The 142,798-nt window shown below is 48.4% G+C and overlaps 3 protein-coding genes across 4 annotated transcripts; 2 read left to right on the top strand and 1 right to left on the bottom strand.

The window, feature by feature from the left end:
* Positions 1-7,550: 7,550 nt before the first annotated feature.
* Positions 7,551-15,617, top strand: NPTX1 (neuronal pentraxin 1). The gene is made up of 5 exons (XM_063080794.1): positions 7,551-7,964; positions 8,245-8,452; positions 10,555-10,799; positions 11,495-11,674; positions 12,425-15,617. Exons 1-5 carry the CDS (start codon positions 7,551-7,553, stop codon positions 12,644-12,646), a joined length of 1,269 nt encoding a protein of 422 aa, XP_062936864.1. The 3' UTR covers positions 12,647-15,617.
* A 31,458-nt stretch (positions 15,618-47,075) lies between these two features.
* On the bottom strand, positions 47,076-61,602 carry ENDOV (endonuclease V). Of its 2 annotated transcripts, none has more exons than XM_063080970.1 (9): positions 61,542-61,602; positions 61,066-61,237; positions 54,433-54,567; positions 54,146-54,185; positions 53,034-53,146; positions 51,781-51,849; positions 51,215-51,343; positions 48,587-48,658; positions 47,076-47,568 (listed from the first exon to the last, which is right to left on the bottom strand). In XM_063080970.1, the coding sequence occupies exons 1-9, from the start codon at positions 61,595-61,597 to the stop codon at positions 47,344-47,346; spliced, it is 1,011 nt and encodes a 336-aa protein (XP_062937040.1). In that variant the 5' UTR covers positions 61,598-61,602; the 3' UTR covers positions 47,076-47,343. The 2 variants fall into 2 exon arrangements, with proteins under 2 accessions (XP_062937040.1, XP_062937041.1); XM_063080971.1 differs by having other exon boundaries at positions 53,034-53,110.
* A 21,140-nt stretch (positions 61,603-82,742) lies between these two features.
* On the top strand, positions 82,743-129,455 carry LOC134364472 (leucine-rich repeat-containing protein 37B-like). Its single transcript, XM_063080387.1, has 10 exons — positions 82,743-82,761; positions 82,952-83,201; positions 111,275-111,346; positions 111,945-112,019; positions 120,993-121,108; positions 123,034-123,176; positions 123,882-124,184; positions 127,417-127,466; positions 128,793-128,843; positions 129,348-129,455. Exons 1-10 carry the CDS (start codon positions 82,743-82,745, stop codon positions 129,439-129,441), a joined length of 1,173 nt encoding a protein of 390 aa, XP_062936457.1. The 3' UTR covers positions 129,442-129,455.
* The last annotated feature ends 13,343 nt before the right edge of the window (positions 129,456-142,798 follow it).

The raw sequence follows: 142,798 nt of genomic DNA, 5'->3' as shown, positions 1-142,798 counted from the left end.
GCGTCATCACTGGGAGAGTTTCTGGCACATAGTAGGCCTAGGAGATTGTTCGCCAGGTCTTGCATTACTGGAGTGAGTTGTGCTACTTAGGCCAAGGCACTAAAAAGTAATGAGCCTTGGTGGCCTCATCTGTACAATGGGCAAAATAAAACATAAGAATGCCCCCCGCCGAACCCGCCTCGTTGCGCTCTCAAATGGGACAGCACCTTGTGAAATGCAAAGGGGCTTTACTGGCATTGTGCCTGCACGCTGACACGAGAGCCAGCCGGCGGTCTATCAACAGCCTTCTCAGGCAACAGCCCTGTCCCCCGAGGAGGACGCAGGAGAGCCACCTGCTCGCTGGTGGGGTCGCCATGCACTTTCCTGCAGATGTGAGCGATGGCACTGCACACAGACCTGTGGTAACTGTAATCGCGCCAGCACGTACCATTTTGATTCCGAAGCACTTTTATGCCTGGACTCATTTTATATTTCATGTGCCCTCTCCTGGTGTCTGGCAGATGGTAAAACCGATTGCAAGGACGCAGCGGGCTGGCAGGTTCCAGCGCCGCTATCTTGAAGGAGCATCTTATCTCGGGAACCCAATTAATGTAAACTGGGGTTCACAGGGTGGAGGCTCCAGGGCCATTCTAGACCTGGCTTTGGCATTTACAAGCTCAGTGTTGCAGGAAGACGAGTGATTGAGAGCACTCTGAAGTCCAGAGGGCGCCTTGCAAATGCCCCAGAGCACTAGGAATCCTCCTCATTGCAGCAGAGATAAGAAATCTCAAAACAAAGGTCCCTTGAGTATCGGAGTCCCAGGGCTCTCTCCCCACCCTTGACCATCTCCTTGGGTGGTCTCCCTGCTAACTGGGCTGAAACTCAGCACCCCTAAAGATGCTGCAGGGCCCCGTTGGACCCTCAAACCCCTCAGCTCAGCTCAGCAAAGGCCAGTCTCCCCAGATGGGGCTGAGAGTCCAAGTGCCTCACACTCGACATGCCCCAGTGTGAGTTGTGGGCCCTCCGAGCCCTCCCTCCCCCCAAACCTTCCCCTGCTCCCACTGTGCGGGCGGCAACCAGCCCCACGCAGGGACCGAGCCAGAGGCCTCCCTCTCCTCTCCCCCCACCCCCGCCCCTGTCACTTAGCTCTCAGCCCTCCTCCTCAGCAAGCCTTGCTCCCCTGCAAGCGCTCCCAGACAGCGAGTCTCCCCCGTGGGGGGTCCTGCTCGTAGGAGGAGATCCTGGCTCTCAGCCTGGCTTACAAGCCCCCCACTATCCGCCCTACCCACGACTCCACCCACATCTCCTGTGACCCCCTGCTATGGTCTGACTGTGTTCCTTCATGTGCTGGAAACTTCACCCCCAGTGCAACAGTGTTGGGAGGTGGAGCCTGATGAGAGGTGCTTGGGCCACGAGGGCTCTGCCCCAAGAGCGGACTGTCACTGTTCTCCTGAGAGTGGGTTTGTCATAAATGCGAGCTAGGCCCCTGTTGCTTTATCCAGATCTCTTGCCCTCCCGCCTTCTGCCACGGGATGACACAGCACACAGGTCCTCCCCAGATGCAGCCCCTTGACCTTGAACTTCCCAGCCTCCAGAACAGTGAAACAGGTCTCGGTTCTTTCTAAATCTGCCAGTCTCAGGCATTCTCCTACAGCAGCACAAAATGGACTAAGGTGACCCCTGCTCTGCACTTTTCTCTTGGCAGGATGAAACACAATCCTCTCTCCATGGGACACCCACATCTCTCCTGGCACCCCACCCCCTGCTCTCTTCAAGACCCTTTTGTGATATCACCTCCGCGGAGCCCCTCTCCAACTGCTGAACCCCAACGCCCCCACCTGCTGCTGGCTTGGGTGTCTCCTGTCCCCTGATATTCATGCATCGTGTGAAGCCCACTAGATCCTGTGCTCTCGGGAACGGAGGACAGAGTTTTATTCATCCCTGGCCCTGGCACCTGGTCTGCCCCCAATAGAACCGGAAATATTTGTTGAACTGAGAGCAAACATTACAAATATTTACACTATACTAAACGACCAAGATTCTTCCTGGCACCATGAAACCCCTGCTTGGAGAAAAGTGACAAGCCTTCCCCTAGACAGGAAAAACTCCTGTTTATGGGACCAGCAAGTCATCAGTCCAAGATCACCCATTCCCCACCCCTGACCCCAGCGCTGGGCTCAGCCCTCAAGGAGGACAGGGCAGTGTGGGAAGGGAGCATCCAGGGCTCTGCATCCAGCTGGAGAAGGGAGCAGCTGGGGAGGAAGGTGGCCCTCGCTGTGGGGAAACCCCTGGCTGGGAACAGAGAAGCTGGAGAGGGTGGGGCAGCTGTCCGAGTTAGGTCCCCTCTGTGAACGCTGCGGTGAGGCAGGGCCGGCTTCTTCTCCAAGGGTGGCAGGTGAGAAGCTCCTGAGCCCAGGGTCCCCAGACCCAGCCTGATCTGCACACATGCCAGGTGTGGGTGGGCTGGGGCACTGTCCCACCTCGGGCCCCCTCTCTTTGAGCACCTTCCCTTGCCCGGGGATGCAGGGAGGGGTTCCTGCACTGGGCAGAGAGAACTTGGCCTTGGAGTGGGAAGGCCAGGGCTGCCCTACTCTGCCTCCAGTGGACATGTGTGTGGCCTTGGGGTCCTCCCAGCTTCCCTTGGTTTTCTCCTCTGAATGTGAAAACAGTAGCGCAGCCTTGCCTTAAAAAGACGAGTGAAGGAATGTGGGCTGCAGAGCTCTGGAAGGGACAGTTGCTGTGTCAGAGACAGTTACGACTGCAGGTTGTCCTCGGTGGGTTGCCTGCCTCAGCAGAGCGGTGGGCGGGACCTGTCAGGAGAGTGACTCAGAGGCCCTGAGGCTTGCTGCCTTCAGAGCAGCGGTGCCCACCCCCTCAGGCCCAGGGGTGCCTCATCCAGGGAGGGGTCACATGGCCTGCCTGTGTCTTGAGGGCTCCGCTGCCAGAGGTCCCTGTGGATTCTCCCCTGGTGGCACCCAGGAGCCCCTCTTCTCTGCTCTGAGGACACCCTGAGGTGCTGCCCCACACACCTCATGCAAGGGGTGTAACCACATAGGAAACCACCAGTCGCACCTGGACAGGGCCCAGATGGAGAAACAGAACATGCCAGCCTTGTGGGGGCTGTTGAAAACACAGCGGCGGACCCCAAAACAGTGTGGAAACATTTCAGGGAATATCCCACACATGGAAAGCACCAGCCACACACTTGGCTACAGATCGTCCACCCATCGCAGACGAGATGCCAGGCATCCAAGGGCCCATGGCATGTCTGCCGGAGCGGCACGCATGTGATGCATGGCTGAGGTGTGCCCTGTCCCAGAACAGTGATCAGTGAGGACACCTACTTCTTCTCTTCCCAGGAGGGCCAGGGCCTCTCCCCACCTCACCCCTTCCTCCAGCCTCACCCCTGCAGGGGTAGCAATTCCAAAAGGCAAGATGGACCCTTGTGCTGGGAGGGCTCAGAGAAAATTATGGGGTGGTGTCTGGCACCTCTTTCCAGCACCCTCTCAGGCCCTCCCAGTGCCTCCCAGGCCCCCCCTTCTTCCTCCCAGTGCCCACCCATTGTCCACCCTGAGGTGAGCTCTTTTCTGCTCAGGGCGGAGGTTCCAGACCAGCGCATGTCCTGGGCCCTGGCTCTGGACGATGACATGCCCAGGACATGCAGCAGGATGCACAAGGTTCTCAGGAACAGCACCAGGCTCGGGCACCCCAGCCAGGCTCCCACCATCCACTGTGTAAACACCTCAACAGGCACTGGGGCCCTCGCAGTACTGCCCGCCCTCTCTGTTCAGCCTCACATCTGTCCACCTTTGGCACACTGGCCACCAGCCAGGGACTCAGCCTGTGCTTTCCCACCTGCCCACTTTGTCTTCTCTACACCACTGTCCACCCTCCACACCCCAAGCCAAACTCTGAAGGCCTCTCCATCCTTTTCCACCAGTGGTGTGCTGAGCTGGCCTGTACCAGCTGATGGTTACATTTCCAAAAATTTTGCAAGCTGATTGTTAAACACAGCCATCGTTAAATTTTAAATTACATAAACTTACAACTAAGTAAATTATATTAAAAACACAGATAATAAATACTCAAAATTCATCACTTCCTACTTACTATTTCCTATGCTTGTAAGTTACTTACGTTATTGCATGCTAAGTGCATGTGGCTTACGTATGAAGTCATGTTCATAGGTACCGCAAATTCGCCCAGGTGGGAGCATTTACAGGACTTCCTCCCTCACCCCAGCTTGTGGTTCTGGGGTGCGGGACCCAGGCCTAGCAGGAAGAACTGGGTGTCCACATGTGAGAACACCCCTGCGTCTCTCCCTTCCCACCAGGTGGCCCGTCACCTTGGATTTCCTCCTCAGGTGGTTTTGTTGGAGTGAGCAGGACTGACGCCATGCTGAGACCTAAAGCCACCTGGGCTTTAGGGGAAAAAAAAGTGTTTTTTTCTCAGCATGCATTTCTCTGCGCTCCCTCTTTTCTCATGGTCATTTGATATCTTGAATCTTGTCTACAAGGCAAAATGACATTCTTTACATAAATGTAAAGTTGTCTTCCAGTCAGCCTAGTGCTGCAGACTTACCACGAGACCCGTACTATCCAGACCCTAGAAAACCAAGGAAGACAACCATAAAGCTATCTGATTCCACCCCGCTAGCAGGACCCTGAGATAACAGCAAGGATGGGAGCGGAAACCAGAGGGAACCTGGCTCCTTGCATGGAGCCCCCACAGCTCACGTCCCCCACCCTCCTGTTTGTCAATTCCCACATTCCATTCCCTTAGCCCCCTCTTTAAAAAACCCTCAGTAAGTCTGAGTCTTGGTGATGGCTTCAGTCTGGCCATTGTCCTTCAGGTTTACTGGAGAGATGGGTCAGCCTAACTTCTCTCCTTGGATCACCCACCAGGATTCCTGAATAAAAGCTGACTTCCATTTTTCACTGTTGGACTTTTGGGTCATTTGTGTTTTGTTTGAGGCAGGCAGCCAGACTTGGGTTCCACAACAAGATTTTGGGGAGCCTCAGCCAGGAGCTAATGCCCTGGGGTAACAGACTTTGTCGAGCCCAGCCAGGGTCCTTGTCCTGGGCAGGCAGCAGGACTTAGGTTCTGCACCACCTTCTGGCAGGATGGCCCTTCAGTTGTCTCCCCAGCCCCCTGGGCTCCCGGATACTTCCAGAACACTGGGGAAGCGGAGGGAACCTGAACACGACCAGGACTGAACCTCCACCTGCCCAGGGTCTTGAGTCCAGTTGAAAGGTTTTAAAGAAGCCAAGGAATGCATTGGGGTGGCCCTCCACCTGCGTCCCTGTGCACAGGGCCTGTGGCCGGTGCTCCACAATGGTCACAGACTAGATCAGGGGATCTGGGACCGCTGTCTTCTCTCCTGGGGCTCACCCTCCCAAGAGGTCCCACTACCCAGAGACACTGTCCCAGGGCCCCTCCTCGCCTTCTGACGCCTTCCACTCCCATCCTCTGCAAAGGTGTGACAGGCCCCTCATTGCGCAAGTGCCAGTGTTCCAGTCCCCTGAGGTGTCCCCTGGTAGAAAGGCCCACGGTCCCCAGCCTTGGACGCTGGAAAGGCTCCGCTTCTCCTAAGGTTCAGGACACGAGGCCTGGCTGCGGCTTCCCGCTTGGTGCCAACAGCCTGTCCCAGGGGAGGGCCGGGTTCTCTCCTGCGCCCTGCGGGTGGCCTCACCCCGGGGCCGGGCTGGGACCGGCCTCCCATTAGACGCGTGGGTTGGGGGAGGCCAAGAGGCCGCCGCGCTGGGGCGGGGAGGGGACCCCGCACCCGGCCTCGGGGTGGGTGTTGCGAGCAGAAGCCGTCGCGCCCCTCCCGCGGGTACTTCCTCCCTCCAAGCGCGTTAGCCTGTAGCGCTCCGAGAGCGCACGCCCAGCGTGGGGACGCGCGTGGCCTGGCCGGGGAGGGGACGAGGCGCCGCGGGTGTCGGCGCTCGGTGACGGGGGGGGGGGGGAGCGGGGCCCGCGGGGGAGGGAACCGCGCACCCCTCCGCGCCAAGCCAGGGCAGCCGCCTGCGGGCCGCGGGGTCCCTCTGGCGCCGAGAAGCGGTGGCCGAAGGACGCGCGGGACGTGCAGGGGCCGCGCCGGCTCGCAGCCCCGGACCCGAGCAGGGTGAAGGGCCGGGGCCGGAGGCCGCGGAGAGGGTGGGAGGAGTCGCGGTCTCTCGAGAGGGTTCGCCTGCCGCCCGTGGGTGTCCCGGGCGCGGGGCTCCGCCGCAGGGGCCCGTCCACTCGCCCGCCCGGCGCCTCGCAGTGCCCGGGAACAGGCTGCTGAGTGAAGGGACGAGCGAGGCCGGGGTGGCCGGTGCGGGTGGGGCTCAGCGGGGCCACCGGACGGCGGCTCGAGCCCGGGCTCGCCCTGTCACCTCGACCCCGACCTCGGGAACCTCAGCGCCTGGCGCCTCAGTTTCCTCTTCTGTACCGTCTGAGGCGCTTTTGGCTGCGACGGCCGCGGGGCGGGGCAGCGGCACCGGCGCCGGGACCCGGACGGGCATCCAGGAGCCCAGCCCGGCGGCGCCGATGCCCAGAAGAGCGGCGCGAGCGCGCGTGTCCGGGTGGCGTCTGTGGGTCGAGTGCAAGGAGCGACGCCCCCTGCCCGCCTCTGGGACCCCTGGCTGCTGGCCGTCGGGCTGGAGAAGCGGGACAAGCGGCAGCGCGTGGGGACAGGAAACGCGGACACGCCCCGACGCGCGCCCGCCTCGGCCGGAGGGAGGCTCCCCCGGGCTCCCCTCGGAAGCGCCGCCGGCTGCGCCCGGGCCCCGAGGCCACGGCGAGCGTCCAGCGTGAATCGGGCCGGCTCCGCGGGCAGGGAAGGCTCGGTCCGCCGGGCGGGCTCCGAGAGGTCCCCCCCTGCACGCGGTGGGGGCTGCCATCCCCCGGGGGCCGTGGCCGGGTCCCCAAAGCCCCGGAGCTGCGGGAGGGGAAGCGCAGGAGAGCCGGGAACCAGGCCGTGGGAAGTCCCCAGACCCCGGGTGTGTCGTGGCTTTTCAGCCCCACGCGGACAGCTAAGAGATGTGGAGCGGCCCGGCGACCCCCTCTCCAGACTGAGCCGAGTCGTGAGGCCCTGCCCCGCGGCTCCGCCCACCCGGCCACCCGGCCACCCGGGGGTCGACGATCCGAGTCCTTGGGGACGCAGCCCGGCAGCGACTGTCCCCCGCCCAGACCCTCCGGGCGCTCAGTGCCGCCCGGCGAGCCGAGCCGAATTGTCCCCGGGCCCGTCGTCCCGCCCGCCCAGAGCCCGGTCGCAGGTGGTCGGTCCTGGAGTCCGGGGCCGCGACGCGACCTCGTCCTCCCCTCCGGGCCCGGGCGGGGTCGTCCGTGGAGGGGCGGGCGGAGCAGCCCCAGCCTGGCGCCGGTGCCCCGGCCGCGGCCGATTAGAGCGGGATTCCTCCCCCGCTGACGTCGGCGGCGCCGCGGCCCCTCCCGCGGCGGCATAAAAGGCGCGGGCTCCGCAGCGCAGGCGGCAGTGGGGGCCGGACAGCGCGGCGGCGGCGGTGGTGGCGGGGACCGCGCGGCCGGCCGGGGAGCGCGGCGACAGCCCGAGCCGAGCCGCAGCCATGCAGGCCGGCCGCACCTGTGCGCTGCTCGCGCTCTGCCTCCTGCGCGGCGGGGCCCAGGATTTCGGGCCGACGCGCTTCATCTGCACCTCGGTGCCCGTGGACGCCGACATGTGCGCCGCGTCCGTGGCCGCCGGCGGCGCCGAGGAGCTCCGGAGCAACGTGCTGCAGCTCCGCGAGACCGTGCTGCAGCAGAAGGAGACCATCCTGAGCCAGAAGGAGACCATCCGCGAGCTGACCACCAAGCTGGGCCGCTGCGAGAGCCAGAGCACGCTGGACGCGGGCGCCGGCCGCAAGCAGCCCGGCTCCGGCAAGAACACCATGGGCGACCTGTCGCGGACGCCGGCCGCCGAGACGCTCAGCCAACTCGGGCAAACTTTGCAGTCGCTCAAAACCCGCCTGGAGAACCTCGAGGTCCGCGCGCGCCGCGGCGTCCCCTCGGCCCGTGCGCCCCTCTGCCCACCCCCACCCCGACCCCCGCCCCGGCCGGGCACCCCCCGCCCCCGCCTCGGCTGCGCGCCCGTGCCCGGCGGGCGCCTCCCCGAGCTGCCTGTGGGGCCGCACGGGCGGCCACTCGCCCGAGCTCCCCGCCAGGCCGCCCCCGCAGGCGCCCCGAGGGGACCGCGCCCGGGCCTCCTGGCGCGGTCCCGCTCCGAACGTAACGGTCTGGTTTCCCCCTCTCGCACCTCCGCAGCAGTACAGCCGCCTCAATTCCTCCAGCCAGACCAACAGCCTGAAGGATCTGCTGCAAAGCAAGATCGACGACCTGGAGAGGCAGGTGCTCTCTCGGGTCAACACTCTGGAGGAGGGTAAGGGGGGCCCCAGGAACGACACCGAGGAGAGGGTCAAGATCGAGAGCGCCCTGACCTCCCTGCACCAGCGGATCAGCGAGCTCGAGAAAGGTGATGGGGCTGGGGGCGGGGGGACGTCATGCTGCCACCAGCTCCCTCTCCGGGGACCCTGCCTCCTGCCGCTCCCTGCACAGCTCAGCGCCCCGAGCTCCCCCTCTCCTGCAGACCTACCCGTCCCCGCACCCCCCCCCCCCCAGGTTCTGGGCTTCCAGTCGGTGTTCCCATCTCCAGGGAAGGAAGGCAGAGCTGTGGAAGGGTTTGCATGCCCCCCTCCCCCCTCATCAAGACATGGTCACATACTCGCTGGATTTTTCAAGTCTGATTTGTTTAATTTTCAGTAACTTTGCACAGTAGCTGTGGCCAGCTCCAAACGTCCCTGGTTAAGAAAGCCTCTCTTAGCGGGTCCCCGTCCCCATCACAGAGCTGGTCTGGCTGGGGCTTGGTCCTCCTGGTCTCCAGCCGACTTGGGCTTCTGAGCAGGTTTCCTCCCAGCTACCCGGGGTCCCTGCAGCCTGTGGGGATCTTCGAGTCCACCCTACCTCTGCCCTGAGCCCCTGCCCCGCGGTTTTCTCTTCCAAGTGACCCAAGCCCAGGCCTCTCGTGCACCCCCGCGGTTCCCCCAGTCGTCAACTCAGCCGGCCAGGCTCAAACCCTGGGCACTGGGAAGAGCTCCGGCAGCTCTGCCTTGAAGTCGCAGAAATCAAATAAGGTTGTAAAAAGGGGGGGGGGGCACCCGGGTGCGGAGCGGGGCCACGTGACCCTGCTCGAACTGCAAAATGTGCTGGACGGATTTAAACAGTGCCATCTTAAGGCGTGTTATGTAACTGAAAAACAGATCAGGGGAAGGAGGGACCTCAGGAGGGAGGGGGAGGGAAGGAGGGGAGACGCAGGGGAATGAAACCCTGGAGAGAGGCCAGGGGCTGGGGCCCCCCCACCCCACTGCAGGCCTGAATGGGTGGGGGTGGGGAGGACAACGTATTGAGGGGGCCAGCCCCGCACTGTTTCCTGATATGTGGCTTAGAAGCGGGGTGTCACTGGCCCGGCAGGATACCTTCTAGATATAATTCTTGGCCTGGGGGACTGGTTTCTTCTTGGGCTCTCTAGCAGGACCGCGGTGCACACCCAGGAGCTGGCCGGTGTGTGTGTGTTTCCCAGCTTTGGGTCTGGTAGCAGTGCCCACTGCTGGAGTGGAATGTTTGCCTGTCACACCATGCTCGGGGCCACAGCCACAGTGTATGTGGGGAGCAGGGCGAGGTGTTTACCTTGGCCAGCAGGCAGGAGCAGGTGGCCCTGTGTCAGGGGGAGGCTACCAGGCCAGGATCCTGAGTTTTCGGGAAGCACGCAGGAAGCTCACCTGAGCATGTGTGGCTTCCTCCTCAAAGCAGTCACCTGGGGAGACCCTGGCTCTAAGGATGCTCCCTGTGGTCCTGGTCCTGCCCTCTCAGAACTCCAGGCAGAGTCCCTAGAAGAACCTCGGAGAGGGGAAGGGACAACTCTCCCTCCCGAGGGGCAAATGGGATTCTGGAAACAGCCCGCATCCTCAAGGGGCGTCAGAGCAGGCCAGATGAGTGATCAGGGCTACAGCATGTCTGAACCTCAAGGGAAGTGCGGTGGGCACCGGGGGCCCAGCTGTCTTGGGTGGGGATCCAGAAGAGCCCAGGACGAGTAGTGAGGGGCTTTGAACACCGTCACCATCCTGCAATCAGGTCGGCCCCCATCGGGGCTGCTCTGAGGAGAGCTAACCTCGTTCCTTCTTCCTCTGTGGCCACACCCTCTTGGTCGGCTGATGGGGTGTGCATTGGTGTGAGGTCTGTCCCCATTCTCTACCTACACCCACCATGCAGCCCAGCTGCAGATGCTCACGGCCCCCTGCGTGCTACACGCCCCACCCCGCCTCCCCAGGGACACACCATGTGGGAAGGAGTTCTGGCCAGATCAGAGTGCAGAGACCTTGGGTCAGCTCTTTCCTGACTGGCCCTGTGCCTGGGGCAGAGGACTTGACCTCAGAGAGCCACGTCCTCTGCATCTACAGGGTGGAGATGGGAGGCTGCCCTGACTGCGTCACAGGGCTTGGCAGGCATCGAACTCGACTAAAATACTGACAAGCACTTCATCAAGGTGCAGATGTCAGAACTGTGTTCTGTCCTCCCCAGGTCAGAAAGACAACCGCCCTGGAGACAAGTTCCAGCTCACATTCCCCCTGCGGACCAACTACATGTACGCCAAGGTGAAGAAGAGCCTGCCTGAGATGTACGCCTTCACCGTGTGCATGTGGCTGAAGTCCAGTGCCGCGCCGGGCGTGGGCACGCCCTTCTCCTACGCCGTGCCTGGCCAGGCCAACGAGCTGGTCCTCATCGAGTGGGGCAACAATCCCATGGAGATCCTCATTAACGACAAGGTAGAGCCCCTACCCCACCTGGGCTTGCGGGACTGCAGGGCGAGGACCCCCAGGAGCTTGGTCCATGCCACGTGCTGGCACAGGGCTATGGTGGCCTTAGATGCTTCTGTGCCCCGAGGAAAGCATCTGCAGGCAGGACTGAGGGAGGTGGAAAGTGAAGACCAGGAAAGGTGGGGAAGGGCGCACCCACCTGCACCCTGAGAACAGGGAGAGCTGGAACCTCCCCAGGCAGAGGCCTTCTGGGGTGGGGGTGGGGGTGATGACAGAGAAGCATCCATGGGGCTGTCCTAGACTGTCCACAGGTGTGAACCTGACCCCTCCTGCACCAGCTGGCTTCGGGACTGGCTTTGCTGCTCCATATTTGGGGGAACATAGCTATGCTAGGGGTGGAAAGTGCCCCTAGAGATTCTTCCCTCGTCTGAATCGATCCCACGTAGGCCCTTCTCTCGGGAGGAGGTCGGGGCCGTGTGGCCCCTGGGAGAGGGCAGCACAGGGCAGCCTGTCTCCACTAGCGAACTCTCCTCCATCTTGGCCCCCCGCTAACCGCAGAACTGGCTGCCAGCTTTCACACTCCCTCGTCTCTATGCCAGCGTTGGTAGTAGATGGCTAAAACCCAGTAACAATTGGCCTCGTGAGTTCATGGGTTCAACGTCGTACCCTGTCCCCTCAGCATGGTGTGTCGTTCTCCCTCCCAGGTGGCCAAACTGCCCTTTGTAATCAATGATGGCAAGTGGCACCACATCTGCGTCACCTGGACCACCCGGGATGGGGTCTGGGAGGCCTACCAGGATGGCACACAGGGCGGCAGTGGCGAGAACCTGGCACCCTACCACCCCATCAAGCCGCAGGGCGTGCTGGTGCTGGGCCAGGAGCAGGTATGGCCGTGCGGGCAGGGGGAGCTCCAGACCGGAGGCCACGCGGGTGGTGGGGCGCTGACAGGGGCAGGGGACTGACAGTGGGGAGTGGGGACGGATGTGGTTTCCCCTGAGAAGCAGCCCAGGGGAGCGAGATGTGCAGCGGTTTGGACAAAATCCTGGCTCCAGGGCGCTTGTTCAGGAAGTTCTCGCAGGAGTGAGCTTTGGGTTCCACACCCCCCATAACTGCCACAACCCTTTCTGTCTTCGGCATGGGAAGGCCAGCTCTGCTTTTAGCAATGAATAGTTTAGTTCCTTTGAAGTGGTTGGTCTCCCATGGGGCACCCGGGAGGGCGCTGAAGGGACGGAGAGTCCAGGCCTTCTGTTGCTGTTGGGCAGCCAAGCCACAGCCAACGAAGAGTGGCTTCTGAGCAGGGCCCCAAGACCCTGCGCCATGGCTGTCCGTGACCCCCACTGACCTCTCACTCACTGGCCAAGGGACTGACTGCAGGAAGGGCAGAGTCCAGGTGCCCCCAGGGGAAGATCCAGGCAGCTGTCACTGTCCCTTTCCCTGGGCTCCCTGGGGCAGGGACAGATGTGTCGCTGAAGACTAGAGTCAGGGAGACAAACGGCCCCCAGAGTGGCGTGAGAGCCCCTGATGGGGGAGACACAGAGACACCCAGACTCACCCCCTGGGATGGGCCTCCCTCCGCCCAGCCCCCAGGCCACCCCTACGGCCCCCTCCACCCTCATCTCTGCTTTCCTCCAAAGGACACTCTGGGTGGTGGATTTGATGCCACCCAAGCGTTTGTGGGTGAGCTGGCCCATTTCAACATCTGGGACCGCAAGCTGACCCCGGGGGAGGTGTACAACTTGGCCACCTGCAGCACCAAGGCCCTCTCTGGCAATGTCATCGCCTGGGCTGAATCCCATATTGAGATCTACGGCGGAGCCACCAAGTGGACATTCGAGGCCTGTCGCCAGATCAACTGACAGCTGCCAGCCAGGGCTGAGCCCCGGCCCCAGCCCCACGCCTGCCTCCCCTGCTTGTGCAGTGATGATGTGTTCATCTCTTCTCTCCCTTCGCCCCAGGAATGAATCAAGGCCATGGCCCCTGCACACGCACACGCACACACACGCACACAGCCTGGTTTTGTCCTCCTCGTGCATTTGAAGCGGTCCAGGCTCTTGTCTGTCCTTGAGGAAACCCCACTTCTCTCTAGGAGCCCTGACTGATGCTCAGGCATGCCCTAGTGACAGCTAAAGCAGGCGGCAGCGACGTTTTGAACAATGCAGAAGTAGGTGAGAGGCTTTGTGTGTGCGTGTGTGTCTGTGTGTGTGTCTGTGTGTGTGTGGGTGGCTGGGGGAGGCTTTTTCTTTTACAGTGAGGTATTTTACCTCCTTTCTTTGTGGCTTTGGGAAATCTCTTGATGGGTCGAAAGTCTGTACTTGCCCGTGTGGCCGGCCACCCACGTGCCTCCGGCTGGCGTGCTCGACATGCAGGTTTGTCCTCGTTTGCAAACCCTTTTCAGAGCCACGTGTCTATATTGATATAAAACATGTCTTTTAGTGGTTTGTTAAAGGCTGGGGGGCCTCTCCACGGGGATTTTTTATTTTGCACCAGAAGAGCACTCTCTCTGAAGGGTGAAGGCGGACAGTCCCGGGATGGCACCTCTGCCCCCGGCCTTCCCACCTCCCCGCATCTAGCGAGGCTGGGATCCGTTTCTCCCTTTCAGCTGCGTCAGCCCAGATGGTCCTGAGAGAAGAAAGTCCCACCCGGAGCCTGGGCAGCCAGAGTCCCAGCGCCCCTCCCTTTTTGCCTCTGCCAATGGGAGACCAGAGGCTTTGAGAGGAGACCTGTTAGACAAGGAAACCCACATGACGAAAACCCAGCCACACAGGGCCACTGAGGCTCGAACCCAGCCAGTCAGTGGGAACGACCTCCCCGCAGTACTTCTTATAGCCATGTCCATTCCAGCACACCCAGGTCCAGGGGAGCTGGTGCAGACCCCTCCGAGGGGCAGGGGTTCCGGGACCTCTCACCTGGAGCCAGGCATGGCCAGGACGGGGGCCTGAAACCCACTCCTCCATCTCGCAGGGCTTAAGTATTGCAGTGGCCCCCAACCTGTCACCAGCCGGTGACACTGAGACCTGACCAGTGTCCAGAACCTTTGACATTTTTGTTGCCCATGAAAAGCCACATGAATATTTTCTTCTAGTCCTTCCAAGGAGGGGAGAAAAGTGTGTGTGTGTGTGTGTGTGTGTGTGTGTGTGTGTGTGTGTGTGGAGAGAGAGAATGCTTGGAGGGTCATGCCAGGGTAGGGTGAGCTCCCTGCTTTGTTGTGTCATGCCCTGAGGACACCCTGGACTCTGTCTCCAGGAGTCTAGTTAGCAAAAAGCTGACAAGTCTTTCTAGACATTCTCCTGCACTGCCTGGCTCATCTGCAGCTGCAGACATTTCTTCAGGAGGAGCAGGTGTTTCTGTCTTCTGTTCCTTCGGGGCCACCTGTCCCCTTAAATGCAGGTCCATGTTGTGTTGGAAACCTAGTGCATCTGTTTGTGTCTGTGTCGGTGTCTCTGTGTCCTCGTGAGTGTCTTCACAGTACCCGGCCGCCGTTCTGCCGTGCGTCCCTGTGACGGGGAGAGCGCGGGTCAGGCGCTGTGCGGCGCGTGGCGTTCAGCAGTGGCTCTTTTCAGGTGATCGTGCTTCATCAGCGCCCATTGGGCTGTGCTTCCTTGGATGTGCAGGGATCTTCTCTGTTTGCATGTTCCTTGGGGTGGTGTGTTCTGTGCCCCCTCAGTCCGATGTGTGTTCCCTTGCCTGCATGGACTTCTCAGTTCTGTGTTGTGTGCCGAGTGCCACCCAGTGTTCTGTGACCACCCATGTAGCTACCGAAAATGTCTGGGTAAGCAAGCCAAGGGTGTCGGAGGAGGTCGAGAGAGAGATCAGTTTCCCTCTCCCCCTCCCCACTCCCCAAACACACCAGGAAGCATTTTTAACATATGGGTTGAGAACAAGCTGAAATAATCCCCGCAGTTGGGAGACAGCGAGAGCGTGGACTCGCCTCTTAGACCAGATCTCGCCCCACCCTCCCTCCAGCCGTCCTGGAGCTGTGCTAGGTGCTCCCCTGTGGGCCCCTCCCACCAGCCCCTGCCAACCTACCGGACCCCCGCCCACCTTCTGCCCAGAGTGGGCGAAGTGGGAGCTGTCCGCTCAGGACCACAAGCCATCCTCTGCCCTGACTAGAGAGGGGCAGAGCCTACCCCATGTGCAGGCTTCTGTCCCTGCACCCTCCCGGCCCTCACCCTGTTGCCCCCGCCCCCGACGCACCTGTGGTGCCAGGGACAGAAGCCGACATTGAGCCCCCTCCGCGCCCCTAACTGGAATCTGTGCCACGCCCCTTGACCCCCTCACTGTGTCAACACTTGGTACTTTGTTGGCCCCAAGAAAGGTAAACGACACAGCCACCAAATAATCCACGTAGTTTCCATCTACTCCTTAATCTGACTGATGTTCCCTCTTGCACTGAATAACACAGCCTCTCTCAGGTAAGCCATTTTATAAAATCGGAAGATAAAAAACACTGTTGAGACAGTGTTTGCTTTTGCCGAGCTGGCGTCCGACAGCTCCCTGGGTGTCCGAGGCGGGGGAGCCACCGTAGAGGCTCTCTGGGCCCTCGGGGGCTTAGATCCCACTTGAATCGTAAGCCTTCTTGATTTTGATAACACAGTATTATTTCTCTTACTGCAGAAGAAAAAGTTTATTACCAAACAAGAGTATTTTTATGAAAGAAAAGGACAAACCTATAAATTAGCTCAACCTATATCTCCCTTGAAAAATACTTTCAGACTCCACCCAACTGTAGGACTGAAAGCACGTATTTTGGAAGAAAGAGATACATTTTGTATGCTTTCTTTTCCTTTTGTAGATTCCCAGTTTATTTTCTAAGACTGCAAAGATCACTTTGTCACCAGCCCGGGGGCCTGAGACCAAGGGGGTGTCTTGTGGGCAGTGGGGGTCAGGGGGAGGCTGGCGTGAGGTTCACAGTCATTCCAGTGAGCTCCAAAGGGGCCACCTGTTCTCAAAAGCACGTTGGGGACCAGGAGGTAAAATGGGCCATGTGCAGTGACCCTTTGTCTTGGAACTGACCTATCTTAACAGGATTTGAGTATCAGTTCCAACTTTGATAGCAGAAACTAGGGTGACGTGTTGTTTGCATGAAGAGGATGAAATCCTTTGTAATCTCATGGCGACAAAATGTGGCTTTAGCAGTTGTGGCTGCTTCTCTTCAAACACAGGTGTGAGTGCAGCAGCTAGCGCGGAGGCGTGCTGCTTCTGTGCACGGCGGACCTACGTGCAGGTTGTTGAAGGGGAGCAGGTCATTGAGGAGAAAAGCCCAATACGTAGAGTCCCAATTTTGTCTTATTTGCCAAAAAAAAAAAAAAAAAAAGCAAACCCCTAAGGATGACATTGTTACAATGTACATATTGTATAATATGAAAGAGAATCGATGTATCTTACTTTTTCATTATTTGCTAACCAAAGCTGTACATTTTTCATATGACCTGCAGCCTTTTGGGTATCAAATGGGTCAAAACCATGGGACCTGCCACCTCCCATCAGCAATTCTGGAAATGCACTATTTCTACTGGTATTCTTGCTTTCTTTTCTTTTCTTTTTTCATTTTCTTGCTGAAATGACATGAATTGTTGAGTTTATTTTTACACAGTAAAGAGTGAAGAAAGACCGTGGTCTCCTTGGAATGTCTTTCTTTTCTAGAGCTTGCCGATGCCATCTCAACCTGCCCAGCCACTCAGCCACCCTTCTCCTCCTGCAGGGCCCAGGTGACCCTGACCCACACGGGGACACATGCCCCGTGATTGCATGGCACTGTGCCCCTCAACAGCCCCACGATACTGGGATGTAGGGTTGAGGGGCTTCCCATTTCCCAGGGGCAGCTGACACTGAGCCAGAGAGGCCGCACTGGGCCTGGGGTGCTGAGTGACTCCAGTGCAGCCCCGTGCCCTTCTGGGTGAATGTGCAGTCTATCCCTGGCCCAGCTGGGCACAGGTCCAGGCAGCATGGGCTTGTTATTCCTAAGCAGCCCTGTCTATTCTCCATCACCATGTCTGGTTAACAGGTCCCTACCCAAGGCCTGGTGGCCTCTCCTCTTTGGAGTCCCCAAGCCCCTTCCTTGCATTCAAGCAAAAGGGAATCCCCAGAACTCACTTCCCAGGCCCCCTTGTGGACCAAGCTGGACTCTGGACATATATAGAGTTTGAGCTGCTCCCTTCCAAGGGACAAAATGACTAGGATCCAGATGCCCTGGTATTAGTGATCCCAGGGCACTTAAATTAAATCTGAGGTCAGGGAACACAGCCAAAATAGCCCACCTGGTTGCTTGGTTGGTCTCCCCACCACATGCACATACACACACAGACATGCATACACACACACACACATGCACATGCAGGCTGGGTTAGTGGAAAGGGCTGTTCATTCTGGCTTCTTGTCGGCATTGCCCAGAGGTTTCCTGTCCAATGCTCTGATGTTCCCTGGCCAGGACTCGGGAGCTGGCATTTGGTGGGGTGTGAGCGTTGCCTGGGGTGGTATGGAGGAAGAAGGCAGGCCGTGCCAGGTTGGAGGCCCTTGGCCTGTTTTCTCCAGAGCTGCCCTTGGTGGGTGGGGGTCACCTGTAAGGTGTAGGCTCACGGCCAGGCCCGGGGTGATGCCTGATTCCAGCAGCTGCAGCCGACACACCACCTCGTGCCTCCCACGCAAGAGAGTGCATAGTTATGCCTGTGATAACATCACGCTTCCATTTCTAATTTCCACGTAAGAGCTCATTCAAAAACTTGGGTATTTTAACTCTCATTAGAAACAAATTACTTTGCACACTTCTCACACCTGGTCTCGGTGCATCAACGAATGACTTCAGGGGGCTGTGGAGTTAAGAACAGTGCCTCAAAAGGAAGCCACCAGGCTTGCGGCTGTGCTGGCTTATGTGGCAGTCTGGGCAGGGGACACGGGCTCAGGATTTCAAAGCCAGAGGGCGTCTTGGAAGTCGTTGACTCTAACAGCCTATCATATGCATTGAAGCTGTTCTTAGCTTGCACACTTCTGGGGGTGGGGAACTCACTACCCCATAGACAGAGTTGCATTTTCAGATAGCTCTATCAGCAAGTTTTCCTTCTTTTTTAAAAATTTCATATTGTGCTCAGTTCCTCACACTGAGTTGCAGCCCCCACGCATCTGTCCAGGCAAATGAAGACAGCCACCCTGTCTCCCTGTGTCTGCACTGTCCCTGCCCCCACATGGCCAGCCTCTTTAAACTGCACTGTGCACGGGCAACCTGTCTGACCTGCAGAGACCCCTAGCTCTGTCCTAGAGAGAGAAGAGACGCTCCATCTGAGACCTGTAGGAGGTCTGGGCTGTCAGAGCTTGAGGGCCATCTAGTCTATTCCCCCACTGTTCAGATGAGGGGATTGAGGTCCAGAGAGGCTGTGAGGCTTGTTCAAAGTTGCACAGCTTGACTGTGCCGGGGCTGGAATCGGGATGGAGGATTCTTGACTCTTTCGGACTCAGCACTTTCACCTGGCCTGGCTACAATGGTGTCCTCAGCTGGAATATGGGACCTGGCAAGCTGGTGAAGGTGGGATCAGGTGTATGAACAGGCATTGGCTTGAGCAGGTGCACACGGGTGGGCCCCTCCACTCCTCTCTCATAGCGACACCCCTCCTCTCATTAGGGCTGTCTCACTGGGAGGGCTGGGCACTGCCCCACCCTGCCCCACAGGTCGTTCTGCATGGACCATTCCCTCCTGGATGCCAAAGATCCAGGAGGAGCTGGGAGAACTTTGCCCACATTGTGGGGAGGGGAGGGTGTCTTACTGAGGTTGGGCATGGGGCATCCCAGCTGTGGCCCCTGCACTCCAGCGTTCTCCAGGGAATCTGGTCAGTGGCAGGCATCTTGGAAGGTCTCAGGGGCCAGGTCTCAGCTCTTGGCCAGCTCCCAAGGACCACTTCCCCCTCACCACGAGGGACTGCAGGGACTGAGTCTTCCTTCACTACCCATGGACCTGCTCCAGGATGTGTCAACCTACCCGCCCAGGCCCCCTGCAGGCAGCAGAGGAGGCTGGACCAGGCCCCGGGGGTGCCGGGGATGTGGCAAGTGCAGGGGCTCCTGGAAGTCTGCACTTGTCATGCACTGGCCCGGGCATTCTGCATCCTCCTCCAGTCTGCCCCTCCCCCACACCTGTCTATGTCTTCAGTGCTCCAGGAAGCTGGACTTGTGTGTGGCATCGCACTTGGCCATGGGCCCCCCGGGTGGGAGCAGCCCATTTGAAAGAGTCCTGGCCTGCTCTGTCCCCTGTGTCCATTCCCTGCAAGTGGCCAGGTGGGCTCATCCCCAGCAGCCCCCTCTCTTGCTGACCTCCTTTGGCTCCAGGACTTAGCTGCTCATGCACTCACATCTCATGCACAGGGGAGTCCCCAGGGCCTCAGCTCCCCAGGACACCCTGCCCCACTGGGGGAGGACGTACTTTCTCCCTGGATTGTCAAGGCCCAGATCGGCCTGGTTTACATCCTGCAAATGCCACAGACTCCCTCTGAACTCACTGGTGATACATTCCCCCTGTTGTGGACATCCAGATAAATGTTTCTAACAATTCGATCCTTAAAACCTGAAAATCATTTCTTCTCTTGGTTCCTCCAAGAAGGACACTAGTATTTTCTGAGATTGACCTGGTCACTTGGGGAAGTGGGCAGTGGTCTCCCACGACTTAGTCTCCCCCCACCCCACCCTGGACATACAATGACAGGGCAGGACTGAATGGTCTCTGTGGTCCCTTCGGCCTCTCCCTGCAGCCTGAGGACCAGCCTCCGCAGCCCATGGGTACAAGCAGTGTCTCTCTGCAGAGGGCACCTGACTCCTTGCTCCAAGCCCCTCTCCGATTCACACGGGGACTCTGGCCCCCTGACACATGCCCCCTGCCCCACCACTGGTCTGGAGGCCACGGGATCTGCCCTCACCAGACTTTGCCACGATGGTGCTGTCCCCTCAAGGTCTCTGCTGTCCTTCCTCAAACCTTCAGGACACAACCCCTCCCTTATGACCACACGCGTGTTCGTATTTCTGAGTACCAGTGGTGGCCTAGGTCAAGTGTTCTCCCCAGAAGTTTTTCAACCACCATGGAACCAGGGGTGCAGACAGGTACTCGGGCCGGGCCTACACGTGGGAGGTCTGGAGCACTGAGCCCCTGGCACGACCCATGACCCATCCGGTGTCCAGGAAGGGTGCAGGGGACTGGCAGAGAGGAGGATGGGCGGGAAAATAAAGCCACAGCCAAGGCCTTGGAAACACGCTCCTACCCGGGCTCACCTAAGAAGTATCTCCTGAGGCCCCCGCCAGGAACAAGCACCTGGGCCAGGTGCCCAGTCGGACGCCTGCCAGGTGGAAGAGGAGCCCGTCTTTGGAGGCTCAGCTCGGGCACCGGGGCCGGCTCGAGCGCACAGAGGAGGAGGGTGGCCGGGGGCGGCGGGGAGGCGGGTGTGAGTTGGCGTGCTTGTGTGCCTATGAGACACTGCCAAGAAAGCCGTCTGTCCCCTGTTTGATTTCTTTGCTTCTCAATTCAGGCCAAGGTGGGGGGCCATCTGCTAAAGTGGGCACAGAGGAAACATTTTCACGGTGCAGAAAATTGGCTTCAAGGGGAGGCTGTGCTCAGCACAGAGCAGCCGCGAGCAGTGCAGGCAGCCGAAGCTGGCGCCTGGGGCAGGGCTGGGGCGCAGGGAGAGAAGCCCCTCTGTGTCCCTTCCCTCCCCTCCCCCAGACCACCCATGTCTCCAGTGCACTAGGCCTCTCCTTAGGAGCCCTTGCATGGGGGAGGACATGGGGGTTGCTGCCCCCTCTTTTTCTTTAAACGCTTTTAATGAGCTGTAATTCCTAAATCATACAGTTCGCCTATGTAAAGCATACAATTTAATGGCTTTTGGTATAGCACATTATTAATGCTTTTCAATCGTGGGTAAATATATGTAACATAAAATTTACAATGTCAATGTATAGTTCAGTGGCTTTGATTACATTCACAGTGCTGTGCAGCCATCACCGCTGGCTATTTTCAGTACCTGTCCATTACCGCAGACAGAAGCTACCGCTAAGCACTAGCTCCTTATTCCGCCCCCACCCCAGCGCCTGGTGACCTCTCATCTACTTTCTGTCTCTGTGAATTTGCCTGTTCTAGGTGGCCCAAAGCAGTGGAGTCGCACGGTGTTTGTCCTTCTATGACCGGCTTCTGTCACTTGGCAGAATGTGTTCAAGATCTGTTCGTGTCGTAGTACGTGTCGTCGTTCGCTCCTTTCTGCGGCTGGACGGTGCTCCTGCGTGTGTACAGGCCACCCTCAGCCTGTCCGCTCGGCTGCGATGGCCGCGTGAGCAGCTTCCACGTCTGGCTGTGGGAGCTGTGCTGCTGGGGACACGGGGTGCATTACCTGAGTCCCTGCTTCTGGCTCTCTCGGGTGTACACTCAGAGTGCAATTGCCGGGTCATGTGACAATTCCATGTTTAGCTTTTTGAGGAACTGCCACACCGTTTCCCACAGTGGCCGCCCCGTTTCACATCCCAGCAGCGGTGCCCGAGGCTCCAATTTCCCCACGTCCTCGCCTCGCTTGTCGTTTTCTGGTGCTTTGAGGGTAGCATCCTACTGGGCGTGAGATGGTGTCTCTTTGTGGTTTTGATTTGCGTTCCCCTGATGGTTAGTGACACGGAGCACCTTTTCACGTGCCTGTTCCTTTGCATATCTCCTTGTGAAAAATATCTGTTCAAATCCTTCACCCACTTTTGAATCGGGTTTTTTTTGTGATGGATGAGTTTGTAGAAATTCTTTATAAATTCTGGGTATTAATCCCTTATCAGATATACAATTTGTGAGTATTTTCTCCCATTCTGTGGGTTCTTTTCACTGTCTTGATACTGTCCTTAGATGCACAAACATTTTTAATTTTGATGAAGCCCTCACCTATATTTTCTTTGATTGCCTGTGATTCGGTGTCACATCCAAGAAATCATCAGCTTGACCAAATCCTACCCGCCCCCGCCCCACTGTAAGTTAATCCCCTCTGTTATAGTCTTGAGGCAATGACCTTCCCTCCGGAGCAGGACGCACGTGCTGGGGTCTGGACAGCCCCGCTCCTGCCCCCGACGACGAGCCCCACGGGCAGAGGCTGAGTCTGTCTCATCCCTCATAGAAATCCCTTCTGGCTCGAACATTCTTGGCTCTGGGCTTTGCTCTTCAGAATTTTAGTTCTCTAAGAATCACAGAATGTTAGCACAGATGTAGAAAGAAGGAAAAAAAAGCCTGAAACACTCTTTGAAATAAGAACCAACCACCACCACCTACTAGGGGAACATAGGCCAGCTTGGCTCTGTTTGGGAAAACACCCCCATGGCTTTTGTAGGCTGACAGGTGGGCCCCCTCCCTGTCCCCTGCCCCTGGGGTTCCAGGCTGAAAGGAAATGGCGAGGGGAAGGGAACTGCTGGGGCAAAAGGTGGAAAGGACTGGTTTTCACAGCTGTCCTGGGAGAGGAGGGTGGGAGCCCAAGGAGCCAGGAACCAGGGGGATGATGGAGGGAGAAGGGTAGGGGACGGAGGGGCACCGAGCTGCCAGCAAGGCCCCGCACGGTCATCTGTAAAGTGCTGTCCCTTCACTCAGCATCAGTGCACGTCTGCCACCCAGATGGTCTGTGCAAACGGTGCTTTGCAGGAGTGAAGGTGCCGGGGGTGTCCAGTGTAGAACCCCCATCGAGCAAGCAGTGGGGGCAGGAAACACAAAGTGAGATGAGCAGAGAAATGCAGGGACCCCCCCAGGACACTAGGTTTCCACCACGTGTGGATGGGGCTGGACTGCGCGGAACACTGTCCCCCCAGTTCATGTCCACCTGGAACCTGTGAATGTAACCTTATCTGGAAATAGGGTCTTTGCACCTGTCATCCGGTTAAGATGTGGTCATAGTGGATCAGGGTGGGCCCTAATCCTACACGACTGGTGTCCTTATAAGAAGAGGAGAGAGAGACCCACAGAAAAGAAAGTGGTGCAGCTATGAACCAAGGGACACCAGGGATGGCCAGCAGCCACCAGAGGCTGAGAGACAGGGGCATGGGACAGATTCTTCCTCAGAGCCTTCCGAAGCTGCCAGCCCTACTGACACTTTGATTTTGGACTTCTAGCTTCTGGAACCGTGAGAGAATAAATTTCTGTGGTTTTAAGCCACGTGGTTTGTGACACATTGTTATGGAAGCCAAGGACACTAATAAAGGGGCTGAGGGACAAGGACACTAATAAAGGGAGGTCCCTCAGGCTGGACACTGGGGAGCATCGCGTGGCTGGCCTGGGCTGGCCCAGCCTCCAGGGGCTGGGTTCTGACATGGAAGGAGCCAGAGCCACTTTGGGCAGGGCAGAGGGCAGGGGTCGAGCTCTCCGGCTTCTCTGCTCTCCAAGGCTCTGGGGCCACCCGGCTGCTGCCCGTTGGTGTCTGGCAGTAGAAAGGGGAGGCTGAGAGGCTGGTGCCACGGGGGCGTCCTGTGGCCAGCACAGCCGGCTTTGGTCTCTAGGTCCAGTGACAATGGCTGGGAGCGGGGCTGCTGGCACCGAAGGACGGCTGGGTGCTTGGGAGGACAAGAGCTGTGTGGAACCATCCACCCGGACGGCCATGATCAGATGTGTGGCCCAAACTCTCCCTGCTGTGGGAATCTGGTGGCAGGATGGGGAGAGGGCGAGGGGGTGGGTTCCAGTATGTGAAGGGCAGGTGGGGGTCAGAGCACAGCGGGGAGAGTGGGTGTGGGGGGGAGAGGCAGGGAAGGGGCTGGGGTGGCCCCATGGGTCCCTGGGGCAGGGGCTTTGGGCAGAGGGACCGGCTACTTTGAAAGGCCTGAAGGGGGAACTTGCTCGGCCACAAAGGAAACCAGGAACCTGGCCTGGCAGGAGCCGTGAGAAGGGGAGCAGGGGCCGGTGAGCCACAGGGCAGCTGGGGTCAGGCCACACGGGGCCTGCCAAAAAGAAGAGCAGCCTGTGTTGATGTCACTAGTCACTGGCCTGGTGACAACTTCATAGCTAAACGATGTCACCGAACACCAACCTCAGACAAGGCCACTCTGTGACCAAGATAGATCAAGACAAGAACATGACCCGTGTAATCACGTCTGAACACAGAACGTGAACACCGTCCAGACCTCAAGGATGGCCAGGCATCCCCCTCTCCTGGCTAGTGAGTGACCGCTGCTGCTTTGTCAACGTCAGCTTCGGCTTTACCCTGTTCTTCCTCTTCTAGATAAACATTATGAAGACACCGATCGTGTCGTAGAACCACCCCTGAGTCCTTGAACCTCCCCTCCCACACCCCAGCTCCTGCCATCCTGTGTTTTCCCAGCACAACGCGAGTCTCGTGGGTCCTTCCTGACACCCTCTTACTGAGATGCCATCGTCCCCCATGGGGTGTGGTCTCCCTCGTCGCCACCAGTCAATAAACTCGCTTGATTCCGCTGCAGTGTGCTCCTGGGGTCTTTGGCTGCACAGTAATGGGCACCTCACACATCACGGAAAGAACACCAGGCTTTATTCTCAATGACAAGGGAAGCCACGGGTGGTTTCAAGCAGACAAGTGGGAAGTAATTTGGGGAAGAAATGTTGTGGGGAAGCAGCAGGAGTTCTCTGTCTGGGGGACGGAGGTGAAGGCGTCTGGAGCAGGTTCTCTATGGCTGCTGGGGTGGGGGTGGGCTCCTTCTGCCCTGCAGGGTGGTCCAGGGGGCGGGCACATGCCAAAACTGCTCCCTAGGGGCTTCTGACAGAAGAAATCAGCTGCAGCGAGCTGGACAGGGCTGACGGCTTCGCCAGCTCCAGGCAGCCTCTGGAGACCAAGCACCCCAGTGGGGGAGTGCGGAGGTGCCCACTGCTGCCACCACCCTCACCCCCTCTGGGCAGAGGGGCCGTCACACACAAGACATCCTTTAAGACAAAAAGCCTGAGGAAAAGACAAAACCAACTGGCCCTTCAAGCACCGAGGAGCCAGGACACGGGGGGCTCTGTGCCCTCATTCCCTACAGATGTCTGATGGCAAGGTCATTCCCATGACCCTGGAGAAGAGGGTCAGGGGACTGTCTGTGCTCTGTGGGGTGGGCTGAGGGGCCAGACTTGTAGATCATTGACGGCAGTGTCAGAGGGGTCTCAGAAGGAGGGGTGCCCCCCACAGTGCACATACACGCTGCTTCTGACCTGTGCCCAGGAGGGCAGGCTGGCCTTCCCCAGGCTAGGGGCTTCTTCCAGGGCATCGGGACTACAGTGTGCCTCCTTGCCCTGGTAGGGTGGGACCATGCGGTGTGTGTGTGTCCTCCTTTGGTTACTGGTCCTAGGGGGTCCCCGGTGTTCCCCAGGGAGTGCAGAGGCCAAGCGTTGGCATTGGGCCCCTTGCCTGGCTACTTTTCCTACTTCTCCACCCGGAGGATGGAGCTTCTACTGGGCCTGCTTGCTTGAATTTCCCTTCCTCACCTGGACTGGCAGGATCCTCAAGCCTCATTGTGTCCCTCTCTGCACCCCGGGGACCATGACCTAGGGTAAGATCAGAAGAACTCGGGGAAAAAAGGGACATGGAGCAGCTACACTCCTGGGACCTCCTCTGCAGGGGAGGGTGGATCTCCGGAACCAGCGGCTGGGCAGTATGTGCACAGGCGTCTACACACGAGGCCGGGTGGGCAGTGAGGGAGGACTCACAGCGGACACGTCCACTCCACTCCCGCAGAGGCGTCTGTGGGGTCACATCCATGCATTTTGTCAGGGAAAAAAAAGTATATGCAATATAAACGCATTAAGAAAAAAAAGACTGGAAGAAAACATTCTGAAATGTTAACAGTGGTTCTGTATGGTGGTGAGATCAAGGATTTTTATACTTTTCATGTGTTTTCCAAATGTTCTACACCAAACACGTGTAAGTTACATAATTTTAAACTTATTTATTTATTTTTAAACCAAACTCTCCAGCCAACTGTGCTTTTCCCCAGTCGCAGTAACTTTCCTTTCAGATTTCTGGGTGACCCCAAGGCCCGAGGCTCCCTCCCGAGCTCACACGTGGTCATGTTCACGCTCTGACGTTCTCTTGTCACACAGCTGGCGCGTCGGGCGCCGGGGCTGGGGCCGGCCGGAGCGGGGTCCCTGCCCCAGGCAGCTCGAGGCATCCTCCCCGCTCCGTCCCGGCTGGGCCGAGGTCTGGGCTCCGACGGGAGGCCGCTGTCCCCTTGGCCCGCGGACCCCGGGCTGTCCAGCCCCCGGGTCCCTCCTTCCCTGAAGCTGCTGAGCTCTGGGGGGCCGGGGAGCCACCCCCTCCAGGGAGCCCCCCGGAGCCCGGCCGGGGCTGGGAGGGCGGTGAGGCCCGAGGTCGGGGACCGGGCGGAGGGGCGGGCGCGGGATGCGCTCCCGGGAAGGGCGGGGGCTGGGGCGGGCCGTGAGCGGGCTCGGGTGGGCGCTCCACCCGCCCCGGGCTCCCCGGCAGGGGGCGTCAGGGAGCAGGACGCCCGCGACCCCCGGGGCGTGCGGCGCTGGAAAGGGCGCGAGACGATTGGCGGAGCTACAGGGGGGCGGGGCCCGGGCCTCTCGCGAGAGTTCGGTCTGGCGGGCTTCCGGCCGTCTCGGGGCGCGGGCCCGACGGGGCGGGGCTTCCGGTCGGGGCCTGGTGGCTTCTCGGCGCTGTGGGCTCGGGTGGGGCGGCCCAGGTCGGCCTCGAAGCCCGGGAGCGCGGCGTGTCCCGCGGCGGCGACCTCCCTGGTGGCCGGCCCCGCTCTGTGGGCTCCCGAGCGTGCTCAGACGGCGAGCCCCGAGCCCCGCGGCCGGGCTTTCCCAGGCTCCCCGCTCCCAGCCCGCCTGTGCCTGGGACACGTCCCCAGAGCTGAGCGCTTCGCCCGCCTCCTCTGCCAGCACCCTGGCCCGAGCCAGCCCTGATCGCCCACATTGCTGCTGGAGCCCCTCAGCCGGGGTCTCGCAGCCTCCCCCGCAGCACGGCAGCCGTGGGGCCTCAGAAGAGCGGGCAAGTCATGCTTCCCTCTGCGGCTCCGCTTCATGCTTCCCTCTGCGGCTCCGCTTACTGCGGTGCAAGTCGAGGTCGCTCCTCAGCTGACTCTGACCTGCCCGCTCCTTCCTGCCCCAGGGCCTTTGCACCTGCTGTCCAGCCTCCTGCAGGGCATGCACCTCCCCTTCCCCGAACTCCCCGCCTTGATTTTTCTCCATGGGTCTGGTCACCATCCCACACAGCTGACAATGTCGCGTGCTTATTATCCGAAAGCTCCATGGCGCCAGAGTTTCTCCGTTTTGTTCAGATCAGAGTAGGGGCTCAGTAAACGCCAGACCGAGCGGGTGGATGAGGGGTCTTTCCTCTTCCTCCCCCCCAGGGAGGGGCGAAGATGAAACCCACCAAGGCAGGAAATGGACCAGAGAAATGTTCTTGGGACCGTGTGAGTCCAGGCTGTCGGCTGAGGACCCTGCTCCAATTCTGGCAGGGATCCGTGGGTCCCTTTGCTGGTCCTCAGGAAGGAAGAGAACCTGCACGGGCCAAGCAACCGCCCATGGGGCAGGTGCCGTGAAGAGCTCGTCCCCGCGTGAAGCCGAAGCACTTCACGGAGCCCTGCCCTTCACACACGATCGTTCTCAGCTTAGATCCTCGGGGCCTGAAGATGCCATTGCCCCGTGCGGGCAGCAGCACGCGGTGCTGAGTTGGCTGGAGAAGACCTGGTGCTCCCTCAAGGCCCCCTTGTCCTGGTGGGAGGGACTGATGGGAAGAGGGAACAGCCAGGCCAGGTGTGTGGGGGGCACAGCGGAAGGAGGAGGGTGGGATCTGTTTCCAGGGTGGGGTTTCTGGAAGACCTCCCGGGGTCCCTGGGGGCCAGTTCTGTCTGCGGCAGCTGCCGTTAAGCGAGTACCACAGACAGGAAGGGACGGAGCCAACGATCATGGAGCTTATTCTGGGCTTCGTGTGGTTCCAGGTGTCCATCCTCACACTTATATCATCACCCTTCTTTAACAAATGAGGAAACTGAGGCTTAGAAAGGGCAGCCCCTTGACCGAAGTCACACCACTAGTAAATGCGGGATGTGGGTATTCCGCCAGCTCTTTAAGGCCAGGAAGGCTGTGCTCTTCCCAGCGCACCATGCCGTTTCCCAGGCAGGAAGCCAGACAAGCATCCGGGGCTGCTCGGAATTGCATCCAAATGTCCGGACAACCGGCTTCCCTGTGTGGCCATGGGCACTGGGAGGGGAGCTCTTTGCAGGGCATGTGGCTTGGGCAGGCCAGGGCAGCCATATGCCAGCCAGCCTCATGGGTAGCAGGGCACAAGCCTCCCCACCAGCAGCCACATGCTCCTGGGCCAATCTGTGGCTCTCAAAGGCATTTCCAAGTTGCCTGGCTCCCTTTCAGTTCCAAGTCAGGGGTTCCAGAGCCGTGTCAGCAAGGGTTATGCTGGCACTGTCCTTCTGGCACGGAGCATTGTGTCCAGGAATGGACATCTAGTCTGCTTTGACCCCCATGGCCAGGACATCTGTGGCACCACAGAACTTGGTGGCAGGGAGAGCCGGCACCAGGGAAAGGCTACATTCTGCAGTGTGCTGCCAAGTGGCAGATTGTCCCTGGCATGGCCCGGCTGGCATCTGCCTGTGCCACTGAGGCTCCCTGAGGGTGGCCCCAAGGGCCCTGCCATGCCAGGGCTCCCCCTCTGTCAGGTGGTGTTTGCTTGAGCTAAGGAAGGACCTGGGCATTGGCTGTGACTGCTGGTGCCAGGCCAGGGGATTTTGACCCCACAGATGGTAGCAGAAGGGGCCAGCCCCCACCCCTAGCCCATGACATGCCCTCCAACACCTGTTCTGTAGAAGTTGGAGCTACAGATTCCTGGCAGAGGGAGAAGCCTAAGAGTCTGCTTCATTTTACAGATGGGGAAACTGAGGCTCTGAGAGGCGGTGGATGTGCACATGTGCTCGATGGGCTTTCTCTTTCTTACCCCTCACAGGGTCAGGGTAGCCATTGTTAGCTCCACTTTACAAAGGAGGCGTTAGGGCTCAGAAGAATTGAAAAGACATTTCCAAACTGTCCTTGTTAAGCCCATTATCTGGCCGTGGCTGGTGCAGATCTGAGCTGGAGACTTAACCAGGCCCTTGGGCCAATGCCTGAACTCGCCAGATTGAGGAAAGGGGAGCCCCAGGACAGAAGGGGACCCTTCTTCCAGAAGCAAGAAGTTTTGAGATCCCAGATGGGCTGGGGAAGCCAGGAATGAGGACTCAATTGAAGGGAGCCCAGTGGCTGGCCCCCAATATCAATACGGGAACAATCTCCCAGGAGCCCCTAAAGCTGCTCACCCAAGTCTCCTCAGCCCCGAGTGGTCAGTGCACTCCCTTCCCTGGCTACCTCCCTGATCCCGCCCTGTCGGCACCAGCAGCTAGTGTGACCTCCTTGAGGCTACAGGTTTGCCCAGGAGAGCCTCTTTCTGGACTTCCTGCCCGGGGCAGAGCTGATCTTATGGACAGGGGGACTCCTGGCTGCACCATCCACAGGTCCTGGGTGTATCAGTTAGCTTTGACTGTGTAACAAATGGCCTCAAGACTTAGTGGCTTAAAACAGCCTCTCAAAATCTCTGCTGCGTTGGCTGGCTGGGTCTCCTGCTTTGGACTTCCCCGCTCAGGGGGCCCATCTCCCTGAGCCCCAAAGCTGTGACTCAGGACCAGCCAAATACCACTGTGTCCATTCCTTCCCCACTATGCTGGGTCCCCGCCCCCTCCTGGTCAGCCGAGTCACACTCTGGTGCCCAGGTCCTGAAGAAACACTTGCAAACACAGTGCCTTTGGCCTCTACTCATAGCCCCCTCCGAGGGGTCCGCCTGAGCCGGCAGGTGGCTCTTCTCTCCAGCTGCTCCCCTGCTTGGAGCTTTCTCCTGCAGGTCCCTCCCTCCTTGTGTGACAGCCCATGGAGGCCACCACAGGACCTCACACCTGAACGCCAATCCAGACACAGAGCAGAGCCCCACCTCCTGTCACTGTCTCCTATGGTCTTCCACAAGAACATGACCTGGTTACGCCCTTTCAAGGACCAGGCAGGTCTGACTGGGGGCAGCAAGGAGCAGCATGGACCAGGTAACTGTGACATGGAACAGGCAGCACAAGGCAGAGAGAGGAGCCAATTGTTCCCCTGCCATCAGGGGACAGAGAAAGCAGCACAAGGAAGGTCTGATTCCAAAATGGGGAGGCGCATCCTGGGCCTCGAGTCGTCCTGAGCAGGCTGCATTGCAAGGGAGGGCCGTGGAGAAGCCAGAACGCACACGGGGGCGGCAGGGAAGACCGCGTGTCAGGGCCAGATCCGGAGGGGCCAGATCATGGAAGTCGTCCACACTCGGGAAGCGCTGGTGGGCTCTGAGCCCAGGACTGTCGGGAGCACAACTGAGCTCCAGGAAGCAGCTTTTCAGCAAGTGCCTTGGAGCTTTCTTGGAATCAGGCTGAGTATAAATTATAAATAAACAAACGAGAACTCTGCAAGAGGGCGTGGGCTGGCGGGAAGAGGGGAAGCCTGGAGGCAGAGGCCTCCTAAGGAGCTGACGCCTGTCCCGGCCTTCCACGGCCCCTGCCCTCCGCCCTGCCCCTGCCCCAGGGACTCTGTGGGCCTCCTGCTGAGGGCCTCGACTTGGGGGCTCAGGCTTCTGGGGACTGACCTTCACCAGGTTGCAGAGGGGAGGCCCAGTGCAGACCCCCATTGTGGGAACTGGGGGGCCCACTTGTCTTGCACAACCCAAGAGGTACAAGCCTGAGTTTCCCTCGAACCAAAACAGGCCCCGGTGGACACTCACCGTGTGGGAGGTGTCTCACCAAACGTTTGAAGGGGGAAAAAAATCCCGCTTTCTTTTTTTTCTTTCTATATTTTGATTATTTTTCTAGATGACTTCATTTCTAAGAAGGGGGGAGTAGAGAGAAGGACAAAGGGAGGGAGGACATGGGCCCCAGAGCAGCAAAGGGGGACCGGAGCAGGGGCCGGGAGACAGAGTTGAGGCCTCCTCAGCCTGGGGGAAAGTGGGGGCCAGCTTGTCCTGACCTGGGTTTCCAGCCCAGGCTGTGAGCACATCTTCCTCCTGGTCTCCCACGGACCTGCCAGCCAGCTGCGCTCCACAGGGCGCAGGGCAGAGGCTGGCTTTCGTCCAGCCGGGTCAGGAGAGGAAGGGTCTCCAGCATCTTGTCCTATGGGCAGAGCTGAGAGCAATTCCCCAGTGACATCTCCTTACCCAACACACCACTTGGAACCAATAGAACCCACTCTGACTAGCTTAGCAGAAAAGGGACCCACCCACTGCAGGCTATCAGAAGGCTCACAGAACCTTCCAGAGAGCTATGGAGGTGGTCTCAGTGGCCACACAGCCAGGAACGATGCCCCAACCACAAAGCGTCTACCACTAGGCAGCAACCCAGCAGCCCACACCTGCTGCCCTGAAAGCCAGGGCCTGACGTTGCCACCCCCACTGGAGGAGGCTTTCTGGGGGCATTTGCCTTCCAGTGTTGCTGACTTCTGAGACAGAGTCAGGTTGCATGCCTGCACTCTAGCTACAAGGGAGGCAGGGAACAGGAGTGCTGGCTCCTGCATGAGGAAGGGGGCTCTGCAAAGCAGGAGAACCCCCAAGCACAGGAAAGGTGTTCACAAGGTAGCCCTACCTTGGCACCCCCCTTAGCTCACAAAGGACTTTTCCAACCAAAATCCCCAGCAGCTGCTCACCTGTTCTCAGGTGAGAGCCGTTGGGGCTCCAGTGGAGCTGCAGCCCTGGGAGTAAGACCCATGAGGCAGCTCCTCCAAACCATGTCCTTCTGCCCTGTGACCTCCGAGCTCTGACCTCAGTGCTCTGGGCAGAGCCACTGGGGCTTGGGATGAGAGAAGGTGAAGGAGGCTGTGCTCGTCCCTGTCACCACCAGGTTGATGGCTTAAGTCAGCGGGAACACAGTCTCTCACAGTTCTGGAGACCGAAAGTCCAAAATCAAGGTGTTGGCAGGTCTGGCTCCTTCTGGAGGCACTGATGGGGACTCTCTGCCAGCTTGTGGCGTTGCTGTGACCCTGTGTGTTCCTGAGCTTATAGACACGTGGCTCCGGTCTCTGCCTCTGTCTCCACATGGCCTTCATATCTGTGCGTCTGTGTCTCAGACCTCCCTCTCCTTTCTCTTATAAGAACACTCGTCATTGGATTTAGGGCCCACCCTAATCCAGGACGGTCTCATCTGCAGACCTTTACCTTCATTACGTCTGCAAAGACTCTTTCTGAGGTTCTGGATGGACCATCTTTTGGGGCCACGATTCGGTTCACTAGAAGAGGCGTGGGGAATGGGCGCAGAGCCGCAGAAGGGAAGGAGGCGGAGGGAGGAAAGCAAGAGGGTGGCCGCCGGGCAGGAACTTTGGGCTGGCGAGGCCTGCAGTCCCAGCCCGTCGTCCGCGGACGTGGGCTGTCCCTCCTCTAAGCTACCTAAAGTCCACGTTGGCTTGCAGTGGCCCAGAGGGATTTCCTCCACCGCTGGCCCCCTGCCGCTGCAGGGGCGTCCCAATTCCAGGCACTGTGAGCGCCCCATCCCCCCAGAGCTCCCTGGGATCCCCCGAGTCCAGGAGGCAGGAGGAGCCACTCCGTCCCTCCCATCCAAGGAGGTCACACGCAGGAGAACAGGTGCCACAATCTCCTCCCAAGTCCCCACAGCCCAGAGCTCTCCCTTCCCTCCTCCCAAGTCCCCCATGGAGGTTGGGCCATTTCTCCTGACGAGGCTCATCCCATCCTCCGCAGCAAACGCTCTCAGAGAAGGAGAAACTTCGAGACGTGTGGGTCAGAACTGGAGTATGAAAACGTCTGCATTCACTTTGCAGGTCCGATGTCATCTCCTTGGAACCTCGGAACTGCCTTCAAAGGAGACACTAGTTTAGGGATGAGGAGGGGGCTGAACGCCCCTCTCGAGTCCATGCAGCAGAACCTGCGACTCGAACCCAAAACGTCCAAGGCCAGCTTTTAACGCCCTTTCCACCACCTCCACTGTTCTAGGCTCAGTCCTGTGAACACGTCCACAGCGGGGCTGCTGTGCCCTGCTCAAATCCTGCTAGGGACAGAGAGCGCAACACCTAGAAAAACAGCAGACTCTGCGACAGTCGCGTGTGCAGAGAAGCGTCCTTCCCTGGAGGAAAGCCCTTCTTTTCCTACATAACTCAGCCCGCTGGCCTCCGATGGGAAGTGCCCCTGACCCCAGCCCCCAGTCTTCCCCAGGACAAATCCTTCATTTCTTACCCCTTCCTTGAAGAACAGAGCTCTGGGCCCCTCCCTGCCTAGGAGGGTTTCTGGCCTCTTGGTGCCCAATCTACAACGTCAAGGACATGCTGTGTCCTTGGGTCGTGAGGCAGCTGGGGAGGGTGAGTTTGGACAGGTGTCCCTGGCACCATGCCCGGGTCAGCTGGAACTAAGGTATGGGCTGTGCCTGCTCTGGAAGTGACATTCTCTCTGTCCAGGGCCAGAGTCCAAGGGTAAGGCTCTTTGAGGTGCCTGCCCTGGTGTCTGGTCATAGGACACCTTGGCCACTACAAGCCAAGGCCACCCATGGGCAGGGGCCAGTGCTGCAGGAGTCACCCTGCCACAGCTCAGTAGTGATGTTATACTTTGGGAAAGAGAAAGAAGAAAAAGGCAACCACCAACGAATGCAGAGGCCGAATAACAGCCGAGCTGAGTCACTGCCAGGCGGAGGCATCTGTTGTATCCGAGAGTCAGCAGCAGGGGCGGGGTCCCTCCTTAACGATGGAGTGGAGGGGAGAGGGGACAGAGGGGCCACCTGCCCTGCTTCGCTGGACTTCTGGAGAGACCAGGCAGCCTCTCCTGGAGGAAGCATGCCCTCCAGCGGGGTATCATGGACAGGGAGCCCCAGGGGTGGCCCTGCCTCAGGCCTCTTGCCAGCCCCAGGCCCCTGGGCCAGCTGCTCAAGCTTTCTAAGCCCAGGCTCCTCTCCTGTCTAATGGGGACAATGGCTTCTGTCACTGTCACTGTGCTGAGTGCTAGGAATGCTGAGTGGCCTCCAGTACATCACAGGGATGAGTGCAGGCAGCCGTGTTCTGTTCACCTACACGATGCTGGAGACGCCCTCAGAGCACTGCTCTCTTGGAGCAAGGATTCTGGGGGTTTTCCCAATGGGGCCTTCCTCCCGCTCCATGCCCTCCCGACCCCCCACGAATGGGTATCCAAGGCTGCTGGTGGCCTTGGGCTGTTTCTTTGCCAACTTTTCCACACCTCCTCCTTCCCTGAGGGGTCCTGGCTCCAGTGGGCTGGGCTCTGGGGGCAGCCAGGGCAGGGCAGGGTCTCCTACCTCAGCCAGCACCCTGCCCTGCAGCCTGGCTCTGATGAGCTGGCAGGACCCCTCACCATGTGGCTCCTACCCTGGCCAGGTGGGGCCTGGGGAAAGCCATCAAGGAGTCTGGCTCTGCAGTGACCAGCAGAATGACCTCACCTAACACACAGCATGACCCTAATCTCTGGGAGCCACAGCCTCGGAGTGTGGGATGGAGGTGCTGCCCACGCACCCCACATCAGTCTGGCAGGGTGTGCTGGCATCCCCCCATCACCCTGGCAGGAGGCCCCTGCAGATGGCAGGCATCTATGTGCTGAGGACACCCCCATCTGCCAAAGCTCAGGGCTCAGGAGCTGGAAGAAACCTAGAATCAATCCAAACACAGTCCTCAGGCCCCAAGGCTCTGAGAAGGAAGGGACTTGCCCGAGGCCACTTGGCCAGGGGCGACAGGGGGATTCCAGGGCCTTTGTCCTCTCGAGGCTGGGCCCAGGTTCCCTGAGCCCCTTGCCCAGGAACCTGCTCCATGGGCCTCACCCCAGCCCCAGAGCCTGCGAGATTCCCGCCTCCCCCTATGCACTCCCCTGTTCCCCCATCCGCGGGCGCCTGCCTCTCCCGCCCCCACGCTCCCTGCGGGAAGGGGTTCCTATGGCACCCATTCCCCCGCACACACTTAGCTCACTGGCAGCCCATCTGCCCCGGACGATAGCAGCAGATGCCTCGATGCACAGCGGTGCCTGCAGCGGACGTGAGCGCTGCCAGCCAGGGCGGGGGCGTGGGCTCCAAAACGCTTGGCTGGAGCAGAGGCCCCCTCATCTAAGGCCAGGCCAGACAGGTCAGGACATCCAGATGCCCTGCCCAGGCTGGTGACAAAGGTGTCGGTGATGCTAGAATCAAAGCTGCCCTTGCAGTCCCTCCCCCGACTTCCACCCCCAGGGCTCCAGCCCCAGCTGCCCAAGAGGGAGCCCATGGGTGGGCCGGTGTCTAGCAGGCCGCATCCTTTGGGGGGGGTGCGAGGTGGGGCGGGGGTCTGCAGCTCTCTAACTCCCAGCGGATGGCCCAAGTGTGTGGGTGCTGGCCCCAAGCGTCCGCTCACCCCACCCCAAGGAGGAGGCTGGTGGACGCCATGGACACGCCCGGCAGGGGCGGCCACTGTACAAAGCGCGCGCCGAGGCTTGTGGCAGAGGGTGCAGAGACGTCCGGCCGGCCTCAGAGGCCCGACACTGGCTGGGGTGGGGGCGAGGGCGGCGGACGCCCCGGGGGCTGCAGTCCCCGCCGTGCGGTGGCGCCACCTGCAGGGAGAACAGCGCCTCGGCTCACCCGGGGCCCCGGAGACTCGGGACTGAACTCAGGCGGACGTCGTGATCCTAAAGGGACGGGCGTGAGCGGGTCCCCTGCGCCCCCTCCCCGCAGCGCCCCCCGCATGCGCGTCTGTTTTGCTTTGCGGCGCTCGATGGGGACACGCTGCACCCTCGCAGTCGCGGTTTCCTCCGCTCCCCCGCTCCCCGCGGAGCCGCCACATGTCAGTGTCATGAGCAGGCACTGAGCTCCGCGCCTCGGCGGGGGGGGGGGGGAGGGGGCGGGAGTGGCAGCTGCCAATCACCCGCCGAGGAGACGGGGGGGGGGGGGGCGTGTCCCCGCGCTCCACGGGGGCTGGGCTGGGGTCAGGAAGTGGTCACCAGTCCTCGCCGGGTGGGACACAGCCCAAGTGGCCAGAGTGTCTTTCCTGAACGCCAACAAAGCCAAATCCAGACAGGCATGGGTGCTGCCTGTCGGCCTCACGCCTCCTCTGTGCCAGCCGGATCCCCGAGCCACCTGCACTACTGGGAACTGGAGATCATTCTCCCCATTTTACAGACGAGAAAACGGAGGCCCAGAAAGGTTTTAAGAAACCGTGTGAACCCTCGTTCTGCGCAGTCTGCCAGTGCCTTGAGCGAGGTTCCAGGGCGGGCCTGGCCCACTCTCTGTCCCCTGCCTGCCCCCAGCCTGCCCCGCTCCTCCCCAGGACCTGCCAATCCTCCCCCTCCCAGCCCTGCGCTGTGCTCCCTGCCCCGCCCTCACCCCTTTAGACTTATCCCTTCTCCCCTCCCTGCTCTGAGGATGCTGTTACCCATCTTGGTTCCTGCGGAGAACACACAAGTCCCCAGCACTGTCCCACTCCCTGATGGTCAGTCACCTCTCCCAGCCCGTTTGGTCCTGATGTCACAGGTGACTGTGGAATGTATGAATGGACAGAGACAGGCTGACGAGTCGTGGCATGACTGCAGTAGCTGCGGCCTGGGGTTGTGCTGTCATCCCTGGGGGACGGAGGCGAGGCCCCGCCCTGCTCTGGACACCACAGGCCTTTTCCCTCATTCCCGGCCCTGCTGGAGGCTGAATCTGTGGATCCGATTAACTGCTCCAGGTTAATTGCCTATCCCTCCCTCCCAGCATGACGGATCCTGCCTGACATTTCCCCAGAGAGTTAATTGATACCCAAGTAATTTGTCATGGAGACCTCGTTATATGCCAACTGGGTCCCCTAAGCTGTTAGCGTCTGTGCCCCAGAAACAAGATTGGCAAGTTAATAATGGAGTCTTAATCACACTGTTCCCTGCTGTCATTGGATGAGAACTAGCCAGAGACAAGATGGGGTGCTGTTGGGAAGAGAAGATGCTGCCCAGGGCTTTGGGGATGACACTTCTTAGAAGAAGCCCCTTCTTGAGAAGGTCCCTAACCTGCTTCCCCAAGCAGGTGTACTGCTGGCAACAGCACTTTCCTCTCCACAAGTGAGCTGAGGCTGACTCCAGCCCCTGGCTCTGGACTGGGCACCTGGTCCCCTGCCCAGGCCACAGTGATGGGCTCAGGGAAGGGCACGTGGCCGAAGCCAGGCCAGCTGACGAGGGTCGGCCTGCAGCTCTCGCCGGAGCTACTGGGATGCATGGGGCTCTCTTTGCCTGGGGAGGAAGGGAACTGGGTTGCCTCTGGCCAGTTGGCCCCCACAAGCAAGAGGCCTCGTGGAGAGTTAGAGAGCCAGGTGCGTGGTGCATCCAGGCCTTGGAGAGCCAGCTCTGCCCCTGGAGGGAACTAAGGAGACCCCACTTTCACTTAAGTTGGTTTCTGTCACAGTAATCTGAAGAGTTGCAATTGAATAGAGGGGCTCTGCATGTTGTTACTCCAGGACTCAAGCCTGTCTGCAGAACCCATGTGCAGGAGCCCCTGGGGAGGAGGACAACCTGGTACAGAAAGGCAAGTCCTGGAGAGGGCCTGGAACCAGGACCAGAGCTGAGTGGGAGGTCTTGAGAATGGCCTGGTGTCTGCCCTTCGTGGGGTCCTCTAGCCCCACACCCATGGGGCTGAGGTGGAGGGGAAGCAGAGCAGAAGTGGGGGAGAGACTTCTGCCCGTGCAGCTCGGGCGGACAGTCCCAGCCTTGACTTCAGCACCGAGGACAGCGATGTCCTTATGGGTAGTTAAAAGTCAGCCACTTTCCCAGGTCTTCCCACTGGAAGATCACTGGGGGCACTGGAAGCCACTAGACGATGCATAGCATTAAAACAAGGGAGTGGTCCAAAACAGAGGACTGCACAGGCTCCCCGAAGGAGGGCACTCAACACAGGAGCGAGCTGAAGAGATTCCCAGGATGAAGGTGGAGGGAAGTCCTTGCTGACAGGCGGTGCAGTAGGTGCACAAGGGCCACTGAGTCGCATGGACACTGGGGAACGGCTCTGTATCAGTTATCTTTGGCTGTGTCACAAATTAACCCAGAACAAAGTTTCACTGTCTCACACAGTTTCTGAAGGGTAGAAATCCAGAAACAGATTGGCTGGGTGGTTCTGACTCAGGGTCTCACGCGAAGACACCGTCAAGATGATGGCTGGGGCCACAGCCCGGAAGGCTTGGCCAGAGTGGGAGGAGCTACCTCCAGGAAGGCGCCGCGCATGGTTAATGGCAGGAGGCCTCTGTTCCTTGCCATGTGCACCTCTTCATAGAGCGGCTCACGACATGGCAGCTGACTTCCCTCAAAGTGAGTGATAAGGGAGGGAGCCACCAAGACAAAAATCACAGTGTGTTTTGTGATCTAGTATTAGAAGTGATGCACCATCACTTCTGGCGTGTTCCACTGGTCATACAGACCAATCCTGGTTCCACACGGCAGGGGAGCTACACAAATTCCAGGAGGCATGGGCTACTGGGGCTGCCACAGGCTCCAAGAAAAAAAATTCATAGATGGTCTGAAATTCTTAATGTACCAAATGGAGATTTATATTTCCATTGAGGGTTTGGGGATAAACAAGTAATGGGTACAGAGAAAATAAACCAAACCCCCCAAACAAGGCAATTATTGGGCCAGCTGGTGGCTCACTTGGGAGAGCCTGGTGCTGACAACACCAAGTCAAGGGTTAAGATCCCCTGACTGGTCATCATTTTTTTTTTTTTAAAGGCTATTATTAAGTCCAGGAAAAATGAAAGGTTATAGAAGTAGAGAAATGTAATCACAATACATTAGTCAGCTGTGAACAGTATATGCAAAGAACAATGTATACATTGCATTCTCGTTCAATCAAAATGAGATGGTGGAAGAGTGTGCGCGTGCGTGCGTGTGTATGCGTGTGTGTGTGCACGTGCATGCACATGCGTGTGGGCTGCATGTGAGAGAACAAACCTTCAATCCCCACAGCAGGAGGTCAATGGGCAATTTCTAATCTGAAAAGAGAAAAAAAAGCAACATGAGCACGCTACTTTGGAGGAAACACCAGAAGAATCAGCTAGAATAAGAGAAAACGTTGCCTCTGAGAAGGGGGAAGCAGGAGAAGGGTGGGTGTGTAAGGAGCTGCTGGGTTTTATTACCAGCCTTCTACAACTATTTGATTTTTCAAACTATTTATGACTTGGCTAAAAAATATAAATGGAAATTTAAATAACTGAAAACCTAAACCAAAGCTGCCCCCCATTGCCAGCACTCCATCAGGCCCCTGCAAGCCCAGGGAAGGGCACAGGAGCCCCGTCCTCCCTTCCTGGGGGTCGGGGTGCTCCCCCGGCCCCTCCATGGCCCCCTACACTTCCTGCGACTTCTGTCTCGGAGTTGCTCCGGGTCTACCTGCTTGTGTGTCTGGGCCCTGTCCTTCCTTCCCCCGCCTGCCTCCCACCTTCCCCATCAAACTCCCAAAGGGAAGGGGATGGCTGTCCCTGGGGACAGAGCACAGCCCTGTGGCAACAGCGTTCAGCTGGCACCTCCAGCTCCTGCTCCTCACCCTGTCCCCAGCCCCCCACGCTGGCCGCCCACGTGGCAGGAACTGAGAGCAGTTGCTCCTGCTTCCCAGGAGGCGAGTGGGGACAGCGGCCGTGCTCCATCATTTCTGACACCTTGCCTAATTACCCCGCGCACGATTCATTTGGGTGTCAGAGCCGCCGCGTGCCTTTGCCTTTAATTAATAATTTGGTAAAACTCCACATGGGCCTGGCCAGGGCACTGCAGCAGGGCTGCTGCTGGAGTGGGTGGGCCAGGCTAGCGGGCTGTCCCCCACCAGCAAGCTCCCCCAAGTGTTCCCTAGTGACACTCCCTAGTTCCTCACCTGTCTGAAAGACCAGAACGCAGGGGCTGACTGCGAGAGGTGACAGGGGTCTGCAGCTTGGGCACCACCCTGGAGTTGGGGGCAGCCCAGACCTCGGGGCACCAGTGCCTATGCTCACTCCTGCCCCAAGCACCAAGGCTTGTTCTAGAGATACTGATCTCCTCAGTCCCACTGATGGGCAAAGAGGCACAGAGAGGTGAAGTGACTTACCCAAACACACACAGCATCCAAGCACAGAGGCCTTGGACTGGATGGAACCCAGGGCCCTGGTTCCCTGTGCACAGCTGCTCCCACCAGGACATGGAGCCCCAGGCAAAGCTCTTCAAGGACTCTTTTGAGGACCAGGCAGGAGGGCAAACTCGGGTGGGGGGTGTGCACCAGCCTCTGGGGTCTAGGGGGACCAAGTTGGCTCTGACCTGGCTTTTGGCCCTAGAGGGCTGGGACTCCATGAGGAGGTGTGTGGCTCCTGTAGACACTGTGGGAAGGGCCGAGGAACCCAGTAGAGACCGAGGCTCAAACAGACCTTTGCCTACACCGGGGGTGGGGATGTGGGGGTGGAGCTAGGGACAACTGGGGACACCAGGTAGGCCTCCTCCCTGATGGCCACGAGGGAGGGGAGGATGGTCAGTCCAGCGCTGTGGGGTGTGGAGCCCTGAGGGGGCCTGGGTGTGACCCAAAGTCCAGGCCAACCCGCCTCCTCCGTGTCTCACCCTTTCAAACTCCTGGGGCAAGCCAGGGACCCAGGGAAGGGACACAAAGACCTGACAGGTGAACAAGAAAATCTATTTGGATCCGACTTGAATTATTAAGTGGTTAGAGAATATTCTTAGCTCTGGCAGGCTGAGGCTGTCAGAGACGGACATCACCATGGGCCTATTTTTAAGGCTCTGTGGGAAGGAGCCGAGACACCACTGCACTCAGTGCCCCCCGTCCAGAGAACCCCTCTGTCCGCCCCAGGGAGCATGTGGGGAGCGGGGGGTAGCTGGGGTCCCCAGGCCACAACTCAGCTCCCTCCAGTGACTTCTGTGCCACCCCACCCTCAGGCCCACAGTGTCTGGCCACCCCCAGTCCTGGCCCTGCCCCCGGCCCATACACCCTCCAGTTTGCCCCGCTTCTGATCCGCACCCCTGCACCCCCAAGTCTGGCCCCCTCTGCTCAGTCCTTGGGGAAAGGGCTGGCCAGCTCTGGGCTGGGTCACCAGCCACTACCTGGGAGTCAGCAAGCAGCTATCGCCTCATCACCATGGGGGGCCATGGCCCACGGCCTGCATCCCACATGGGCTACAAGTTCTGCTTTAACTAAACTCTAGTTCCTTTGAGGTTCAGACCCCTGTCCCCACTCAACTGACCCTGTGACAAAGCTTCCGGTGGGGACCAAAGCAGCTTGCCCGAAGTTGTCCACTGCTGTGTTGTCCTCCTGCTCCTTCTGGAACCCTGCTCCCCCAAAGTCAGGCCCTCACCCAAGGATTTAGTGGGGCATTCGTCAGCTCCTGCCAGGTGTTTGGGGAGGGGTGGAGGGGAGGGCTCCCCAAACTCCACTCACAACTGGACTGTCCAAGGGGACGGAAGACCAAAGCTGAGACGTTACTAATGACCTCACAGACACAAAAAGAAAATACCATAAACTACTGTATTCCAACAAATTAGATAAAATGGACAAACTCCTAGAAACACACAAACTCCCAACTGACTCAAGAAAACAGAAAATCTGAACAGATCTATAACAAATACAGAAATCAAGTAAGTAATCAAAAGCCTCCCAAAGGCCCAGGATAAATAGCTTCGCTGGTCAATTCCACCAAAAATTCTTTAAAAAAAAAAAAAAAAAGGTGACTAGTAAGGGGATCTTAACCCTTGACTTGGTGTTGTCAGCACCACGCTCTCCCAAGTGAGCCACAGGCCATCCCTATATGGGATCCGAACCCGCGGCCTTGGTGTTTTCAGCACCGCACTCTCCCGAGTGAGCCAGGGGCCAGCCCTATATAGGATCCGAACCCACGGCCTTGGTGCTATCAGCACTGCACTCTCCCCAGTGAGCCACGGGCTGGCCCTATATAGGGATCCGAACCTGCGGCCTTGGTGCTATCAGCACTGCACTCTCCTGAGTGAGCCATGGGCCGGCCCTGCCAAAACAATTTTGAAAAGAACAAAGTGAGGGGACTCACACTTCTGAATTTCAAAACTTACTATGAAGCTACAGTCATCAAGACAGTGATACTGGCATAAAAGACAGACATATGTAGACATAATTGAGAACAGAATTGAGAGTCCAGAAATAATTTACGGTCAAGTGATTTTGACAAGATTGCCAAGACCACACAATGCAGAAAGAATCGTCTCTTTAATAAACGGTTCTAGGACAACTGGATACCCACAGGCAAAAGAAGAAAGTTGAACCCCTACCTCACACCATCTAAAAAAGTGAGCTCAAAATGGATCACAGATTTAATTAAATGTAAGAGTCAAAACTGTAAAATTCTTTGAAGTAAAAATAGGTGTAAATCTTCATAAATTTGGATTAGGTGATGGTGTCTTACATACGACACCAAAAGCACAAGCAACACAAGAAAAATAGATAAACGGGACTTCATCAAATTTAAAAACTTTTGTGCATCAGACCACACTATTAAGAAAATTAAAAGACAACCCACAGGAGAGAATATTTAATAAAGATGTGGGATCTAGAACATGAAAACGACTCTTGCGCAACAGAAAGATAAACAACCCAATTAAAAAATGAGCAAAGGATTTGAAAAGACATTTCTCCCAAGCAGATATACAAATAGCCAACACACACCCGAACAGGTGCTCAACAACATTAGTCATGAGCGAGATGTAAGCCAAACCCACAACGAGATCATTTTATAGCCAGCAGGATGGCTCGAGTCAAAAGGGCTATAATAAAAGTGCTGGTGAGGATGTGGAGAAATTGGAACCCTTGTGTGCTGCTGGTGGGATGTGCGACGATGCAGCCGCTGTGGAGAAGAGCTCGGTGGTTGCTCAGGAAGTTAAACACAGGGTTAGCGTATGACCCAGAAATTCCACTCCTAGGAACAGGCCCAGAAGAACTGAAAACACGTTCACACAAAAATTTGCACATCCATGCTCATGGTGTGTTATTCATAACAGCCTCCTATTATGAGTGGGGGGCTACTATGTTGGACGGAAACAACCAGCTTATGAACAGGGAAGCAACATGGCAGATCCACAGTGGAATATTATGCAGCCCTAAAAAGGAGTCAACTACTGACATATGGCACCTCACAGGTGAATCTTGAAAACGTTATGCTCAGTGACAGAAGCCGGACACAAAAGGCCACATACTGTACGATTCCATTTACTTGAGGTGCCTAGACCTGGCAGGCCGCAGAGATAGAAAGCAGACCAGTGGTTGCCAGGTTCTGGTGGGAGGGAACGGAGAGTCACTGCTCATGGGTGTGGGGTTTCCCTTTGGTGTAATGAAAAGTCCTGGAACTAGACAGCAGTGATGGCTGCACGAGATTGTAAACAGGTCGGCCAGGAGCAGACAGGAGGACCCTGCAGGCTCTGGCCTCCCCCTCAGCTAGGGAGGTCCCTCCGACCCCTCTGGTCACTGAGGAGCCAGTGGCTATAAGCAGAGCCCCACTCCCCCCAGCAGGAGGCTTTCACCATCTCTGCCCATCCCTTAGAGAGAGAAGCGTCCTTGGGTTGAAGTGACTGCTTTTTGAGCAGGGTCTACCATGGGCTGGGCGGTGTGTGGATATCACTTCTGGGTCTCCCAGCCACCCGGAAGCTCTGTTGGAATGGACATGGCTTTGACAGAGAGAAAACATCCAGCCAGGAGGTGCGGTCCTGCCCGTCCAGCTCTAGGGAGGGGCAGCCAGGCCTGCCCAGGAGGGCGCCTCGCAGGAGACGAGAGCACCTTTACCTTCTGGCTTCTTCCTTCATCATCGGAGCTCGCACAGGCTCTCAGATCTATGGCCACCAGCCCTGGCCACCTACCTTCTAAGCTGATGGCCTTCCTTTATCTAGGGGTCACCATGCACCAAGCCCCATGCTAAACTCCTCACTCATCACCTGGTGGAATCTTCCCGGCCACCTGGGGGGGAGCACAGGTGTAAACCCCACCCGAGGTTCTGAGCTTTGCCTGAGGCAAGTTGGCAAGAAGCATCCCAGGCAGCTCTGCCCAGCTTCAGCCCTGAGCTCCCAGTCCTCCCACCCCCGGTCTTGACGGAACTCTGGGTAGGGAAAGATCTGGAAGAAGTTAGGAGGGCTGGTGGCCGGCAGCTGTTGAGTCCTCCAGCCCTGGCTTCCCAGGAAATGCCAGGGAGCAGGGAGGGGTGAAGCCTCAGTCTGGAGTGGGCTGGGGAGCGGGGCGTCCTGGAAACCAGGCTCTGGCTCAGCAGGTGGGTGGGACAAGGCAGCAGCCTCCTGGGTTCCCAGCCAGGTGCACATTTCTCTGTCACATGAGGGCCATGGGGGCGTTGAGCAGAAACTGAGCACTGCTGGGGCCATCCCCCGCCAGCACCTCCCCTGCTCAGACCCCCATGACTGCAGCCCCTCGTGAGTCCAGCCCCCATGCCTGCTCTGAGGCAGGGCCACCCCATGACCAGCTCCAGGTTTCTCCACTCCCTGACTGGGGAGCCCTCCTGTCCTGCCCTGGACCCCTCATGCTCTTTCAACTGTACCTCAGGGAGAGGTCCCCAGAGGTGTGCCTAAGGTGTGGTAAGAATGAGCCTTCCATGGCTGGTCACCCTGGCACCATGGCTACGCTCAGTCGAGGTGTCACCCCTGGAAGAGCCTTGCCCAGCCTGCTTCTGCTGGTGACATTCAGAGGTTTCAGGGAGACGGCTCTGGGGGCTTCCACCATAGCCCTGTTCTCCCCCATGCCCCAGACAGGATTACATGGGGGCCTGGCTGGAAGGCAGATCCAGGCAACAGACGCTGAGAGGGCAGGCCGACCCCCCTCGGACCACTGACACTGGCCCCTGGGCCAGCCTGGTGCTGGCCTCCCTCCCACTCATGCTTCACCTACTGGGAATTTACTGGGAGTCCACTGCCAGGCAAGAGACTTCACACGTACTCTCACGTGTAATGTCCCCAAACCTGACAGAGCAGGTGTCTGTCCCCAGCGAGAAGACAGGCTCGGCTCTCAGCTCCACTGGATGCTGCGTTAGATGTCCCCAGAGAGCCCTCAGTGCCCCCAGCAAACAGGCTGCTGTGGGGTCCCTGAAGCTCACAGTCACATCCACACAGGTCTGCACCCCACACGGGCTGTCCCCTGGGCTCAGCCAGTGCTGACTATGCAGCCCTGTGGTCAGGGTCTCCGTCCCTGCCACCCTCCTCCCCACCCCCGTCGCTGACCCACCTTCTTCCAACCTGACCCAGAATGGGGCAGACGGGGCCCACACGACCTTGCAGCAGCCTCAGCCATTGTTAACTCCACTCCTCTCCACCCCAGGGAGCCTCTCTGGGGACACTGTCCCACACTAGCTGCTGGCTCTCTGATTCGGAGACGGGGTCAGGAGACAATGCCCATGGGGGACCGAGTCGCAAGGCCCTTCCTGTCTGCTGGCCTCTCCCTTCCCAAGGCGGGGGAAGGAGGGCTGCGAGTGCCTCCAAGCCCCCAGCTGCTGCGCTTTGGGGGTGGGGCAGGGCAGCGACCCCTCTGCCCTGGTGAGGGTGCCCTCAGTCCACTGGGTGGGGTTCTTACATAAGCTAGATCCCAAAGAAAGGCCAGAGCACCCAGGCCTGGGAGCAAGGCTCGTTCCTGGCTGGCTGACTTTGAGGTCTGAGGACGGTCTGAGTTGCTCATTGGGGCAACCAGGCGACCCACCCTCCACCCCTCCACCCCCCTCCCGGGGCCACCAAAGGCTCGTTCGGTTCTGGCCAGTGTTGCAGATGGACGATGTGCCCAGTGCGCACACCCTCCTCATGGCCAAACCCTCCCCATAGCTTCATGACTTCAGGCACGTGGGGGCTCATGCTGTCCCTGCCGAGCTCGCCTGGGCTCTGGAGCAGAGGGTGGCACATAGCTGAGGACCCTCCAGCCTTCTCTCCGGTGGGCAGCCGAGGCCAGAGTCTGCCTACTCCCATCTCACTACCACCTCAGTCCTGAGCAGGGAGAGCTGAGGGCACCTATGGGCACAGGTGAGCCGACAGCCCCAGTTGCTGAGGTCATGGGGCCCAGCATGCAGGAGCCTGGGAAGAAGTGGATAGGCCTGGGCCTGCTGGGGAAGTTGGGGCTCCCTGTGCACCCCCATCTGAGACTAGCATGGTGGGGGGAGTGGCAGCCTGAGGAGGGGCCCGGAGGACAAAGCACGTCACCCTAGGGGCGCACGAGCAGGACAGGAGTGGAACCCCGGGCCTGTCCTTCCTGCTCCAGGATGCCCCTCGAGGTGGCACCTGTGGAACCTGCTCACCCCAACAGCCCTTTAAGCATCTGCCAGCTCACCTGGCCCAACAGGCCCTCTTGTCTCCTCCCCTGCACCTGCTTTGCCATGGGAGGGTTCCCTAGCGGGCTCCAGGTTCTGCACCCACAGCCCCACTTGTCCTGCAGTGGTGCCGCTTTCTATGGAAGTTTCTAGAACAGAGGCTGCTCCATCGAGTGAGGGCAGCTACACAGGCTCAACCTCTTCTCCCCGAGCCTGCATTCCTGCAGTCCAGCCCTACAAAGAGGCTTTAGGGTTAGAGCGTTAGGGAAAGGGGGGACGGCACCCTGCCGGCCCTCAACAGCAGGCTGCCTTTCCAACTTGTCCCCATGCTGCTGCCAGGGGCCCAGGCCCCTGGAGGAGCTCACTTCTCATCATGAACAAAAGGAAAGAGATGCCCGATGGGGGCACGGAGGGGGCGTCCAGAAACCACAGGCCTCCCTGGGTTCTCATCCTGGGCTGAAAAATCATAACTGCTCCTTCTTGGTTGGATAAATGGAGAGAAACGGCCTCCACGGAGGACTCCCTCCCACTCCTCGGTGAAGACCCCACGGCCCTGTGGGGGCCTGGGCGAGCCAGCACGTGCAGGACTGCGGCTGAGGCCAGGCTGTAGCGGGCCGCCCTCTGTGCCCACTGCCCTCAGCTGGCACTCCCGGCCCCACTGAGAGGAAGCGGCCAGGACAGCAGCTGGAGTCGGGCCGGGAGCAGAGCTGCTGTCCCCAGTGGAGGCGGGTTTGGAGGCTGGGCCTCTGGGGTGCGGATGCTGCAGGCACAGACAGCACAACTGGCTCCTGGACCCGCGAGGACAGGGCCTCGGCGGGCTTCCTGCAACGGGGCTGCCCCCCACCCCAGCCCCTGACCAGGGCAGCAGAGCCCAACACTGTCCCCTCGGGTACCAGTGCCAGCCCTCTGGCACCCTATCCCTCAGCCTCTGTCCTGGCCCTGGCATGTGCCAGCAGCAGGCAGCCTGGAGGATGGGCAGGACGGGGGTCAGAGAGCAGGACAGGCAGAGGGCGGGTGCTGAAGCCCGGCCACCCTAGCCCGAATCCCTCCCAGGTCAGGGCAGAGGAAGCTCAAAAAAAGAAAAGGAGAAAAACAAGCGAGGCACATATGTGTGTATTCAAAGGGGCGGATGGAGTGGCCGGGCAGGTGTCTGCGCCAGCTGGTGGCCTCAGGCCGTGTGGCCCCTGCACCCTCCGCAGGCTCCGGGAAAGCAGTTGCACGCGCTTTCTGGGCCTGGTCTCAGCCCTGTAGGGGCTGCCACTTCCACCCCTTCCACACAGGGCGTGGTGCAGCGGTGGGTCTTCAGGAACTGGGCTCTCTACCTGCAGCTGCAGGGGAGGCTCTGTAGTCCCCAGAGACCAGCCACCAGGGTGGTCACTGTCCCGAAGATGGAGTGGGGTGGCTGGTGGCCTTAGAGTCTTCACAGTGCCCAGTTCCACTGGCCTGCCAGCCCTTGCCAGACTGCTCCTGGGAGCCCAGGTTTAGGCCTTTCAGGTCTGTCCTGGGTCCTCGGCTGTGGTCCTCAGGGGCCTGCCCTCCCCTGCAGGCTCTCCCGTGCCTCCTTTGGAGCATGCCTGTGGCCTCTGTGCCTTTTGGCTCCTGGAAATGACATTGAGAAAGGGGACAGCATCAGAAGCCAGAGCCGGTCAGGCACCCCCTCGCTCCCCAGAAGCAGCCACTGATCAGATCCTGAGGCAGGGCCCGCTGATGGGCATAGGCCAGGGGGCCGGGCAGAATGTGGTCAAGGGTCCACTGGTCCACTGTGCACCAAAGCTGGCCGCCCCCAGCCCTGCGAGGGAGCTCAGGGTTCCAGCACCCATGTGTGCCCTCAGGCCTCAAAGCAGCTTAGGAAGGCCTGGGAGTAGCCACTGGCTTGGAGGGAAAACGGCACGAAGGAAGTGCAGCTTGTCACAGGATGGGCAGGGCAAAGGCAGGGCCTGGGCACCTCTGCAACCTGTGCCTAGGCATGGGCGTCCTCTCAGCACGCAGGCTCGGGGGCGAGGCTCTGCCACTTGTCAGTGCTCTGTGCCCCAGGTTCCTCATCTGTAAAGTGGGATCACGGCACCCGCCTCATGGCAAGGCTGCTCTAAGGACTAAATAGTCTGTGCAAAGTGTTTAAGACAGAGGCTGGCAGTGTTAGCTGCAACCAACTGGCCAGGCACAGCCTCACTCTATCTCACAAGAACCTAGAAGGACAATCACTGTGCTTCCTTGTAGATGGGGAAACCGAGGCTCAAAGAGTGCAAACAAGGCCAGCAGCTGTGCGGGGCTCCCACGGCCATGCCCTTTCTGCAGAATGTGCGCCCTGGCACCTCACCAGTGGACCGGGAAAGGCCGGGACAGCCCTGTTGGGAGGAGGGCCTAGGCCAGATGGGGCATGGTCCGAGGGTCTGGGGGTGGGCCTGGGGGTGTTTCTGAAGAGTTCCCACTAGACTCGGAGTCCGCACCACTCCCCTACCCCTTCAGAGACACTCCTGTGTCCCCAGCCAGGCCTGGCCCCCACTGTCCAACCTGAGCCACGACGACACAGCAGGGAGGCTGAGCCACCAGAAACGTCCCCCATGGTGCCCAGCAGCCGACTCCTTCGTGCAGTTGTCCCAGCCTCCCCCATGCTCACCTCTCCCACCGGAGCAGGCGGCCCGGGCGGCCCCAGGGCCCTGCGGATGTACTCTCGGGAGCGGATGTCAGCCTAGAGGGGACAGACAGCTCCAGTGAGAAGCGCTGCTGGGTGCTGGGTGCTGGGTGCTGAGTGGGCCTCTGAGCCCACCCCAGCCCAAAAGGCCTTGTGGAAACGCCTCGTTCCCTCCACAGAAAGTCCACTCCGGGCACATCAAGTCCCACCCATGCGTGGGTGACAGGAATGCCGAGAACCTCAGGGTCAAGGGCCTGCAGTGGCAGTTTTCAAACTGAGTTTGGCAGTCCCTGCCGTGCTGTGTTGCTGGTGAGTGAAGGGGCTGAGCATGGGGGTCCTGGGGCTGCCCCGAGTGTCAGCTGGTGCCGCTTGGCTCTCACTGGGTGTAGTTTGCGCTGCCCGCAGGTTTTGCTTAAGCCAGAGGTGTCTCTGCTAAAACCTTCTCTGAGGACTCTCAGCCCAGCTGGTCTGTCTTTACAGTGGGTTCACCTTCTCACTCTCTGACTAGTGTCAGCTGTGACCCCTGTCCTGCCTCCAGAAAGTTCTGCCAAGTCACTAGAATGAAAGAGGCTTGTGGGCCTCAGGCAGGAACCAGGACAGACCCTAACGGGGAGGGACATGGAACAAGGTTCAGGCCCAAACGGGGGCCTTCAAGGCGCCTGGCCTGAAGAAGCCCTCCAGATCCCAGCTCAGACGGGCTTAGCTTAGCCTCAGGGCCACGTGACTGAGGAACAGCAACGGCTGATCCCCAGACTACTCCTGCTTTAGTTACAGGGAGGCATGGGGCAGGGTGACAGGCAAGCGGGAGGGAGTGGCAGCGCCACCCCCCTTCTCCGCACCAGCCCGGCCTGGCCTGGCAGGAGAACCCGACCTGCACCTGTGATCCCACTGGGGTTGCCCCGTGGTGGCCTGGGGCTGAGCAGGAGCAGTGAAGGGAAGGGGGACTCTGGACACCGTGGCGTGAAAGAGCAGATGGACACTGGCCCCACCTCTCACGCTCTCCTAGGAACACCTGGAGGTGGAATCAGGAGGGAAAATGTTGAGTGGCGAGTGGGCCCTGGAAGAAAATGGACCAAGAGACAGAGCCAGCCTTGCTGCACAGGACTCCCAGCCCCATTCCCAGCAGCAACAGAGACCGCGGGCTCCTGGTGGCAGGGTGGGGCTGCACACCCTGCCAACAAAGACCAGGACCTGGCAGGTTCTTCTCCCAGAAGGCCACACAGGTGGGCTGGAATGGAAGAGGAAAGGCTTTCTGGGGGCTGGGGACAAACCTCATAGGCTGAGGGCCCATGCACCTACTATTCCAGCAAAGCCCTGGGCATGCAGAGAGCGAGGCCAAGGGGTGCCTGGCTGGAGGACGCCCCACTGTCAGCGCCCTCTCCAGGCACAGCCTCCCCAGGCTCTGAGAGCCACCGTGTGCAGGCTGCTGCTGCCACCTGGAGGCCGCCTTGCATACCAGCAGCTGGGGAGGCCTGGAGGAGGCAGTGGTGGCTGTTGGGTAAGGGGGCGATGGGCAAAGGGGCTCCCCAGCAGGAGGCAGAGCCAAGGTCCTAGTTTTCTACTGGTGCTGCAGCTGGAGCTAGCACAGCAGGGGGCTCCAGGGCCGGACTGCAGAAAGCCAGGCCGCCTTCCCCAGCTCCTCCTGGAGACCCAGCAGCCTCAGCAGCACTCACAAAGAAAAGGCTAATCTGAGCTGTCAGCTGCTCCATGTCCCTGAGCATGAAGCCTAAAATATGACACACCCCACAGCGCTCACTGGCTCCCACCCACTTGGTACCTCGCTGCCCTGGCTCCAGCCACAGCTCCGCTCGGAGCTTCTTGGGCACATCACACTCCTTCCTGTGCCAGGGTCTTTGCAAATGCTGTTCCTGGGTCTGGACCGCCCTCCCTGCCCCCTCACCCCCAACCCCCGGCAGGTATCTTAGGACAGCTACTTCTGGATCCTCTCCACAGGTTTCTCTGGGGGCATGCACCTGCCTGTGACTGGTCACCCTTGTCATGGCTGAGCACACCAAGGCTGCTGCAGGTATCCTGTGCTCATTTCTGTCTCCCGTCAGAGTGCTGGACCCTCATGCAGGTGCTGGTTACCAGTTTATGCATGGGTGCCTGGAATTGCCATAGCGTGGAGTCCCGATTGGTGTCCTTGGTGCCAGCACAAGCCTTCCTCAGCACTGTCCCCACAACATTCCTGTGCAGGCTTCCCAGCCCGAGGATGGCTGTTCCCTGCAGGCCCGAAGGGGCTGCTTGGGGACTGGCCAGACACCCTTCCACCTGAGCTGACATCTGCTGATTCTCTAAATAACCGCAGCATGCAGGTGCAGCAGGCTGTGAGAAGCTGGGTGCAAGAGCACTTCAGACTCCAGGGCCAGGCAGGCAGGGTCTCAGGGTGAACTTCAGGAGTTTTGCATCCTCTGGTCCGCTCTCCGGCCTCCAGGGCCCAGCATGGCCCGGCCTGCTCTCCAACAAGGTGCCCTTGGACTTGTCCTCAGCCCAGGATCACTCTGTCCTTCTGTCACTGTGCTCTGATCCCAGCTGAGCTGCCGGGGAGTGTGTGAAAAGCAGGCAGCTCGAGCTAGCCTGCCCTCACCCTCACCTCCCTGGCAGCCCACCCACCTGGCGCACCGGCTCCGGGATCCGGAACCTGCAGCAGCAGAGCGTCAGGCGCACAGCTGCCTCCAGGCTCATCTTGTGGCCCACGGAGACATAGAGGGGCTTGGTGCTGCGCTCATGGCTCTTCAGGGCCTGAGATAAGGAGGGAGAGGTCAGTGTGCAGGGACACATCCCTGTGAGCTATGCTGGGCTGCTGGGCTGGGTCAGGACTAGCCACAGCAGCTGGGGCTCTGACATGTCCTGGATGGCAGCAGGGAGCCTGGAGGGCTCAGGCTGCTGGGTGGGGACACTCCCAGCCCTCAGGGCACCTTCCCGGGGTCAAGGGGGGATGCACGTGGCCCAGAGGCCCCATCAGCACAGTGGGGGCAGGGGAGAAAATAAATGCACACAGAGCACCTCTGCGGGCCAATCAGAGTGGCAGGAAGATGGGGAGGGATAAGTGGGGCCTGGCATGCCCAACTGCGCGTGCATGCGTGTATGCACGTGCATGTGCGTGGGGGAGCCAACTGCCCTGCCGCATTGCCTCTCTGGCCGGAAACTGGGTAGGACAAAGACCCCTGGCCACTCACCACTCCCAGGACAGTCCCCGAGCCTCCCACCAGAGGAAAGGAGTCTCCTCCAGCCTGCAGGAGTCGTATCTGGAAAATGGGTGAAAAACTTGAAAGAAACATCTTTTCTCGATAAAGGGCTGAAGGCAAGTCTTTTCATTTTTAAGACCCAAGCAGTCACTGGGCCAGGAAATGGCCAATGTGGTACATGAGCTGCTGCCTAGGCAAAGCTATGCAGCTGAGACGGCACCAAGTATGCCAGGCAGGCAGCCTCCCATCCAACTCCGACTACAGGGGCTTAGAGAAGGGGCAGCAACTTGCCCAGCATCCCAGTGCTGGTGAACAGAGAGGCCAGGCTTAGCTGGAGGCCTGGCTCCTACCCAGCCAGCCAGCCAGGCTGGTGGACACACACACAGGTGCCGCCCGTGGGCCAGCCAGCTGTGACTGGTGCCAAGGCCACTGCCTGCTGCTTTCTCTCCTGCTATGAACTTGGGCATGTTTGACAGAACTCTACAAACTATTTTTCTTGGTGGAGGGGAATTGGCCCACTGAGTCAGGGTCAGGGGTCACCTGAGTTGGGTCTGGGGTCCCCTTCAACTCAACAAACTTTTTCTAAGCAACTGCTCCACGCAGCACTGGGAGCCCAGAGGAAAGATACGTGTTCTCTTGGAATGTGCCTTCCTGGGGGAGCCAAGTGTGTCACCAGCTCCGCTGGAGGGGGGTATCATGTTCCCAGTGCCAGCCTTGGGGGCCGGAGGAGGACAGTGCAGGAGAAGGTGGGGTAAGGAGGGGCATGGGTGGCAGCCCTGGGCAGGCCTTGGCAGAAGCAGGCATCTAGAAGGCAGGTAGGTGGCACATGAGCAGGGCCTGGAGGCTGAGGGTATCTAAGCACCCATGGGAGTGCCAGGACAGCCTGGAAGCCCGTCCTGTCCTCATAACTGGAGGACTTAACCAGACAGGTGGTGCTGCAGTGGCACAGAGGTGAGAGGGACAGGAGGGGCAAGTGTGCCCAGGAGGCTGGGTGGTCAAGGAGCTCAGGGAGCCTGCAAGTCTCCTGCCATGACGCACCGCCCACGGGAATGTGGAGAGGAACGTAAGGGGGTGCCCAAAGAAAAGCGGATCTTTCTTACTCCAGGTCAGGATCCAGGGACGTGGTGGGGAGTGTCAGCTGGCAAGGGCTGGACCGGAGGTGCCCCAGGAGGTGGGCAACCCCTAGTGTCCCAACCCCAGGGCCACCCCAGGTGCCCCTCTGCTGAGACCCTGGCACCCCTCACCTTCTCCTTGTGCAGGGCGTTGTTCTCCAGCCCGTCCACCTGCAGGAGTTTCTTGGCCACCCCAACACAGGGCAGATCTGTAAGGACGCCAAGGTGGCAGGCCACCCCAAAGCCTGCCAGGGAGCAGAGTAGGGTGAGGCTGGGGTCGTGGGTGGGGGGCAGGAGTAAGTCCTGGAGATAGGCACAGGGATGAGGGACAAACCAGAGTCACACCAAAAGCTTCCCCGAGTGAGGGCAGAGGGCTGGGGAGACCAGACCTGAGACCCAAGGTGACCTTGGACAAGGCCCCTCTGCCCCCTCAGGTCCCCTGTAAGGTGTAAGGCTGGGGCAGAGGAAACCTCCTTCCCTCTGACAAGATCGGCAGCCTGATGGGCGTGCTCACGATGCTTCATCCAGATGCTCCTTTCATTTTCTGACACCTTCCACCGACTCCCACCCCCCAGCCCTGCAGCCACCCCCAGACCTCTGAGCTTGTTGTCCCCATGATCTGGGCCACCTGCCAGGGGGGCTGGAGTGTAGTGGCTGTGGTCTTGTTCCTGGGAAGAGCCTGCTGGTCCCAGCACTAGCGTCAAGGCTGGTGTGTGCCCACCCCTTGGCTCTGGACCCACAGACCCTGAGGGGACCTAAGTACGCCTGCTGGCTGGGAAGGCCCAACGCCACCCTATGTGGCCCGCCAAAGTTTGTATCTGAGGTAAAACAGCCCATCTCCCTCAGTCATCTTCCCTGGCCGAGGTTCCCTGGCATCAGCAGGGGCACGGGAGCTCCCGTCTGTCTTCAGAAAAGGGCCTCACTGGCAGATGCAGGGCAGGCAGCAGGGGGGGATGGCCTCTCTGAGCTCAAGGCCCTGTGACCTCTCACAGCGGTCAGAACTGGACAGTGGTGCCTCAAGATGCGCCAGTGCAGGGCGCTGTGGCGGGGCAGGGATAGGCGGGGTGAAGAGAAGGCAGGGGCTTCTTTGCTGGTTGGGAGGGCTGCATGTCAGACAGTGAAAACCAGCCCAGAAAGGAGCTGTCAGTGCCGGGCTGGTGGGAGCGCCCCAGGAGCCTAGCACATGTTTTGGATGGCAGATGTCAGAGGTGCCCTTCCTAACCCTCTTTCGGGAGCAGGATTACCTCGGTGGTGGAGCACCCCGTTTCCATCCACAAGAACGACCTACAGAGCCACAGGGAAAGTCAAGGTCAGCTGAGTTGCCCCCACCCTTTAGGCCAGGACCATCCCTGGGGCAGCAGGAAGCAGGGACTGCCACTTGTGGGGTCCAGCTTTTTAGAAAATCTTATTGCTCTCCTCCAGGAAGCCCACACAGTCTCTTCCTGCTATCGGTGCTGACGGTCTGCAGGGGCCTTCCCTGGGGTGGGGGGGGTAAGGGGCCTTTCTCCTGCTCTGGGAACAAGGCACCTGCCTGGGGCACGAGGCCTGGCTCCTTCTCCCGTAGCCGCTGCACTGCATCCACCAGGAAGGGCACCTCTCGGAAGGCCAGGAAGCCTGACACGTAGGGAGCTGTCAGGTGGACCATGCGGCTCTCCTCATATACCACCTGCCACCAGGCACGCAGGTCAGTGGGCAGGCATGGCCCTGGGCCACCTGCCCCCTCCCTCCCCTGCATCAATCCTTCATTGCAAGCCCTCTTTCTCCTCTGCCCCACCCCTGCGGCTCCCTTCTCTGCCTCACCTATCAGGTGGAAAGTAGAAGACATGGGTTTGAAAGAATGAACGTGACCTGCCCTGTAAATCAGTGCAGGGATTCAACTCATGTTATTTCGAAGGTGCCCACCTGGACCTGGTATGTATGAGGAGCCCCCACCCAGGACCTGGCGTGTATGAGGAACACCTTCCCCTGCAGGACCTGGCGTGTATGAGGAACACCTTCCCCTGCAGGACCTGGCGTGTATGAGGAATACCTTCCCTTGCAGGACCTGGCGTGTATGAGGAACACTTTCCCCTGCAGGACCTGGTGTGTATGAGGAGCCCCCAGGATCTGGTGTGTACCAGGAGCCCCATAGGAGTGAGGCTAAGGTTGGTGGCCTGCCTCACCCGGGCCTGCCCCTTGCCTTCTCGAGTCTTCTCCTTGTATATTAAAGCTAATACCTAGGCTACCACACCTCCACATTTGTTGAAGGATCAAGGACAAAGCCCAAGAAAAGACGATGTGAGTAAGGGCACGTTTGTACTTACATTATTCGGCTTTTTTGGCAGCTGGCCAGTACAGGGAACAAACCCTGGACCTTGATGTTATCAGCACCGTGCTCTAACAATTGAGCTAACTAGCCAGCCCTGTATTTACATTAAAAGGGACCTTGGGAGCAAAAAGCCATGTCTTCACAGAGGTTGCAAGAGCAAGGCAGGCAACACCGGCTTTTTGAAAGGAGATTCAAATAATCCAGAAACAGGACAGGCATGATCTCAGAGCAAGACAATCCAAAAGAGAGTAGGGGTCCTGAGGGATATGACAGTCGATGAAGAAAAATTGAGGTTGCAAATAATCCCAGAGCAAGAAGGGAGGATGTGGTGGCATGGAGCCCCCGGGACAGGAGGTGGAACTCTAAAAGGCCTGTACAAACTGGGAGTAGGACTGGAGACAGAGGTCTTGAGTAAGAGCTAGCAGGGGCCCAGATGGTCAGGAGCTTTCCAGAATTGCTGGAGGCAACTTTAAAAAGTGCAGCTACCTTTCTTAGGGATTCTCTGGTAAACAGACTTTTTCAAACTAACACACGGTGTGGAAGAGGGCAGCCCTGCTCACATCTCATTAGAACATTAAAAGGGATCCCCTTAGAGTAAATCCCAGTGGGCCCGAGTCCCCTAACCTTGGGTTTTCATCAGAGTGAGACCAGCCTGAACACAGACACGTTTCCTATTATGCACACTTTCTCTAGAAACTTCTACCTTCCTGCATTTTTGTTATGGAACCTCCCAAGTCTCTAGGTGATGGCTTTAACATCACAACTTCTACTCCTGCCTTGAAGCTGAGTCAATAACCAAATGCACCTAAGAGGACTGACTATTCTGAATGAGCAGCGAGAGCCAGGGCTTGTCTTCTTAACGTTTTAATCAACAACCTAAGAGGAAACTTACCAAATCTGCCAATGACCCAAAGTGGGGAGGGTCCAACCCAATTTGGATTTGGATTCATGGTGAACCCAGCGGGCTGGACTGCTGAACCCCACACAAGATGACTTTTCACAGGGACGCACATGGAGATTGAGTGTGGCCTGAGTTCCCATTGGATGATGGTGGCTGCTTACATCTGAATCTCTCTGTACAAGTTCTAAAACCCAGAGAGGTCAACAGGAGGAGAACTCCCTATGGCAGAAGAGTAGATGAGCCTATCACAGACGCTGGGTGTACACCTTTGTGGGAAAGAAACAGCCCAGGCAGCGGAGCCGGCTCAGACACTACACTGGGCGGTGGACAGTGGGGGCTAGCGAGGAGGGGAGGGCGTGGCGGGGTCCTGACCAACGCCACCTCAGAAATGAAGAGGATGAAGTACAAAGCGACCAAGGGGGGTGACTTAGACTGAGAGTACAATAAGAACCACTGAGGAGAGGAATGAAACAGAAGAGAAGAAAACAAAATGTAGAGAAGCTAAGAGAAATAGCCACAGAGAAAGCGGGCAGGCAAAGAAAAGCCAGCGCCCACGTGACTGCAGGACCTGCAGGACAGGAACAGGACTGTGGAGCCGATTCATAACTGGAGCCAACATTTAAAACCATAACCAAGAAACATTCCAAAAATGTGACCCACATATCGAAAGAGCCAACTGTGAACCTGGGAAAACTCATCAGAGCGGTCAACTCAAGACATGTCTCAGTGCGGGAAAAAGGGTGAAGAGGACAGGCAACATACTGGACCAAATTCCACAGAAAAGGTAACATACTTCTGTTACAGCAGTGAATATAACATAAAATACTCATTCGTGTTAAAACTTTACATATCAGTAAACAAAACGAACCAGCTTTTAGAGACATAATGGGAACAAGTGAGGAAGTGTGAGTATGTCCTGGGATTCGGGTGCTATGACGGGATTATGATTTTTCGTAGGTGCACTAATGTTGCTGCAGTTATATAGAAGAATGTCTCTCTCAGGACAGGTCTGCTGATGTATTTAGAGATGAGCTGTCACTGGTGTCTCAAATTGTTCAGTACACATACACATCCGCTCACACAATATGACAAAATCAACAGTTGAATCTAAGCAGAGGGTACACAGGTGTTTAACGTACTTTTTTCTCAATTTTTTTCTCAGTATGTTTGTACATTTTCAGATTACAAATCTGGGAGAAGGAAAATCAACTGTGTAATTAGGTGTGGGCCAGATCTGGATGATCAGCAATCTCTGAGAAGACTGGAAAGTTTCAACATAAGCCAATGATGCAGTGCCCACAAAGATGCGAACAACGCCTTCAGCTGCATTTACAGAAATGATGCGTGTGGGTGTTAGGTCCACTGAACTGGGGTTGAATTACATTTGCAGTACTATGTTCAATACTGTGTGCCAGACGTAAAGACAGACCCTGCTAAAGGAGGGCATCGCAGAAGGGCCGTCTGCAAGAGAAACAGCGGGCAGTCACTGCAGCCTTCCAGGACAGTGCAGATGAGAAGAGCACAGAGCTGTTTCCCATACTGGAAGGCTGACACACAGAAGAGCCAGTGAGATCTGATCTGCATTTTGCTGCCTGAAGGTGGAACTGATAGAAAGAAGTCACAGAAAAGTAAGTTTCAGCTCCCTGTGGAGAACAATGTACTAACCACAGCATCCAGCTACAGAATGGGCTAGGCTGCGAGGCCATGTTTTGTCGGCGAGGCTGAGGAAAGAATTCTTGACTGCATGAAAGGCGGGCCAGTGATTGCCTAAGAGAGCTTTGCTTTGCAGTCACAGGGAAGCTCGTTTAAGAAAGCAGGTTCCCAGGCCATAGTCTGGGAGATTTTTTCCCCCTAGTAAGTGGAATGGGGCTCCAGAATCTGTATTTTTTTTTTTTTTTTTTTTTAACAGCTTTACTGAGATATAATTTATATACCATAAAGTTCACTTGTTTAAAGTGTATAATTCGGGGGCCGGCCTGTGGCTCACTCGGGAGAGTGCGGTGCTGATAACACCAAGGCCATGGGTTCGGATCCCATATAGGGATGGCCGGTTTGCTCACTGGGTGAGCGTGGTGCTGACAACACCAAATCAAGGGTTAAGATCCCCTTACCGGTCATCTTTTAAAAAAAAATAATAATAAATAAAAAATAAATAAAGTGTATAATTCAATGGTTTTTGGTATTTATAGTTGTGCAACTATTACCATAATCTAATTTTAAAACACTTTTCTCAACCCCAAACTAAACCTCTTACCCATTATACTGTCCCTCCCCATCCATCCCACCCCCAGCCCTAGGCAACCATGAATCTATGTTCTTAACCCTTGACTTGGTGTTGTCAGCACCACGCTCACCCAGTGAGCAAACCGGCCATCCCTATATGGGATCCGAACCCACAGCCTCGGCGCTCCCAGCGCCACACTCTCCCGAGTGAGCCACGGGCTCGGCCCGTGAATCTATGTTCTGTCTCTATGCATTTGCCTATGGAATCTGTCTTTCCAAACACACTTCCAGGTGATTCTGATTCTGCAACTTGGGCATCTGGGAACCATGGGATCAGACCAGACTCTTCAGGATCCTTTCCCCAGTTTAAGCTTCCATAGCAATGACAACAAATGCCGACTGAACATCCAAGTAGCAGGCACTTGGCTTGGTGTTGGAATAACAAAGGAAATACAGTATAACCCTATCCTTGAGAACTTACAGTCAGTGGGCAAGACAGAAACATCGAGTAACTTTAATACAATGTGAGAAGGGCAATAATAGCACATGCATTGAAAAGAGGCCAAAACACAGATGAAAAAAAGGAAATGGAGGCCCAGAGGCTTAAGTGGGAAGTGGCAGAGCTGGGGTATGAATACAAGAGGCCTGGCTTCTGAGTCCGGGTCCTTACCCCCAACAATATCCTACAAAATGACCGGGAGATCTATGAAGGCAGGGACTCTGGTTCCTTCACCACTGTATATCCAGACCCTAATACACAGTAGGCACTCAAAACATCTTTGCTAAATTTTGGCTGAAAGTTGGCTTCCCGAGTAAAGTACAAAGCTGCAGAGGCAGAGGAACATCGGGAACAGGTAGAGGAGTGATGAGAGGGTGTATTAGTCCATTTTTGCATTGCTGTAACAGAATACCTGAGACTGGGTCATTTACAAAGAAAAGAGGTTTATTTGGCTCATGATTCTGGGACAGCTGCATCTGGTGTGGGCCTCAGGCTGCTTCTACTTATGACAGGAAGCGTCAGGGTAGCTGGTGATGCAAGATCACATGGTGAGAGGAAGCAAGAGAGAGGGAGTGGGGAGGTGCCAGGGTCCTTTAAACAACCAGTTCTCCTGAGAGCGAGCACTCACTCACTACCCAGCCCCAGGGTATTAATCTATTCATGAGGGATCTACCCCCATGACCCAAACTACTCCTAACATTGCCAAGTTGGTGATCAGATTTTGACATGAGATTTGGGGGTGACCACATATCCAAACTCTATCAGAGGGGAAGCCCAGAAGCTTAAGTACAGCAGTTCTTCTTTACCCAAGGCTTCTGGAGCTGGTGACACCAATGAATCATCGGCACACTGTTCATTCGTGGACATATCTACTTAAGAAAGCTTTGAGTGTTTTCTACATGCCAGGTGTTGAGCTAGATGCAGAGGCTACCACTGGCAGGCAAGACGACATAGTTCTTGCCATCATGGAGTTCACATTCTGGTAGGGGAGACATCTGTACTGATAGAGACGCCAATTCCATTCCAGTGTGACAAAGAGGAAATACAGGGTTGATCTGAATGGCTTGTGGCCTCCCCTGCCCCAGTCCCTATGTTGAAATTCTCACCCACAAGGTTATGGTATTAAGAGGTGGGGCCTTTGGGGAGGTGATTAGATAACGATGTAAGGACACAAAAATTGTCAGTCTGCAACCTGTAAGAGGGCTCTCACCAGAATCTGACCATGCTGGCACACTGATCTTGGACTTTCAGCCTCTGGAACTGTGAGAAATAAATTTCTGTTGTTTAAAAGCTAACCAGTCTAAGGTATTTTGTTATAGAAGCCTAAAAAGACTAAGACAAGAGTGCGAAGGGGTAACTTCTGGTCTTATGGGATGAGGAGCTTACTTGTGGATGAAGGATTGTCTAAACTGGGCCATAGGAGATAAGTGAGTTAAGTAGGTGAAGAATATTCCACGGCAGGAAACATCACTGCAAAGGTCAGGCACCCAGATACAGCATGGCACGTTTGAGGGGTTCAAAGTCATTCAGAGCGGGTTGTGGAGTGTGGGACGGACTGAGGGTGGTGGGGAGAGCTGAGCCTACAGGGTTATAGCAACCAGGGAATAGATCATGAAGGGCCTTTAAGCCATGTCAGAGTGTGAAGTTTATCTGCCATGAGGTCACGGGAACTGCTTAAAATGCTTAAAGAGAACTTGTGGTGACACGATCGCACTTGTTTTTTAGGACAGTTGCTCTGCTGGAAGTATGGAGAAGGGACCGCGGAGAAGCAGCACTGGAGGCAGGAAGCCTGTGAAGACACTGCTCAAAACCTACAGGAGTGGTGGAGGCAGGGCCAGGGAAGGGTCCGAGGGGATGCAGACAAGGGAACAGATTTAAGAGGTGGAGGAAATGGAGCTAGCGTGCGAGTGGACACGAGGGGAAGGGAGCGGTCCAGGAAAACAGATTTCTAGCTCCGGCAATTGCGGTGTGGCGCTGCCGGTCACTGAGATGAGGAACCCTAGATGACAATCAGACCTGCAGGTAAAGATCGCGAGTAGATGGTTCCAAAGATCACAAAATTCCCTCGGTTTTTGTCTGTCTTCTTTTTTTCCAAACTCCCCAACCTATTAATGAAATCCTGCAAGACGAGAAGCTGGGTTCTGCCCGGCACTGTTCCCCGTCCTGGAGCCCCCGCCTCTCGGCTGCGGCCAATCCCCGCCCGAGCCCTGGCTCGGCGTCCCCGCCGGGTTACCTGGAGCTCGGGGTAGCTGAGCACCACCAGGGAGGCACAGGCGCTGACGCTGTCCCCCTTCACGAAGGACACGTCAACGCCCCCGACCCTGTGCAGACCCGAGAAGGCGGGGTCCCGCTGCCACGCCTCCGTGTCCCGGTCCACGACGCGGGCCTTCAGCCGGGCCTGCTCCCTAGGAGGACAGAGGCGTCACGCCGGCCGGCCGCCCGGCCCCTCCTCACCCCCGCGGCCGCGCTCTACTCGAGCGCGCTCCCGTCCAGCACAGAGCCAGGCCCCGCGCGGGGAAAGCAGGTGACACACCGGCGGGGACACGCGCGGGCCGCGCAGACGGGACGGAGCGAGCGCGCGCCGCGGCGACCACACTCCCGGAAGCCTTTGCGCCCCGCCCCCACGGCCGGGCGGTTACGAGGTCGGAGGGTCCGCGGAGAGCCACGTGGCCACAGCCGCCTGCTCCTGCGCGTCCCAGGCTCCATTACCGTTTCCAGAGTGACAGGGTTTCCTTCGGCGGTCGTCCGGCTACCTCCTGGGCCATGGCGCGACCCCGGCGCCTTTCAAACGTCACTTCCGGGGGCGCCTCGCGCAGGCGCCGCCTGCCCCCCCCGTTGCTATGGCAATGGCGCGTCGGGCCCTGAGGCTCTGAGGGATGGTCTGTGTCTTTCAGTTCCCCGGGGCGCTTAGCGGGGCGGGCTCACTGGGTTCACCAGGGCTGGGTCTTGCTGGGCAGAAAGCCTCACCCACCGAACGAAGCACGGCCATTGGAACGTGGATTCTTACTCCCTGCTCCCACTCAACGACGATGTATCCAGTGCTCTCTTCGTGCCAGGCGTGTGCTAGATGCTGGGGTTACAGCTTCCTCACGGTTCTTTGTGTCTCATCAGGGACAGGAAGACGTGTGAATGTGTAATGCAGTTGTGATAAGTGCTGTGAGTGAAAATCATAAAGGCGGAGAGACAGCTTTGAACTGGTCACTGGGAGAGGCCTCTCCGAGGAGGAGCGAGCATGCCAGGCCAAGGGGACAGCACGTGCGAAGGTCCTGAGGTAGGAAAAGCCGACCATGAGTCTGAGGTGCAGACATTTAACCTGTGGTTTATGTTCTGATAGGGGAATTCAGGAAAGTATATAAGTAAGTAATATGGTCTAAATATAGATTTCAAGAGGAAAATGCAGAAGAGTAGGTTAGACTTCATAGTTTGAGGTTCACGAAAGGCTTCGTACAACTGTCAGGGTCATGAAAGCTGGGTATGTCACCGGCTGGGAGGTGAGTACCACTTCTTGAGCGCCCGCTGCACACCAGGCACCGTGCTGCTATTTACCTACACCATACAGCACCGAGAGGTATTTTATAGATAAGGAAACAGACTTAAAGAAGTCAAGTGACTTGCCCAAGGTCACAGAGCTGGCAAATGGGAGAGCCAGGTCTCCCACGCACGACTGTCTGGGTTGTACTGTGTGGCAGCATTGTTGTGTTACAGAGCAGTCAGGACGAAGGGGCCTCGTGGAGATGGGGCAAAGGTAGTGATTTCTGAGGAAGTAGCAGTCCTCCGAGTTGAGGTTCTGTTGAGCTTCAGAGTACAGGTATTGGTGATCAGGAAGGAAAACAGTGGAAGGCCGAACACTCTTAGTAAGTCTAGGTATGAAGGGAAGGACAGCAAGGTGGGAGGTGTTTTGTAGGCTGTGGAATGCCTGAGCAGGAGCAGCCTTCGGCTGCTGCACATGCTCCGCCCAGGGCCGTTCCCCCCAGTTTCACTCTGCTCTTGCCCCAGAGAGCTCTCTGAAGTATCCCTACTTCCTCATAAGGAAGCAGTGTCCGCTCTGCCCAGGATACCCTGCAGAGAGGGCAATGAGGTGTGACTTTTGAGAGTATTTCGTCTCTTGGGAAAATGCACTTTCCTGGCGCCTATTTTTCTAGCTGGAGATGGAAATGATACTGCTTGAGTACAGGCCTCGTTAACAAATGTGAAGGAATTGGAGAAATGCAGAATACAATATAAATGCTAACTGTGGCTTGGATTCAGCTCAAGGCCTCAGGTTTTCTTCTCCCACCTTCCCATGGAGTACTCTCTCCATGTCCATTTGCTATAGATACCTTACACGTAGTGCTTACGTGTAAGCTAGCACGTCTCTAGCATGTTCCTAGGGAAAATGCAAAAGGAAAAATATCTCCTAAAGTGGCATTTGTACCACTCAAATGTATGTGGTCTGCTGGAAGGCTTTCTATTTCTCTCTCACTACCTTTATTTCCTATTACTGGGAACTCTTCTCCATCCCACAGACTTATTGACAAAGAGTTAGTTAGCTCTCAGCCTTACTCATTGTTAGCTGGAGCTCTGCTACTTCCAGTGAAGTCATTTTGGGCCAGGCATGGAGGACCCCACTCTGCTGCTGGGGCGTGAGCTTTTACGTCTGAGATTGGCCATGGGAGTGGTGCTAAACTCCATCATGGATGAGAGTTCTGCTGCCATTTTGTCCAGAGCAAAAGTTGATTATCTCACTTTCTAAACCATGGTGTTTGTTTTCTGTCCTGAACCCTCTGCTTCATGGACACTGTGAGGAAAGTGGAGTTGATTTGGTCAGGCCCTCTCGCCTCATATCCGGCTGGGTATGATTCAGCTCATCCGTTATAAACAAGTTATGTAAGAGTAGAGTTAGTGCACATGCGTGCCCGTGTACCCCTTGGCTCGTTGCTGCTATTGTGTACTTTTCGGTATGGAAGGCAGGGGCCCTGAACCGCTGGTCGTCGGAGCTCATGTCTGAAGAATAAAGCACGTCCACTTTGCTGGCAGCTGCTGAGTTTTCCTTTTGACTACCTGACTCAGGACCTGCACAGGTGGGGGCAGAGGGGTCTGTGATTCAGCCCACCATTGGCATAGTTGTCGGCAGAATTCCAAGCAGGTAAAAGAGCCAATAGCCCCTCGGGAGTGGGAGGAAATGTGGCTACCCTCGAGTATGTGGTACCTGGCAACCGCTTTCCTGTTGGCCAGAGTCTGTCTATTGCTCACTGTACTACGAGTCAACATAGAGCAGGCACTCCATGAAGTGGCACAGCTTCGAGATTTGCAGCAGAAAGCAGACTTGTTGGAAGCATGGGTACTTGTTCTGGAGGCTGCAGTACAGCAACACGTCACTCCTGCTTCCAACACTGGAGACGATGATGAAGCCAATGGTGAGTTGGGGGAGATTGTGCATCCCCTGGCATGACCTGTTGTGCATCAGAAACTGAAGCACGAACAGCCCATAGAACAAGGTGGGAAACCAGTAAGTAATCCACAAGTGACCCAATACACAGCGTATGTCCCCTACAGTCATGCTGAGTTAGTGAACTTAGAGAAACAGTTTAGCCAGAAACAGGGCGAACCCCTAGCTGCTTGGCTTTTGCGACTGTGGGACCTAGGGGTGGATAGTGTGATGTGCTCTGGTGAGGAGATGGAAAAGTTGGCTTCCATGACTACGCACTTGTCTCTGTGGCAGTGGCTACAGAACAGCCGCGGATACACAACCACTCCTTGATGGAATGGGTGAATGCAGCCATCCGGACCATGTGGACAAATGCCAGAGAACTGCCCGAAACTGTGAGTAGGTGGCAAACCTATGCTGAGCTGGTTCAAGTAATTTGGGAGCTGGGGATGCAACAGTCCGTGTTTAATGTGAACACCTGTGGCCCAGATGATGAATGTTTTACCAGCAACATGAGAGGCGTAGTGCTGCAAAATGCTCCGTTGACATCCTTTGGGTCACTAATGGCCATACTGGCCCTGTACATTAGTCATCCAATACATGAAGTAATGACCATGATGGCCAGTCTGGGTGAAGCAGAGGGGAGGAGATAAGAAGAGGGGGTCCGAGAGGTGGTGAAGACTAAATCCCCAAGAAATTCTCGGGATTTTACCCTGAAGGGACCGAGCAAGACCAGCCATATGCAGATGTGGTTTGACTTGCTTATGGCAGGAGTTGATAGGGAAAAAATTGACGGGCAACCAAATGTGGTCTTGTTTGCCTTGTGGCAATAATTGTGCCCTGAACAGCGTTTTGCTAAACATCCGGAAACAGGTGGCAAGTTACACCCAGTGAATTTAAAAGATTTTTTGGTTACTTCTGTGGAAGCAGATGGACTGTTCTCTTTTGGCTAGGGACCAGGCCAAGGTGCTCGTCTTTTGGGGGTAGACGAGGACCGGAGGCCTCATGTTGAACTGATAATACATTGGTCTGAGACAAATGCACAGCACGTGTTAGCGTTGGTGGACACCAGCGCAGAATGTAGCCTGACACATGGCAACCCAGGTAAATTTCCAGGGGCCACAGTGAATGTTGATGGCTATAGAAGACATTTTATTATAGTTAAAGCTGTGTCTTTGCCACTGAGCATTGAAAGATTGCCCCCTCGTGTATACACTGTGTATATAGCTCCTGTATCCGAATGCATCTTGAGTATAGATGTACTTTATGGGTTACACCTGCAAACAATGGTTGGAGAATTCCAGCTGCAAATATGGACAGTAAAGCCTGTGCTGTGAGGACATGTCAAGCATGATCCACAGGTGTTACCCAAGCCAAGGCGTGTGGTCAGTGTGAAACAGTATCACTTGCTGGGAGGACGTGCGGAGATAGGTGCCAGTATATTGGAGCTAGGAAAGGTCAGCATCATTCGTCCCACACACAGTCCCTTTAACACCCTGGTATGGCTAGTGAAAAAACCTGATGGCACCTGGAGGGTAACTGTGGACTACGGGGAACTGAACAAAGTAGTGCCTCCTTTGCACGCAGCTGTGCCTTCAGTTCATGACTTGACAGATCAGCTGATGACTCAGCTAGGAACATATCATTATGTAGTGGACCTTGCAAATACTTTTTTCTCTATCCTAACCTCAGTTGATAGCCAAGATCAATTTGTCTTCACCTGGGAGGGAAGGCACTGGACTTTCCAAGTGTTGCCCCAAGGCCAACTGAATAGCCCACCCATCTGTCATGGTTTAGTGGCTGGGGACCTAGACAGGTGGACTAGGCCCAGCATGGTTACAATGTTTCATTACATAGATGATGTCTTACTAACCTCTGATTCTCTTGCAGATTTAACCAAGGCGGCTCCAACGTTGCTAGGTCATGTGAAACAATGTGAGTGGGTCATATATAAGGGTTTTACCCTTTGGATATATACTTGGAAATATCAGTGGTGGCGGGTATGTCACCGACCCCTGTGGGGACAAGCCATGTGGCAAGAGTTATGGGAATTGGGACATAGAAAGGAAGTAAGCCTTTTCCATGGCACAAGACATTTCCCCTTAGCTGGTCCAGGCAATGATGAAGCTGATGCACTGGCTAAGGTAAGATGTCTGGAGAGAGTTCCAGCAGCCGATGTAGCTGGGTGGCTGCGTTAGAGAATGCAGCATGCTGGCTGCAAGACCGTGTGGTCAGTGGTCCACCAGGTGCTGCATAAACCCAAGAAAGAATGCCCCTGATGGGTAGATGTACCCTTCATTGGCTCGCTGGGTGCCACATGGAGATAGGCAGAAAACCTGAGAAGAGAATGCTCCTAACATGGTGGCAGGTAGATCTTGTGGGATCACTGCCAAAGTCAGAGAATTTCAGGTATATCTTCACAGCCATTGGTATGGCTACTGGTCTTCTGTTTGTATGGTCTAGTTAGGCTCCAGACCAGGCAAGCACTATTAAGGCATTGAATAGCTTTATGGCCATGTATGGTCAACCCCTGGTCATAGACAGTCATAATGGAACCCACTTTACTGGACATGAAGTACAGAAGTGGGCTTCTCAGTGGTCCATTCAGTGGAAGTTACATGTGCCGTATCATCCCCAAGCAGTGGGAATGATTGAATGGTACAGTAGTCTGAAAAAGGGACTAAGGCTGTCCGCCTGTATTAGTCTGTTTTGTGTTGCTTATAACAAAACACTTGGAACTGGGTGATTTATAAAGAGAATGAAATTTATTGCTTACAGTTTCTGAGGCTGGGAAGTCCAAAGTTCATCTTGTCGTGGCAACAGTGACCCAGGGGTCTCACATTGCAAGATGGTGAAGCAGAGAGAGCAGAGAGAGAAAGACAGACTCTCCTCTTTTAAACCATGCTCAGAACCACACCCATGACCACCATTTTTAATCCATTCACTACTGCACGGTCCTACAATCCAATCACCTCTTCAAGGCTCCACCTTTCAATGACCATAATAGGATGTCCCACCCTCTTAACAGTCACAGTGGGGGCCAAGTTTCTAATACATAAAACTTGGGGAACACAATTCAAGCTTCAGGGAGTTTTGGGGGAACATGATTCAATCCACTACACTACCCAATCCCCTTCCCTGAAGGGGTGGACACAGCGTTTGTAGCCAGCAGTCAGGATCTTAAATGAGAGACCCCACAAGGGTGTGCCCTCTCCAGTGGAGGCTCTGTTGCGTGGAGCCGCAGCACCTGCTCCTGCAGCCATTCTTTCCAGTATGGCAAGCTGCCATGTGTTCTGCCAGAGGGACGAGAACTCCCTTTGTTGGTGCCAGCAACCTTCTTGTCTTTTCACCCATAGTATTGTGACTGCAGACACCAGAGTCGACTGGACACATACATACGTTTGTGTGGCCAGTGTGTTGGCTTGCTGAATATGGACCGAGTTTCCTACCAGTGTGGCTGCAGGATTCCTGTGGAAAATTACCCCAGTGATGACTCCTAACTGGACGTGTGTATGGGTGGGGTTTTTGCGGCTAATAGTTGAAAGGATAGAGCTATGGGGACAAACCTCAAGGTATATTGAATGTATAATGAGTACGGAGGTTATATGGATGCAGGGGTCAGCCATCCTCGCTAAGGGAACATCGTGGAAGATTCTAAACACATTGTATGGTGAGGGACCCTGAAGGGGTGGAGTGTGAAGAAAGTGGAGTTAGTATAGTCAGGCCCCCTCGCCTCATATCCGGCTGGGTGTGATTCAGCACATTCATTGTATACGAGTTACATAAGAGCAGAGTTGGTGCGCACGCGCCCGTGTACCCCTTGGCTGGTTGCTGCTGTTGTGTATGTCAGTGTGGAAGGCAGCGGCTCTGAACCGCTAGTTGGTGGAGCTCGTGTCTGAAGAATAAAGCATGTCCACTTTGCTGGTGGCTACTCAGTTTTTCTTTCACTTACCTGACTCAGGACTTGCGCAGGATGGGGCAGAGGGGTCAGTGACCCAGCCCGACAGACACTTCTGCAAGAACATTTCCACAAAAACCTGAAACCAAAAGCCTAGTTGATGTCTGTGTGTCACAAATAGACACTCTGCCCCCAAAGAGGATTTCTTAGCAGCAAAACTCAAGTTTATTAAAACAGGTATAATAAGCATAATAAGATTGACTTTTGCTTGTGCTAGGACACTATATATATGGTTTTTTACAAACAACACTAGATATGACAGTCAAGGCTTTGAAAGCATAGCATTCAAAATGAAACATCCTAATTAAAAACCCTTCATAAAAGTGAGAAAAAACTCCCAGGCCAAAGCAGGGGGTGGGGAGAGGGCAGGTCTTCACAGCAAGAAGCAGTGTGGGTGTGAGCTGCCCCCCAATGGCCCGGGTGAGCTTATCCCAACTCTGAGCTATCAAAGGAGTTCCAAGTGCAAGCCAAGGGTTAAACAGTCCATCTCTGCACCCCCACCCCATTAAGTAGGCAGTCTCAGATGCAGGTGCCGGTGGGAGTGGCTTTGCATAGTCTAGAGAGAGAAAACAGTCTTAGGTTACTAAGTGCAAGTGGATATTATATGAAATGGGTCCGGATCACTGTACTCCCTTTGTGAAACGCCATGAAGAGAACATGGAAGTAACGGAAGCGGGCGCCGTTCCTTTGCACCTCCCACCAGTGTGTGGAGCTCAAGGTGTCCACCGCCATGTTCTCAACCAGCATTTTGTATTTTTGTAGCTCTCACCCATGGACCCAATTTCAAGTTGACTGAGTCATTAACTCCTTTGGAATGTTTATGAAGGACATGGCCTCTAACTTGTAGACAGCTGATGTCCTGATCTCAACGCAAATGGCTGCTGAGCTACTTAGGAACAGGAATTTGTCCAGAGAGACTGTAAGTATCAAAGGTGGGGCGGGGGGGACTTAGAATGAGAGAAGTAGCATAAGAGCAGGGCTGGGTGACTATTTTCTTTTCCCTTTTTCAAAAACAACTGGTTTGTGAGAGCGCCGAATCCTAACCACTAGACCACCAGGGAAGCTAAAAACTTAACTGGTTTGTGCTCTCTCTGAATCTTAGTTTTTATGCCTTGGCTGAGACCCAAAGAAAGGATCAGATATTTACACACTAAAGGAAGCTGAGGCCACATCGTGTGTGTGTGTGTCCAAGCTACAAAAATTCTCATTTTAAACATGAAAAAACTGAGACATGCACGCCCACCCGCCAGATTACCCAGATTGGGAAATGGCCTGGCTCTTCCTCCTCAGTCCTGGGGAACCTGGCTTGGCACAAGGGTACAAGGGTACTCAGAGTTTTCTGGGCAGGAGTCTCTCGAGACCAATGCCTGACCTTTGATATACCGTGAACTTGGAGGCAATGCCCTCGACTCCATCCAGCTGAAGTCAGGCTGTCTGTTGCAAAGAAAGGCGTTGGGGGTGAGGAAGTGTGCGGTACAGGGCCTGTCCCCTCCAGCAAGTGGCGAGGAGGCTGGTGTGATGGCTGCCCTTTCCTGTGCTAAGCTCCTAGCATACACTCAGTGCATTCAGTACATTACCTTACTCAATTCTCATACCAGCCTTTGGGTTTCTGCTGGACTGTTCCTTTGACATGAGGAAACAGAGGCTCAGAGTGTTTAACTGACTTACTCAGGAACACACAGCTAGTTAAGCATCTGAGTCAGAATTTGAGCCCAGATCTGTCCTGTTCTAAAACTATACTCTTAATTATTCCTGTCTGCCTCTTTTCCATCATCCCTGAGCTGGTTTCTCTGGATACCTAGGGTGGGAGAGGCCAGTGTGAAGATACTGTCTTTGACCTGGGAGCAGGAGGGGAGAGAGAGAACGTGGGCTTGTGGAAATAAACAAAAAGTACCCAAATGAGAAGAAGCAAAGGGTATTTATTCAGAGCTTGCTATAGCCAGGGAGTCAGCCACTGTCACTTCCATTTGACAGAGACTCACAGGCAGGCAGAGGAGTGGGAAAGCGTCATAGTGGAGGAAAGGGAGGCTTCAGGTGTGCCCTGACTGGAGGCTGTTTGCTCGGGACAGCTGTCGGGGGGCTCCCTAGAACGGGGGCTTTCTATAGGACTGGTTAGGGAGCATATTCGGCCTTCTCCAGTTTGTGGGATATTGGAAGTAGGGACAAAATTGGAGAAGCTGTCGATTATTGATAAGTCCTGGCCATTTTGGGCTAATTGCTACAGGGGTTGTAGTGTGGCTTCCTGGACTGTTGCTGCAGGTTTCGGGTCAGAGCTCTATTTTGATATGTGGTCTGGCCATTGTCCATTTGCGTTTCCATCTCTCAGACTCCTGCGTGTCAGGAGTGAGGCTCTGCCTGGCCTGGCTCCCCGCCCAGTCCCTCCTCCTCTGCTTCTCCTCCGGCCCTTTCTGGGGCCTCTGGTCCCAGCAAGTTTGGTTGCAGTTTGATGTGTATTACTTCTTGGTTCTTATAATAACCCTGAAAGGTAAGTATTAGATATTTACTGCTGCATCACAAATACCCCCAAATTCAGCAAATATTTATTATCTCACACAGTTTCTGGGGGCCAGGAATCTGGAAGTAGCTTAGTTGGATGGCTGTGGCTCAGGGTCTCTCATGAAGTCAAGGGGTTGGCCAGGGCCACAGTCATCCAAAGGCTTGACTGGGGATAGAGGATCGGCTTCCGAGATGACTGTTGTCAGGAGGCTTTGGTTCCTGACCATTGGATCTCTCCATGGTGCTGCTTGAGTGTCCTCATGACATGGTAGTGCTGGTTTGCCTCAGAGCTACTCTTGAAGAATGTGCTAGAAGGTGAGCAACTGGTGGAGAGCAGAGGGACGGAAGAGTGAGGCTGCAGAGTGAAACATTAGCTATCGTCATTATTTAATCTTCACAGCAAGCTTGGTAGAAAGAACTCATTGGCCCCATTTGACAGATGAGAACATGAGGCTCAGAAAGGAGAAAAATCTGCCTGTGGTCACAGAGCTGGTAACTGGCACAGCCTGGATTTAATCCCTTAGGACCTTACAGTCAAGCTCTTGCCAGCACTTGGTGCGTGTGTTTGGGGGGAGGTACTTTATTGTTAGGAAAAGACCCCACAGCCCCGAGGGCTTGGGGAGGGCCTCAGGAACTCAAGGAGGACCTGTCAACTAGGGGCCTCCCCCTGCTCCAGAGACAAGGAAGCCAGTACCTCTGGGCCCAGCTGCCACCCACACGGGACTGTTTTTACCCTCTACCTCAGCAACAAGTCTGCATTTCCCAGCTCTGGAAGGGCCATTTGGGCAGTCTGGCTGCCCCTGGAAGAACTGCCATCTGGGGGCTTTATGCCCTGTTGTCCCTGCATGTGACACTGTCAGGCAGGCTGTCGGAAGTGCAGATGGGGAACTTAGATAAAGGACACTGGGGCCGAGATAGAAGTTGAGAAATCACCAACTTGTTCACCCATTCACTAAACACACCTGCCGTGAGCTGGGCCCAGCTAAGTGCTGCGAAATTGTGTCTGCAAGGAGCTCGGTCCTTGAATCTGCCAGCAGAGTGTGAAGACAGAGGAAGACAGGTAGAGAAACTCAGTAATGATAAGCCAGTGAGAAGGAGCTGGGAGACAGAGATGTAGTGTGTTGTGGGCATGCAGAGGGAGACTGCTGCCACAAGTCACAGGGCACAGGACATGAACGCTTCACTCTCTCCCAAACAGCTTAGCAATGCCAGCTTCTGCTCAGCCTGGGAGATTCTTTCCACACTCTGGTGGCAGATTCAAGGACTCTGCACATCCTGCAAGGTGAAGGACCTTTTCAGCAGGGGGGCCAATCCAATGCCGTTCTGGTGAAGAGAAAGACATGTTGTAGTGACTCCAGTCACCTGCACCAGGGTTTGTGGAGGCTGGAAGTGGAATTATGTTCAGGAGGTCTGGACAACTGCCTGGGGCTGCCCTCCTTGAGCAGGTCCCACATGGCCCATAGGCACAAGGTGTATTGGCTCTGGCTAAATTGTATTCAGAATGGTGAAGACATCGTGCCCCCAAGGAAGTGGGTGTTTACTGTTTTGTCTGCTCTCAATGCCATTTGCTTTCTTTTGAGGAACTTCTCTTCTACATTCCAACCAGTTACAGTGGGAGCTGCCAGTCATGGTCCCCCTCCCTCCAGATATAAGGGGACACGTGAATGAGGCTGGGCCAATCTTAGTATCTCTTCTGCCTGACTCAGTGATTGGCCCAGGGATGCGCAAGTGACCTGGCCCAGGGATGCACAAGTGACCTTTGACACTGTTTGCTGACCACCGATGAAGGATGACACCAAGTATTCACACCCTTTTTGTCCCTCCCACATTGACTCTGGGCTTGGCCATGTGACTTGCTTCGGCCAGTGGGATAACTACAAGTGCAACACAGTAGAGGCTTGATAAATGCTGGCACACTGAGGCTTGTCCTCTTGCACGCTCACTTTTGGGACCCAGCTGCCATATAAAGAAGTCTTTCAAAGGTTCAGGCCATTTGCTCCAGCAGTTCCACTTCCAAGAATGTATCCTATTACAACAGCTTTCAAATTGTGTTCCCTGTGGGACACCAGGGCTCCACAGAGTTGCTTTGTTGTTTCTGCAAAAGTTTGATTCGAATGTCACAGGTGCTGGGCTGGTTAAAAATAAACAAAATACTGCAGCATCATCTATAATCCTTAAATGGCTTTCTAAATAACATATTTAAATTTATAAAATATATTTATGCTAACGGAATGGCCCTCTTACCTGTTGTTTACATGAGTTTTATAAAGTTTCATTTGAAAAAGCATCCTACTTTTAAAAATAGTGTAAGACAACTGTCACAAGAAAATGAGCATTTCACACTAGAACGTTTCACTTCAAGGAGACTCACTTCACATTGTTTATAACAGGAGTCAGCACACTGCGGCCCACAGGCCAACCCTGGCCACCACCTGTTTTTGTCAATATCCTCTTATTGGAACACGAATATGCTCATTCACTTCTTTTGTGCTGTAATGGCAGAGTTACATGGTTGTGACAGAGATCTTACAGCCTGCATAGGTTAAAACATGTACTCTTTGGCCCTTTACAGGAAATGTTTGCTAACTTCAGGTTTATAATTATGAAAAATTGGAACCAACCTAAATATCCAAGAAAAAGGGATTGGTCAAATTACAGGGCACCCCTGCAGTGGATGGGATGCAAGGCCCCTGGTGAGAACTGATGCTGCAGCAGAGTGGCTCTCAAGCTTGGCTGTACAACGCAACCACCTGTGGGATTTTTTAAAATCCAAAAGGCCAGCCCCATCCCAGACCAATTAAATCTGATTCTGGGGGTGAAACCCAGGCACCAATATTTTAAAAGATTCCCTGGGCAGTTCTAATGCAGAACCGCTGTTATAGAAGAATATTCAATGACATAGAAAGATGGCCACTATATGTTATTAAGTAAAGAAAAGCAAATTATCTGTGTATTATGTGACCCCTTTTTGGTAAAGTTCTACACGCACACACACACGTGTGCACAGACTCACATATATGAACAATGTATGCCAAAATAGTGACAGTGGTCATCTCTGCAGAATGGGACAATGAGAGATTTTGATTTTTTCCTTTTTGCTTATATTTTTTATATGTTCTACAATAAACATTATCTTGTAATAAGTACAAAAAAGATTAAGTAGTTAACAGTTTAAAAAGCCATATACTTTTTGTTTCGAGAAATAGAGATGAGCATCTAATCAAATAAGGTGTCCCCAGGTCATTCATGTACACAGCATGTCACCAGGTGTGCAGCCCAACAGAGAGGCAGGTCCCAGTGTCATGGAAACCCCAGGACCCTGTAAGGCAGGTGCTGCAGACTCTGAGCTTCAGGCTCCGCTACTGTTAAAAGGGATGAGTCTCCTCGCCTCACAGAACTAAAGGCATGAACGCAGTGCCTGACACATAGTAGGTGCACAACAAAGGCTGTTGTTTTTTCCTCCATAATTGGCTCTCAGAGTCAGAGCCTGCAGCCAGTCAGCTTCTTGCAGTTCTTGCTGAAGGAGGATTGGCTTTGCCAAAGCTGGGCTGCCCAAGTCCATCCACAGCTGCTGGTCCCAGGTGCTGTCAGCTTTGGCTTGGAATGTCTGCTGCCCCTCGCATTTTCCCGTGCTCACTAGAAAGACCCTGGCCTCTCATCAACGAAGCCTGTTGACTCTTTCATCAATACGACCTGTATCCACTGTCCCCAGGTTGGGTCCCACCTGCATAAAAAAGGAGAGGGCTGCTCACTTTTAATAAAAATAACAATAGTAGCTGCCATATATACTGCCCTACATAAGCCTGGGCTTAGCATCCTCTGTCAGCCTCAACTCTGCAGAGTATGTGACAGTGTTCCCATTTCACAGGTGAGGCTCGGGGAGGTGAAGGAACTCATCAAATGTCACACAGGTCAGCTGGTAAGTGGCAGGTACGACGCTGCCTTCTTAGCTATCTCCATTCTATCTTCTACTTCAAAAGATAGATGTTCCCCACATTCAGTCTAACGTGCAGTCAAGTTTCAGAACCATTATTTTAAAAGCAGCGATTCTCAGCATTGACTATACTGTACTTTGGAATCACCTGGAAAGATTTTTAAAATGCCAGTTGGGAGTTGGGGGTGGAAGAGTGGGGGGGCAGGGGGAAGGAAGGGAGAGAGAGGGGTAGTAACTGGAAGGGGCATGGGGGGGCCTTCCGGCCTTCTGGTAATGTTCTGTTTCTTGATCTAGGTGCTGGCTACTTGGGTGTGTTCATTTTCAGGAGAATCATTGAGTTGTACATTTATGATTTGCATATTTTTCTATATGCATGTTATTCTACGGCAAAAAAATTTTTAAATAAAGAAAAAAGGCAGCTGCCATCAGCCACTTCACTGCCCCCTGGGAAAAGGCAGTCTGGGTCCCGACTCATCATCTCAAGGATGCTTTTCACAGCATCATGCAGTTGTTGGCCTCTGAGTCTGTGCCTGTCCTTGACAATGAGCTGACCAAGCCTGCTTCCTTACCGTGAACGCCTCTTCCTGGGCTAATGCTGTGCTTAGCTGCAAAGTGCTCCCTGTTGCTGCAGTAGCAGGTACCACCCCAACAGCCAGGCCCTGAGGCTGGGCTCTACAGCTCCCCAGTCTCCACAGCTAGAGTCTTAGGACCCTATCCCACCCAGGCCCCAGGACCTAGGGCAGCAGCCTGGGCCTGAGCTGTGAGTTCCCTGTTGACCTCTGCCCTGTGTCATAATTTGAGTCATTGGAGGTATGTTCTCTTGTTCTGAAGTTGCAGACACTGATTTTTGGCTAGGCCCGTGTGTGTGTGAAATGAAGACTATGTTCCTTGTCCTCTCTTGCAGCTAGGTGTGGCCATGTGACTCAGTTCTGGCCAATAAATGGAAGCAGCCTGGCCAATTAGCTCAGTTGGTTAGAGCACGGTGCTAACACCACCAAGATCAAGGGTTCAGATCCCTGTACCAGCTGACCACCAAAAAAAAAAAAAAAAAAAAAACAGAGAGAGAGAAAGAAAGAATGTGAGTAAAATAGTCTGTGCAGTTCTGGAAATTGCCCTTAAAAAAGGACAGAGCTCTCCTCCTTCCCCTGCTCCTTCCTGCTAACTGGAATATGGCATGAAAAAGTTGAGTTCCAGCAGCCATATTGTACCACAGGGTGGAAGTCTGATTTGAGAACAGCAGAGGAACAAGACAGGGGAGCCTGTGTCCTCCCTCTCTGTCATCTCCTTTGCACCATGGAGCACCCTGTTGGCTCTGGACTGACTCCCTTGGGATGACTTAACAGAGACAAGAGACAAATAAGCTTCTAAATTGTTTGAGCCAATAATATGTGGGGTTTTCCATTCCTCTCCACCCACCTTAATCCTAACACACAAGGCTTCTGATTTGATCCTCAGGCCTGAGTTCCTGCTTTGGTCACCTGCTCAGAGTGAGGATGAGAGTCTTGGCTTGCTCTGTTCTGTGACTGGAATTCTGGCCCCAGCCTAGCTCAGTGGCTGAATCATGCTACCTGCTGCTGGCCCCCATCCATGCTGCCTGCCCACCCAGCAGGATTTTGCAATACTGGGCTTGCCTCCTGCCAGGGTGGAGTACAGGCAACTGCTTCAGTCACTTTCCTGGAATGAAACCAGCTGCCTGCCTCCCCCTACCCACTTCCCACTCATCCCCATACCCTTGGCTCCTGCCCTGGGCATAAGAGCTGGCTGTTCTCTGGACATCCGCAGCAGGGCCAATGCCTACAGCATCTTCCACAGTGAACAGGTCCAGGAGCAGCCAGTTCCTGCTATCCAGAAACAAGGGCATCTTCATTCACTCACTCAACAGCTATTCATTGAGAGTCTATTACAGGCACTGGGGACACAACAGGACATAAGACCAGGGCAAATGGCTGGCCTAGTGCAGGGCTTACAAGCACAGGCTGTAGAGTGAGAAAGAATGTCAGGCACTGCCATCAAAGACTGGAACTAATCCCAAGGAATTTTCAGGCATTTCCTTTAAGGATATGCCCAAGACCTGTTTTGTGTGCAAGCCTGGATGAGTCACAATGCCTCCCTGGTTGTCAGCTGCCCCATCTGCACATCTCCTTGTGTTGAGAAACCAACAGGTGGAATCAGGATCCAAAGAGACTATGACTCAAATCTCTGCTCTACTAGTGAGTGTAATGGGGGCATTAATGCCCACCTGCCAGGCAGAAGGCATAGAGCAGAGAATTGTTCTGTGCTGGAGCCCTGCAGCCCCCACTTCCTGTACATGGGCTGCTGCTGTCCTCTAGTGGCCACTGGGTAAATTGCACAGCACGCCTGCCTGAAGATGAGGAAGTGTGAGAAGCTTCTCCCCTGCTTGATGCTGGGACTCTCAACTATGCCAGACCCCAAACTCCCTTTTCATAAAATATACGTTGCTTAATGGTAGTAGTTTTAAAATATTTCAAGCAGCTTTACTGGAGTATTGACATAAAATAAACTGCATATATTTATAGAGTATAATTTGATAACTTTTGATATATGTAATATCTATACACTTGAAATCATTGTCACATTCTAAATAGTGAATATATTCATTATCCCCAAAAGTTTCCTTGTGCCCTTGGGTGATCCCTTCTCTGCCTCTTCCTACTCCAAAATTCCCAGGCAGCGACTGATCTGTGTTCTGTCATTACAGATCAGTTTACATTTCCTAGAGTGTCTGTAAATGGAACGATAAAATATGTACTCTTTTGTCTGGCTTCTTTCACTCAGCACCATTATTTTGAGATTGATCCATGTTGTCTTGTGTAACAATAGTTCATACTTTTTGATTGCTGAGTAGTATTCCAGTGTATGAATGTATCATAATTTCTTTATCCATTCAGAATGATCATAAGTTTAAAAATTAATATAATGCCCTGACTATAATATGTAAGAGAAACTAAAGAGAAGTAATCAAATAGTAGGTAAGTGCTGTGTAAGTGCTCAGGCATGGCCGCACTGGAACATATAACAGAGTAGCCATGTGTACAATCACAGCAAACGTACCAGCTACAAGTGCAGACAGACAGGTGTGGCACGTCAGCAATCAGCTAGGAGCAGCATCTGCCATGGCATATTGCACAACAGAGGGGCAGGGCTGGGCTTTGAGCCCACATGTGTTTGGCTCCAAAGTTCAGCAGTTGGCCATTCGTTGCAGGAAGGTACAATGCTTGTGGCCCAAGGCATGGGGTCCAGGGTTGAGTGGAAAAGGTAGATGCAGGCAGATTTCAGCTTGTTGGAAGCATTCGTTTCTCACAGGGCTGACCATCAGGGTGGTGAGTTCCTATTTAAGTTTTGTAGGTGGGTGGTTTGGACTGGACCACCCTGTGATGTCTACTGGCTCTCTACTACCCAGACTCATTCACTAAGGTCCATATCTGATTTTTCAAATGTATCCTTGTATTTCACTTGTCTTGTAGTTCACAGCACAGTCCAGGAGCTTCCCATTGGCACCTTCCTGGGCAGAAACATGTGACTTCTTTTTTACCTTCTGCCCTCAGGGCCAGCAGCAAGTATAGGCACTGCTCAGTCCTACTGAGAGCCTCTCTCAGGGCAGGATATAATTTTATGAAAGAAAGTATTTAGCAATGCTTTTAAGGCAGCAGGGCTTTTGAATCTGTTATGAAATATTTAGTTACGTTTACCTTCTTGGATAATTCACCTTCCAGGTTACTATTAAAGGAATCTGTTGGTTGGTGGGGACCCTTGGCTTCTGAGTGGCCTGTCCTTGCAAGAAATTCATTCCAGAAACTTTGGCGAATTTAGCTCATGTAACACTAGAGAAGGATCCCAGGTCCATAGTAAGTGGAACATGTAATACACGGATTCTATCGCCACATTTCCTAACTCCATTTTTAACATATCACACCAACGTTTTCCTCTGGATCCAGTTAAACATGTTGTGCTTTAATTCTTATGCCTTGCTTCCTCCTGTTCTCCTTGGAAATGTTTTCCTCGTACTTTTTCTTTTTTGGTGTTTTTGTTTTTTAACTGAAACATAATTATGTATAATTGAGTATATTCATCATTACAAAATGTAATCATTCTTTGTGACCCTTCACCAATTTCTCGCTAGCCCCCCTCCCCCTTTCCCTCTAGTAACCACAGTTCTGTTCACTACTTTTGAAAGTTCAATGAATTATTGTGATTGTTGTATCTTTCTTTCTTTTTTAATTTATTTTTTTAGCTCCCACTTATGAGTGAGGACACATGGTGTTTCTCTTCCTGAGCCTGGCTTATTCCACTTAACATAATTTTCTCAAGGCTCATCCATGTTGCTGCAAGCGGCAGAATTTCATTCTTTATGGCTGAGTAGCATCCCATTGTATACATATTCCACGTTCTTCTTTTAAGTTGTGTCTTGATGGCACTTGGGTTGGCTCCAGCTCTTGGCTGTGTGAATAGAGCTGCATCCTTGTGCTTTTTCTAACTTCTTGAGTTGATTGCTCAGTTCACTTATTTGTTGTTTTAGTTTGGTTTGGGGCTTTTTAGTCCCTTTTTCTCTCTTCCATTGCTCATGGCACAGACCACATCATGCAACAGAAACAGTGCGGGCTTGGGGGCCTGAAAGACTTTTGCTTTAACCCTTGGTTTAGCTTCTCCTTAGCAACTTTTGACCCTCGATTTCTTTGTCTACAAAAAGAAGGTAATAACATCAATAACATCCTTCTGCTGAGTTTTTTGAGGATTAAATGAGACAGCGGTAAGGAACACTGCACAGTATCTGTTACAGAGCAGGTGCTCATTGGATACATGTATCTTCTGGTTTTTCCCACCTTCTGTATTTACAATGCCTACCTCAAATAAGCAAAACCCCACCATTTCTTTCTCCTTTTGTGTCAGTTATATTAGCACTTCTTGACTGCAGTGTCACAACACAGAAGTTGAGAGGTGAATTGCCAGCAATAAAATGGGGAAACGGTGTGGAATAGACATTAAGACCAAGGGTTCTGGAACCCAGGGGCTCCTTCCCGTCCTAGCTTTGCCACTGGCCAGCTGGTTAACCAAGTAATTTCAGAGCTTCAGGCCAGGCTCTTTCTATTTTGTTCTATTTGAATGAAAGCAGTTAAGACTAAGAATATACTTTTAAATGCAGTTGTGGTTAAATTTTAGAAACCTTGATATGCATTGCTGTCCTTTTCATTGTATTGGAAAACTGTTATTCCAGATTTGAATTTGTCTTTGACCCAATAACTCTTTGGGGGGAACATGTATAGTTGTTTTTTAAGTTTTAAGAAATTGGGGGGCTTTCACTGTGGTCAGAGTATGGAGCCTATATAATTTCTCCTTTGGGGAACTTGAAGGATTATGTGTAGCCTAGTTTATAATCAATTTGTGTACCTGTTCCTGAAATATTTGAGAAGGAATATATTCTGTAGGGTAAAGACAAACTTGATAATGAAGCCAAAAATTCAGTCTTAATAATCATTGATGTTGGAGGTAAGGTCCAGGGGGCCCAGTAGTCAGCCTCAACCCACCCAGTCCTCTTACCAGGTTCTCGACTCTGCCACAGGAAAGAATTCAAGGGCAGAGTCACAGTAGAAAGTGAGAACAAGTTTAATATAACAGATAAGAAATGCAGTTTCCATAGAGAGAGTACAGCACAGCTCAGAGACTGAGCAGGGCCCACACCAAATTTAACACAAAGGTAAGTTCAGTGCAGACGTCAAGTCTAACGCAAAAGTGAGAAAAACATACTTAAAGTTCAGTACAGTGTGCAGGCTGGCTCAAAAGGTCTCACATCACCAAAGAGCACCTATAAAACCTAGAAGGACCAGAAGCCCCCTGGCTCACAAGCCAGAGAGTGGGGAGGGGCAGGGGCTGGAGCCAGGCCCCCCAACACCCACAACCAGCCCAGCAATGACCACCAAGCTGTTGCAGGAAGTGCCCTGGGCTCTCCTGACCCCGGGCAGTGGGGGGCCACAGACTCATCCCCGACACCTGCAGCCAGCCCAGCAACAACCACCGAGCCACCACAGGGGCAGTGGGGGTTGAGGGCCTCCACTATGCCCTCCCCTCCGCCCCCCTGCCACCAGCCTGGCGATGACCAAGCCACTGCTGGAAGCCTCCTTGTCTCCCCTGAAGGAATGAGGGGGGTGCCATGGGCCTCGATCATGCCCCTCCTCTTTCCTCCTTCTCCCACCTTATTTCCTTTCTCCTTCCCCTCCCCCCCACCTGCTCCATAACAACATCATAAAATGTAAAAAATAAATGAATAAACTTAAAAAAATAAAATAATAAAAAAGGAGTAAAAATGTTTCTTAATTCGGGGCTAGATTTTTGATTATTTAACTCACCCCAAGGTTGCAAAATGTTTTGTTTTGAAGAAGGTAGAGAAAGTGGTTGCATTCTGAAAATGTATTTGAAATTTTTTCCACGTAAAATAATTATGTTAATTCAATTTAAATAAAAGCAGTCAAGGAAATTTCAAACTTTAAGAGGTGTAGCTCCCTGTGAAATGTGAAAGGAAGGAAATAAATCACCGATTTCAGAAATCTGATTATAACAACTGACACATCCCTAAATGAGGTGAATCTTGGAATCAGTTCCATTTTAAAACTAGTGCTATGTGCCAACCCACGTGCTAGGCCTGGGAATAAGAAGATAAAGCCCATTCTTGGAGCTTACGTGCTGGGGGTTGTGCCAGACAATAAACAACAAATAAAATAGTTTACAAGAAGGGCTGTGAAGGATGTGAACAGGGTTCTAGTTACAGTAGTATCTCAAGGAAATTATTTAACATGCTGACTTTAACTTCCTAAATGTCTTCTCCAAATGTACATATAGGAGATCTCTGAAAGTGGTGTTGTTACTTCTAGATTAATGGCTGTGTTGAGCCCAGTGGGGTGGGGGATGTTTACCCCTGCCAATGTAAAAGGCTATTCACTCTGATTCAAACTCTTGCCCAGATTGAATTGCCCATTCCTCAAAACCCCTCCTACAGAAATTTTGGAGTCATCACTGGTTCCGTGGTAGCCCCTACTTAGTAGAGTGGTGACCTAATTATCAAACGTGGGACAAAGGACACAGTTTGTCGGGTCCGCCGCTGGCCGACCCGAACAGCCCTAGCCTCGTTCCTTTCGGTGGGCGAGCGAATGGCCCGGGATTCCTCTTTCCCTCCTGTCCCCTTTGGAAGGAGACAGGGGAAGAGAGCCGTGAAGAGAGGTGAGCGCAGCCGCCAGCCCCAAACCAGCCCGGTTAAAGGACACTCAGACGTGGCGGGGGTTCTGTCGAGCAGTTCCGTTTATTATCACACAAGCACTTGCTTTTAAAGGCAAATGGGGAAGGGAGGTTTTTTACATAATCTTATCAGCTTAAAGGTCAAGAGAGCATGCATCCTGTCTCAATGCCTAGCTATTGCAACCTCGAGTACGGAAGCGCGTATTTGGCCAATAAGGGCTAAGGCAAGGTTCCCACACACACTCCCACCCTACTTCCTCCCAGCTCCGTCTTAGGCTGCCACATTAATACGCCCTTGTGGGCCCATAATGGCGCTGCTTGTAATGTCACTTAAGGTGGCGTTAGTTTTTAAAGCCCAACAACAGTTCACAGGAAATGGCAATATTTTGGAATAAGTACCCATAATGTGTGTTCTGCCTGCAGTCCTGACTGGCACTCATTTTGCAGGTCAGTTGCTTTTCTTGGAAGCAGTACGGCCAAGGGGAAGAGCTCTCAGGGTTCAGCGTGGAAGATGAGTCCAGGCTGTCAGAGCCACAGCAGCACTTCTGAATATCCTGAGAGGAGAGGCCCTGTGTCTCCCATGGATGCCCTGCAGCCTCCCACCCCAATGGGCTGCTGGAGGCCCAGGGCCACCTAGGTCTGTGACCCAAATCCTGCCTCGCTGAGAATGTGAGGGGCTGTTCCAGCGGGAGGTGACTATCACCTCTGTAGGGGACAGGGAGACTTGAGCCCCGTGATTGTGGGACAAGGCTCTCCCTTGTGTCTCAGGAGCCTAGTAAAGGTTGTCAGTGACAGTGATGTCATAAATAAGGGCAGGCCAGGGGTGGGGCCACGGCTGCTCAGGGCACATGCATGGCAGGGGCTGCCTTAATGGTTCTGCTCCCGCTGAGTGAGGAACGGGTACTGCATTGGTCTGGGTCACTGCGCCCTAGAGCTTCTTTTTATTTATATGATGTCCCAACTGCGCTTCTGGGCCCTCCGGCTTCTCCTCACATGGCCACGATTATGGCTATTAGTCCAGGTGGCTCATCCTCCAGAGTGGGCCCAGCGCCCTGTCCCGCTGACCTTCGTCCCCCCAGGGCTGACTGAGCCTGGGTCTTTGCGCTCCTCTGATCTGCCACCTGGATCACCCCATGCGCTTACACCCCTGGCAGCCCCGGGGAGCTCTGATTACCTGGAATCCTCTGCTGCCTCCCAGATGTTGGTCTGGTCTCAGGAACTGGCCAAGAAATTGATTCCATTGCTGGACATGGATTCAGCTCAAGACCTTCCCCCAGAACTGGATCAGTTTGCTGTTCTGCATCAGGATCTGCATGACAAGCTGGCTCGGCAACAAAGGCTCCCAGACGTGGCTCCAGTGCAATACTGGGATCAGAATCAGGCCCTGGCTCTGCCTCCTCCATTGAAAAGTAAGATTCAAACTGTAGATAGTGAGAGTTCAAAAGCAACAAAGTTTGTTGTTTCACCCCTGAAGAAAGGTCTAACTCAGCGTCCCAGGCTTGCCAAGATCCTTGGGATTCCAGACACATTTGCATCAAAACCTAAGCATCAGACTCAGTGTGACAAGCTGACTCAGTGTGACAAGCTGGCTCAGCCACAACGGCTCCCAGACGTGGCTCCAGTGCAATACTGGGATCAGAATCAGGCCCTGGCTCTGCCTCCTCCATTGAAAAGTAAGATTCAAACTGTAGATAGTGAGAGTTCAAAAGCAACAAAGTTTGTTGTTTCACCCCTGAAGAAAGGTCTAACTCAGCGTCCCAGGCTTGCCAAGATCCTTGGGATTCCAGACACATTTGCATCAAAACCTAAGCATCAGACTCAGTGTGACAAGCTGGCTCAGCCACAATGGCTCCCAGATGTGGCTCCAGTGCAATACTGGGATCAGAATCAGGCCCTGGCTCTGCCTCCTCCATTGAAAAGTAAGATTCAAACTGTAGATAGTGAGAGTTCAAAAGCAACAAAGTTTGTTGTTTCACCCCTGAAGAAAGGTCTAACTCAGCGTCCCCGGCTTGCCAAGATCCTTGGAATTCCAGACACATTTGCATCAAAACCTAAGCATCAGACTCAGTGTGACAAGCTGACTCAGTGTGACAAGCTGGCTCAGCCACAACGGCTCCCAGACGTGGCTCCAGTGCAATATTGGGATCAGAAACAGGCCCTGGCTCTGCCTCCTCCATTGAAAAGTAAGATTCAAACTGTAGATAGTGAGAGTTCAAAAGCAACAAAGTTTGTTGTTTCACCCCTGAAGAAAGGTCTAACTCAGCGTCCCCGGCTTGCCAAGATCCTTGGAATTCCAGACACATTTGCATCAAAACCTAAGCATCAGACTCAGTGTGACAAGCTGACTCAGTGTGACAAGCTGGCTCAGCCACAACGGCTCCCAGACGTGGCTCCAGTGCAACATTGGGATCAGAATCAGGCCCTGGCTCTGCCTCCTCCATTGAAAAGTAAGATTCAAACTGTAGATAGTGAGAGTTCAAAAGCAACAAAGTTTGTTGTTTCACCCCTGAAGAAAGGTCTAACTCAGCATCCCCGGCTTGCCAAGATCCTTGGAATTCCAGACACATTTGCATCAAAACCTAAGCATCAGACTCAGTGTGACAAGCTGACTCAGTGTGACAAGCTGGCTCAGCCACAACGGCTCCCAGACGTGGCTCCAGTGCAACATTGGGATCAGAATCAGGCCCTGGCTCTGCCTCCTCCATTGAAAAGTAAGATTCAAACTGTAGATAGTGAGAGTTCAAAAGCAACAAAGTTTGTTGTTTCACCCCTGAAGAAAGGTCTAACTCAGCGTCCCCGGCTTGCCAAGATCCTTGGAATTCCAGACACATTTGCATCAAAACCTAAGCATCAGACTCAGTGTGACAAGCTGACTCAGTGTGACAAGCTGGCTCAGCCACAACGGCTCCCAGACGTGGCTCCAGTGCAATATTGGGATCAGAAACAGGCCCTGGCTCTGCCTCCTCCATTGAAAAGTAAGATTCAAACTGTAGATAGTGAGAGTTCAAAAGCAACAAAGTTTGTTGTTTCACCCCTGAAGAAAGGTCTAACTCAGCGTCCCCGGCTTGCCAGGATCCTTGGAATTCCAGACACATTTGCATCAAAACCTAAGCATCAGACTCAGTGTGACAAGCTGACTCAGTGTGACAAGCTGGCTCAGCCACAACGGCTCCCAGACGTGGCTCCAGTGCAACATTGGGATCAGAATCAGGCCCTGGCTCTGCCTCCTCCATTGAAAAGTAAGATTCAAACTGTAGATAGTGAGAGTTCAAAAGCAACAAAGTTTGTTGTTTCACCCCTGAAGAAAGGTCTAACTCAGCGTCCCCGGCTTGCCAAGATCCTTGGAATTCCAGACACATTTGCATCAAAACCTAAGCATCAGACTCAGTGTGACAAGCTGACTCAGTGTGACAAGCTGGCTCAGCCACAACGGCTCCCAGACGTGGCTCCAGTGCAATATTGGGATCAGAAACAGGCCCTGGCTCTGCCTCCTCCATTGAAAAGTAAGATTCAAACTGTAGATAGTGAGAGTTCAAAAGCAACAAAGTTTGTTGTTTCACCCCTGAAGAAAGGTCTAACTCAGCGTCCCCGGCTTGCCAAGATCCTTGGAATTCCAGACACATTTGCATCAAAACCTAAGCATCAGACTCAGTGTGACAAGCTGACTCAGTGTGACAAGCTGGCTCAGCCACAACGGCTCCCAGACGTGGCTCCAGTGCAATACTGGGATCAGAATCAGGCCCTGGCTCTGCCTCCTCCATTGAAAAGTAAGATTCAAACTGTAGATAGTGAGAGTTCAAAAGCAACAAAGTTTGTTGTTTCACCCCTGAAGAAAGGTCTAACTCAGCGTCCCCGGCTTGCCAGGATCCTTGGAATTCCAGACACATTTGCATCAAAACCTAAGCATCAGACTCAGTGTGACAAGCTGACTCAGTGTGACAAGCTGGCTCAGCCACAACGGCTCCCAGACGTGGCTCCAGTGCAATATTGGGATCAGAAACAGGCCCTGGCTCTGCCTCCTCCATTGAAAAGTAAGATTCAAACTGTAGATAGTGAGAGTTCAAAAGCAACAAAGTTTGTTGTTTCACCCCTGAAGAAAGGTCTAACTCAGCGTCCCCGGCTTGCCAAGATCCTTGGAATTCCAGACACATTTGCATCAAAACCTAAGCATCAGACTCAGTGTGACAAGCTGACTCAGTGTGACAAGCTGGCTCAGCCACAACGGCTCCCAGACGTGGCTCCAGTGCAATACTGGGATCAGAATCAGGCCCTGGCTCTGCCTCCTCCATTGAAAAGTAAGATTCAAACTGTAGATAGTGAGAGTTCAAAAGCAACAAAGTTTGTTGTTTCACCCCTGAAGAAAGGTCTAACTCAGCGTCCCCGGCTTGCCAAGATCCTTGGAATTCCAGACACATTTGCATCAAAACTTAAGCATAAGAAACAAATCTTGCAGGACAATAATGGATTTTTTAGTATGGATATAGATTATCCTGAATTTCCTCTAGAATCCCAGAGGGACCCAAATGAGCATCTAGAGGCCCCTGAGCCAATTGAAACTAATCAATTACAGCAAGAGGCCCTATCTCAAAACCTAGAGTCCCCTGAAGAGATCCAGTCCTCTCCACCCCAGCAAGACCCAGCTCAGCCTCCACAGCTCCCTGAGGAGGAAGAATCTTCTGCAACTCAACAGGAGGCCCTTGAGGAGGCTGAAACTTCTTTAACCCAGCAGGAGGCCCTAGCTCAACCTCCATGCTCCCCTGAGGAGGTAGAACTTTCTCCAACCCAGCAGGAGGCTTCAGCCCAGCCTCCAGGCCCTCCTGTGGAGGCTGAACCTTTTCCTAGTGAGCAGGGGCAGCCAGTTCAGCCTTCTGAGTCTCACGAGGACAGTGAACCTTGTCCAGTTCAGCAAGAGGCCCCAGCTCAAGCTCCAGAGTCCCCTATGGAGAGTAGAGCTCAAACTGCACTAAATCATCAGGTGATGGTTCAACCTTCAGGTCAGGACCAAGCTCAATATTATAACTTGCCCAGTGTTAAAATTAAACCTGCAGATGTGGTCATTACCATAACTGCACAGCCTACTGTAGAGGTTGAAACTTCCCCAGACCAGCAGGAGACCCCAGCCCAGCCTCCAGGCCCTTCTGTGGAGGCCAAACCTTCTCCTGATGAGCAGGAGAAGTTTCCAAGCCTGACTGAAGTCACAGTTCACCCTTTTGATGTGGAACTTATTACAACTCAGCATCCAGTGGTATCTTCTGATAACTACGCCCCAGAAAAGAATGCCACCAGGAGAGTCAACCCCTGTAAGCTCTGTATCTGCAGAGATGAGACACTGTCCTGTACTGGTCTCAGCCCAGAGCAGAGGCTCTGCGGAGTGCCAGTGCTAGAGCCCAAGACCTACAATGGCACTTTCACCATCTTGTAAGAATCGCCTTTCCTCATTTGCTCCCTCCCTCCCACTTGGCTTTTCATTGAGGTCTTCTAGGCCTTTCTCATCTCCCCAATCCACTTTGATTGACTTTCTGATTTTATCTTTTGCTTATCAACTTTCCCTTGTCCTCACTCTCCTTACTGTTGTGAACCCTTTCTAGGCTTTCACTTGTGATCGCCCTGACTCTTTTTTAAATCCATTTTTATTTATCCCCATAACATCATTTCTTAACCTCTGCTCTCCTCCCATTTTTGAGCCACCCTCTTAAGAGCCTGTCTCATCTTGTTACTGATGAGACAACAGAGTGGTTAAGAGTAGTTCTTGAGCCAGACTGACTGGTAAACCAAGGTCTGTCATTTATTAGCTTTGTGAACTTGGGAGAGTTACTTAGTTCTGTGACTCAATTTCTTTATCTATAAAATAGGGATTATGATAGTTACCATTTCATAGAATTGTGAGATTCAGATGAGTGAATATATAACACCTATATCAGTGCATAGCATACATATGAGTGGTAGCCATTAATATTATTATTATTCAGTCCCTCAGTTATGTTGAGAACGCATCTTTGTCCCTGGGTTTCTATATATAACAGCCATTTTGTACCCAATCCAGTGCTAAGCACTGTGGGAGCCACAGGAGTATGACATTGTCTCCAGAACATGAACATGATAGGTAGGAAGAAAGGGACTAGGGATAAAAAGGGAGGTGAGCTATAATTAAGTGTTAAGTTAGATGCAGACAATAGGTTCTGTAATTCACCAGAATTTGCATAGGGATCAGGGAAAGCTGCATGGGTAAGCTAAAACTTTCCCTGGGGCTTAAAGAGTGGCTATAATTTGTTAAAAAGAGAAAAAATAGGGAGTACAGCCTAGGCAAAGCAATGGCTGCAGGAATGATCAAAATTTAGTAGACCAGTTTGGCTGCAAAGAATTGGGTTGGGAAGTAATGATTATGAAAAAACTTGAATATCAGCTATAGGGCTTCGAAAGTTACACAAAGAGATATGGAGAGCCATTGAAATTTTCAAGCAAAACAGATAAACGATTAAAACAGGAGGGTTATTTTAGAATACATATTTAGAGTGATCTAGAGGGGGAAGCTTAATAGATGGAGACCAAACAGAAAGCTGTAGCAAAATGTAGGAGTGGTGTGAGAAGGGTCTGAATCAGTGGTTGTGATAGGAGTAGAAAGACAATCCTGGGAGCACTTCAAAGAAAGGACAGATGGGACTCAGTAACTGACTGAAGAGTTGGAGGGTGTGGTGTACAGGAAAGAGAAGAATCAAATATAACTTCAAAGGGTCTGTCCTGGAAAACGAATAGAAGGACGGTGGTATAACAGGTGGAAACGTAACAGTTGGAAGGACAGCCAGTTTGAGGGAGATGAGTTCAGCTTGAGGCATCTTTTATCCGTGAGCATAAAGCAACCAGAAGGCTCTGGTTGAGTGGAAGTGTCCACTAGGCAGATGAGCAGAGAAGTATTTCTTTTGACTTGTTTTTGCCCCTCTCCAGGGAAAAATGTGTATATAAACTAAGTAAGTTGTTGCTGAGGGACAGGGACAGAGTTAAAGGTGAGGATTCAGTCATCCACAGAGTTGAAACTGAATATAAGGAATCTAACAGCTTCCTTTAAATATGTGTCATTTGTGGAGACATTCCCATTTTTTTTAAGAGTCACAAAAGTATATAGGATAACATGTGAAAATCTGTACTTCCTCATACCCCTTTATCACACACACAACCTGCACCCTACAATACAGGATGTGCTCAGTCTCCCTGGACTTGGGTTTCAGGACATGCCTCTGGGTTTCCAGCTACTCCCTGAGGTCTCAGACCCCTCCTCTGAGCTCTTCCCTGGAGGAAAGTTACTGTTGCCAGTTAACCTAATTTTAGCACCAACACAGGGAAAATGAGACCACAGGGGTCTGGGTTATGCAATCCAGTGGCTGGGCATGCTCAACAGAGAGCACAAAACATTCTGATGCATATAACTGGGAGCCACTCCCTTAACTGAATATTCATAAGAGAGATTAAACTATAAAAGCCAAATCCCACTTGCACACAGGCTTGTTGCTGCTCACTTTCCTGGAGGTGCCTGCACTTGGCTGAGGTGTGTATGTTTTACTTTGTATCTAACTTAACTCTCGGCAAGCAGCTGCTTATTCTCTGGTGCCAGCCTGCACTTTGTACTGAACTTTAGCTTTTGTGTTAGACTTGGTGTGGGCCCTGCTCACTGTCTACTGTGACTCTGCCCTTGAATTCTTTCCTGTGGCAGAGTCAAGAACCCGGAAAGAGGACCGGGCAGGTTGAGGCCAGCTATCGGGCCCCAGACCCTACCTCCGACATCACTACCTCTGATAAGCTAACCCTGTTACCATTTTGGTGTATGTCCTTCCAATCTCTTTCCTTTGCATTTTTTTCCTAATGAGGTGATGCTTTATTTCTTGCTCAGTGATTGGTGCTTTTTCCCTATGCAGTATGTCTAAGAGTTCTTTCCACATCAGCACATTAATCCCTTTAATTTCTTTTTTTTTTTTTTTAAAGATGACCGGTAAGGGGATCTTAACCCTTGACTTGGTGTTGTCAGCACCACGCTCAGCCAGTGAGCGAACCGGCCATCCATATATGGGATCCGAACCCGGGGCCTTGGTGTTCTCAGCACCGCACTCTCCCGAGTGAGCCACGGGCCGGCCCCAGTCCCTTTAATTTCTAATTGCCCTCACCCTTCCAGTACATGGAGAGGTATCAACAGAAGGCACTTAGCCAAAGCTTTGGTGCTATTTGGCATGTGTATTCTTTATTCTTCTTTGCTGATAGTGATATATATTTGCCCAGTTTTCTCTTGAATTCTTTACCATTTTCTTATTGATTTGTAGAAGGAGTCAGTTTAGACACTTAGTGATTTTTGGAAAAAATACTTACATTCAGAGTAATTAACTGGCATTATTTTTCTAAAAGATTGGACAGATAGGAAGTTAAGATTCTGAGGAGATGCCTCATGGTTTGTGCCTGTGACCCCACATTATTTCTTTAATTGTGCAAACTGGGAAGCTGTTAGCTCTGGAAATTAGAAGCTAGTGTTTTCCATATTTGAATATCCCCCACGAGGTTGCCATGACTCTTACTTTTTCTGTTCATTCTTTTCTTACCTATTCAAGGATATGAACTGTGTTTCTTCACAGAAATTTCCAAGGAAACGCTATATATTCCATTGATGACAATGCATGGGAAGCATACCGCTGGACTGAGGAACTGTGAGTATATTCTCTCCAGACATAAGTACAAAATACTAAATGCATTGTAAGTCCCTGCTTGGTGCAGAATTTTGAGGTCAATACCTCTGAGAAAAGGTATTTTCTCTTCCATATAACAAATCAACCTCTATGGATTGCAATCTTATGGTTATTTAAAAATTAAATTTGGTGTACTTTTTAAAATAAGAGGCAATTTAAATTTATTTTCTGTTATACAAGTATACTTGACTATATTCTTAATATGTAAAAACGAAGTAACAAGTATAGTAGAAACCCTCTTTGTGCCCTAATCCCTCACCCCTGAGGAAAGCACTACTCTGAGTTTGGATATGTCCTTCCAGACCTTTCCCCATGCATTTGCCTACATATATGTACACATAGCAAACTAGGTTTGCTGTGCAGTTTTATCTTTTTTTTTTTTTTTTTTTTTTTACATAAATGGAAACATCCTACAAGTTGATTCTTTCACTTCTTGATATGTCTCAAGATTTTTTTCCTTCCTGGTACTTAATGTGGTTACTCCATTCATTTATGCTCCTACATTATATGCCATACTATGAGCCATTCTTGCCATGTGATAAGCTGGTGACCATGAAGAAGGCCCTCACCAGATGTGGCCCCTGGACCTTGGACTTCCTAGCATCCAGACTAGCTCAGAAGAAGAAGAATCTTGCCAAGCAAGGCAGCATATGCAGAAGAGGGCCAGGCTCCAGCTGACACACCCTGCCTCCCACGTCCATCTGAGGCTCCACACCCACAGACCACCTGCCACGATCACTCTGGAGAAGCACAGCTCATGAGTGATTCATGTTGAAATCTGACAGAACCAAGTGTCAGTCTACTCTAAACAGGGTGGCATATATGGAGAAAGTTGATGGAGAGACAGTTTCCTATCTGGGATCCTAGGAGAGAAGTGCTGCAGTGGCCAGCTCCCAGGTTCTCAGCACGGGTTGAGTGATGCATTCAGATGGCCTTACTGTTGCCTAACTTCAGGCAAGACCCTCAACTTTTCTGAGCCCTGCTTTCATCCTCTGTAATGTGGGTATGAAAACACCCACCTTGCAGGACTATTAAAGGGTTAGAAGTAATACCTAAAAGTATACACACAGTGCCTGGGAACATAATAGGTACCCAACTGTTATAGACTGAATTGTTTCCCACCCCCCTAAATTCATATGTTGAAATCCTAACCTCCAGGACCTCAGAATGCAACTTAGTTGGAGATAGGGTTGAAATCCTAACCTCCAGGACCTCAGAATGCAACTTAGTTGGAGATAGGGTCATTGTAGATATAATTAGCTAAGACGATGTCATATTAGAGTAGGGTGGACCCCTAATCTAATCTGATTGATGTCCGTATAAAAAAGGGTAAATTTGGACACAGAGACACACATAGGGAGAACACCATGTGAAGATGAAGGCAGAGACTGAGGTGATGCTTCTACATGCCAAGGAGGGGCAAAGATTGCCAGCAAACCCCAGCAGCTAGGAGGGAGGCCCAGGACAGATGCTCACTCACAGTCCACAGAAGGAAGCAACTCTGCTGACACCTTGGTCTGGGACTCATTGCCTTCAGAAGTGTGAGACAACAATACATGTCTATTGTGTAAGTCGCTTTGTTACGGCAGCCCTAGCAAATGAATACACCAAAAGATGGGAGCCCATCATCATTTTTGATAATCCCCATGGCTCCTCTCTCTGCGCCTTCCAGGTGGCTTCCTCCAAGGGCATCCTGCAGACAAGCAGCGCCACCACTTGGAGGGACACACAAAGGAAATGTGCTGTGGGTGGAATCACTGGGTGCTGAGACCAGAGAAGTGACGATTCCCCCTCCTCGTCTAAACATCTCTGCCCCCCACAGCTCAGCCTGGGCAGTGTCTACTCCACTGCTCCCCCTTTCCATGTCCCCGATGTCATCTTCAGCTTCTCCTCTGCCCACATGCCCATCTGTGCCACAGTGTCTTAGAGAAGACCAGTTCCAGCTCCAGCAAGACTCTTGGATTTGCAAGACAGGGAAGCCTGGCTTGGCAGAAGGATCTCAGAAAATTGTCATGACAGCTTCCTGTGCTTGGGCAGTGCTTCTGCAAACTGCCTTCTTAGCTATTGGCCCTCAGAAGTGTCGCAACAGGGCACAGAGATAAATGGAGCAAGTTGGGTTCCTGTGCGACTGGGGAGGGATGTGTGGCCAGGTAATGAATAAGTTTAAAGAGTGGAGAACAGGAAGCAAGATGGTGGTATCTGCTTTATTTAAAATTCTATGAGTGCAGTGGTGGCAAAGCAGGCAGGGCCACTAACGTGTGATTTAGGGTCACTAACATGTGATTTAGGTGTGTTTGCATGCACTGAAGTCGGTGGCGGTGGCAGGAGGTGAGGAAGAGGCAGGGAAACCCCTCTGATCCGCTGAAACACACCTTAAGAGCAAACCATCCACATTACTGAAAGTATCAGCTGGGACCTGCCTACAGTTACGTCAAACAAAGTGTGCTGCTAAGTGCCAACTCTCCCTTTGTGCTTTGACACTGAGAGCTACCAAAAGATATTAAAAAGACTGCATGAACTAGGGGGGAAATATATATGTGTGTGTGTGTATATATATATATATATATATATATTCCATAGTATGGCTGTATTATAGTTTAATAATTCCCCTATTGATAGATGTTTAGATTATGGTCAGTTTTCTTGTTACATGCATTGCTGCACTGAATATCCGTGTCCATGCTTCTTTGTGACATTGGCAAGTAGTTCCGTAGAATAGATATCTAGAAGTGGATTATCTAGAATTGTTGGGGTGATCACTATGTAGATATGAAATCTTAATTGCCCTCAGAAAAGATTTACGGACTTACACTCCAGTCAACAGAATATGACAGCATTCATCCCCCACCCCCTTTCACTACTGGATATTCTCCCTCTTTTGCTGATATGATGGGTGAATTAAAAGGGGCCACATCTGAATTTGAACTTTTTTGATTACACATACATTTAAATATCTTTATATGTTTATTGAACATTCAAATGTGTTTCTGAGTTTTCTGTCCTTTGTTCAGTTTTCTGTTGAATTGTTTTATCGTCTTCTTACTGATTTGTAGAATGAATTAGTTTGGACATAAATGATTTTGGAAAAAATACTTTCATTCAAAGTAGTTAAGTGGCATTTTTCACGACAGTTTGTGTGTCATAGCATGAGTTCAACTTGTGTAGAAAAGTCATACATGATTTCTGAATTAAAAATAAAACATATAGCAGTCATAGTAATTAAAGAAAAGGGGGAGTAAGGCCACCTTAAAATAGACCCCTCCTTAGTCTGATAGCTTAATGGTAAGAGAAAAAATGCTAGAACCAGGCAGTTGTGTTTTTTTAATTTATGAATTTCTTAAATACTGCATATAGTTTACATTTACCACAATAGTATCTGATTTGGAGATTTTATTTCCCAAACTTGTAAGAAAAATCAAAGTTACCTGGCACAAGAAATAAATAACACTAGTTTCCTCTGGGGGCTGAAGAAGGGAGAAGGCTGAGGTATAGGGGTGGGAGAAAAACTTTTGACTATTTACTATATACCTTTTGAATTTTGAGCCATGTAAATATATATTACACACTTTTTTAAAAAATTGAAATTTAAAAGTTAATTCCGAAAACATGAATTTAGAAGTCAGCTTGAGATTTTTGCCTTGTAAGACAGAGGTTCTTAGCTTGTGATCTATGGATACCTAAGACAGAGTTTCTTAAAGCTTTTTTCGTTTTTTTGTGGCATGTACCTCTTCAGTGATCTGCAGAAGCCTGTGTTTTTGGGATAATGTTTTTAAATACACAAGATAAAACATGTAGGAAAACAAAGAAACTGATTATATTAAAATACAGATTTCAAAATATTTTTTTAAAAAAGATTAATGATAAAATAATAAGTCTCAATGCATTAAATAACAAGACATAGTGGTAAGTCTATTAACTTATATTTTCAAGGTAGTGATGAGAATTAATGATATTTTGTGATATGTCAACAAATATGTGACATGAAAATATCTGTGATTTCTCTCGGGAAACAAATTAACTGTAATGCTAATCTCCTGTGGTTTGTTGCCTACATTCATGATGGAAGAAAATGCTCCTTTTAGTAGAGGTTTGTAAAAAGAGAGATGTAATTTTATTTCTCATTCAAGTCTGACCTCCTGAATTCAATTCATTCTTTTCACAGACCTCTGCCTTAAAGGGATGATCCACAAATGGAAATTGCATAAACATCTTTGCATGTATTCAAGAAAGTACAATTTTCTGGGGGAAAAGGGTCCCTAGCTTTTATGAGATTCTCCAAGGATTTTGTCTCATAAAATATTGAGTCAAAAAATGTAGGAGAGAAGAGATTTCTTTTCCTGCAAAGCTGTGCTGAGCCTCATGAGTGGTAATACATGGATGATTTGTTTTAAATAAAAGTAGTACACCTGAAAATTGATGTGCCAGAAACTGTTCTAGGTGCCAGGCATACAGACCCAGGAAGGAACAAACAGACCAAATGTCCCAGCTCTCAAAAGGCTATAAATATGTAACATGCAAATAATTTATAAATATAATAGATATAATTTTAAGTCCTGGTAAGTGATTTGGAGAGAGAGAAAGCAGGGGAAGGAGAGTAAGTCAACTTCAGAGTGGCCTGCTGCTTGCATTATATGTATAACTAAGGCCAGAAAAGCCCCCTGAGCCCTCTCAATTTCCTAGAAGTTGCAGAAGCTGAAGGAAGAATAATTGTCTGCTATATAGAATCAACAACGAATATTGCAAAATTTAGAAGATTGCCTTGGTTAGAATTTAAACATGGATGTTTCTTAAATTTTAGTTAGGGTGGTCTTGTTTTGATATTTCCATGGCTTGAGAAAATTACAAATATGGGTTTAACTGATTCCCTATAGGGGGAAGGGGAAACCAGGTGATGTGGGATATTTGGAGTACAGCAGATTAATGTATTTCATTCCAGTTGCTTCTATGATGCTTCCTTTTTGGAGTAATTTTTTGGTCACTGTCTCATTTCTCAGTCTAAACTTCCTTTCTCGGTTGAATTTATTATTATTATTACTATTATTGTTATTATTATTTTATTAATTTATTATTATTATGATCCTGTCATCCAAACAACTTTTCATCCAAACAGAAAGAAAACCCACTAATTTAAAACACTTTTTAGTCACTCCCAGTCCTAGCATGATATTGAACTCTTCAACCAGTCTGACATGAGCACCAGCCAGTCAGAAAAGACATGGACCATAAACAGCTGAGGATCAGCTCCATCTTTTTCTGTCCTTACTGAATCCTTGTCACTGTTTATATTTTTTAAAGTTATAATTTGTGTACACAAGTTTCACTTTTGTCTTGATTTTTCTTTATCATCATTTCCTATGTCTTTTTTGTACAACATCTGTAGTATATCCATACAGTTTTGTTAAGTCATACAGGAAGGTAGGGTTTGTCCAACTTTTTATAGTTATGAAGAGGGTTACTATAAATGTTGTTGGGCACATTGATTTGTTTTTCCTTTTTGGATCATTTCTATGAAAATAAGAAACCATTAGCTAACCGAGGTGAGAAGACAAATCAATCCCAATGTCACCTGGTTTCCCCTTCACACACATTCTGACCGTCACTGCTGTTCCTTCTAATGTGGTGAATTTCAAGTTGAGGTCAGGGTCTTTGATGTAGTCTCAAGGCCCCAAGAGTGCAACACCCTCTCGCCCAGCACGTTCCCAGTCTTTACCGCCAGACTAAGTGAAGCAAAAGCTGTAACAGTTCTTGCATAGGCCCAGGTGCCCGGCTTGTCTGAGGATCATTCCTATCCTCTCCATTCTGCATTCTGGAGGAATCACTGGCTGTATCTCTGAGTTTTCTCATTTATTTCTCAACTGTTCTTTCTGCTTATCATATGCTGAGTTTTTTATTCATAACATTTTTTCATTCGTATAATCTTTAGTTGATTCTTTTTCATGGAGGCACTATCGGCTTACAGCTGTCTGAGGGTATTAATTCTGCTCTCCTAAAGTCCTCTTGTGCTTTCTCTGTTAACTCTCATTCATTGGCTGTAAGCTCCTAAGTTTATTAGCGTTTGTTTTCTATCCTTAACGGAGTTGGCTCTCTCACATTGCTTAGTCATTCCTGAGTACCACTCATCTTTGTAGTTGGAATTCTGCTGCTTACAGCTCTAGGGGAGAGGTGAAATGAGCTGCTGGGGCTTGTGGTCCAAATGGAGTCCCCTGAGAATAAGGAAGGGGCAGGGCGGGATGTGGCTAGTAGGGGAGTGCACCCCTTCCAGGGTCCGGGACCCTGTGCCTTTCTAACACCACTTACTCCTGCCTGGAGAAAGACACCCTTTGCTGCCTTGTCTGAGGAGGAAGGATATGGGCTGATGTGCCTCGGGCTGCTCCTACTGCAGTGCCCCAATGAATAATTCTGTAGATAGCTCCAGGGCATCTCTGATAGGGGAGCATTTGTAGAGCTGCTTCCACGTTTTCAGCTAAGCTTATAGATTTTTAAATTATATCTATTCTATAATTTTTAGGGATTTGGTAGAGGTTGGAGGGGCAGAGACTTGGCATGTCCTCCATCTGCCAATTCAAAATAGCACAACTTTTTAGGAAAATTTTGTACGCTTACAGCCTAGAGAAACTCAGACAAATGTGTTAGCAGGATACATGTACAAGAATGTTCAAAGCAGCATTTGTAATAACTAAAAAACAGAAAAACCTCAGTATCCACCGAGAGTAGAATGAATAAGTAAATTGTGGTACTGTCATACAATGGAATACTCGAAGCCAGCATTCTTCAGTAGGAACAAAATGTAAGACACATACATAATCTTAAATTTTCTGGTAGCCACTTAAAAAATAAAAGTAAAAAGAAACAGGTGAACTAAATGTTAATATATGTTTTAACCCACACAGCCAAAATATTATTTCAATGTGTAATCACTATATACGTTACTAATGAAATATTCTATTTTTATACTGTCTTCAAAATATACAAAGTATTATTATTTCTACTTGTAATTAGTATAAAAATTACTAATTAGGGAGTTACTGTGGAAAAACAATACAAAGAGAATACAAAGAGTTTCTATTTTTTTTCCATACTAACTCTTTGAAATCTCAATTTGGTTGCTAAATTTTCATTAGAAATACTTAGTCTGTATTAAGATTTCATAAAATTTGCAGTTGAAAAAGTAGCATCATATACCCAAGTTGTTGCAAACGTATTAAACATTTTCTAATAACTGCATCAGGTATCAGTTTTTAAATTTAAAAATAATTAAAAGTAATGAAATTAAAGTTTCAGTTCCTCAGTCACACTAGCCACTCTCAAGTACAAAGCACATGTAGCTAGTGGCTACCTTATGGTGTTGTGAGGCTGCCACATGGAAAAGGAACCAGAATATCCAATTGAGAACTTAAAAGGGGGTCTTTATTGTCTGGCCGGTGACAGTCTGGTATGGGGATCTGAACCCTTGACCTTGGTGTTATCAACACCATGCTCTAAACAACTGAGCTAACCAGCCAGTTGAAGATTCTCCTGTAAACCTGACTTTGGAAAAGACAGTCCTCCTGTCTTGCGTTTCAGAAATCCAGTTTCACACAGTTCATCTTGGGTTAGAGGGAGGGTTCAGCTGGATGAACAGCTCCTGCATGTGCCCATCTGTGGTGGCCTCTTCTGTCCCCTCATCAATTTGCTGATGCCTAACTGAGCATCTGCTTTGCTTTCACCTGCACATCAGAGACCTGGCTTGGGTCCCTCCACCAAGAGGTTTTGGTAGCATCAATACAAATGTCTTAAACCAGCTTTACTAAGCATTTTATACCACTGAAAGTCCCTCATAAGAATCCAAGTTTCATGGTGGTTATGTAACATGGGGGAAAAGATCACAGTTAATAAAGCTTAATGAATTAATTCAAAAACATTCACTGGGTACCATGCCAACTGTGTGCTAGATAATGTATGAAGTGCTGGGGGTCAAAATTGGAATAGGAAGGACTTTGTCCACAAGTGACTTTCACACTGAAAGGAGGAAGTTGGATATTGGTGGGAAAACATATGAGGGCCATGCTAGGATCTGTGCTGCAGGGTAACAAGATAAGGGGATGACAACATAGGAATGGGTGGTGGGATAGGAAGGACTTATAATGGTGGAGGCGCCAACTTGTTTATTTTGAGTTTCTATGTTCATTTTAAACAACAGAAACAGGCATTTGCTTCATGGTGATGAAAAAAGAGCTAACTCGTGTTGGAAATTAATACTCATATCGTGTGATCTGAACAGAGCTCTACCCCTCAAACTGATTCACAGTTACTTTCAAAGATTGGCACAATGGTCACAATACACCAAGTGTGCATTGGGGGCTGGGCTCCTTTGTTTTGGGCCAAGTCTTTCTAATAGACAAAGCTAATTTTCTTCAGGAAACCCTTGCCATAATTAGATATAAGCATCTCTTTTCCAAAGGCATTTTGCCAAGGGAGAGGGTGTCAGTAATTTTACGACTGATATGACACAGTTTTTAGGATGTTTACAAGTTGAAACAATTATTTTTCTCTGAATTACAAAAGTTCATAAAAATGCGCCAGCTGAGATGGATTTATCATGAATTGAATGGAGCCTAAGCTTCAGGGCTCCTCACTTGCGCAGGCCCCTTCCAAGGTCCTGGGAGGGGCCCTAGCAATTTTTGTATTCATAGTTTTTCATGTTTTACTAGAGAGGATTTCCCAAATGAGATAATGTTCAGGCCCCAGAAAACCTGGATTCACCCATAGGTTCCAGGTAATTACAACCTAGTAAATCTCTTGCATGAAGTCCCTATGATACTGACAAGCACTGACAGAACAAGTCAGCAGTGTGGTGGGATCAGTCTATTTTGAATCTGAAATCCACCTCAAAGACGTGCCAAGAGCTTATTAGTAAGGTACCACTCTTTGAATGGTAGTAATAATCAAATCTTTCTCAGATGAAATCAGGAATGAAATATATTATGGAAAACCAGCAGTGGTTGATAATCCCAAATGTTAAGTATACTGTTTTCCCTGACTTTAAATTGCATCTCCTTCATTTACTTACACAAGTCCAGACTGATGACTTATTTTTTAAAATTCTTTTAGGAGCTTCATTCATTCTAACAATCCAAGCTCCATGATTTTAGAAGCTGAAGGACTCTACAATGTAGAAAGCCTGTACCTTATTCAGATAGAGCACATGCACATTCTGGCTTGTGCATGGCACATCAGTATTGTACCAAAAAACATAAGAACTGAGAGAATAAGAGGAAAATCCAAACTATACCCCCATTGAATTATTATCCCACTACTGAGAATATCAATGAGACAGATATGGCCACACTATGAAGGCAAATTGAGCTCCTGTCATGGAGACACTCTACTGCTCCTTACACCATCCCCCACCCCCAGACCCCTAGCCTTGGTTTTCTTTAGATAGTTGCAGACACACAAAAGTTTGCACACTTCAGGGTGTGCTCATCACTTTTTGATAATGTACTGGAATCCTGGCAGCTTCTCAGATTCAGAGAGGCATAAACATTAAGATGAAAATAACAATTTGGGTCTGTCCTTTGGAGTAATTTCAGGGTGGCTATTTAATTTGTAATGGTTTAAAAGTTTTGAGATTGTCACACCCAGTAACTATTTTACATTTTTTTCTCCCACTGCATGTTATTCTTCCCACCTGTATAACGAGGTATCTTTTCTTCTCTTGGAAGCTTAGTAATTCTTCCTCTGCCCTGTAACATTTCTTTAATACCTACATTTATGAGGTGCTTATTATGTCCCAGGCACTATATTAGTACTTATGCAAGTGAGAGAACATGCCTAAAGTTCTTACAATAGCGTTTGGCACGTGGTAAATGCTTGGTCCGTGTTCTCTCCTGTATCTCATTTTCATTTTCCAGCAGTTCTTGTGATGTAGACATTACTATCCTCATTTTGAAGATAAGGAAGTTAAGACTCAGAAATGTTGGATAACTTGCCCTAGGTTCACACCATTAAGAAGTGGCAGAACCACTTACAAGTTGTGAAGCTCGTTGTCCCCTTGGAATAGGAGCGAATGATGACAATTCAGCTTTTAATGCATTTTATCTTGAAGTTGGTTTCTAACTTGAATAGGACCTTTACAGCAGAGAACTCCATTTCTGTCTGAGAATTCCCCACTTCTGGAGCTCCCGGCCAGGCCACCTCTGGATATCCCCAGGGTTTCTGCTTACTGGCAAATATGGATATGACATCATTACTGCTGAGCCCCTGCCCTGTGCCCAGTCCCATGCTAGGTGCTTTGCACATGCTCTCCCATTTAATCCTCAAACTGCCCTGTGAGGTAAATGATACTAAGCTGGTCACTTAACCAGAAAGTGACAGAGCCAAGATTCAAACCCAGGTCTGCCTGATTCCAGAGCCCTGGCTGCTTCTGTGTTCCTCACTGCCAGGGAATCTTCTTCAAGGTACAGGCTCACCATGTCAGATCCTTTAGACTTTGCCTGAGAAAGGGTTTACGTGATGCAGTCAGAGGTCTTGTGTTGAGGAGCGTCACGTGGGGAGTCATGTTCTCATGGCTCACAGATCTATGTAGGCGCATAAAGGAGAGGCGTTACTCCATGCCCAAGGACTTCACACATATCAGAACAGGATCTAGGTCACTCTGCTTATTTCTTTGACTGCCTACCTCCAAGCAACCAGTTTTCCCTGCCTGCCTTGGGATTCTAGCATAGATAGTTTGGGAATTTGTCTTATTTTAAATTTATTTTCAGTGCCTGCTTTGGACCATTTTTCTGCTAAAGCTGTTAGGATTTCAGTACATTCAGGATAGTGATGACATGCGTCAGTCCTCGATTGTTCTCTGCCTCCTCAGTTAATAGAAAGGAAACATAGCCCATCTGTCTGGACCTGTAGAGAAGAATTTGGAGGAAAAAAAATAACAGGTTTAGAAATGTTCCCTTAAGAGCTACCTTTTATCCTATTCCATTGTTCTACAACAAAGGGCTTATGCAAAAATATTTGTTTTCCTCTTATTCCTTGACTCTGAGATAGTCTCTGAGGCTAACAAAAAAATTTGTCACATTTCACTCCCATAAAGGCGAAAAAGGCCATGGACTAGGAGTCAGTGCACCTTAGTTTATCTATAAAACGCAGGAATTGAACCAGCAATGGAAATGATCTCTACTACAGTGCCCTCTGAATCTAAAACATCAATATCATTTGATTCACAGAAAAGAGTTGTTGTAGAGTCCCCAAATTTCAGCTTTTGAGTCACTTCACACTCATTCTCTCCATTGCCTAGGCACAACCTTAGAGAAGAAAAGAATGCTCTAAAACAGGAGGAGGAAGTAGGATAAAAGAGAGAGGCCCCGTATGTTGATTTCACTGGGGAGAAACTCAAGGATCGTAATGCCTACCTAAGAGGAAACACTGAACTCATAGGTATAAGGCCAGACAGAGTGAAGGGTTGGAGAACTGAGATAATTTTGGAGGAAGGATAACAGACTTCGCTAAATTGTTTTGGCTACATATTGCTTTACAGTCATTTTTAATGGCTGGGGAAATGTGGGCAGGAGGAGATACAGAGGTGGAGGAGCCTACTTGCACAGAGCTCACGAGTGCCTTACAGGTGTTAATGCCCCCCCACCAGAAAAAGGAAAAAAACAGAGAACACTAAAAGCCCTAGTTGGAGGAACCATCCTTAAGCAGTCACATGACACATTCTTTCTCTTCATAACATTATCTTATTGAATATTAACTAGTGTTATGAATCAAGATAATGGTACTAAACAAATGTGGAAGAATATACTAGAAAAGAATAGGGGAGGCCACAAGGAAGGACCAGCTGCATGGCTCCCAGCCTTACCACTGACTCAGTTTGGCCTTGGACAAGGAAGAGTCTGAATCTTTACTTCTCTTTTTTCCATCTACCAACATGTATGGTCCCCTGGCACCTGGTGCTTTATGTACTACAACATGGTTCTTTTATTTATTTTTTTTTTAATTTTTAAATTTTTAATTATTTATTTTTTTAAAAGATGACCGGTAAGGGGATCTTAATCCTTGACTTGGTGCTGTCAGCACCACGCTCTCCCAAGTGAGCCACAGGCCATCCCTGTATAGGGATCTGGACCCGTGGCCTTGGTGTTATCAGCATCACACTCTCCCGAGTGAGCCATGAGCCAGCCCTCAACATGGTTCTTTTTAAATTTGAGATATCCACATACCATAAAATGCAACATTATAAAGTGTACAATTCAGTGATGTTTAGTACATTCACAAGGTTGTACAACAATCACCATTATTTAATTCCAGAGCATTTTCATCACCCTCAAAGGAAACAGCTATCACTCCCCATTTCTCTCTCCCACGCAACTACAAATCTACTTTCTGTCCCTGTAGATTGACTTATTCTGGACATTCCATACAAATGAAACATACAGTATGTGGCCTTTTGTGTCTTGCTTTTTTCACATAGCATGTTGTTTTTAAGGTTTGTGTTGTAGCATGTATTAGTATTTCATTCCTTTCTAAGGCTGAATAATATTTCATTATATGGATATAACATATCAGTTCATACATTCATCACGTATTAGACATTTGGGTTGCTGCTATGAACATTCATGTACAAGTTTGTCTACAGACATGTTTTTAATTCTCAGGTGCATACCTTGTAGAATTGCTGGGTCATATGGTAACTTATGTTTAGCCTAATTTTGGTGGCTGGCTGGCACAGAGTTAACTTTTCTGAGGAACTGACAAACTTTTCTACAGTGGCTGCATGATTTGACATTCCCACATGCATTGTATGAGAGCTCTAATGTCTCCATATTTTTGTCAACACTTGTTATTCTCTGTCTTTTTTATTACAGCCATCCTAGTGTGTGTAAAGTAGTACTGTCTCATTCTGGTTTTGATTTCCATTTCTCTAATGACTTAAGACATGGAGCACCTTTTCAGTGCATATTGGTCATTTGTATATCTTCTTTGAAGAAATGTGTATTCAAATCCTTTCCCCATTTTAAAATCAAACAGTTTTATCAGCACCGCACTCTCCCGAGTGAGCCACGGGCCGGCCCTAAAATCAAACTGTTTTAAAATCAATTTTTATTGAGTTGTATGAGTTCTTTATATATTCTGGGTATTCTGGGTAATAGACCTTTATCAGATATATAATTTGCAAATATTTTTCCCATTCTGTGAGTTGTTTTTTTGCTTTATTGATAATGTCTTTTGAAGCACAAAAGTTTTTTATTTTAATGATATTTATTTTTCTTTTGGTTTATTTGTACTTTTGGTGTCATATCTAAGAAACTGTTGCCTAATCCAAGGTCATGAGCATTTACTCCTATGTTTTCTTCTTAGGAGTTTTACAGTTTAGCTCTTAAATTTAGATCTTTGACATATTTTGCATTACATTTATACAAGGTGTGAGGTTTAGGGGTCCAGCTTTATTATTTTGCATTTGGATGTCCAGGCAGCATTTGAAAAGACTATTGTTTCCACACTGAATTGTTTTGGCACCCTTGTCAAAAATCAATTGACCACAAATGTGAGGGTTTATTTCTGCACTGTCAATTTTATTCCACTGATTTGTACATCTGTCCTTGTTCTAGTACCACACTGTGATGCTGTAGATTTAAATTGGGTTTTGAAATTGGGAAGCTTTTGAGTCCTCCCACTTTGTTCTTCTTTTTCAAGATTGTTTTGGCTGTTCTGGGTCCCTTGAATTGGCACATGAATTTAGAACTAGTTTATCGATTTCTGGAAAAAAGTCACCTGGAATTTTGATAGGAATTGTGCTGAAACCATAGATCAGTTTGTAAAACTGTATCTTCTGATCCATGAACACAGCATGTCTTTCTGTTTATTTAGATCTTCTTTAACTTGTTTCAACAACCTTTGTAGTTTTCAGTGTACAAGTATTACACCTCTTTGGTTAAATTTATTTCTAAGTATTTTATTCTTTTCAATGCTATTATACATACAATTGTTTTCTTAATGTCATTTTCACATTATTCATTGCTAGTGTATAGAAGTACAGCTAATTTTTGCATATTGATCTTGTGTCCTGCAACTTTGCTGAACTCATTTATTAGACTGAATAGCTTTTTTCTGTGTATGGGCTTTTATATAGTTTTCTACATGTAATATCATGTCATATGCAAATATAGTTTTACTTCTTTTTACTACTTTCAAATATGGATGCTTTTTTGTTTTGTTTTGTTCTGTTTTGTTTGCCAAATTGCCCAGGCTAGAGCCTTCAATATGATGTTGAATAGAAGTGGTAAGAATGGACATTTTTGCTTTGTTCTTAATCCTAGGAGGAAAACTTTTGGTTTTAAACCATTAAGTATGATGTTAGCCATGGATTTTTCATAGAAGTTTGTCAACCTCTATTAGGTTGAGGATGTTCCCTTCTATTCCTAGTGGATTTTTGTTCCTGTTGGTTTTTATAATGAAAGGGTGTTGTAACTTTTTAAATGCTTTTACCGTATCTACTGAAATCATCATGTGTTTTTTCTTTTATTCTATTAATATGGGGTATTACATTGATTTTTATATGTTGAATTAACCTTGCATTCCTGGGATAAATCGCACTTGGTCATGGTGTATAGTCCTTTTGACATACTCTGTTGAATTTGGTTTGCAAGTATTTGTTGAGGATTTTTGCATTTATATTCATAAGGGACATTGATCAGTAAGTTTCTTTTCTTGTGATGTCTTTGATTTTAGTATCACAGTAATCCAGCCTTATGGACTCTTAGGAAATGTTCTCTCCTTTTCTGTATTTTAGAAGACTTCATGAAGGTTTGGTGTTAATTCTTTAAATATTTGGTAGATTCAACAACGAAGCTGTCTGGTCCTGAGATTTTCTTTGTGAGAAGTTTTTTGATCACTAACTCAATCTCTTTACTTGATATAGGTCTATTTTAGATGTTTTATTTCTTCTCAAGTTAGTTTCAGTAGTTTGTTTCTTTCTAGGAATGTGTCTATTTCATCCATAGTATCTAATTTATTGGCGTGCAGTTGTTCATAGTTTTCCCTTATAATCCTTTTCATGCCTGTAAAGTTGGTAGTAGTGTCCCCTCTTTCATTTTTGATTTTAATAATTTGAGTCTTTTCTCTTCTCTTGATCAGTCTAGCTAAAGGTCTGTCAGTTTTGTTGATCTTTTCAAAGAACCAACTTCTGGTTACGTTGATTTTCTATATTGTTTTTCTATTCTGTATTTCATTTATTTATGCTCTAATCTTTACTATTTTCTTCCTTCTTCTTTTGCATTGAGTTTGATGTTTTTTCCCCTAGTTTCTTCAGGTGCAAGTTTAGGTTATTAACTTGAGATTTTTTAATATTTGCATTTACATCTATAAATTTGCCTCTGGGCACTAACCTAGGTGCATCACAGAAGTATTAGTATGTTATGTCTTTATTTGTTTGTTTGGTTGGGGTTTTTTTTACAGAAAATTCCCATACCCTCCATACACACACATACAGTTTCTCCAACTATTGACATGTTACGTTAGTGTAGTACATTTGTTACAATTATGAACCAATATTGATATATTATTATTTACTTAATTTTACATTAGGTTTGTGTTGTACAGTTCTATGGGTTTTGCCAAATGCATAATGTCAGGTATTCACAATTACAGTCATACAGAATAGTTATTTTGCCCTAAAAATCCTCTATGCTCCACCTATTTATCCCTCCCATCCTCCTTCCCTGATACACTGGCAACCACTGATTTTTTTCCCCATTATTCACCTTCATTTTTATTCATGTCAAAGTATTTTCTAATTTCCCTTGTGATTTTTTTCTTTGGCTCATTATTTAGGAATGTGTTTAATTTCCATGTTTTGTGAATTTCCCAAATTTATTTGTTAGTGATTTCTAATCTCCACTGTGGTTGGAGAACATAGTTTGCATGACTTTAGTCCTTTTGAATTTATTGAGACTTCTCTTAGGGTCTAACAAACATATGGTCTCTCCTGGAGAACATTCTACATGCACTTGAGAAGTGTCTTTTACTAATTTTATGTTGCTATTTTTGGGAAGTGTTCTGTAGATATGTTAGGTCTAATTGGTTTATAGTTGTTCAAGTCAACTATTTTTTTGCTGATTTTTGTCTAGTTGTTCTATCCATTATTGAAAGTGGAATATTCCAGTCTCCAGCTACTATTGTTGAATTGTCTATTTCTCCAATTATGTCAGTTTTTGTTTCATGTATTTTGGGGCTCTGTTGTTAGATGCATATATATTTATAATTGTTCTATCTTCTTAATGGATTGAGCCTTTTATCATTATAAAATGTCCGTCTTTGTCTCTAGTAACAATTTTTGTGTTAAGCCTATTTTGTCTGTTATTAGTATAGCCAATGCAGCTCCCTTTTTTACTGTTTGCACAACACATCTTTTTCCATTTTTTTTTCTTTTAACTTATTTGTGTCTTTGAATCTAAAGTGAAGTTTTTATAGACAGCATAGTTGGATAATGTTCTTAAAATACATTCTGTCAATTTCTGCCTTTTAATTGGAGTTTAATCCATTTACACTTAATGTAATTAGTGATAAAGTAGAATTTATATCTGCTATTTTGCTATTTGTTTTTACAATGTCTTGTTTTTTTGTTGTTGTTGTTGTTGTTTTTTTCATTTCTCACTACCTCCATTACTGCCTTCTTTTGTGGTAAATAGATATTTTCTAATGTACAATTTCAATTCCCATATTTCTTTTGCTATATATATTTATTTTCTAAGTGGGTGCCCTGGGCATTACCATTTACATCTTACTGTAATTCTGATTTATATTAATACCAACTTATTTTTAATAATATCATGAAATTTGCTCCTCTATAGCTCCATTCACTCTCTCCTTTATACTGTAATTTCTCATATTACATCTTTATACATTTTGTGTCCATCAACATAGATTTATAATTATTGCTTTATGCAATTGATCTTTTAAATCAGATAGGAGATAAAAGATGTTTTAAAAATACATTATACTGTCTGTTATACTTACCTACATAGTTAGGTGCTTTTTATTTTTTCATGTGGATTCAAGTTACTATCTACTGTCTTTCAGTTCAGTCTGAAGGACCACTTTTAGTATTTATTACAGGGAAGGTCTTCTAGCAACAAACTCTTAGTTTTTGTTTATCAAGGATAGTTTTGCCAGATAATAGAATTCTTGGTTGACAGGTTTTTTTTCTTTCAGCATTTTGAATATGCCATCTCACTGCCTTCTAGTCTCCATTATTCCTGATGATAAGTCAGCTATTAATCTTACTGAGGATTCCTTGTATGTGATAAGTTGCTTTTCTTTTACTGCTTTCAATATGTTCTGTCTTGGCTTCTGACAGTTTGATTATGATGTGTCTAGGTGTGGATCTCTTTGACTTTATCCTACTTGAAGTACCTTCAGCTTCTTGAATGTGTAAATTAATGTTTTCCATCACGTTTTGGAAGTTTGGGCTATTACTTTTTCAAATATTCTTTCTGCTCCTTTCTCTTTCCCTTCTCCTTCTGAGACTCCCATTACTTGTATGTTAGTAAACTTGAAGTTGTCTCACAAATGGGTCTCTGATACTCCATTCATTTTTCTTAATTCTTTTTTCTTTCTTTTTTTCAGACTCAATAATCTCAACTGACCTTCAAGTTCTTGATTCTTTTTTCTTCCTGCTCATATCCATTACTGAGACCCTCTGGTGAATTTTTCATCTTAGTTACACTTTCCAACCCCAGAATTTCTATTTGGCTTCCTTTTATAATTTCTATCTATTGTTATTCTACAATGAAACATTGTTCTCACACTTTCCTTTAATTCTTTAGTCTATAGAACTAAATGGTTTTCTTTATCTCTTCAACATATTTTAAAAAGCTGAATTAAATCTTTCTCTAGTAAGTCTAACATCTGGGCTTCCAAAGGAACTGTTTCTACTGATTTCTTTCCCTTCCCCCCACCATGTATGGGCCATACTTTGTTTCCTTGCACCCGCTCATGAATTTTTGTTGAAAACTGGGTATTTTAAATAATATAATGTAGTGATTCTGGAAATCAGATCCCCACCACCAGGGTTTGATGTTATTGCTGCTTGTTTTAGTAGTTCCTGTTTATTTAGAGGCTTTTCTGAACTTATTCTGTAAACTCTGTGTTCTCTGTCATGTGTGGCCAATAAAGTCTTTACTTGGTTATCTCAGTGGTCAGCTAATGATTGAACAGAGATTTCATTAAATGCCTGGAACCAATAAATCTCCAAGTTTTTGCCAAGGGGCTGTGTATGCATATTAGGGCATGCCATCAGCACTCAGCCAGCAGTTTACAGCTCTGCCTTAACTTCCACTTCCTGCTGTGCAGAACCTCAAGATCAGCCAGGGTTGAGAGTTTAGGGCCTTCTCAGGTCTTTCCTGACCATGCTCACAGCCCTACACATGTGTATGGCCTTCCAGATTCCAAGAATATATCTCATGATGTTCTAAGTTTCCCAAGGATATGTTGGAGTATTTTCAAAGTTCCTAAGGACATCTTATTCCTCAGCTTTTCCTATTAAGCTTTTGATTAGGCTATTTTTCATTATTTATTGCCTCACACAGCTGTCATTTTAAAACAGTTACCTATAATTGTTTTCCAAAAACATCCTCTGGTGAGAAACTTTTAGCACCAGACAGCTGTTAGATCAAATAAAGACAAACTTTTCTTTCTTTTTTTTTTGGTAAGGGGATCTTAACCCTTGGCTTGGTGCTGTCTGCACCACGCTCAGCCAGTGAGCATATTAGCCATCCCTATATAGGGATCCGAACCTGTGGCTTTGGTGTTATCAGCATCACACTCTCCCAAGTGAGCCACAGGGCCAGCCCAAAGACAAATGTTTCAAGTGAGGTCTTCCAGGGAACCACCAGATGGGTCATATACTGATAATTGATTGGGAATGAGGTTTGTAAGGAGCACGAGCTCCACTTTGTTCCCTCTGGTACTGGGAATATGGGCTAATTTTCAGGTTACCACTGAGCTCGACAGTGAGAAATGGTCTAGGGCAAGTTAAAATGATACAAATATTACTGTTGTTACAGAAATTCAGCCATTTTTCTGGAATATTTATTTATATGCTCCTTGGTTGCTACAAGCCTTGGTTAAATTTCCAGAGTTCTGAAAAAGTTGATTCTGGCCATTTTTGCCATTTTTTGTTCTTGTTGTCTTTATGTAGGGATGATGTTTCAGATGTCCTTACCTCCACCATTTTCACCGATGTCACCTACAACATGATTTTAAATCTCTAGTCTCAACCACCATAGATTAATTAAATATTTAATCATGGAAAATGATTAGGGAAAAGAAATAAAAAGAGAAAGTGTAATTCTCATAGATGCTTTCCTAGATAAATACATGAGGTTTGAGCAGTTTTTTCTATATTTAATCTTCTCAAAATTAAGGTTAAAGTTACAGCTATTTTAAACCCCTTTTCTTTATACAGGTTAAACACAGGCTTTGGAGTCAGAACTGAGTTCAAATTCCAGCTTTGCTTCTTACTAGCTTGGCCACCTAGGACATGTTGTGTAACCTCTCTGTGCCTCAGTTTCCTCATTTATAAAATGGGGTAATAATAATATCTACCATATAAAGTTATTGTGAGGAATAAATGTGAAATGCTGATCACAGATGCCTGGCAGCTTAATAGATATTAGCTGTAATTAATTATTTTTATAATGTTCTGCAAAAGTACACTAATGATTCTTGAATAGAGTTACCTGTTTCTTTTCTTTTTGTTGTTGTTGTTTTTCTTTGTTTGTTTGCTTGAAGAAAATCTATTCCAGCACTTTGGAATAAAAGTTTGCATCAAAAAATCAACATATTCATTTTATTGATTTACAAACAAAATGTTATTTATTTAGTCAACAAACATTTATTAAATACCTAGTAAATTTCAGGCACTCTGCCAGGCACAAAGATGACAATGACCGTAAGGTGTAGCCCCTGCCCTTCAGCAGCTGACATTCCAGGAGATTGACAAGTATACAGGTGATTACATGCAATGAAACAAAGGCTGTGATGCGATACAAGAACGCAAGGGCTGGTGTGTGTGTGATGGGGTTATAGTTTTGACCAGTTCCTTCTCTTAAGATGTAAACTTTTTTCTTTGGCTCCAAAGCCAAGGAATTGGCCCCATTTTTTTCTCACGGTTTTTTGTTTGTTTGTTTGTTTCATTTCATTTTGTGGCTGGCTGGTAAGGACATCCAAACCCTTGACCTTGATGTTACATAAGGCAGTGCTGCAACCAACTGAGCAACCAGCCAGCCTGGACCAATTTTTTTCTTGACTGGATGGATTAACCATGATTTTTTTTTTTTAATTTCTAAAGGTGAAAGACAAGCACCTTGAATTATGGAGGACACTATAAATACTGTTTCCTGAAGAGTGAGGTCTTTCTACTGGTGAAATCACCTCTAGGATTTTTGACCTGAAAAGTTTTTTGGAATATTTTTTTTTTGCTATCCATTCTTTTTTTCTTCTTTTCTTTTTCTCTTCTCTACTTCATCTTTTGGTTTCCAAAGGAAGAGTACTTTACAGATTCTAAGGGTGATTTATAGGTAAAGACAGAAAATGATTTTTTTTACTTACAAGTTCCATGCCAAAATAGAATATAAACTTTTCATGTAGTTTCATGCATATTGAAAATGCAAGTAATTTTAATTTCATTGCATTTTTCAGAATTCTCAATCATAATCCTCTCACTACTGTTGAAGACTCACATCTTTTTAAATTGCCAGCATTAAAATATCTGTATTACAATGTCATGAGTCATGAGATGACTTCTGCTCTTTTTTCCTTTCATCAAAGACTAAGTATTTTCACTTAGGCTGAAAAGTCATAATTTTAATTTTAACTGGGTTATTTGGGGAAAAAGTTATTGGCAAAAGAAAGGACTAAGAAAGGATGTATAATGGGCAAGACAGCGAGCATTGGAAGAGAGCAGTGTTGAAGAATACATACAGACATGGAACATGTAGACACATGTAGAAAGATCATTTATCCCAGAAAGCAAAGAGAAAGAGGTATACATTATTTAAAAGAAGGAAAAAAAAAATAGTAATCAAGACAGGTGAATACAAAACAAAGTGAAAAGTAAGATAATGGTTAAAAAAAAAACGGTAGAGGTTCTACTACTCAATGCCAATGCCATTAATTTAATGGTGCAAATAAACAAATTTATTCAATAAGAGCTCTCTAGAATCATCTTCTATGGCCAATAAACTCTTAAGCTTGTTTATTTTATAGAGAAGCCAAATTTGAAGTACTCATATGTCCCTGAAATGTCTTTCTAAGTACAGAACTTTTGTATTGGGGTTCCTATCATGAATGCTTGGGCTTTCTCCTTCAGAGACATGGGAGCAAGACAAGTGTCCCTTACAATAATTGAGAACGCCCTCCTGATGACTCTTGAATTGGAAAAACTGTAAGTTATTTTTTTCTTAGATTTACTTTCATTTAGTTGTTTTATTATTTTCTTAAGTCAGATTTATTGAGGCATAGTTTTCACATAATAAAATTCACTCTTTTTAATTGTACACTTTGATGAGTTTTGACAAATGTATGTTATGTAACCACCACCACGTTCCCAATATAGAACATTTCTCTCCCTTCACAAAGGCCCCTCATGTCTCTTTGCAGTCAATCCCCTCCTCCCACTACCACCCCTGGCAACCACCAGTCTGATTTCTGTCCCTATAGGTTTGCTTTTTCCAAAATGTCTTGTAAATGAAACCATGTACTTTGTGGCCTTTTGCTTCTTTCACTTAGCGTAATCCTTTTGAGATTATGTTATCATCCATGCTGTTGTGTCTATCTGTAGTTCACTCCTTTTTATTGTTGGGCAGCATTCCAGTGGTGTGGATATACCAGTTTGTGTATCCATTCATCAGTTTATGCTCATTTTGGTTGTTTCCAATTTTTTGGAAATTATGAATAAAGCTGCTAAAAATACTCACATGCAGGTCTTTGTGTGAACATATATTTTCAGTTCTTTGGGGTAAATACCTAGTGGGATTGCTGCATCACATGCTAAGTGCATATTTAACTTCTTAAGAAATGGCTAAACTGTTTCCTACGGTGGCTGATTGCATTCCCTCTAGCAGTGTATGAGAGTTACAGTTGCTCCAAATCTTCACCTGATCCTTCTATTTTGGGGTTTTTTTAAATGTTTGCCTTTCTACTAGTAGGTGTGTAGTCATTATGGTTTTAATTTGCATTTCTTAAATAGCTGATGATATTGAGTGTCTATTCATGTGCAAATATCTTTATTGGTGTCTGTTTATGTTTATTTTTAATTTATCTTTATTATTTATTATATGTTTATTTTTTTTAAGATGACTTGTAAGGGGATCTTAACCCTTGACTTGGTGTTGTCAGCACCATGCTCTCCCAAGTGAGCCGTGGGCCGGCCCTCCATTCCCATATTTTGACTGGATATTTATCTTCTTATTAATTGTTAAGAGTGCTTTATTATATACTCTGGATACAAGTACTTTTTTTCAGGTATCTGTTTAGTAAATATCTTCTCTCAGGTTGTGGCTAATCTTCTCATTCTATTAAGTGTCTTCTGAAGAGCTGAAGTTTTTAATGTTTTAATTTTGACGGTCTAATATAGCATTTTTTTCTTGAATGGCTTGTGCTTTTTTGTGTCTGACCTAAGAAGTCTTTGTATAAGAACCCATTGGCTAATCCAGACTCACAAAGATTTTCTCCTATGTTTTCTTCTAGAAATTCTGTAGTTACATTTAGGTCTATGATCCATTTTGAGTTAATTTTTATGTATGGTGTGAGGTATTTCATTTTTTTGCAGTTTTTTATTTCTGCAGGGCCCTATTGTGACAGTTTGTTACACAGCTCACCTCAGCCTACATTTTGCCATCCTCCCTCCTGTATGGCAAGCTAATTAGAAATGTGCTGTTATGCTAAGTCTGGTTGAGGGGATTACATAAGATCAGTATGGAAAAGGTCCTTCATTTGTACTCTGCTGCAGTCATTTTTGTCAGGTCACCGCCTTGACTATCTTCACGACGTTGTCATCAGATCCATCAGTTACTGTTATAGCCTCATCGCCCTCAACCTCCTGTAGCATCTGACACAGCCGATCCCTCCCATGTTGGCTAGATGACCTTCTCACCGCATAGTCAAAGTTCTCATCACCTAGCTCTTTCACTTTGTTATCCATGGTAGTAGGGTTCTATCTGCCTTTCTCTTGACCATTAGTGGATAAGAAAAGTGCTGTCGTTCTCTGTAGCCGTTTGCCATCAAGGCCAAAAAGAGATTAAAGCAACTGCCACAGTGGAGTTCATTATTGAAAGTCCTTGGAGTTTAGACATTTATATACAAAGTAAGTAAGCCAGCTCATTTGAGTCTTGACTCGTGTGTAATGATCTTTAATGTGTATTGAAAATAATTATTCTCAAGAACAACCTATACCTCAGGTCATCTGCAGTCTCGAAAATTTGTCAGCATGCTTTAAAATGATTATTCAAGTTTATCATCACTTGTATTATTCCTAGCTCATACATTTTAATGAGTAACAAAACTACAATATATCTTATGAAGTGTTCTTGCTAAAAATGTTTCCTTGTTATATTCAGGTTAATCAAAACCAAATTGAGGAGCATTCTGTAAAACAATTGGCTTGAATGCTTAAAAAATGTCAATGCTATGAAAGATTTTTAAAAGATGGGGAACAGTTCTAAATTGAAGGAGACAAAAGAATCATGAAAACTAAATGCAATGCCTGGTGTTTGACTGGATTCTGCCTTTAAAAAAAAAAAGCCATGACATGACTGGGACAATCGAGAAAATTTTTATGTGGACTATATAGGAGTCAGAGATATTCATATTAAATTTCATTGGGTGATAATAGTATTGGGGTATGTAGGAGAATGCCTTGGTTGTTATGGGATGCATGCTGAAGTGTGTAGCAGTGATGGGTTATTATGTGTGCAACTTACTCTCAAATGGTTTGCCCAGAAAATTATATATAAGCATACCCACACTGAAGACAGATGTGGTGAAGTGTCACCAGTTGTTCAATCCAGGTGAAAGGGATACAAATGTTCATTATACCATTCTTTCAAGTTTTCTGTAGATTTGAAATTTTCTAAAATAAAAAGTTGGGGCAGGAAAGGAACAGCAAACACTTTGTGTCAGAGTTGAGGTTGCTGTAAATGTAAAATGCTGGATTACTCTTCTGGGTCCATTCTTTCTATATGAAGATCAGAGGCTTCCACCAGACTCAGAGCAATAATATTAGTCACACATAATTACCCTTCTAGAGGTTTGAAAAATGTGTCAGGCCAACTTATTGGATGCAGTTTTTATCTAAAACTCTTTACATTGTACTGCCAACTCAGCCTTCATGGATCCGTGAAACACACTTCTGTTTAGACATTCATAATGTGTTCCTAATAAAGTCATCATTTTGGAGGACTCAGAGAAGGCACCCAAAGTGGGAGAGCATGATTAGTTTTCAGGCAGCCTCTGCAAGTTAATAACTAATTAACATTTATTGAGCACTCACCATGCCTCAGGCCCTTTTCAGGTATTGATTCATTTTTTCCTAAAAACTCATTAGAGGTAGATGCTATTATTACAGAGAGGCTGAGCAACAGAGATTAAGCAGGTCACCCAAGGTCACATTATTAGCAGAGCTGGGATTCGAGCCTAGTCTGGCTATGGAATCTGTATTCCTAATCACCATGCTATACTGCAAGTTAACCTTGAGGATTTACTCCAGTCACGGAGAGTTTTTATCTCCCTGAAACTGTACCCGGTAAACAATAATAATAAGCTAATCAATAGGCTGGGTATCTTTTTTGCTAAAACTTTTCTCTTGAAAAAATTTAAACCCACTAGAAAGATCAAAGAGTTAGTACAATGGACACCCTTGTATCCTTCATGTGGATTCAATTGTTAACATACTCTTTTCTTTCTGTCTGTCTGTCTGTCTCTCTTTCTGGATGGACCATTTCAAAAATGTTTCAGATATAATAGTACTTTTTGCCTAAATTCAAGGACATTTACCTATTTACCTATATAACTACAATAAGTATTAACACACCAAAGGATTAACTTCCTGCACAATGTTACCTAATAGCTGATATTCAAATTTCCCCAGTTGTCTCAATTATATCATTTATTTTTAACAGCTTTTTAAGGTATAATCAACATAAAGTAAATAATCTGTATTGATATATGTATGCACCATGAAGCTATCACCAAAATCAAATGTTCAGCACCTCAAAGTCTCCTCATGTCTCTTTGTAATTTCTCCCTCCCATCCTCCTTGTTCTTTCCAATCCCTGTGCAACCTGTATCTGCTTTTACTATAGATTAGTTTGCATTTTGTAGAATTATATAAATGGAATCATACAGTATGTACTCTTTTTTAACTGGATTCTTTCACCTGGAATGATTATTTTAACATTTATCTATGTTGTGTGTATCAATAGTTTATTGCTGAACAGTGTTGCATTTTATGAATATACCACAATTTGTTTATCTATTCACCTGTCAGTGGACATTTGGGTTATTCCAATTTTGGGCTGTTACAAATAAAATTGCTGTGAACATTGGTGTACAAGTCTTTGTGTGTATGTATACTTCCATTTCTCTTGGATAAATACCCGGAAGTGGAATGGCTGGACCATGTGGTTGGTGTATGTTTAAGTTTCTGAACTATCAAACTTTTCCAAAGGGGTTGTACCATTTTACATCCCATCAGCAGTGTATGAGAGCTTTATTTTCTCTACATCTTTTCCAACACTTTTACTATGGCCAGTCTTTTTAATTTTAGATGGTTTAATAGGTATGTAATGGTACCTTAGTGCAGCTTTAATATGCATTTCCTTAATGATTAATGATGTTGAATATCTTTTCATGTGATTTGCCCATCTATATGTCTTTTAATCTTTTGCCTATTTTATATTGAGTTTTGAAAGTTCTTCATATATTCTGGAAATAAGTCCTTTATCCAACATGTAATTTGCTAAGTGTTTTCTCCCATCTGTAGCTTGTGTTTCCAGTCTCTCAACAGTGTCTTTTGCATGGCAGAAATTCTTAATTTTGATGATACCTCATTTATCAATTTTTTTCCTTCTATACATCATGCTTTGGGGGTTGTATCTCTGAAATCTTATGTAATCCATGGTCACAAAGATTTTCTCCTGTGTTTTCTTCTATAAGTTTTATAGTTTTAGGTTTTACATTTAGGTCTATGAACTGAGTTGAGTTCATTTTTGTATGTAGTATGGATTGAAGTTCACTTTTTTGCATGTGGACATCCAATTATTCCAGCACCATTTGTTGAAAATACTATTCTTGTTCCACTGAACTCTTTGAACCTCAAAATCAGTTGCCCTTATCTATGTTCTTCTGGACTTTCTTTTCTGTTCCTTTGATCTATTTGTCTGTCTTTATACCAATACAACAATGCCTTGAAAGTGTAGCTTCCTAATAAGTCTTAAAATCAGACAGTGTCAGTCCTCCAACTTTTCAAAGTTGTTTTGGTTATTCTAGGAGCTTTTTCCATTTGAATTGTAGAATAAGCTTGTCAGTTTCCACAGAAAACCCTGCTGGGATTTTGATCAATTTGGGAAGAACTGACATCTTATTAATATGAGGGGCTTCAAAAAGTTCACATAAAGATTCATATTATGTTTTTGTTTTGTTTCTGTTGTTTTTTTTGGTGGCTGGCCAGTATGGGGATCCAAACCCATGAATGTTGATAAGGCTGTGCTCAAACCAACTAAGCTAACCATCCAGCCCCCCATGTTATCTTTTCTGTTTTCCCACAAACTTTTTGAAGTATCCTCATATTGAATCTTCTGATTGATGAACACATTTTTTTTTTTTTTTTTTCTTAAAGATGACTGGTAAGGGGATCTTAACCCTTGACTTGGTGTTGTCAGCACCACGCTCACCCAGTGAGCGAACCGGCCATCCCTATATAGGATCCGATCCTGTGGCCTTGGTGTAATCAGCACCACACTCTCCCAAGTGAGCCACAGGCCGGGCCTCATGAAGACATTATCTCTCTCCATTTATTTAGGTCTTCCTTAATTTCTCTCAGCAATGTTTTGTATTTTTCAGTGTGCAAGTCTTACCTTTTTGTCAGATTTATGTCTAAGTATTTTATATTTTTGATGCTATTTTGTATGGTATTTTTAAAAATTCAATTTCTGATTGTTCACTGCTAGATATTAAGGATAAATTGGGGGCTTGTATATTTATTTTATATCCTGCAAACTTTACAAACTCACTTATTAATTTTAGTAGTCTTTTTGTAGATTCCCTCACGTTCTCTACATACATGTTATCTGTGAAGAAAGACAATTTTACTTCTTCCTTTCCATTCTGGATACCTTTTATTTCTTTTTCTTGCTCTATTGCATGGTTTGAACCTTCCGTGCAATGTTGAATGGAAATGGTGATAAACAGATATCCTCACCTTTTTCCTGACCTTGGCAGGGGAAGCATTTATCTTTCACCATTAAATATGTTAGCTGTAGGTTTTCTGTAGATGTTTGTCAAGTTGAAGAAGTTCCCTTCTATTGTTACTAGTTTGTCTCCTCTCCTATATGTGCTCCAGGTACATTTATGCTGGGCCACTTGACATTAGTGCACAACTCACTGCTGCTCTGTTCATTTCTGTTGTTGTCATTCTGGGTTTTTTCTCTTTATGTTTCATTTTACATAGCTTCTGTTGCTTTGCCTTTATGTTCACTGATCTTTTCTTCTGCAGTGTCTAATCTGCTATTAATCCCATAACACAGATTTTTCATCTAAACATTTTAGTTTTCAGTCTCTAGTTCACTTTGAGTCTGTTTTATATATTCTGTGTCTCTACTTAACTTTTTCAGTCTTTTAACATATGCCAAATACATTTATAATAACTGTTCCAATGTTTTTGTCTGCTCATCTTAACATACTTGTAGGTTCTGGGTTAGTTTTGATTGGTTTTGTTCCCCTTGATATGAGTCCTATTTTCTTGCTTCTTTGCATGCTTGGTAATTTCCCTCCCCCTGCTCCATGGCTGGATGTTACAGGAATTGAACCTTGTTGGTAATTTTTAATTTGATTCCAGGCATTGTGAACTTTAGTTTGTTGGGTGCTGTATATTTTTATACTCCTGTAAATATGCTTGAGCATGTTCTGGGTAAAGTTAGATTACTCAAAACAATTTTATCAGGGCCGGCCCGTGGCTCACTTGGGGGAGTGTGGTGCTGATAACACCAAGGCCAAAGGTTTGGATCCTATATAGGGATGGCCAGTTGGCTCACTGGCTGAGCGTGGTTCTGACAACACCAAGCCAAGGGTTGAGATCCCCTTACTGGTCATCTTAAAAAACAAAAAACAAAAACAAAACAATTTTATCTTTTTGGGTCTAAATTTGAAGATTTGTTAGGTGGGATCACATAGTACCCTTTAGTGTAGAGCTCACTATTCACAACTGTTAAGGCAAGACCTTTCTGAGCACCCAATGCCCCTTGACTCATGAGGTTTTCCAGGCTGTCATGGGAACAGGCACTACTCCTAACCCTGCATATAATTCAATTATTCTTATACTTTTATTTTTTTTAAAAGATGACTGGTAAGGGGATTTTAACCCTTAACTTGGTGTTGTCAGCACCACACTCTCCCAAGTGAGCCATGGGCCAGCTCCTTACACTTTTTTAATTGTTTTGTTTTGTTTTTACAGATGGCCAGTATGAAGATCTGAACCCTTGACCTTAGTGTTATCAGTACCATGCCTGTCTAATGCTTTCAACTGGTTCTTTTCCCAGCCTTGAGTAGTTTCCTCATACACATGCACTGATCAGTACTTTGCTGAAAACTCAAGAGATCCCTCTGTATAACTCCAGAGTTCTTTCTCTGTGCACCTCTTTTCTGTCTAGTACTCTGCTTTGTGAATTCTTGTTACCTCGGTTTTCCTGGATTCTCAGCCCCATTTCCTTAATCAAGAAGTCCACAAGTCTTTGCCTGAGTCTCCCCCACCCGTGCACCATAGCCTGGAAACTGTCTCAAGGCAGTAAGCTGGGCAGTCATAGGGCTTACTTCATTTATTTCCCATCTTTTGGAGATCACTGTCTGTCATTGCCTGATGTCCAATGTCTTGAGAACTGTTGTTTCGTATATTTTGTCTAGCTTTTCAGTTCTTTCAGGTGGGAAGTTAAATTGTTCCCTGTTACTCCATCTTAGTCAGAAATCAATAATGTCCTTTAGATCTGTTTTGTTTTGATCCAGGATCCAATCAAAATGTCTAGGTTTCCTTTAGTCTAAAACATTTCCCTACTTTTAGTCTAAAACATTTCCCTACTTTTTTTTTTTTTTTTGGTGTTTTACGAAAGTGGCACTTTTGAAGAGTCTAAGACAGTTGTTTTGTAAGTTGTCCCACAACTTACAAGTTGTGTTTTGTCTGGATTTGTCTGTTTCCTCCTGATTAGATTCAGGTTAAATATTTTTGGTAAGAATACTGCATAGGCAATATATTCTTCCTACCTCATGACTTTAAGTGGCCTATAAAGCTAAGTCTGATCACTTGATTAGGGTGGTATCTTACAGATCTCTCCATTGTAAAGTTATTTTCTCCCTTGGTAATTAAGTTTGTGGGGTGATACTTTGATATCAGTTAAGATTCTACTGTCAAATGCCTTTACACTCAACTGTGCATCAATGATAATCCTTGTCTGAATCAATTATTATATTGGTGGTTGCAAAATGACACTTTTCTATAATTCCTTTTACATTTATTAGCTGGCACTATTCTGTAAAGAAGAACTCCCCACTCTTTTATATTTGGTTATCATTATGAGTTCATATATTCTTCACATTAGGTTGTACCTTACCATTGTCATTCTTTTGAATACTCAAATTGTCCAGATTTGGCCAATGTGATCTCTGTTATTGTTTAGCCACACAATGCTTGTTTAAACTAAGCTGTTTTTTTATGTCCAGAGTAATTTCTAATACTTACCACAGCCAACAAGAATTGAGAAAGGGACTCTAGAATAGGGGCTTATTCAGACTCTTCTTGGAAGTCTACCTTCTTCCTGTGTACTCTCCTCCCAAAGTGAGACTTCTGAGATGGGAGGAGATACTTCTGAATTAGACTATAGATCAGTGTCACCCAATTCTAATCCCTATCACTTTTATTCTCAGTATAGTATATCCACTGTCATACTTACCTTTCTACTGGGCACCTCTTGTGTTCCTTCCTATTTACAAGATTCAACAGCAGCAATTCACCATCTGGTTCCTACCCAACTGTCCATGCCATACACCTCATGAACTTCTTTTTGCACAGCCCTGTGGTGCCTTAGCCTGCCTCTTCTACCTACTCAAGTAACCCCTTTACCACTAATTTAATTCTCTGTGTTTCCATTTATAGGATCTTAACTAGCCATATGGCCTGCTGCCTCTGCCAATTTAAAAATATTGAGGTTGTCTGCAAGACAGTCAAGCTGCATTGTGACAGTACATGTCTGACAAACCCCACATATTGTCGTGAGTCTGAATTACCTGATGATACATTTTTTATTTTTGTTTTTAAATTTTTAATTGGTGATAAGTTTTCACACTAATGATATAACTGCTTTATTTTATTCATTAATTCAGAGTTAAAGTCCCCAAATTTCTGAACTACTCCCTTGCTGAAAGTCAGGTTCTCAGCTAATACTACATAATTTAATAATGTGACTGTTCCATGTGCAAAAAGAACCATTTCTCTGCTTTACAAAGGAATGGAAGGGGAAGGAAATAACATTAATGGCCACACACTGTGTACTGTGCTCTCTGCTCAGTGCTTAGTTGCCCAACGATAACTTACTCATTTGGTGCAACACAGTTTGTAAACTGGTTTTACACGCATCAGGTCTCAAATGCCCTCTGCTTTATGGGACAGGTGTAGATCTGGTTTTGTTTTATTTGTTTTTGTAATTTCATAAGAAAGCACAATCAGTGCTGTTTTATTTGGAGCCTTAGAGTTTCTGGTTCCACAAGAACAAATTGCTACCTGCCCCTTCTAACTGCATGTAAGGTTCTTCCCTTCTTAGACTGCCCAACTCTGAACTTGCTCTGAATCTCAAGCATTTCTATCCATAGAACACTCAGGTGCTTTTTAAGATTTTTTTTTTTATCAGCACTAACTTCATGACTTCCCAAATGTGACTGCTTTTATGTCCAGATAGCTTGAATACAGGACTCTACCAGTAATCTGGGGCAAATAATAAAAACATTTTGCTACATATATAAAGACAATGTTGCTTACTTTTCAAAGTGCTTTTTTTCTTACCACTTTTATTATTTCCTTCTTCCCTAGAAGTTGGCAGAACGAGCATTTTTAATCTCCTTTTACAGATGAGGAAAAGCAAGATCAGAGGTGTTAAGTGCTGTAGCCTGGTGCCTGGGTCTTCTGTCCCCAATTTCCACAAGCCCATGTTCCTCCTTTCTCACGATCCTTCCCTTCTCTTCTGACCCTCACCACCACCAAAAATACTTTTAATTCTGGAAACTCAGCTACACAATGGTACACTTGACTTCATGCAGTCAGAAGCTTTGGATGGTTCCCCAAGTAAAGCTGGAAATACTAGAAATGAAATGAAAGCAAAGTACTAGGCCTCTGACAAAGTTGCTTTTTTTCTCCTGCATTTTAGGACCTCTAGTAATATTTATCCAGAAACTACTTTTATTCCACACATTTACTGAACATTCCACATAGGCATACAAGCTGGCAAATTAGAAATCTCTTAACTTATACCCCAGATCCCTGCCTAAATTTAAAGAAAGAACCAGGATAGACATAGTATTTTATCTTGTGTAGAGCCTTCTGTTATGGGGGCTCTGCTATATGGGAGCAAGGACCAAGTGAAGGAACTGGGTGGGTAGGTGGAGAAAGACATCCAGATGAAGGTCTGTTAGCAGGGGGAGTGGGGTTTCTGCTTTAGCATCTCTGTCCTTTTTCCCCTCAGAGGACCATCTTTCATCATTGTCACCTGTGATGGTAGTGAGACCAAAAGCACACTAAAGAGGTGTAGAGATGAAGCCTTGCACTACATTTGCACTTGAGGCAGGGCAGTATTGGGCACTTGAATGTGAGGAGGCATGGAAGATCTGCAGAGAGGCCGGCTGAGTGGGGGAATATTTGTCTTCCAGCCTTGGGCATGAGTACTGGGCAATTGGCCATTGGGGACCAATAGAATAAACTAAATGGAATGTTCTGAGTAGGTGGTCACTTTTTCAAACCATGTCTTTTTATCCTTCTGTTGTTGCTATTTTATAGATTCAAGTGTTGGTTTATTTTCCTCCTCTCTAAATGGCACTCATGTTTGCTGATTCCTAATTTATTTGACTCAGGTGTATAGCTGTGGCCTGATAAAAAAAGCTGCTCCATTGGTCTTCCTTATCAAAAGCAGTCTCTTCTCTTTTTACAGCTGAAGAGGCATCTATAAGAAATCCTGAAGGAGCTTTCATGAAAGTATTAAAATCTTGGAAGAAGAACACAAGCACTGAGCTGATGATTAAGCCAGAGAAGGCACCCTCAGACAAAACTGGCATGAACTGGTCAGATACGAATGAGCAGCTAGACCTAAATGAAAAAAGTGAAATTATACATACACTAAATTACTTATTATCTTATCTATCAGAGGGAAACCTAGAAAATATACAACCAACATTATTACCATTCATTAAACTTCTTTTTTCAAATGTACAGGATGAAGATACGCCCCTGGGTTATAAGAAAAAAAATACAAATACACCCTCTCTTATACCTGAATCAAACAATTCACCCTACAAAAATGAACTGAGGAAACTCTATTTTCTGGAAAATTTGTTAGCTACAGAAATTCAAGAAAAAATTGATGAGGTTAAAAAGAAAGAAAAAACTGCCATGTTTATGCAATCTAGTCTTTTAGGTCCCAAATTAAAATGCCAAATCTTTTCAAAGAAGTTAGAAACTGCCCAACCACAGGAAAACAGCCTGGCAAAGCTTGAGAGTGTAGAGAAAAGGCTGCAGAGAGTGTACAAAATCCTCAAGAAGCAAAGAGGCATAAAGAAAAGGCACTTCAAAAAAGTGAGAGATCAGAGCATCAAGAGGGATCAGAACATCCCTGAGGGATCAGAGCATCACAAGTATTCTGCTATAGATTCTCCTGTGACTGCATTAAAGTCAGTGCCAACTGCTAAACAATCCAGTGAAACACAATGGGAATATGGCAGCCTGGAGACTGACTTACCCGTCAAGCCCAAAGGCTTCACTTACCCATTGCTTTCATCCCCAGGTGATAAATTTGAATTTCAGCTAAACCAGCAGCTAAGATCCCTCTTCTCCAACAATGACATGAGAAGGCTCATTTCTCATGTTATCCAGACTTTGGAAATGGATGGCTCTGAGTCCCATGTACAAACAGTTTGTGCCAAGCTCATCTTCAGAAAAGGCCTCCTGATGAAGCTTCTCAGTGAGCAGCAGCAGGAAGCAAAGTCGTCCAAGGCAGAATGGGATCCGGACCAATGGAAAACTGAGAACAACATCAATGAGAGCCCAGAAGCCCAGGGTGAACAGAAAGACCAGGAGTCACATGAGGTGAGCACAACTATTGAAGCATGAGACGCAGAATTTTCCCATCATTTAGGATATGCCATTAATGTGCCCAAGCAGGAAGATCAGAGGCTCCGAGTCCATATCTTGTCTTGGTCATGTAACTTTGGCCAATACACTGATTTTCCACTTTGCCCAGAGAATAAAGCAGACCTAACACACAAGACAAATTGTAGAAGAAAATGCTTAATAGTAAGATTATGTAACACATTAGATTTAGTACGTTCTTTAAGAACCTGTAAGCTACTCATCTGGAAGAATGGGTTTTACTTTTTTTGTTGTTTGGTGGTTTTTTTTTTGGCAGCTGGTGCCTACTGGGGTCCTAATCCTTGACCTCGGCATTAACAACACCATGCTCTAACCAACTGAGCTAACCAGCCAGCCCAAGAATGGGGTTTTGAATAGTTAGTTTTCCTCCGTTCTTCCTTTTTTTTTTTTTTGGTGGGTGGTCAGTACAGGGATCTGAACCCTTGACCATGGTATTATAAGCACCATGCCCTCTCAAGTGAGCTACCCAGCCATCCCAGCTTTCATCCTATTTCTTTGTTTTATAAAAATGATTTTTGTTTTTCTTTAACCTCACTAAAGAAGTTCCAGGATATGGCCATGACAAGAAACCCATCTTAGCAATATCTGCAACTGTTGTAGTGATGATTTTTGTTATGATTTTCTGTCTCACTTTGGTAAGAACAACAATTAATTCAGGTTTCTGGAATACATCCTCTCTTTATAATATAATCCGAACCCACAAACTGAAAATCAAAGCCACTTTTCCACCTACTACTGTATGACATTCCTCTTCATTCACTGGGGCTGAGGTATGCTTTGTTCTTTTATTGCAAAGTATATTCAAGGGACTTTTAAAGGAACCCCACTCCAAGGAAATCTCTGTGGAATTAAAACCAAAATAAGAAGCCACTAGACTATTTTGAGAAGTTTAACAAGGCCAGAGTTGATATAACAGTGAAATTTTGCCAACTTAAAAGTATGTCAGTAATTTTATGTACACACTAACCACCTTCATTCTACCACTGATTTCCTTCCCTGTTACTACCATGACAAGAGATGTATAATCTTAACCCTCAAGGAGCTGTCATCACCCTGGGAGAAAGAAAGGAGTCAAAAGATAGAAGTGTTAGGCTGGCCCATGGCTCACTCGGTAGAGTGCAGTGCTGATAACACCAAGGCCACGGGTTCGGATCCTATATAGGGATGGCCGGTTGGCTCACTGGCTGAGCGTGGTGCTGACAACACCAAGCCAAGGGTTGAGATCCCCTTACAAGATAGAAGTGTTGTCCTGGAGATTCATTAGATTTACACAGCATCCTTCTTCTCCAGTGTGTAAGGCATTGTCTAAATAGGTTCAGTTAAAGCCCTACAGCCAAACCCTGCATTAGGCTGCTCTAAGGCATGCCATATTTACAGGAGCCTATTCCTGGAGCTTGCCTTTGTTTACCTTTTATTCAATTACAAAATAGCTTATTACTTTTCCCAACAGGCAGGTCCTAGCATATTAAGAGTGATTTAAGAAGCTGACAATCTTGACTCTACCCTACCAACCCACCTCATTTACCTCATTTACCTTTTCTGCCATCATGGCAGCTCTCCATTCCAGCCAAAGCAGCCCCCACCAAACCCCAGTCACACCAGGCCTATTCCTACTTGTGTCTGTGCCTTTGCCCATCTAAGATTCCTGTATGTCACTCTGCCTGTGGAAGTCCTATGAGTCTGTCAAAAGCCGCCTCAAGTTCATCTTTCTTCATGAAGCCATCCCTGAATACTCCAGCCCTCCTGGGCCTAGTCCCTCCATGAGATTTGTCACCATTTCTTGGAGCCCATAGTGAGGCGTTCCCCCTCCCCGAGAACTTAAAAATGTGGTAAACAATTTTTTAAAACATGGCTATCCAAGAGAGAAATGCCAAGGTCTACACATAATGGAGCAGAGCAGAGAAGTAAGGTCCCTGGTCTACAGACACGAGCAGAACCCCACTGGATGTATTAACGTGTCTAAAGAAAAACATGTCCATCTGCAGAGGGATGGTCAGTAGTGAGGGCATAGACAAGGCGAGGAAGAGCTCAGCAAGGGTAGTGCCCACCTGACATTGTGTGTGAGTTGAGGTGGCACCTCAGGTAGCAGAAGTGGGGTCAGCCCGGCAAGCCTGTGCCTGGGGGGATTATGTTATTGTTATTTTTCAATCCATCTGGAATTTTCTTTGTTTTTTAGTATGGTTGAGGTAGGGAATCTAACTTATTTTTCCCTTCATGAATATTCAATTGCTTTAAGACAATTTGTATTGTATGGTTCATTCTTTCTTCAGTGATCTAAAATACCATCTTTACCTGGACTCTGTTCTCTTCTGTTGATCCAGTTGTCTTTTCCTGTGGATCACACTACGTAATTCCAGTTGCTTTATAACATATTTCTTTCTTTCTTTTTTTTTTTAAAAAAGATGACCGGTAAGGGGATCTTAACCCTTGACTTGGTGTTGTCAGCACCAAGCTCACCCAGTGAGCAAACTGGCCATCCCTATATGGGATCCGAACCCATGGCCTTGGTGTTAGCAGCACCACACTCTCCTGAGTGAGCCACAGGCCGGCCCTATAACATATTTCGAATTATGTATTTAGTAGGGTGAGCTCCTGCTCTTTGGTCTACTTTTTCATACATTTCATAGCTATTCTTGCCCATTTTCTCTACCAAATGTCAAGTGGTCAATTTTTGTAAAAAAAAAAAAAAAAAAAACTGTCTTGGGATTTGAATAAGATTGCATTGAATTTGTAGATTAATTTGAGAATTGACATTTTTACAACATTCTAGGAACATGGTATCTCATGCCATGTATTTATAACTTAACATAATTGAGAAGAGTTTTAGTGTTTTCATCACATAGATCTTACACATGTTTTGTTAAGTTTATTCCTAGGTACTTAACATTTTTATTGCTGTTGTAAATGGGATTGTTCTTCCACTTTCTGATTAGTTATTGGGGGTACCTAGGAAAGCTATTGAGGTTTGTGCGCTGATCACTTGATTTTGTACCTAGCCACCTTACTGAATTCTCCTATTACTTCCAATATTGAACAGGATAGAGTTCCTAGTCCCAAAAGTTGTATCACCAGGTAGATAAGACTTAAAATACATAAAAGGAATGAATAAAGATTTGGAGATAGTGGTCATTGTGATGGATAATCATGATCCTGTTTTTTTCCAAAACAGATTTATTCTCATAAATCAGCATCAGAGGATGTTAAAGAACGATCCCCAAGGTAAGTATTAATCTGGAAATCTTTAAACTAGAAATTGAGAACTAGAGGAGAACTTAAAATGTATCTGTTTCAATTCCCTAATTTTGCAGTGAGAAAACTGCCAGAGGCAGGAATATTTCCTTAACCCAGGACTCTGCCTGACCCCAGCAACATTAGTTCTCCAGGCAGAGCTGAGTTAGCAGTGACTAGTAAGGATGCACCCGCTGTCTTTCCAAGAAAGGGTGGAGGGGAGAGGTTTTGGTGGTGCCTGTTCCTTCTGGTGGGGAGTGGGCACCAGGCCAGGCCAGAGGCCTCCTTGGAGCTCTGGAGAGGGATAAGGAAGGCCATGATATTAAGGTAATTCAAGGCTGATAGAAGGTAGAATACATGAGACCTTCCTCTAAAGTGGCAAGAAAACTTACCTTCTTGTCCTACTGGATTTGGGGCCCCACTCTATTCCTTTTATCCAAACCTCATAGAGTTTAACTAGGAGAGACCTCAGACAGTAGTTTGTCTCTTCCTTTTATTATAAGGAAACAAAGAAAGAGAAAGGGAAAATATCTTGCCCCATGGTCACACTGTAGTGAGTATCAGAAGAGGCTGATTCTTTTCCTAGCTGGGGATTTCTCCGTTGATTTTACTGTGCTTGGGCTGAGAGCTACATTTTATATCATGAATCAGTACACACATATATACAGACACAGGTAGTTTCTGAAATGATGCACTCTGATTTTTTCATATTCTGTTTGTACTCAGAAAGAATATCTTGTGTTTTCATGCTAGTCATGTCCTTTAAACTGGTTCCACCACCCACTCACTCACCAGTGACAGCCTGCAGTCTTGAAATCAATGGAGTAGATAACCTGGCTTGGTGAGCCCAGGCATTTCCTTGATGTGATTCAGCTTCTAGGATAAAGCAGCTTGGAAAACAGAGGCACCTTATCCATCACCCCCCAGCAAATGACACCTGTGAGACAGAGCCTGAAGGGGACTGGTGTAAAATGCTTCTGTAGATGGCAGACACTTCTGCCCGGTGTGGCTGTGTGTTTTGTTCACTGCATGAGGGCACTTGGTCAAGGGGGTATATGGGGCTGAAAGTCCTGCCTGTACTCCAGGCCGCATACACGGTTCTCCCCAGAGACGTTGTGAGGACCTTTTGGACAGCCATGGAGAGCTTCTGGAAGCCCAGCATACATGAAATATTTTTGAAGGCCCCTGGTCTAGTGATTTGCTCACTGTGATTATGGACTGACGTGCACGGTTAGTCCTAATAAGACCAGAGATGTACATTGTGAAGACATGGAAAATGGCCTGACTAATTGTCTTGTGCATGTGTTTTCTCCCAAGGTGCTTTTTGGATTTCTGCTGTGGAGATGCTCACATCAAAATCTCTCACAGGTAAATTTGAGAAGGATTCACTGCTATGCCCAGAGATAGCAGGGGAAATGCAGAATTAATATTTCCCCTTTTATTTTCTAGGAGGGTCTTTTCTGTTCAAGGTGGCCACTTTTGCTTAGGGATATGTATATACCCCTAAATGCTTCCAATAAGGATGGAATTTTCAACAAGGATGCAGAGTAAATGATTGGGGACAATTTAAAATTCCTATCTACAATGAGGAGATAATGAAAAGTTTTATTTTTTGGCAGCTGGCCAGTAAGGGAATCTGAACCTGTGACCTTGGTGATGTAAGGCTGTGCTCTGAACAGCTGAGCTAACTGGCCAGCCTATTAGTTGCTCTTTTCTTTCTTTCTTTCTTTCTTTTTTTAAAAGATGACCGGTAAGGGGATCTTACCCTCGACTTGGTGTCATCAGCACCACACTCTCCCAAGTGAGCCACGGGCCGGCCCCAAGTTGTTCTTTTCAAGAGTAAAAGCCTTGACATTGTTCTTCTTATCCTAGGGTGATCCAGGAAGCCCGAACAAAGGATGCCATGTACATAGATATACCTGACGAGGGAGAGGAAAGTGAGGTGCCCAACGGGAACTCAGAGTGACCCCGCATCCTGCCTCAGGCCACCTGCAAATCTTTTTTTCTTGGCTTCTCAGCATTGCTTGTAAATTTTTCTCATATTAAAGTATATACAATTTATAATCAATTCTAGCCATGTGGTAAGAAATTAAAATGTTAATAGTTAAATATTTATACACAAATAATCAGGGCCATAGGCAAGAAAAGCAGGACTAAAGGTGGAATCTCTTGTGGGAGCCAGTGGTCCCACAAAGGAAATGAGGGCAAAGGATGAACAGGGCTTCTCTCCCTCATTTACCAATATAATCAGTTTCTTCGAAACTTAAAAATATGTCATCCTCAAGGGGTGTAGATTTTTAAATCAAATACCAGTTGCTTTGGTGCTCTCTCCCCTGGTTTATCAAGAATCAGTCACTTACAACATACTTGACTTCCTGTCCACAGGGGATCATCCACCTTCTGGCCCCCCTCTTTGGTCTTTGGTCTTTGGTCTCTGAGGTTGTCAGAATATTTGGATCACTGAGCCTACCTGCACTGTGGGGCCAAGTCCTTTCTTTTCTCCCAAGCCCTCAAACTCATGCATGAATGAGTGGCTCTTCTTAGTTCTATAATTCCTTAAAATAGTAATTTGCAAGCAAATTAAATAAGACTAACATATTTTAATTAAAAATTACATACTTAATGGTCTCAGTCATTTTAAGGTTTATAAATGAAACTTGACTTTCATTTCTTTTTATTTTTCAATTACATTTTCTTGATATAGAAAAATCATACACATTCCTCACATGAAAATAATTTGGCTGATTTCACTATATATTTTTAGCACATCGGAGCTTGTAACGGTTTGTGTTTTGAAGTTTTTTGATTAAAAACCATCAAAATCATCATGTGAAAAACTCTCAAGTAAGTTTACACAGCATATTCTGAACACAAAAGGTGGTATCTAAAGTTCCCTTACTGTCAGCGAAACTTTTAAAACAATTATAAGTGGGATAAGAATGTCAATGTAAGAATTGGCTGGAGAAACTAGCAAATTAAATAAGAAAGTGAGAATTTAACATTAGCATCTTTGGAATTTAAAAATAATTCAATAACAAATGTCTCAGAAATCTTTTTTGTTTGTTTTCTTTTTTGTGTGTCTCATAAATCTTATAGATATTTTAGCTAGCTTTAATTAAAAAATCATCAGTGAGTCACTGGACAAATAATATAGTTATCTGTCTATGGTGACTTTATGAGACTTGTTTGTATCCTCCCACTGTAAACCTACTGACTAAGTACACATACTTCTATAAATATCTAACTGTTAAGTCACTTTTACCATTATTCCATCTCTTGCTTAACAGAACATATCTATACCTCTGCCTCCAGATTTGGAATAGTCACAGCTGACTTGGTTTAACATTTATGTGCAAAAGAAGTGCTCTTCTGAATCTGTCCCCTTGCTTCAAATAAAATGATCTTGTTTGTTTTGTTTTTTTATCTTTTTCGTGACCGGCACTCAGCCAGTGAGTGCCCCGGCCATTCCTATATAGGATCCGAACCCGCGGCAGGAGCGTCGCCGCGCTCCCAGCGCCGCACTCTCCCGAGTGCGCCACGGGATCGGCCCTCAAATAAAATGATCTTGAAAGGAAACTACATGACCACCTAGACACAAGGGAGCCCTAATCTCAAGTGAACTGGCAGGTTTTCAGCCTCATGCAAATTGGTCTAACATTGAAAGGAAAGAAAAGGTAACAATATTTGTAATCATTTTAGAAACTCATAAGAATTAGTTATAACAAGTATCTCTAGAGTTAAATTCTATTATTTATTACCATAAAAATGAAATCTCTCCATAACAAAAATGACACCACAGGCAACAGTGTAATCATTTCAAATGTTACTGAAATAAACAAATCTATACCCAAAAGAGGGGAGAAAGGGAGTCAATCAGAGTTTAATCTGTCAAAAGAATTTTATCCAAAATTCTACAGTGCAAGTAGAACAAAATTAACTGGAAAAGGTTTTAAAACTTTCTTGCTGAGATCAACACAACATTTTGCAAGCAGGTATTTACACTGCGGTGTAGTACAACTGTGTCCTTTCAAGAGTCATACATTAGAAAATACCTCTTCCTTAGTTAATGAAATGTGGCATTCTTTTCCTTTATTTACTCTTATCTCTCCCAAACTACCATCACTTCACTTCAGAAACTCCCAACCAATCCAGATGAGAATCTATAGAGGCAATAAAAAAGGAATTAAAAGAAAGGGGGAAAACCACAAATATGTTCTCAAAATGGGTTATATAATAATCCCAGTGGGCTGAAGGATCTTCTAAGCCAATGATCCTTAAAGTTATGGTCCCCTCACCAAGGCCACGGGTTCGGATCCCACATAGGGATGGCCGGTTGCTCACTTGGGAGAGCGTGGTGCTGACAACACCAAGTCAAGGGTTAAGATCCCCTTACCGGTCATCTTTAAAAAAAAAAAAAAAAAGTTATGGTCCCTGTACCAGCATCAACATGATTTGGAAACTTGTTAGAAATGCAAATTCTTGTACTCCACCTCATATTCACTAAATTAGTAATCCTGGAGTGGGACTAGTAGTAATCTTTGTTAACAAACCCTTCAGGTTTTCAGGTTTGAGAACCACTGTCCTAAAGTGCAAGACAAACTTGCCACACCTTCCTGAAAAGTTAAGTTCCATATCAAGGTTTAGGATAAAAAAGTAATTTGAAATTTTATTCTTGAAAATTTTTTGTTATAGATAAGTGCAAGCAAAAACCAACAGAACTCTTCTTCTCTGGTCCATCCTATGATTTCTCATAAAACCCTAGTGTAAAAATTAATATACAGGGAATGATAGATTCTGGCCCATGTGTGTTAGTGAGAAGTGAAGTAGTACTAGTGCTGCCAGTGCAACACAATGAACAGGGCGCTCCACTGCAGTGGGAACAAATTATTCATTTCACTGAGCAACAAGTGGTAATTCATATAAGTTAGAAAGTGTGATTACTTGCAGATTTTGTTAAAGCCTAGTTTGCCATCTTATAAATTAAGTTTTTAAAAACTATTGATTATACCAATAAACAATTGTTCCCACAAGTTAGTTTAATTTCCAATCACAGTAAAGCTCTATCAAATGTTTTGTTTATAAACACTTGATTATGTGTAGGTCCATTTTCACTATAGCAAAATTCCCTAGTAACATAAAGATATCAACTATTCCCTGTGTGTGTGTGTGTGTGATTTTAGTGTCATACAACAATTATTTTTTTGAATAATAACTGAAAAATTATATGTTCAAATGGGAATACAGGTTGGTGGCATAGGCAAAACTTAAAAATCATGACATGGTAAGATAATGAAGCAAACCCAGAACAACCTGAAAAGTTGTGACAGACATGGGTGGTTTCTCCCCACAATTAACCTGACAGCTGAAAAAGATAATAGAACCTAAAACACAACTAGTGAATCAATAATAAACAGCTATAATAAATCTTAAAAAAATGGAGTGTGCTTACTGAATAGGACCAACAAATAGATTTCATCTGGAACAGTAACTCCAGTTAACTGATAGTGGCTGCCTAACATGCCAAGTTCAGAAAAATTCTGAGGCTGATCATGACCTAGCTATAAGTGTGCAGAGACCAAAATAAAAGGAACTGGAAACAGTTATAGATGCTTGCATGACATTTACTTACCATCCTTTACTTAGAAACAATTAAAATATAGGAACGGGAATTATAAGGTCCATAATATACATTGTATTCATAAATAATGTGAGCATTGACTACCTAAAGTCACTCTTAAAAGTAATACTGAGAAATCAATCATGCACTAGTTAAATTATGGTACATCCATATGATGTAACACTCCAATGTTGTTAAAAAGACAGACAGAGAAAGATTTCTAGAATACATCAATAAGTGAAAAACAAGAAGTTGCAGAACAATATCAAGCTCCTCTGAATGTAGGTCCAAAATAATTACGGGGGGGTTAACCTTGTATCCTTTAGCTACAATTCCATCAAATAGGAAAGTGAATTAGTCCTTCAGTGCTTTTAAACCAAATAGACACTTCCTTTTCATGTTGATTTATAATCTAAATGAGCAGCCTTTTTTAAAATGGACCAGTTTTTTTTTTTTTTTTTTTTCGTGACCGGCACTCAGCCAGTGAGTGCACCGGTCATTCCTATATAGGATCCGAACCCGCGGCGGCCCCCGCCGCGCTCCCAGTGCAGCACTCTACCGAGTGCGCCACGGGCTCGGCCCAAAATGGACCAGTTTTAACAAGATTTAAAATTTACTGAGGTGAGTGTTCTCTACCCATCCTTGATAAACTCTACAAATATCATAGTGAACTCCTTAGAGGTTAGACTGCTCTGCTGGCTGCCCTGTCATGAACTGATGTTGTGTGTATTGAAGGGCACAGAAGCTATGGAACCACCTATGATCTGTAATACATGTTTCATTTTGATTATCTTTTAAGTTCTTAAATCAACTATAGGCAGTATGGCATATGGATTAAAGTATTGACTCTAGAGCTAGACTGCTTGGGTTCAGATCCTAGTACCACCACTTATGAGCTATGATTTAGAGCAAATTTCTTAACTTCACTGACCATCAGTTTTTTCATCTGTAAAATAGACATTTTTCTTGCTGTTTTTAGTCATATGGGTTCTATACTTTTCTTATGTTGCGTGACTCATTCCATCCTTCAGAGTAATTTCTGCTGTTGAACACTTCATCTACGTATGCTACTTTAGTATTTTAATATAAATCTCAATTTTCATCTTCTCTACATTTGTTTGTATCCTAAATTTCAATACTAACTGGTTTTATACCTGTTGTTAATGATGAGGTTAATAGTGTCCTTAAATATAAAACCATACTTGGAGTAAATACACCACAGGTAAGAGGGCTGGAGGAGATTTAAAAAGACTCTTTAGTGTTTGAGGGGCTAAATGGCAATACAGTATAAAAGGAGAAAGCAGATGGCCAGACTGTACGGGGCTTTGAAACTGTGTAAAGATTTAGGGATAGATCCTTATAGCAATTAGATACCTCTGAGGGTTTTAAGAAGGACAGTAAAGAGAATTGTTGATTTGGGAGAGGGAAAGGGAAGAGGAAGGGAAGGGCAGATATGGAAAAATCAGGAAGCTTTTCTAGTAGGAGATACTGGTGTCAGATTAGCCTTGCACATATTGAGTTTGATGTGCCTGTGAAACGTCCAAGTTAATTCAATGAAAATAGTTGAGTCTTGGATCAATAATGGCCTAAAAATGATACATTATGCCTCATATTTAGTAGTATTCTGGATATTTCTACTCTATAATGACCTTAACAGTGAATCGATTCCTAACATTGAATCAATTAACAATGGAGAAAAATCTTGGTCAAGGGGATCCGGTCTTGTCAGTGGGAAGCAAAAATAAAGTGCTTATAATGGGGAAAGGGATATAGAGGGAGATGATAAAAATTCGGACAGAGTTTTTCCAAACAGCAAATCTCAACTCACTAGTGGACTGTATAGTCAATACAGTGGGTATCAACCTTCATTAAAACAACAACAAAAAAACAACTCAAAAAATAAAGTGCTTATAATGGGGAAAGGGATATAGAGGGAGATGATAAAAATTCGGACAGAGTTTTTCCAAACAGCAAATCTCAACTCACTAGTGGACTGTATAGTCAATACAGTGGGTATCAACCTTCATTAAAACAACAACAAAAAAACAACTCAACAGAAAATCAGAATGCATCACATATAATAAGTGTAAAAAAAAAAATCTGAAAAGCCACTGTATTAGGATATACTAAGGGAGAGTAGCAGACTTCCCAAGTGCCAGAAACTGCATTAGACTCTTTACGTACATTACTATATTTAGTTCTTAAAACTATCTTGTTAAACAGAATATTTCTCTTCTCTTTTTAAAGATGAGGACAATTAGGCTCAGAATAACTTCTTGCCTAAAATCCAGTGGTTAATGAATATCTGAGTTGAGATTCTCTTTTATACCATTCTGCTGTTCTTTCTTATACCACTGTTGTAGGCAAGCTATGAAACTCTTAGGAGAAAGACAAATGGGTGATGAGTAGTGAAACTGAGAAATGATCTAAAAAATCTGACTTACAGAAGATCCTACCCATCAACTTTTTTAGCCTCATATTCTCTTAGATGTCCTTCTCCAAAACACAGGAGCTACCACTGTGGCAGAGGAGGCCACTGAGCAAATGGGAAAATAGGTTACTTCTAGCATATCAACTCTGATCAACTGATACATCAGCCAAGAGCACTGTGTGGACAAGAATTCTGAGGCTGATTTAGCAGGAATGAGAACTGTGATAGATTAGTGATGTCTACTGTAGCTGTGAATCAGAGGAATGGCAGGTATTTGCTACCTTTGGTAAAGTAGAATCAGACAGATCTACTAGTTACTGCCTGTGGACACCAGTCTTCATCTATAAAATGGCAATAGTACTGTCTATTTTACAGGATTACTGAAGATTAAATAACAATATTAAGTACTTAGAGTACCTGGCACACAGTAAGAAATCAGTAAATAATAAAATTACTGTTCTCATTATTACTAAGCTGGGATAGTATCTGCTCTCACTTCACTTAAATTCTAAAATCTTCCCTCATAGAAATATAGTCAGTTTGGTTAGGTTCTATATTGAGAGAAATTAACATTTACAGAACAACTTTCCAAGTGTCAAGCACTGTATCAGGCACAGATAGAACGTGGTTTTTGTTTGTTTGTTTTTTTAAAGATGACCGGTAAGGGGATCTTAATACTTGACATGGTGTTGTGAGCACCACGCTCTCCAAAGTGAGCTAACCGGCCATCCCTATATAGGGATCCGAACCGATGGCCTTGGTGTTATCAGCACCACACTCTCCCAAGTGTGCCACGGGCCAGCCCTTTAATTGTCTGAATTCTAAACCACTAATTTACAATCTTTAGGAATCTAACTATAATGAACTAGAAATTGCCTACTCTTTAATAAGTTCAAAAAAGAAAGATTAGAAATATAAGAAAGTAAACCATGGGAGCTGCCTAGGTATCAATGAAAATATATTTAAATAGATTATTCATAATAAACCTGGCTTTTGCATAATTGAGTGAATAGGGTAATATATTGTATTACCTTCTTTCTAAGCCTCCCACTCCTCAGCTTTTTTTTTTTTTTTTTGTATTCTTATTCATTTTCTTTTGTTTGTTTTTGTTTTTGCTTTTTTTCCTTTGTGCCTTTCTAAATCTTTTCACTGGGACCTCAAACTCCTGCTGCTCAGATCTTCCCCACTTTCATCACTGAACTCCCATTCTCCCCTGAGAACCTGACAGCACTCTGAAAGAAATGCTAATTTCCTTATATCCCATTACCTCAGAGTCAAGGTAAGGTTGGTTTCCACCTTACTTCTCAAAACTATTCCCAAGCATTACTCCTCGTCCTTTTGTGGAAGTCTCTGATCATGAGATTCATACCCTTCCTTGTAACTCCCAACTACTAAATTCAGGACACTCTGCTTCATTAATGAAAGAATTTTGCACGTGGTTCGTGGTCTTTCTTTCCTACCTTATTCCCATACATCTACCAATTCAACCTTATCTGGATTTCTGGTACCCTGATCTCTCTCTATCCTCTCTTATTTACCAATCACCCCATCTTAACTTTCTTATGTAGCTTACATTTCCTGGCCCACATCTTGTCTATATTCTCAATATTCTTATCCCTTGTCCTTTTATGACACATGCCTGGCAAACCCCAAGTATCTACCTTCTTTGTGCTTACACTTAGGTTACTAAGCACTTACTACTAGAGAAAAATCATACAACTGAGCAGAAAGGTTCCACTATCAATTCATGTAGGAACATACAACATACACAAAAATAAAGCTCATCTACAAGCATTAAAAAATAAAAATTCTTGGCAAGTAATCCAATGGGAGATTACAGAAAAAGTAGAAAAGCTGAATTAAATAAACAAACACCTGAATAAAAAGAAGGCAACATTGTTTCTGGTTAGGAAAGATATACAAGTATATATAGAAGAGATGTCAATACTTCCTGTACTAATTAATAAGACTTACATGGTCACAGATCAGCATTGACCAAAATCTTTGTGTATTTTTAAAGCAATAATAAAATGCACACAGAAAAATGAAAAGATAAAAAAAGAGGGTAAATAAAGATTTCTTATTAAAGAATGAATCAGAAAAAAACAATGATGGAAGATATGCCTTATTAAATATTAAAAGACAATATAAAGTAATAATTATAAATGATATGATTTAAAATATGATATGGGTTAAAAAATAGAAAATTAACTAATGAAACAGAGGAGAGATTCAGGAGGCAGAGCCAAACATTTTTAAAAATTTAATATACAGGGCCGACCCCGTGGCGCACTCGGGAGAGTGCGGCGCTGGGAGCACGGTGTCGCTCCCGCTGTGGGTTCAGATCCTATATAGGAATGGCCGGTGCACTCACTGGATGAGTACTGGTCACGAAAAAGACAAAAAAAAAAAAAAAAAAAAATTTAATATACAAAACCAAGTAAAATACCACGGACAAATAATATTAAAGAAATTAAGTAATATGTAAAATAAAAGAAACTTTGGCTGGCTCATATCTTACTCAGTATACTATTATAAATTCTTTTAAAATGCTTTAAAGTACCAAGAACTATACATTCATTGTATCTGCAAAAAGACAATTTTCCAGCTACTGAAACAAGAGGAGAAATTACAAATGACAAAGCTAATGAGTTCAACTACATAAAAATTTTAAGCATCAGAATAAAAATCAATAGAATTAACGCCCTACCAACACCCACAGCCAGGCCAGTGGTGACCACCAAGCCACCGCAGGAAGCTCCCCAGGCTCTCCCGAGCCAGGGCAGTGGGGGACCTAGGGCCTCAGCCACACCTCCCCGACACATGCAACCAGCCCAGCAACAACCACAAAGCTACAGCAAGAAGGGCCCCGCATTCCAAAGCTGGGACAATGGGGAAGTGAGTGCTTTTGCCACACCCCTCTGACACCTGCACCCACCCCGGCAATGACCAAGCCATGGCTGGAAGCCCCTCGGTCTCCCCTGTGGGAATGAGGGGTATGCCACAGGCCTCAATCCCGCCCCTCCTCCTTCCATCCCATTTCCTTCCCCTTTCCACTCTCCCCCTTCCTCCCAAATGCTCTGCAACAACATCCTAGAATGTAAAACATAATATTAATAAAATTACATTTTCTTTTTTTTTTAAAGATGACCGGTAAGGGGATCTTCACCCTTGACTTGGTGTTATCAGCACCACGCTCTCCCGAGTGAGCCACAGGCCAGCCCTAAATTACATTTTCTTTAAAAAAAAAAAAAAAGTCACTAGAATTAAGATTAAAAAGCAACAATTTAGGGCATATATGCAATAAACAAGGATATAGCTTGCAGAAATGGGAATAAATTTAAAACAAACACTTGAGAAAATACTCAAATTCCTAATAATTGTAAAAACAGAAGCCAAAACACTTCACATTTCTCAAGTAGGTAAAATCTGATGCTGATAGGACAATGAAAGAACTATGAAGGACTATGAAGGAAGTTGTATTCTTAAACTGTTGGTGACATCCAGATTATTACATGTTTCTCTGCTGGATTAACAACTGGGCAAAAGGAAATTTTTTGTAGAACTGATAATACCCTTTGACATGTAAATCTCATTTTAGAATATATAACCCAAGGAAATAAAAGAAAAAGAAAAGACATACACAATTATCTATATCAGCATCTTAGAAAGAGAATTATAATAATTTAATGCAGAAACAAAATATACATTATCAGTAATGCTTATTAAGCAACTATTACCGTGCCAGATGGCTATGCCAAGTGCTTTAAACACACTCATTTAAATTCTCTATTCTGTGAGGCAATTATTATTATCTTTATTTTATATGTGAAAAATCTGAAATGCTTAGACATTAAGTAACTTGCCCAAGGTTACACAACTGTATATTTAAGTGATAAGTTTAGGATTTATACTGAGGCTGTAGACTCAATCCATGCTCTTAGCCACAGATTATAGACTCTGTTCTAACTAAAAACATGGAAGAAAATACCTAAAGACTGTAAAATGATTAAGTAAGTCATAGCATATAAACCTGAATCAACTCTGTACAGTTATTAAAAAGTAACATGTAAAGGAGCTACATAGATACAAGGTAAAGTTTTTATGAACTAGTGTCAATCATAAAGAAAAAACAAGAGAATGATATCTAGAATCTTGTTAGTCACAAAACCTGATAGAATTCCATATATTTTATTCATTTATGATTGTATAGAAATGAATAGATTACAAACCTGCATACAGTCGTTCTGCAAGGAAAACTGCATCTCGGTAAGCATAGTGGTTTAGTGCTTGCCATATAGTATCCTGTAAGTGGAGAGAAAAAACACAAATATACATACATATAGAGTTTCAAGGTAGCTCCTAGCACAGAGCCTTGCACATAATACTCAAATTAATATCCCTAATTTAAGTGATGAAACCCCAATGCCCACAGTGCAAACTCCATAGTGTGTTAGCTAAGGTTCTTCATAGTATGGCTCCTGTCTTGAACTTGCACATTCAACTCTCCATGGACTTTTAGGCTTCTGTGCCTTTGTACATCTTTTTTCTTCATCTAGGATTGTGGGCTCCCTCACCAACCTCCCCTTATAAATTGCTCATCCCTAACAACCTAGTTTAAATAACATCTACTTACTCCATAAAGTTTTCCTGGCTGATCTCTAGCCATTTCTTTCTTTTTTTTTTTTTTAACATACCTCATCTACCAGAACTCTCATATTACAGTTCTTTGTTTGCAGGTCTGCCTACGCTACTAACCTACAAGCTCTTAACGACAGTGGTTCTCAACCATTTTTCATGGTACACATGAGGGAGATGTTCCAGTGTACAGAATGTCACCTTTCCACAAAAACTTCCCCCCACTTATTACCTTTAATGCTCCCCAATTCTCACACACTCAAGGAAGCATACTGAAATGCAAATGAGTAAAGTTATCATGAGGAGTGATTTTTAACCTATTTGAATGTTTTCTTTTTTTAAAGTTATATAACATAATAATGTATATATAATAGAAGGACATTTTAAATAACAATAAACAGAGAGCTGGCCAGTTAGCTCAGTTGGTTAGAGTGCAGCTTTATAACACCAACATCACATGTTTGGATCCTTCTACTGGCCAGCCACCAGAAAAAAAAAAACAAAAAACCAGAAAACCAATAAAAATATTTAGGCCCATGTACTTACCACCTAGCTCAAGAAATAAAATATTACCAATATCTTTGAAGCCCCCTATGTGTTCCTCATTGACAACATAATCTCTTCCTGCCCTAAATAGTAAAACCACCACCTTGCATTTTGTTTATCTTTCTTTTGGCTTTCTTCACAATTTTTTACATTTGTAAGTATCATCCCTAAGCAGTATAACATTTAGTTTTCCCTGTTTTTGAACTTTAAATAAATACAATCATATATATTCTGCTGTGATTTGCTTTTAAAACCCAATTTATGTTTGGAAAATTCACCCTCAATGGTGTGTGTAGCTGTAGTTCATTCATTTTCATTGCTGAATAAATATTTCCACTGTATAAATATACCAAAATGTATTTTTATCCATTTTACAGCATATGGACATCTGGGTTATTTCTAGTGTTTTGTGTGTGTATGTGTGCAATTATAACAATGCTGCAGCGAACACTTTTATTTTTTTTAAGGTTAGTCAAGTGAAGCAATGGGAATAGAGAAGGAACAAAGAAATCTATAACTGTTTGTGATCTATTAGTCACAAACACCACTGCACTCAGACCAGTCCAGGGAACATTCTTATATTCATTTCTTGGGGTAAACGTTTAAGAGTCTCTCCAAATTAGGATATATACTTAGGAATGAAATTACTGGATTGTTGAATATACACATGTTCATCTTTACTAGGTAGCGTCAAATCATTTTCTTAAATTGTTGGTTTAATTTACACTCCCATTAGTAATACTTGTATATGAGTTCCCATTACTCCACATCCTTGCCTATACTAAGTATTGTCAAACTTTAATATTTTTACCAATCTGATAGAATGAAAGCTTCCAATTAATTTTTTAAAAATAAATCATTCATAAACTTACATATTTTTAGTAGTAACCTACTTTTGAGATATTTCACAACTGATCATGATATAACAGTTATTTTTTATTTTAGCATGTATACCAGCTCACAATTTGTTGAATAATTTAACAAATAAGGGTTACAACAAAAGCAGTAAAATGTGGTAATCAATCACTAGCTAACATTATGATAGTACATCTAGATTACATTATGATTAATATGCCTTGAATACAGTAAAGGTTCAATAAATGTTGCTGAATAAACAAGCAAATATTTAATAACATTGCTATGAGTATTACTAATTATAATTTTTAAATCAAAAGTTCTAATAGTAGTCGATAACTTAGCCCACAGATATATTTTTCTATCTCCTCAAGAAAGAATAGTGTTGAACTTATTGTGGGATCTCCAGAGCTTCTTATTTAACCTTTTTGTCTCTATAGCTTAAATTTTATAAAGTCTTAAAGATGTCTGACTTGACCATTCCTATCCAGATACAAGGGAAAGGAGAAAAGAATTAAGTTTCTCTTGAGTAAGCTATTCACAGCATTCTCCCCCTCCAGCGTTAGGGTTCTTAACCCAGTCATTTCTGGCTACTTCAAAGATCTAAAACTTTGCTACTTAAAGTATGGTCCTTAGAGCAGCAATACTGGTATCACACAGGAGCTTTCCAGATGTGTAGAATCTCAGACTCCACTCCAGATCTACTAAATCCAAATCTGCGTTTAAAACAAGATCCCCAGGTGATTTACATGCATATTAAAGTTTGAAAAGAAGGGATCAAAAAGATATATTCTAATTAAAATACTCCTTGCTCTATAGAATCCACAAAACCAAAGAGGTTGTCTCATCCAATGTTAATTCAAGATGTTATGAGTAAAACAATCTCTCATCATTCAGGTCATGTCCCTTTGAATTATGCAAGTTCCCAGGCCTCTTGTAGGTCTTCAAGTTCTTTCTTGGTCCTAACCCAATTCACATACCTATTAAAATATCCTGTCCATCAATGGAAATTAATCGTGAATATCGTCTTCCTCCTACAAATCACTCAAATTAGGTGGGCTACAAGGAAATCTCCCTTTGGTCTGAAATTTAATATCGACTTCCACTTCACTTTCCCCCAATATTTTTAGAAGTAGTTGGCATATCCTGTAAAATGATTCCAACAATGTACATAAAAATGTGAGACAGTTTCTAGGCTGCTCTAAGTCAGGGCAATCCTGGAATTTCCAGATGCTT

This window comes from Cynocephalus volans, chromosome 16 (genome assembly GCF_027409185.1).
Source record: "Cynocephalus volans isolate mCynVol1 chromosome 16, mCynVol1.pri, whole genome shotgun sequence".
Lineage (NCBI taxonomy): Eukaryota > Metazoa > Chordata > Mammalia > Dermoptera > Cynocephalidae > Cynocephalus > Cynocephalus volans.
The sequence above is the reverse complement of the archived record's forward strand: the minus strand, read 5'-3'. Positions and strand labels throughout refer to the sequence as shown.

Bases quoted from the DNA above. Each gene is read 5' to 3' on its own strand.
- NPTX1 (XM_063080794.1), top strand. From the start codon at position 7,551: ATGCAGGCCGGCCGCACCTGTGCGCTGCTCGCGCTCTGCCTCCTGCGC. The intron at 10,800-11,494 runs GTAGAGCCCCTA...TCTCCCTCCCAG, and splicing joins AGATCCTCATTAACGACAAG to GTGGCCAAACTGCCCTTTGT. The intron at 11,675-12,424 runs GTATGGCCGTGC...TTTCCTCCAAAG, and splicing joins TGGTGCTGGGCCAGGAGCAG to GACACTCTGGGTGGTGGATT.
- ENDOV (XM_063080970.1), bottom strand. From the start codon at position 61,597: ATGGCCCAGGAGGTAGCCGGACGACCGCCGAAGGAAACCCTGTCACTC. The intron at 54,186-54,432 runs GCAGGTGCCTTG...GTGGCTCTGTAG, and splicing joins AGCCAGGCCTCGTGCCCCAG to GTCGTTCTTGTGGATGGAAA. The intron at 47,569-48,586 runs GTGAGCATGGGG...TGTCATTTCCAG, and splicing joins CGCCTGCTCCGGTGGGAGAG to GAGCCAAAAGGCACAGAGGC.
- LOC134364472 (XM_063080387.1), top strand. The intron at 83,202-111,274 runs GCAACAAAGGCT...TGCATTTTTCAG, and splicing joins CTGCATGACAAGCTGGCTCG to AATTCTCAATCATAATCCTC. The intron at 111,347-111,944 runs GTATTACAATGT...TTTCTCCTTCAG, and splicing joins TTGCCAGCATTAAAATATCT to AGACATGGGAGCAAGACAAG.